This window comes from Vidua chalybeata, chromosome 3 (assembly GCF_026979565.1).
Source record: "Vidua chalybeata isolate OUT-0048 chromosome 3, bVidCha1 merged haplotype, whole genome shotgun sequence".
NCBI classification, from domain to species: Eukaryota; Metazoa; Chordata; class Aves; order Passeriformes; family Viduidae; genus Vidua; species Vidua chalybeata.
The window spans coordinates 96988569-97132747 of record NC_071532.1 but is presented as its reverse complement, the minus strand read 5'-3'; the positions used below and the strand labels follow the sequence as shown (position 1 = coordinate 97132747).

Below are 144179 nucleotides of genomic sequence, written 5' to 3'. Positions count from 1 at the left end.
CATCATAAACAGAGTTTCTAGGTCTCATACCTCTTCAGCTCCTTTCAACTCACTTTACATCACTTCCTCAGCACTACAGACACCAAAAGTTAACAGTATTCCCACGGGTTTTTAGCAAGTTATGCAGTGCTGTGTGGCTGTGCTGCTCCTTAACACTCCCAACCCAGCCACAGCAGTGCTCACCCTGAAGGCAGCTCTTTGCATTAAGGTCTGGGATTAAGCTCTTCTAAGTAAGTGCAGAGACACTGCCTTCGAGAGTGTTGCTTCATCTAAGACTTATGCATTATGGATTCTCCCTCTTCTCTCCATCACATTGTTCTTTTCATAAATGTACTAAATATGTGAAATCCACTGGCAATTAAAGGGCTGTTCTCTGGTCCCTCTGGGTTTCACTTAAGGAAATTTTATGAACAAACAGTAGAAGAGATTGAAACCTGTTTGGTTGCTAGATTTGTGTTTAATATCACATGAATTCTATACATGAAGTATTAAATATCCTTCCTTTTCAAAGGGCAACTTTGCTGTTAAAACTGAAATATTTGACTTCTGTCAATTTTTATCACTCACTAACCTTTTCAGAAAAAATCCAAGTAGTAAAGTTTTAATTTGATAATTTTTGATGTAGAACTTTGACATTTTTTGACCACAAAAATATCCATCATATAATAATGTACTCTAAGCTCTCTTTATAGAATTTTCATTGGAAACCTCATGTTTTTTCAGCAGAATTTTTCATAAAAATACTGACTAAAGCCTGGACACCTCACAGACATCTCATGCTCTGTTATTGGGTTACTTTTCTTTTTTTCTGGATCATTTTATTGACTATGGGAAAAAAGAAAACAAAAATAAAAAGAAAAAAATAGAAATAAAAAGAAAATAAAAAAATGGAAAAAATATGCAGTTTAACACCTCTTGTAGCAGAAGTAAAGTACCTTCTAATTCCTAGTATAGAATTGAAATGTTCCCTCCAGAATAGCATCTCATGAAGAGCTCTTAAGTATGTGAAGAACTCTTAAAGACCTACTGATATTTAAACTATCAGTTTGTTCTAACTTTTGTCTTTGATACCTTGTTTTCTGAAGAATTCACTTTTGTCATCATGAATTATCCCTATGGTAAATATTTCACCATCACCTTTGTGGTGAATGGATAAAACAAAATAGTTTAACTGCTTTACTCTGACCTTTTCTTTTTGTTTTATGTTCTGAGTGATTTAGTGGTTCTACTGACTTTATGAAAAGTGACTTTTTTCTCCTTCATGGTTTTGTTTACTTAATTGTAACAGAAATATTTTCCTCACTATACTGAAGAAAACACACTTCCTCAAACAAACAGGTGCTAACAGGGATGATCAGTCACCTTCTTGAATGACAGTGTATGAAAGTCCAAAGATTTTGACTACTTTTTTTCCTTACCACTTAGTGTAAGCATTTTTTACTCATATTTTCTACTCCTGATGAAGTGTTGCTTACTGACATGTTACAATTTGGCAGCATTGTTCTTCACATTGTGTTATTTTTATTTATACATCTTTTAACTAATTTCAGGTTAAATACATAATCCGTTGGACAGGAGGAAATTTCTTTAAGAAGTCTCAGAATTGCAGAACTAACCAGGAGGGAAGGAACCTCCAGGGGTTTCTAGTTTAATCACATGCTCAAAGCAGATCTAGTAACTCAGGGCCTTCCCCAGTCAGGTTTTGATTATCTCCAAGGACAAAGGTTCTTCAGCTTCTCTAAGTTCCTGTTCCAGTATTTGTTCACCTTCAGAGTTAAAAATCTTCACAGCTTGTATGGAAGGTCGTGCCTGTTGATCCTGAGCCCTCAGCTGCACTTGACACCTTGTATAAAGACAAACCAGCTCAGGTACTTGCAGGATCAAAGAATCAGATTCTGTGTTGAATTTGAGATAAAGCAACCATCTTCTTACAAACATCCTAAGTCTCTTTCAGACTGAATTAACCTATGATCTGGGCTGAATACATTCCAGTGCTACCATTCCTCTATTAATATTGTCTCAGGCCAGTAGTTTAAGGCCATGAGATCACAATCTGCCAGAAAAAAATTCCTTGCTGGAATTGGGCACTTATTTTACCTAAAATATTCCCAATTTAAACAGGCTAATAGGTTGTCAATATCCAATCCATTAACACATGAAAAAATTAATTAATATTAGCTATTTAGATAACTAAACAATTCTTAGTGTTGACTTCCAGATTCTATTTCATTGTATGAACTGCTCTGTTACAAAAAAAGAAACCATTTTCTCGTTGTGTTGGAAATTTTACTTTGCAATTTCTGAGTAGCAGAGAAAAAGAAAAGAAGAGATATCTCATTTCTGGGAGGCAATTGCTAACCACAGGACATTTCTTCTGAAGGAATCATGAAGAATGGTTGATAGGTACTTTGAGATACATCTTACCAAAGGAACCCTTCTAAGAAACACTGGTCTTGGCCTAGACCAGCTTTGGAAAAACAAACAAACAAAAACAAGCAAACAAAAAAACCCAAACAAAACACCAACTCAAAAAAAACAAGCCAAATAAAAATGTGTTGCAGAACAAAACCCAGAAAGAAAAAGACATTAAGGAATAATGGAAGTAAAAATGAATATGTGGGAGCCAGAATATGCACAGTGCCTGTGTGGGTGGACAAGCAAGTGGGATATGCCAACAAGAAAAAGGCTGACATTTCCTATTCTGTAAACTTAAGATATAAACAAACTTTCTGAGATCTGTTGAGGCTTAGCTTTTACCAAGTGGTGGGGCTAAAAGGTTGATATTTATGATTTTGTGTTCCTTTAAAGAGAAAAGAGAAACATGTTCTTCTGCAGCTCAGTTAATACTCAATGGATGTTTCCACTCTTTTTACCATTAAGAGCAGTAGAAAAAAAATGCTAGCAGGATCCTGCTGACTATTGCTAGATCTCATTTTAGGAGTAGTATACTTTGCTCTACTCCATAATCAAGAATCTGATCAACTCCATGAAGATTTCTTCTGCTCTTCTACTTTCTACCTAAGCAATATCCCCTCAATATTCTCTTCCCCAAGCTCTATCCATTGTCCCATCCCTCCTCTCCATGTGCCTCAGTTCCAGCATGCACTCAACCCTCCCTTTTCCAGCTTTTCCTTTGGAGCCTCATTCATCTCCTAAGTACCATTGGATTCATTTCTGCTGACAGAGATTATCTGTCACCTCCTGCCCTCTCACAAGACTTCAGTGAATTCTGGGACCATCGCCAACTGTTTATCTAGGAAATAAAATAATTAAGGGCTGCTTCAAGCCTAGGGGTGGCCTAATTTCTTCAGACCTATTCCTGCTCCCCATCCAGAATAAAGAGCTGAAGTTCCATAGAGCAGCTTCTTAGCCCACCACCAGAAAACCCGAAGTAGACAGAAGAACACACAAGGAACTACCCCTATTTACTGCCTCCATCCCCACCAGCCTCACTGTGCTGCTCTAAACAATGTTGAATCCTTTAAATCATAATTACAAACCAGCCTGTTCCATACTCCACAGTGACAAGACAGGGATGAAATAAGGAATTGTCACTGCAAGGTAGGGAAATAACTGTCAATAATATTGATAAATTATCCAACCAATGTGTTATTCATGGTATTTTTATTGCAGTTGTTATAACTGAGACTAACACTAACAATAATAGCACTTATGATTGAAAAGACATATGAAACTTGTTCAACTAAAGTTTTAGTTACAAACTTTTAAGTCATCTAGTTGGAAAGAGATTTGAACATTTTAAAGTAACACTTGTGTCATTCATATGTTTGTTCAGTAACCTGTGATGTCTCATGGAAACAATCCGACACTCAACATTTTAGTTTAAATTATGGTAAACCCTACTGTTTTCTAGAGAACCTTTCTTTCAGCTCCTGGACAGGAAAATCAACAGGTAGAAAGGTGAACAAGAGCACATAATTCTCAGCTGAAAGCACACATGAAAAGTCTACCAAGGGCTGAGAGCAGAATGGTCCAAGAGTGACCATGGAAATCACACTGTGTGTCAGGTATCCCACTGCCTCCAGCCTCACTCCCACACCTCAAGAGAACCCAGAGGTTCCACAGCTGCACAGGGCTATATGCAGGGTCAGATGTTGTTTGGCTGAAATATCTGTATCAGCTGTCTGAACACCCACTCCTCCTCCACCCTGGGACCAGTGATTGGATCAGATGGAAGAAATTTTTCTGCCAGATGTGACCCATGGGCCATGTTTTGAACTGTGCTGATTTAGTTTTACAGTGTTGAGAACCTAGTTCTCTCCCCAGTAAAGACTAATAAAGATTTGGGTAGTAAGGTCAGACTCTGTGCTCCTAGTGTTTTAAAACACACCTATCATTAGGAGTACTTGCAAAGGAGGAATCTTACCATTATTTTTGTTATAATCCATAGTGGAAATTTCCTAAGTTCCAGACTTACAGACTCCCCACATTCTGTAACTAATTCTAGTAGCTTTAGGGAGTTCCCCAGCTGGGACAAATCCAGGCTCATCTCTGTCTGGAGCATATCCAGGCTCACTTCTACTGGGGGGCCTTGAAGTTTTCCAGCATCCCTAGCCATGACGCAGACCCATTTGGGACTCCTGCCTTCAGGCTGGCCATTCTGTAGCTTACAGAGTTCCCAGGACTTGTGTAGGCCTGCCAGAATCACAGTTTCTGTTGGAATCTTGCCTTGGATTTGGCAAAATTTTATCAAACCCAAGCTGTTTAAAGTGAAATATTTCACACTCAACCAACTGGAATTTTTTAGCAAACTTTGTTTCAGCAGAAAATTTCTCACCAATTCTATCTAATAACAAAACATCAGGTCCTTAGGGAATGCTATATAATGCCATCCGAGATACCGAAGTGTCAACTCCTATGAAGAATCTACTGTAACAATATACGCATTCATTTTGTATCTGGATTTGTTTAAGGATCATTGTATGTGCTGTTACAGTCTCCAGATACAATTAATGTTCAGATTCAGTGGGCTGTTGCTTCCTCAGATTTCGCAAAATGATGTTCTCTTGTTCTGGTGGCTGGCAGCTGCATTTGGAACCACAGAAGCCTCCATTTCAAAGGAATCCACCTATGTGGGTGATACCATAGAGGACTGTGCTGCCATTCAGAAGGGCCTCAAAAGGTTGGAGAGATGGCAGAGAGGAACAGCTTGAAATTTAACAAAGGCAAATGCAGGGCCCTGCACCTGGGGAGGAACAACCCCAGGCACCAGCACAGGCTGGGGCTGGCCTGCCCCATTCATCTCTGCAGAGAAGGATGTGGGGGTGCTGGTGGACAGCAAATTGTCTGTGAGCAGCAGTGCCCTTGTGGCCAAGAAGGTCAGTGGTGTCCTGGGGTGCATTAGGATGAGCATTTCCAGTATGTTGGGGGAGATGATCCTGCTCCACTACTCAGCCCTGGTGAGGAATATCTGGAGTGCTGTGTCCAGTTCTGGGCTCCCCAGGACAAGAGAGATGTGGAGCACCTGTCCTACGGAGTCCTATGGATGGTGACAAAGATGTTAAGGAACTGGAGCATCTCTCTTATGCGGAAAGGCTTAGGGAGTTGACTCTGTTTAGCCTTGAGAACAAACAGCTGAAAGGGGACCTTGTCAATATACAAAAGCATCTGAAGGCAGGGTGTCAAGAGGATGGAGCCAAATGGTGGTGCCAAGCAATAGACAAGAGACATGAGGCAGAAACAGGCAACCAGCAACAGGATGAGGAAATGGCCTCAAACTGTTCCAGGGGAGGTTCAGATTTTACATCAGGAAGAATTTTTTCACTGAAAGGGTGGTTAAGCACTGGAATGGGATATCCAGGTAGGTGGTGGAGCCACCATCCCTGGAAGCATTCAATACATGACTGGATGTGCCACTTAATGCTGTGGTTTAGTTGTTGTGGTGGTATTCAATCAAAAGTTCAATTTGATGATCGTGAAGGCCTTTTCTAACCCTAATTATCTATGACTTTATGATTCAATGGAAGTGATTCACCTGAACATGAGTAATAACTTCTTTACTGTGAGGTTGACTGAGCACTGAAACTGGCTGCCCAGAGAAGTGGAAGAGTCTCTTTCCCTGGAGATATTAAAAACACATCTGGGACAATCCTGAGTAATGTGCACTAGGTGATACTGTTGAAGCAGGGAGGTTGGACTAGATTGCCTCCAGTGGTCCCTTCCAACCTGACCCATTCTGTGATTCTGTGATTCTGAGATGGGATGGTGAAAAACATGCACAGTAAATGGAATGGAGATGATAGATCAAAGATGGATCAGAAGAGTTATAGGCAAGATAATAACTCCCTTGGCTACTCTCTAGATGCTGTGCTCCTAGGGACTTTGAAAGCTCGCCTGCCTGATGAGCTACTCCAGAAGCAGTTTTACACACTTCTCATTCATAATATACTTCACATTCATAAAATGGACTACAACCATGTCCTCAATATCTACAATCTCATGATGACTGAAAACAACTAGCAGTATTCAGGTAACAGAATAATAAGAAGAAAGAAGCTGTAGAGAACACAGTTCTCTAAATGCATATAACTATCCCCAGTTATATGCATTTTTAATCACTATTTTATCAGTATGAGGACTGAGTTTGCACTATAAATAATGGGGAATATATGGCCTTTTACCTAAACCTTACATGTAGAATTCTTGTTAACATGATAGACATTTTAGAAATATGAAAACATAGTAATAATCTACAGCCTGTGTTCTGCATTAGAATCAAGCACTGTTGTATAGTAAAAAAATATTTTAAATAATATTCTTCTTTTATGGATGATGCAATATCTCTTGATATTTACACCATTTATAAAAGGCTAAACAATATACATTAACCATACAATTTGCCTCATCTCTCATCACTCTATTTGTTTTATTCTCCTATAAAACATAATTCTCTGGGCAGTTTAGATGAGTAAAGAGCGTGAAATACTGCTGGCCCCGTATCTCTTCCTTCCATAGCTCCAGACAGATTAGTCTCTGGAGTGATTGGTCTCATTATTCCTAGGCACTACAGGAGGATTAAATTTTTTAGCAGTTTATCAATGTGCTTTTGTAGTAATCCTCAGGAAAAAATCAAAGGAAAACAAAATAGATAAGGAAACTAAGATTATTGGTTTGCAAGATCAGTTATCTGAATTTGAACTGAGATCTAATAAATGCCATTTATGTTGAGGGTTAGGTCAGAAGGCTAGAAAAGTAGTCAAAATAAAATTTACTACCTGAGGGGTGAGAAGGAATGTCACAATCCCACATTCTGTTACAGAAAAGATGAAGTGTATGAAACAATTGGGAAGGAAAATGAGTTCTGATATTCCTGGGTTGGTTGGCAGAGGTGTGAAGTGGGCAGCTGCTGGTGGTGTTGCTATCCTAGCTTCCCCAAGAAAAACAAGCAGCAGGACCCCAGTATTTTGCAGTTTGTTGCCCTACATTTTTTCTCTCTGCCTAAAGTCAGCAAAGATAGGAATCAAACATAGCAATATTTAAATGAATAATGGCAAATAAAACATGCCAGATGACAGCAATCACAAGCACTAACATTTAAAATAGCTGTGGTTATTTCCTCAGTAGAGATAGGATTAGAGTAACATTGCAGTGAACATACCTGGAAATGTGCTGCATGTTTCTTTGTGCCATACATTGTGATTTCCAGAGAGAATTCTTGTCATTTTAGCTTTTTAGGCTGGTGAGATTTCAGCAGAGAGAAGGAATGATGGAATAGATTGTAACAACCTTTTTCTTTTCTAAACCAAATTATTCTTTACAAGGCCCTGTAAAATGAATGATTCCAGTACTAGGAGTCCATTCCCGACTCAATTTTTTTAGCTGTATAGGCATAACCTGTGAATACAACTGTTTTGGAGATTAATTCAAATAATTTATTTTGGTGGCTAATGCCAAAACTCTTTCTTTCGTGATAAAAATTACCTGGAGAAACGTGACGGCAGAAATTGAATTTCTAAAGGCAAAGCAGTCTGTTCTGGGTGTTTTTGCATCTTTGCATGGCAATCATCAAAAAGCAAAAATTTAATATAAATATTTCAAAAAATGATATGCATATTTTAGTGGCAAGTTTTCTTGCAGATACATGTGTATGTAGCTGATGTCACTGTTTTATGCACATTGATAATATTCCAGCAGAATAAAAGGGTTTTGCAGTGGATATACAAAAAAAATATATTACAGATAGCATATTTCAAAAATGCAGTATAATTCAGTGTCTCTCCAAAAGTAAGTTGTTCAGAAAGTTCGAAGCAATAAAACCTTATACAAGTAAAGACTATTGCTACAAATTATCCCAGTGTCTTTTGTTAAGTCTGATGTGATTTCAGGCCGACTGTTCTTGATAATGCCTAACCAGACTTTCTAAGAATTTTACTACATTTTTCTAGGTATGCTTTGTTGCTGATGTTTTTTCTTCAGTGATGAGATAGTGCCACGTAACAGTTCTGGTCATTGAAATGACAGAAGACCTTCAGATTATTTCAAAACTGCATTTTATCCTTATCTAGCATTTTTGTTCAACATTCACAAATATCACTCCTTTGACCAGAAGTATCCTGCGAGTTCATCTTCTAGACAACCATGCCAGATGTAAAAGAAAATCCTAAAGAGCTTTAAATGAGACTCCTACCTTCATGGAGGATACCTAGATCATGAAACTATACATCCTTTATTAAAAGTATTCTTTGTTCCCATTGGGAGGAGCTTATCTTCTCTGGGCATGGGGGAATGGTGGAGAATTGAACATTTGTCGAGCCATGCTGAAAGTCTTGGTTTTTCAAAGAATTGTCAAGATCTTTTCCCAGAATGAAAAAAAAAAAAAACCCAGAAAACTCAAAACAAAAACCCCCAAAAAAACCAAAAAAAAAAACCAAAAAAACCCAAAGCAAACCTAAACCAAAACCAACCAAAAAAAAAAAAAAAAAAACCAAACCAAACCAACAAACCACCCCAAAAACAAACAGAGAAGAAAACAACCAAACCAAAAAAGCCATTAAAAAGAAAAACCACACACACACACAAAAAAAAAAACCAATAAAAACAAAACAAAACAAAACAAAAAAAAAACCAACAAAACAAAGAAAAAAAGAAAATCACTGCACCAAAACCCCCATAACAGCTGCCTGGAACACAGCTTAATGGATCCTCCATGTGGTTAAATGAATGCATTCACAAGGGGCCAATATTCCTAAAGGGCTACACAGCAGTGCTCACAGTTTGATGTGCTCTTAGGCCACTGCAGAAATTACTGTGGATCAGGAATTCAGTCAGACATTTCCCTGGTACATCAGGTCTAGACACTGCACAGTAAATTCTGGCTTACCATAGTTAGTTAGGTGTTGTGACGAAGTGTGACTGTCAGAATTATGGCAATACAAACTGCTAGCATAGACATGATTTTCTAGCAAAGCTTTTCATCTGCCTAAACAGTGTCTTTAATTTAGAAAAGAGGGCACAAACTCAGCCAGCAAAATCATAGTTTTGCCAGTCTAAAATATACAGCTTCACATTCTTTCTGAGGATATATATCAGGTGGGATGGTAGGAAGCTTTCCAAAAGCAGACCTTTGCTTCATTTGTAAACATTTTTATTAGAAAATGAATATGTCTCAAAATTTGGTTTGTGTCGTTTTTCCCAAGTCAGGAAAATTCATTAGATTAACATTTGTTTGAAATTTGACTTTCCACCTCCTTCTACCTTCATATATTATGTGTGAAATGTGGATTAGAGTATTCCCCTGCTTGACAGGAGTGTTGTATATATGTTTATTGAAAAAAAATTGTTTCTCGGGTACCTTAAGCTCACAGAGCTTTTTTTGGAAATAGAAACACACTTTTTTTTTGCTCAAGTTCTGTGGGAAAATACACTTTTTAACAAGTATTTTTCAACTCAGAGGCTTCCAAATTTCCAGCCATTTTAAGACAAGAGAAGGATGGTGGGTTCAGGAATCTGACATGTCAAGATGATAGATAATTTTTTACTTCTTATTATAAACAATGTAGAAAAGAAAAATCTGTTCCAAACTTGGATAAATATTCAAAGAACACAATGTTACCTTAATTTAGCTACCATCTCAGGGAAAATCTGAAACTCCATTACTTTCTGACTAGAGCCTGACTAAATATTAACAGAAGAAAGTACACCTAGAAGAGTTAGAAAAGTTTTCGTAATTTATCAGTAAGACTTATTTCACAATCCGGACAACAGGTATTTGAAAAGCACAGCATGTTAAAAAAGAATGTGTTTGCACCCTAAAATAAGAGCAGAGAAGCAGTAAATCAAGACTTGGTCTTGCCTCTGGCAAACACCAGTTTTTGAAATCTGGACCAGGTCCTGGTCTTTAGGTGGCTTTAGGTGGTCACACAGATAGCACCATCATTATGCTCCTGCCATACAAAAAAGGTTGTACAACTGAGAGGTTAGAGCCACTTAAGTAGTTTTCAGAGTCCTTTTTTATTGGTGTTTTAAACTGAAGACACTGAACAGATTAGGTCTTGATAGAGGGTTATACCAGCACTAACCAATGAATACCTTGCCTGTTGCAGTGCAGGTACCAGTCATTCCTGCTCATCCTCAGCCAGCTGCAGTAGTTATGGCCCATCCTGTGAGCCATGGCATTGCTGCAGTGTATATTTTTACCCTGATCATTTTATAAGGCAAAATATGCTTGCATATTTTTTGTTTACGCTGTATAAACTGGCCTACTCCAACTCAGCTAGATATTGTATGCAGTAAGATTTAGGGTGACTGAGCTAATCAACTTAGTAAGACACTGAATTTGCGCATGGACTTAGGCTTTATTTCCGTTATATTGGTTTCTACATTCACAAATTTTCCACCGGGCATTCTGTAGATTGGTGAGTAGGAACACTTGTGTTTACTGTGGTTTAAGAGTCAGACACCCAAATACAAAGAAAGAGCCTAAGTCTAGCTAAGGCAATTCTGTTCCCTTCAGAAGCTGCTTTTCATGAACATCTAGAAAGGATAAGACACCAAGGTATGATCTGAATTTTTTATAAACACTGACAATATATTCAGCATATAAAATTCTCAAGTCATATTTTCTATTTCAGACATTTTATTTCCTGACCATTATCAGAATGAATTTTTTTCTTTAGGTACTTATTCACACCTTTGGTCTCATAATTTTAAAGTGCACAAAAAGGTATTTCCATTTGCATCAATTTAATTTACAGATATTGCCATATAGTAGCATTGTGTCCCTCTTTTGTGTAATATCAAAATCATGGGGTTTCACACTTAGAGAATCAAACATTCTTTGTGAATTTAACTTCCCAGTCCTTTCATGAAAATGAAATAGTGAAAATGGTGATTGAAGAGAACAAATTCAAGACCACGTTACAAACTGTCATGTTATATTTCCTGAGCTATGTTTCACTGGATGACCTTCAGGACTATTAGCAAAGTGATTTCAAAAGTTTTCAGATTGCTTTAGTGGATATGCCATTCAGCTGATGTTAACATTTTAATATATTGAATTTGTTGTGATGTAAACACCCTAGAGTTTTTCTCTTGAAAAAAACTAAAGAACAGAAAATCAAATTATGTTGGCATGTTGCCACTTTCAGTACCATGACCGTGTTATGTCAAGGCATTTGGATGATGGTAGATCTTTTTATGCAAGGTAGCTTTCTGTTTATAGTTACAGTAAAAAACGTGCATTGAGGGAGGAAGGAACAAAGTTCTGTAGCACTTTAGCAAAAGCAATAGACCACTGGCATTAGTGTGCCTTTGGATATGTAGTGGATTATCCTTGGCTAAGGGCCAAACACTCATCCAGCCTCTCCCTCGCTCCCCTTCCTTAGCAGAACAGGAACAAAAATAGGATGAAAAAGCTTATGGGTTGAGATAAAGTCAACGAGACCCCTTACCCATTATTTTGGTGGACAAAAAAAATTTTTCTATGAGAAATTTATTTTAGTTATTGCTAATTACAGGTGAATCAGGTAGTAAATAACAAAACCCTCAAAATTTAGAAAACCACCTTTCCTCCCCCTTTTTCTAGGCTCCTCTCTATTTCACTAGTACTTAAATCCCTTTATTTTTTTATATTTTTTATATTTTCCTTCTGCTTTATTTTTAAATGACATATTTTTCTTTCTTGTTTCTTACCCTAGAATTATTATATTTTTAAATAAACAGTAGAGCAACCTTACTTTAGCAATCGTTTTAGACAAAATTATTTTATACCATTCTTTTTTTCCCTCAGGCATCAAAAATACCAAAACAGGGAAAACAGAAAAGTGTTTGTTCTGTGAAACTTTTGTTGTTATTTCTAGAGCTGGTCTAAAAATAGAAATAATTTTCAGTGAAAAAATATTTCTAAACAGTATTCTGCTTTTTAAAGATTCAAACCCTTTTCCAAAACACCATAAAAGTGATAAAAATAGCAAATAAATTCAATGCAAAATGTAACAGATTAGTGCTGTTAAAATTCAGTGAAACCTCTCTGACATGCAGAAGTAATCTCTGTGAAACACCGCTGTGAAATACTGCTTCCAAAGCTATTCTGAATGTATTTGATATCTACTGCAGGATTTAATTTGTATCCCCAAAATGTTGGTAAGTTCAGTGAGATTGTTCTTATTCCACAGCAATTTCAGTTTCAGTAAATAACAGATATTTTTTAGCTTGATGAACTTATCTATGTGAGCTTGCATCACTTGATAATTGATGCTGTTTAAAAGGAGCTTTGTAACACTACGGACAATTATAGAAATGGGTTAATTTACTTCAGGAGTACCTTATCAATGGTATATTACAGTGAAAGTTTTATTATCTGTAACTTTGCTTTCAAAGTTATGCCAGCTACTTCATTTTTTCCATTGCTACCCTGTATCTAGAATTATTTTCTTATATTTAATGGCAAATCTTGCTTTGTTAACCAGTTTTAGGGAATATTTTGAGGTTTTCTATCACTGCAGTGACACCTGGTGTTGAAAGCAAAGTTGTTAATAGATGAAAGGTATAGAGAATCCATTTAATAGCATGTATTGTCTTAAACCCACCAGCTTCTCTGACTTTTCAGCACCTTCTAACATGAAAGAGAAGGAAAGGGAGAGGGAGTAGGAGAAAAAAAGCAAAGGGGAAGGAAGGAAGTTGCGGGAGGGAGGGAGGGAGGGAGGGAGGGAGGGAGGGAGGGAAGGGAAGGAAGGAAGGAAGGAAGGAAGGAAGGAAGGAAGGAAGGAAGGAAGGAAGGAAGGAAGGAAGGAAGGAAGGAAGGAAGGAAGGAAGGAAGGAAGGAAGGAAGGAAGGAAGGAAGGAAGGAAGGAAGGAAGGAAGGAAGGAAGGAAGGAAGGAAGGAAGGAAGGAAGGAAGGAAGGAAGGAAGGAAGGAAGGAAGGAAGGAAGGAAGGAAGGAAGGAAGGAAGGAAGGAAGGAAGGAAGGAAGGAAGGAAGGAAGGAAGGAAGGAAGGAAGGAAGGAAGGAAGGAAGGAAGGAAGGAAGGAAGGAAGGAAGGAAGGAAGGAAGGAAGGAAGGAAGGAAGGAAGGAAGGAAGGAAGGAAGGAAGGAAGGAAGGAAGGAAGGAAGGAAGGAAGGAAGGAAGGAAGGAAGGAAGGAAGGAAGGAAGGAAGGAAGGAAGGAAGGAAGGAAGGAAGGAAGGAAGGAAGGAAGGAAGGAAGGAAGGAAGGAAGGAAGGAAGGAAGGAAGGAAGGAAGGAAGGAAGGGAACACTTTCACAAGTATTAAAAGATACTTATCAGTTGCATAGATAAGATTTCTCTGCAACAAATAATAAAAATAATTTGGTTTAACTCTAGTGTCCGTCGGTCATGGTCTAATATAGAAAAAAATTGTCAAATAAGTCTACTACACTGAAGACTGATTCAAACATTAGCACAGTTGCCAGGGTTATTTTTCAAACACAATAGCAACTTCTCAAATTCACTGGATTTAGAAAAGCCCAAGATGTCTGTGACAATAAATCAGAGAAGTGAAATATACCTGTATACTTTGTATACTTTTTTTTCCTGAGGAGAAACACTGACTTTAGAAAAAAAAAAAAAAAAAAAAGATAAATTAAAGCATTCCTTTATATGTCTGTGTATGTTGTATATACATATGTTTCTGTTTCAACTGAAGTAATGTAGTTCTGCGATTGAATATAGAGAAATGCTTCAATAAAGTCTAAGTGGAATATACAATCAATGGATTTAAATCCATATATGCAGTTTTCTCTGTAACAGAATTCCTGTGTGCTAACATACATAAAATATGAGCATCTCTAATAAACAGCAGCTGGAGTATATAGCAAGCTGGATCTTTGTGTGGAATATCTTTAAGGTGTTTTTGGCACAACTTCCAGGACTGTCTTGACCAACACTTTCCCAGATGTGTAGGATTATGGGATATATCTTCTGGAATCTCTCAGGAAAGCACTTTAATTCACAGCCACACCTGGGCTGGATATTGCAATCAGCTCCCATTTTCCACTTACAATTTTCCTTCCTCGTTCATTTTAATTTCTCTGTTTTCTCCCGTATCACTTAATATATTTTCCTCATTATTGGCATCTGGGCTGTGTGTTCTAACACAAACACCGAAAGACCAAATCAAGATTAAAAAAAAAAAGAGCAAAAATATTCCCATTTCAGATGGAAGAGCAGATGGAGCTCTTGGCACTTCAGAGGATTCAAATTGACCCTCTGCACCAAGCTCAGGGAAGACAGACTGTCACTGCTGACTGGAAAACACTAAAGAGACCTGTTTTCCCATTGAATATACAGTAGCATTTTCTAATTCTTTAGCTCTAAGCTGTGCATGGCCATGAAAGAGCAGCTGAGGGTTTTTTGGTTTTTTTGTTAGATTAGACTCTTTCATATCTCATGGATGCTCTTCTCTTACTTTTATGTTGAAATGATTGTCCTGAAGTTTGAGATAAAAATTTGATTCTACATTTTTTTATCAAGTGCTTGAGAGAGGCTGTGATTAAGTGGTGACTACATCCTGCTCTTCCCCATGCCTTCTTGATAGTTTTAGAAGTCACATCACAATCATCCAAGGATTAAAACACTCTGAACAGAAAGGGCTAAAAGCTCAGGTGGTGCAAAAGAATTCAGGTCTGCAAAGAGCAGTTCACAATCTGGCCTGAATTCTCAAAGCTGGCCTATGAACATTCAGGGAATAATTATCTTTCCGAGGTACTACATACTATGGTGGTTGCCTATCGTCAGTATTAACACACTCAGCCTTTAATGAACTTTGTTGAATATTTTATGCTATTCCATTGGTCATAGCAATGTTTCATTAGACTGATGCAAAACATTCAGTATTAAATATAATAATTTACTTCTAAATTTTATAACTGCAATTTGAACATCTTTTTTTTTTTCCCCTGAAGAGGAGAACAGAGTTATACTTTGGTTACATTTTTTTCTGAAGAAATAGGGCAGACACAAACAGTATAAATCTTAATGTAATATATATCCACTTTAAAGGCATCAAAGTTTCAGCTAAATTTAGAAGCTGAAAAGCAGGCACAAATCAGATCCTTGCAAAATACTCAGGTAACTCAGATTCTGACAGAGCCTGAGAGACTTGGAGAAATCTCCTACTTTGGTATCTCCACTTTACTCCTTATTCTGATCAAATTGGGTCCATTATATCAAATGTGCCAGTACCTAAAGGGGACTTACAGAAAAAATGGGACAAGTCTATTTACAAGGATATATAGGGGGAAAGGCTTCAAACTGAAAGAGAATAGGTTTGGATGAGATACTAGGAAAAAATTCTTTACTGTGAGGATGTGAGACACTGGCACAGGTTGCCCAGGAATGTCCTATCCCTCAAGGTGTTTAAGGCCACATTGGCTGGGGCTCTGAGCAACCTGATCTAGTGGAAGGTTTCCCAAACCATGGAAAGGGAGTTGGAACTAGACATCTCCATGATTCCCTTCCAACCCAAGCCAGTGTATGGTTCTACGATTATTGTTTTGCAGTCACATTCAGGAAAAAAATCTGTCCGAGAAGTAAACAGGTGTTTTGAATTATTTTTTATGTGAACAAAATGGTATCTTTGGTGCTTGACCAGCCTACCTTTGTTTCCCTAAACCAGAGGAATGTGCAGGGGAGTAAGCACTTCTACAGGTTCTGAAAAAGTAACATGTTGTCAATATTTTAGAAAGGATATTCCATGATTTGTACTAGATCCTGAACTGGGTGCAAATTGTTGTATTCAAGATGCTATTTTTCTGAGGAATTTTTATGGACAATTCTAAGGAGAAGGTAGACTCTGAAATATATAATAAGGCTCCTCTCCTCCCTCCATGGAAGGGAACTTTACCAAGGAGATGCCAAGAAACTTCTTTACAGACACAGATCACAGAACCTTTCATTTTGTCCACTTTCTTTGTTTTCTGTAATGGAAATCTAAATAATCACTGAGTTAATTTTAAAGAGAACTCTGACACAAAGCCACCAATTCTACCCTCTCTTCCATTTTTCATTATGCCATTGTGGATGTATTGCAAAGGGGACTTATATGTGATGGCAGTACTTCCTCTGGCAGGAGCTGCAGAGCTACATCATACAGAGCCTCCGCCATGAAAGATGCAGATATAACCTAAAATGTGCTGAGATCCCTCATGATTTATTTAAATCCGAAATTAAAAGTCAGAGCTGTACAGAAATATTTCTCATCATATTTTGCTGAAACTAGGATAATAAAGAAAAATCCTTTGCTCTACTGAGTGCATAGCAAACTAAATATGTCTCTTTTACTAATACAGTTTTAGTTGTCCCACTCTACCTCAATTTTTAAATTAATTCATTTTTTTCATGTACCCTTACTTTTCTCTATAAAACTGGCAAAACCAGATTGGCTTCAAAAAACATTTCCCTTTTAAATAGTTATTTTTCATTTTTAAGGAAAAATAGAAGCATCTGAAATTATGAACATCACTTGCCACTCAAATACAGTTTTGTGCCAAGTTTTGGTATAAAGAAAATTTTCAGCTGAGTGACAAACTAATAAATATGTAGGCTTACAGTAGCTCTTCTGAGAAACTGAACTTCAAATAGTAACTTTATAATGCTAACAAAAATGTGCTAATTTTTATGCTTATTTTTCTTACTTAGTTTGTTCCTGATGGTTAGGAAGTTGATTGTTCATTTTTCTGCTGCCATTCACACCAGCTGCTATAAAGCAGCTATAAAAATACTCCCAGTGCAGATCTTGACCGTAGATCACTGTACCTAGACCCAGCTGCAGATGGATGGAGCAGCTGGTCCAGAGAGGTGCTGTTCCTGACTCCCACACACACTTGGTCGTGATGCATGAACAGCACAGTTGCTCCCCAGCCACAATTCCCATTCAGTCACAGATTTATGAAGTAATGAGCCGCCTACCAGAAAAAAACAAAACCAGCAGCTCTCCAGCACACTTTAAACAAACACCCAAGAATATTCCATAATTATAAATAACTGCAACTCAGCCATCAGATGAATTGCTAAAACTTTTTTTACATAACTTGTTAAATGGGAAGCAGAGTAGAGCAAGGAAAGAAGGAAATATGCCTATGTTGGGAGATAGCAACATAAAAATTGGTAATTATTTTCAGGATATTTTCTCTTTTTTTAACAGCAATGTGATGGTTGATGGGGCTGTTTTGCAATGATTTATTAATATTTCATGTAGCCTAGCTATTTAATAATTATAATGTGAACATCCCAGCTTATCCTGACTTCAGCTATAAGAGAAGCACAAAGAATGGTGTGAGATAAGATATGGATTCTGCAGTAAATGCCAATATACTGCAAGAGGAAAATAGGCAGTCTACATTTTGTGAGGATGCAAAGTCCTGGCTCCAAAGCAATTAACATTGTTTTTCACTAGCTTGGGTATAAGGGGCCATCAAGGATTAGTGGCTAAATGAAAATAGTCTCTCTAGAAGGGACGTGGGAATTTCTTGTGAGGTGTTCCTACATAGTCCCTTTTTGTGGCATGTATGCAAAACACACCTGTGCAATCCACAGTTTGAGATGATGGGGGTTTTGGTAAGGAGGGCATGGAGGGGCTTGCTGTTCTAAAATTTTTTTCCTCTTGCTGTTTTGCTTCCAGTTTTAAATGATTAATTCAAGAAAAATAGCAGCTGCTGAAGCGGTGATGTTTTCAAGTTCTTGGGTAGAGTATCTCCCAGCTGTATCCTGATACTGCATCATGCTGGTGGAGGATACACTTCTCTCCTCATATCTAATTCTAGGGTTTCCATGTAAAGACAACCCAGGGACAGAAGAAACCCAGTGCATAGTCTGAGCTCAGCCTTGACCTGGACACTGCAGTCCCCAGAGGTGTGCCTTGGTGCAGATACTGCTTGCTTTCATCAGCCACCATAGCCTTGAGTAGACAAGAACTACACTTGCCCATTCAGTTTGATCTGATGGATGAGTGCAGTGAATCTGTAGAAAAATAACTGTACATTACACATTAGACAAATACCAGAAATAAGCGCCTGAGAGTTAGAGTTATAAAACACTTATTTTGTAAAAATATTTACATAACAATTATGTACCCTGCAGTACATCTTTCAGAAACTTAATATTACTTGACTTTGCTTAGTATTATTTAGTGCTGCTATGAAATATACTCACAGCTCTAAAGAACCCCACCTCCTGTGTACTGTTTGTTCCTGCAGAAGCAATACTGAGCTGTGTTATTTATTTTGTTTTCTGCCAATTTTTCTTGAAAAAACCACCTCTAATCTTAAGGCTTAAAAACAGTACAGTAACAGTACAGGCTAATTTTATTTGATGTTAATTACCTTTGAAAGGGTAGGTTCAATCTTTTATGTCTCTCTTCTTCAATGAGCATAAGTAATTCAATGACTGGTCCTGTATCAGCAGGGAAATGGCTACATTATCTAATAGCCCTCTTCCATCTCTAACTTATAAGATCCTATCAATGTCAATAGTTGAATTGTATAACAAGGCTAATGTATTTACAGAAAACCAATATAATGGAAATAATAAAATCTAGACTGAGCAACTCTCCAATTTTAATAAGATAATATGTTGATTTTTTTTTACCAGACCAAGATTTTCTTTTTTCTTCTCAATAGCTCTCCTCATTGACTTTGTCCTCTTTTTTTTTTTTTTTTTTTTTTTTTCTCAGAGACCTCCTATATGAATGGAATCCCAGAAGAAATTAACCATAGCCATATATAAACTGATTAGTTAAGAAATGCATGACAGCAAGGGCTTGTATGCACAGAGACTGAAGGGAATTTGGGACAGAAGTCCAAACTGTGACCTTCCCAGGTACTAACATTTAGGAAATGAGAGTATGCACTACCCTAGAGAGACCTGGAATGAAGTTCTCTGACCTTTGCCTTCTCCTACAGAATTAATTGTCCTTGCTCATTCCATTAACACTTCATTTCACTGAGGTCTAGCCAATGCAGTAGCAGAGGAAACATAAGGGTTTTAAAGCTGGGGCTTATAGGCAGCTTGGGCTACCTATACCTAGGCAAAGGACAGCTAATTCATTAAGGTTAATGAATTAGCATTAAGGCTAATCCATTCTCCAATTTCTCCTCACAATACAATAGAGTTGTAACACGTTCATTTTAGGGGTAACAATTGGAAAAGTCTGCTTTTTGTAGCACTCATGAAAAGTGTACTCTTTGATATAAGGAAGTCCCATCAATAACTTAACATGGTCATACAGAACTGTAAAACACAAACAAATACAGAGATCCCTTCTTTGCTTGCTGGGAAGTTTAATTTTATTTCCAACAAGAATGGTTGCTGAGCAAAAATTGTATTTCTAAAGTACACTTCCAATATCAAGATGTGAATGAAATCTAAAATATGATAAAAAATTCAGTTTGCTGTCCTGTGGCCTCTCTGTTCTCAAACACAGTGAAACACATCTGTCCACAAACACAACATATTTCATTTGTTTGTTTTCTGAAGTGTTAGCTCAAACTCTGTGACTTTTTCCATAGTTTCATGTGCTGCTCTGAGTGCTAAAATGAACCTCAGCATAATTTTCTGTGAAGATCTTTTGGATTTATTTTAGAGACATGAATTTCAGAGGCATTTATTTTAGAGGCATTTCCTCTGGAGTAATTTGCTCCAGAGGAAAGCTTGTTAGCAATATGGCATTTCTGAACCTGCCTTACCATAGCGCCTGAGCAGTGTGTGTGCTGTGCTTTTTGGGGTGCAGTGTCATTTTCCATTGCCTCTGAAGAATGCCTTTTTGTGCTGTAGTGGCTCACCTGCATAATAATAGGAAATTGCTATATAATCATTAAACTATCAATATCTGGTAAAGTAAACCTGAAATAAGGAAAAACAGATGTTGTTTTCTGTGTTTAATGAAAAAGGTTTATGCATCCCCATGCTGCATTGTCTGATCTTTCTTGGGTTTGGACCTTATGTACCAGACAGAGGTATTTGCCACATAATCCATGTATTTGAATGCTGTTTACAGATTACCCAGAATACACCTGGAAAAGCAAAACAGCAGGCCCTGGAAACTGTGCTGATGAGCATAACCTTTGAGGAAAGGGAAGCAGGACGCCTGAGAGCTGCAGATCCTAGAATGCAACTGCTCAAATGCCCTGTCATCCCCTGGAGGCATATGAAAACTTCTACCCTTAACAAGAAGCCAGAACATTTCACTTTCTTCAAAATTTCACAGCTAGGTGAAGAGGAATAAATATCACCCCATCACCAGTGCGCTTTAATTATTTCATTCTGCTGTGGGAACAAAAATGGATCATTAAAAGTTTTCCAGACAGAAACAGTTTCTGACACATCCAGAGTGAATGGCAGCTCTTCATGGTTGAATACAATAAGTACTTAACCTAAAGGGCTGATAGTAAATGTGAAATGGTGGGATGATTTCTGCATAAACAGGGAGCACAAGCTAAAACTTTTTTCAGAGAGGGCAAATCACCTTAGAAATAGCACTGATATGGCCATAAGTCAAGATGCAAGGATATCTTTAAAGGTATTTGACCCCATTTTACTGGTATAATTCAGGTGATTTCCCTCTTAAGGCAGATTTTATAGCCTCATTGAAATAATTCTCCTATGGCAATCAAGGCTTCAACAGGGCCATTATTCTCTGTGTGTGACCCAGTCACCACTGGAGGGAGGGTATTACCCCAAAGAGGCAGGAATAGCAGCAAGAATAGAAGCTGCCGCAACCTTACTTCAGCACTGAGTGTTACTCTAGTGCAGGAGGGCACTGCTATGATTTCCAGCATTAAGCTGCAAAGTCATATAGATATGCTAAAATTAGTGCCTTTGCTATCAGAACTCTGTTGAAAACCACACCTCCACCCTCTCCCTTATTGTCCTATAGGAAACCAACACCTTTCCTCTCAGGGGAAGTCTATCTACATGACTTTGACCCTCCTTATGTTGAGTCAGATCAAAGGTTCATCCAGTTTAGTAACTTCACTTACGGTGAGCAGCCATGGACACTCAGGAAAGAATAAAAGGAAGTCACGTGTAGAGGGATCCCTGCCCTGCTATACACCTCTAGTTTCTGATAATCTAGCTGTACTGACTTTCATTGAATGAAATACACAACTTCTTTCTGTTGTAATGCAAAGTAATAGTTTTTATTTTCAGCTTTTTGTTTGCTTGCTTGTTTTTAATCTGCTGACAGCCAATTTCACTCTTTTCCTTCATTGTTCATCTTTACCTGTCCACAGGTACAAGGTACAACCATGCCAGTTGCTCTAATTAAAGATACAATTCCTGCAAACTTTGGTCTGCCATTGGCTGCTTTCTAGTTTTTGTGTTCTAAGATTCATCATTAGATGAATCTATCCCATAAGTATAAGTCAAAAAATCCATGGTTTTATACACCTTATCATATTTTCTTCCAACTGCTCTTCTCTGGTTGAAGAGTCCAGGTTGAGCCTCAATTCTAATGTAAATGAGAAGAAGGATTTACTGGTATAGCAGTTGAGACTCTTTGTCAAGTTAGTCAAGAACACTTCAAAAAAGTACTTATTCTTGGAAAATGTCAGTTTGTAGAAATTTAGTATTTTTCCAGGAACATTCCAGTCTTGAAAATTCTTTAGTAAGAGGTTTCTCTAGTCAGGTAGGTTTTCTGGCCAAACTGAAAGCAGAAACAAGGGAATAACTGCACGACCAATAGCTGCTGAGATATAACAACATGGAAATGTAAACATCATTCAACCTATCTTCAGAACCACAGTAGTTATACAAAGTTAAAGAAATGATCACTGGATTAAGTAATTTGCATTTAATCCAGGTCAAAGAAGGAACCAGTAGGATGGTATAATGAACCAACAAATTTTCACACTTCTGGTATTACTCTAAACAGTCTGACACAATGCTCTTTCACCCTACAGCTCTTTTACCAAAGCTAGCAACATAAAGAGCCCTCAAATTGTAAAGTAAAAATAACTTATTATCCATTTTCATGTAGTTCTACACAAACTGTGTGTTGCTGCCCAAGAAACACAAAATTGCTCTGAAATTATAACAGAAAGGAAAATCACTCACCAGAACTGTGGAACTTGCCTTTGTCACTGAATAGTGGCTTAAGCTGCATGTGGACACCAGGCTCCATCTTTGGTGAAATTTGCTCCAGTATTTTGCTTTTAAAGAGAGCAGTGTAAGAACAAATTCATCATTTCCCATTTGGGAAGCTAAAGATGAAGGCATCTAAGGGTCATTTCTGGTGAAAGGCAGTTTTTGGATGGTATACCACAGTTCTCAGATACTCAGCATATTGATGCTTGTTTTGTATGAAGTCAGCTGTGGTGCTAGTGAGCATCAAGAATGTCATAGCCAATGTTTCATTTCTTGGCTCAGTTAACAATTGCAGAGTAGATGCTGCTGACTGTGAAAAGTAGGGAGTGAAGTATTTGTGCATGGAACTCAGTCCTGAGTTTAAGGCTTTAAAAAGTTTCAAGATTTTCTTCTTTTGCCAAGTTTAATACTGATATTATTTCCAAAGTAACAACCAAGTCTGATCCTTCCAAGTGTTCAATTTCCTCAGCAGCAGCTGAATTCCACATTAAACTGGTGTGTGTGCATATAGTGCCAACCAGAGCAATGCAAAGATACCACCTAGAGTTGTACAGCAATATTAACAGTGCTGCATCTCCTAACAGCCAGGCAGACTGATACATCTCTTTCAGCCCTGGATGTGATGTGGATAACTCCAGAGCAATAGGTAATTTCTTTGACCCACCACCCTGAAGGTATAGTGAAAAAGTATGTTTTGAAAAAGCACCTCTTTTATTTTTTGGCTCCATGTAATTTTCTTTCAGATTGGAATAGCTTTCTTTCTCATTCTACTGCTAGAAAGCAAGTGAGCTTTCAGTGAAGCTGAACAAAAGTGGAAAAAAATCAGTGAAGAATCAGTGCTTTTTACTATTTAAGCACCGTGTATGAATACAGCTCGGAACAAATGTACCTCTGCTGACAGGTGGAAGATATAGACTTACTTGTGTTGATATAGCTGTATGAGAAAGGAGCTAAATTATCACTTTTCCTTACCATTCAGTATCCATGCTGGGAAGAGAGCTTATTATCTCTATGACAATTACTCTCCTGTGCATTGCAATATGGAGAGTAGTTCAGCTAAAGCATGTTGTCTCTGCTGAACTAAAAATGACAAATTTCACAAACTCACATTCAATGTCAGCTTCTCCTTTGTTCTTCAATTTTTGTGATCTACAAGATTAATCTCTTGGTTAAATCACTTAACAGCTACAGTACTTACAGCTTTATTGTTTTTACATTATCCAGCACATCAAAACCCAAGCCAAAACACAATCACCCAGGCCAAATTTTTGAATGGGTGTGTCTAGGAACAAGTTTTTCTTTGTGAATAAGGAAGCAGTTATATAAGGTTTTGATTAAGAGTGTATACTGTATAACCAGTGACAAAAATATTAATTTTGTATTGATGCTTTGAGCAAAATGTTTCCTGTCCTGTGCTGTATTGTTGACTAAAGTGGGGAGTATGGTTTGTACTCCTATTTTACCTACACCATGTTTTGGTGTCCATAGTTTTCCGTTTTGCCATGGGTTCACAAAAATCCAGGGTCAGGGGAAGAATGCTCCAGAATGATTAATATTACAAATATACCCTGAAAAACTGTCAAAGGTAAAAAATTAATGGTACATACAATAAAAAAACCCTAAACCCCTCCAGAAAACAAACAAGAGAACAAGCAAACAAAAAAAAAAAAAAAAAAAAAGGAAAGAACTATGTAAAATGATTTTTTATCAGAACTTTGTAAAATGCTTTTATATCACTAAAAATATTTCTTCAACCTGCTGAAAAGACCCAGTTCTTCAAGACCCAGAGATTTAAGGATTTTTTTTTTGAGGATAATACAACTGATTTTCACTATGACATATATAAAACACTCATAATTCCAGTCATAATTCAATTTTCTCAGTCTAATTAAAAATTTTGTATCAGTATTCTGAAATCAGATGCTTCCATAGAATTAGAGGCTTTGCAAAAGGCCAGGTAAATTAGATTTCGCAGATTTTCTTTGTCTCAGAAATCCGATATCTTCCCAAAGCAAGTGAACAAGCTAGTACATAAAAATTACCTTAAACTGACTTTTTTTGTTCTGTTTTTAATTGCATTTTGCTGTGCTTTCTTTTGAAGCTTTTCCGATAATCTCACCTGCATTTAAGAGACTGGCAGTCCCAGCACTGCCTGCAGCTGCCAGATGGAGAAGAGTCCTGGCCCAAGCCCTCTCTCTGCCCCAGACTTCTGCAGAGATATTGCATTATTTTATGTCTGTGACTCCAGTGGTTATCTCTGAAATGGAGCTGCCCTTCCTTTAAACAAAGCTGTGAGGAGATTTACAGCAGTGGTCAGTCGCACCTTCAAGCCCCCCCCCCCTCCCCCCCCGAAATAGCTGCACGCCGAATTTTGGATGCACACCCCCAGCTTCCTCATGGGCTCTGTGCTTCCTCATGGGCTCTAGCAAGCACGAGAGCACCAGGCAACTTGCCTTCTCAGGAAACATGTCTTTGTGTGAGTGCTCATGGGGCCCCTAATCAGGTACCAACCAGTCTGATAAAGGTTCTGGATGGCCCTTTGGGAAGGAAACACGACTGGTTTCTTCCTATTCTGCAGAAGAACACGCTGATGCCTCCTGATTGCACACGCTTCCGGCTATTGCCTTTGCAAAAGAAGGTAAAACGTGAAATTCAAGGCACTTCTGCCTTAGAAGAGACACAAAAGAAGCAGAAGGAATAAATGTAGCAAATGTAGCTGTAGGGGATAAAGCTATCATCCTTCCACTAAACATGTCTGCAGAAAAACTCTTGAGATAAGCTTTATTATCTTTCTATAGACACCTTGCTAACACAGGTGGGAGGCACTTAGGTAACTAGCAGATGAAGGGTTTGCTCAAGGTCAAGCAGAGTCTGTCAAAGTCATTGTCTAACCCAGTGAAAAATATATATTGAAAACCTCCCACAGAAAAAAAACTCCTTTTCTCTTTTCAAAATGCAAATTTCTTCAGAGAATGTATTTTTTCTTTTTTGTTCAGTTTTTCCACACAAGTCATCAACAAATGTTTGATTTTTTAATTGTGATTTTTTAAGACCCCACATTTTTCATGTCTTTCCAGTGTTTTCTGTGGACAATATTGCATCGCACTTAGCTGGAGTCGGTGCCAGTTGTGGAATCTGGAAGTACTGATTTCCAGACCCTTGTACTTATGTATTTCATTTTATGTTTCAGTATTTCAGAAATACTATGGTTTAAAAAAAAAAAAAAAGAAAAAAAATAAAGAAAGCAAAGAAAAAAAGAGAAAAGAAAAGAAAGAAAACTCCCAAACTACAGCTTCAAGTGATCTGCATAAAGCAAACAGAAATGTAGATGCTGGATTTTGTCCAGGACTCCTGGTTTCCTGCGACACTTACAAGACAAAAGTTAGGGCAGCATGCTGCAAAAAGATACCACGCTTTTCCAGCACTGATAGGCTTTCCACATCTGCAATGCCACAGCTATAGAATTAGTTTTCAGACCCAAATTATCTCTCTTGCAGGCTGTACTGTTCGAGTTTGCAGTGCCATAAATCAAGGCTATAGTCTGGCAATTGGGAAAGAGCTTTTAAATAAATATTTTTTAAAATCTATTCCTTTTTAAAAAAGTAATTCCAAATAACTTTTTAATATTTTTGATCCTTCATTTGGTAGTTTGGGGTTTTTTTCTCCTTCCCCTATTACTTTTTTGTAGCAAGCAGGGGGTTCATTCTATGGGAGCTGCTGGAACAGGGCCTATAGGGAAAATACAAGCATGCCTTCAGAGGTGACATTTTTAATTAATAGCTGAGGATAGTCTAGGAGCAAAGATAGGCTAGAATGAAAATCTGGATTTAAATGTTGTAGAACTGGGACCAGCTCATGCAAAAACTTCAGGTACAGAACCTTCAGAAGCAGGTCAACCAAAACAGAAGAAATGAATTCAAATCTGATTTGAGACAGGTCTAAAACAAGTACATTGATCTTACATCTCATTCCTTGACCCTTGTCTTTCTTATCCCCATATTAATGGCCAGACAGTATTTGTGTTCTTTTTCCTTGATTTTAATTTTTTCTTGTGTAAACAAAACCAAAACAAAACAAAACAAAACAAAACAAACAAACAAACAAAAAAAGGTTTCTTGGGAGAAGAAAAATACATGTGTATTTTAGGGAGGGGCCTCCTGCTTTTGTGAGGAATCACAGAAAATTTTTATCAGAGTTGGAAACCTGAACATGAGTGCCATGGGGAGTGCAGTTGAAGTGCTACAGCACCATCTCCTGGAAGTCAGACATTTCTGAATTTCCAGACCTGATTTAATGCACAGTCACACAGAGAGATGAAATTTACCTTGGCATTAATTTAATAAATTTCCCTTCAAAAAAATGTTTTAACAAAACGTGGAGCTAGTAAAAAAGATTCCCATGACCTATAATATTTTCAGAAAAACTTTTCTGTATAGGCGTTTACTGCCATCAGACAGTACTTAGTCCTTAAATTCAAGGTTTTGGGGCTAAATCATGAGAAAAGGAAGTAATAAAATTTTACAGTAAATTTGGTTGGTGATTGTCCTTCAACTAATAATTATTAGGCTAGTTTTTAGTAATTTATTGTGAGATAATAATAAAAATATCGAAGTAATTCTGTAAAAAATAATAAAAGTATCTAATTCTGGAAAAAAAAGCACTAAGAGTAGCATTTAAGATTTTGAGAGTTTACATCAATGATTTCTGCTGTCCTAGAATCAGCTTTATAACACAGCAGCATAAATTAGTCTTCCAAAAAAAGTGAAAGTCAGCGTGTAGATATGTATTTTTAAAAAATGCAAGTGTTATATCCTTTTGCCAAGAGGATTCTTGATGATTTCCTCCCAAATATCTACTGAAATTTTTTAGCTGATCACAGTACGTCCAGGCAAGTTTTTTCCCAAACCCAGAGGTTTTGTTCCATGTTAGGAGAGCAATTTCCTGCTCTGGCTGAAGATATGACTCCCTGAGTAAATGTCCTGCTTATCACCTTCTCTGGCCTGGAGCCTGTCCCCAGTGTGGATGGCCCATAGCTTCTCCCAGCTTCTGGCCAACATCTCCCTGAGTTCCTGCTGGCTCTCAGGGCACGTGGATGGTGCAGAGCAGAAGCTGCAGTCTGAGCCCTGACTGAGGCAATTCACAAACAGGGTTTGGCAGGTCAGCTCTGTTTTCCAGTTCAGGTGTTTTGTGTTGGAACTAAATCTTCTCTTACCCTGTTCTTGTTCCATATGTATTTTATCTGCAGAGGGGTAGACCTCACTTTTAAAAAAGTGATGTCCAACAATAATAACTCAAAGAGCCCTGGAAAGTGGTTTCCTTTGCTACAACTCAGTTCAGCAATACTGATAGAATCACAGAATAAGCATAACAGGCACTCAGCAGATCTCAATGGGCTTAAAGACAATTTGCACTACTCATGCACCACTGCTGAGACATATTTTGGCTTTTTTTATACTGAATTCTTCCCTCTTTTCTGCCTGCTCTCTGCAAGAAGCCGTCTTGTTGAGACACATCCAGAAACAGCTTATGTTTTTGCCGTATTCACATTTCTGTTTTAAATTTACAGTGTGAAATGTCTCAGCCGAGTTTGGCAGCCGGGGCAGCTCGCTCCATCCCGCGGCACTCCGCTCCTGGCAGCAGCGCCTCCAGGCTCCCCCGGGCGGCCCCAGCCCCCAGCGCCGGGCACCGCACATGGCAGAAAACCCGCACCGTCTGCCAGAGCTGGGGACAACGCCGCCTGCTCCTTGGTGCCATTGGCAGCTCGTCTGCAATGCCGCACGTTCCCGCTGCAGAGCGAGGGAACGCGGCACCTTCCCTCTTGGAGCTCACTTCCTTGTGCCGAGTGCAATATAGTCTGGATGCACCCCCTTGGGACCGGGGAACAGTGCCCTGAGTGACGTGAGAGAGACCTCTCCGAGTGTCTCAGGAGGAAGGGCTTCAAATTCTACTCCTCTGAGCATCGCTGATCCCATCTACTTTCACCAAGACAGGAACTCAAACGGGGCACACAAAAGGTTAATGCAACAGTGCTTTCAACATGGAAAGTAAACTCCTGCACAGACGAATCATGAAAAAGTCACATTTAAAGATAGCATTTAGCATAGGGCTTTTCCAAAATTATTCCAGTCATGAGTGAATCATGGCTAAACACTGAACTGTTTCATATTAAAAAAAAACAGAACCATAAAAATAGGATTTGAAGGAATTTCAAAACCCTACTACTCTGAGATCAGTTATACTTTCTAATTATACCCTAACTATGCTTTGAAAGTATAAATATGTAATATACATGCTAAATCTCCTAATCATCAATCAACCTCATCCACTGGTTCACTAACTTCTACTTTTTTTTTTTTTCCTAATTTCAGTAAGCTTCCACAGTGTCTGAACTGAATGTCTTCTGTATTTCTTCAATTCCCTTGTTGTTCAGCATATCCCTACTGGATGTGAAAAACAGATTATCCTTTTGGTCTCTGTATTAGCTCTTTACATTCTTGAAGCCTTTGTTGTTCTGTCTTCTTTCAGGTTTCTCTTCTTCAGGTTGCCCTGCCCTCCCTTCCCCTTTAGCTATATACGACAGCATTTCCTCATTACTCATGCTCTTCAGACCTCTAATCCAGCTTCCAGATGCTTCAGAAGGTCCACTCAATTCTTGCAGTACAGTACTCAGAGCTGTGCTACTCAACAATAGCTGTAATGGTCCAGCTAAGCCCTTAGCAGCAAGCAGAACACTATGGCTAGCAGCACTTACTTCTGCCTTGTTTTTTTTGTTTTGGTTGGGTTATCTTTTTAGATATAAAGATATCTCCTTTCTTATATGTTCTTGTGGTATTTTGTCATCAAGTGTACATTGTATTCTATTATATTGTTCAAAATTCCAAATTGAATAAAAGCAGACCCTCCCCTTGGAAATCCAGTCTTTTTTGCATGTGAGCACTTCAAAGTCAAAGCACTGTCGTCCTTGAAACACAGACTGGGGTCATGTCAAATGTATTCAAGATTGACTTTGTGATGAATGTTACGGTCCAGCAAGAAGACAGAAACCAAATGGGCTGAGAATTTGGTTCCATTTGGAACAATGGCAAAACACAGTTGGCCTGAGCTTCTATCCATCACACCTGGCTCAGAGGACTTCTAAGCTAAAGAGTCATGCCGGCATCAGCTGTAGATTACATTCTTTTTTATTATTTTTGTGAAATTCCAGGAGAAAGAATGTTGAAACACTGCATATGTTACACATCAAAACCACCTGGACATATGTTGCTTCAACTATTGATATTACATCATGACAACTGAAATAGCATTGCATAAATCTCTCTAATACCCTTCATGAAGGCCATCAATAATTTTTAAGTGTTCACAACCCTGAAGTGTACAACAGAAAAGATAGTGTTGCTTCTTTAGATGTAGGCATGCATTGCACTTAACCACAGCATTTTAATAATAATAATAAATAAACCACAGCATTTTAATAATAATAAATAAAAATAATAATAAATTTAATAATAAACTCTCCATAATGAGAAAATACATAGTGACATGATGATGGTCATGATTTATACCTCAGTTACTTCTGACAATTTTAATATCTTTAAGCAACTTTACTTGTACTGCTTCTCATTCTCTACTTTTTCACAGTTGTAAAATGGACTTACTTCAAGATACAGTTTGAAAATTGCTTCCGGATCAGAAATATATGAGAAAAATTGAAACATATCGCTTTTATTTTCACATCTGTATAGTCAAGATTGCAAAGATTAAAGTATTCCTTTAAACAAGTAGTTTTATGAACTTTACAGCCCACTATTTGCCTGTTTCAGGAATAGCAGAAAAGGTATTACACTGTAAATGTCGTAAAAATCTTGCAATTTGAAACAGACTGGTAATGGGTTTTGGGCTATCTAATAGAAGATACTAGGAAGAATCTTATCGATTAGACACATAGTAAGGAACAATATTAAAATAAAAATTACATATCATTATATTTGTAACTTATTTCCCCTTTCTTCTTTGCCTTGAAATTTAGTCTGGGAACTTGTTCCCACACCAGAGAGGCTTGCTGGCCGTGGACAGATCCAAGAGCACCGACAGATCTGAAACTCCAGGTGCCACATGGAGGCCACCACTGTGTCATCTGACTCCAGGTGGGAGAGGCTGGCCCTGCTTTGTTCTGTGTGCAGCTGTAGGTTGCCAAGCAGCAGGGACAGGCATTTCTCCTCAACAGCCTAGTCTCTCTTATGAATTTAAGGGATCAGGAGATGGGAGAAAAGTAAAAACGATGCTGGAAAAAGAACGCTGCAGCTAATGAGGAAAGGTGAGGAAAGCCATTGTGAGAACTGAAAGGAGACATTATATATGTTATATATATATATATATATATATATATATATATATATATGTATGTATGTATGTATGTATATAAAACAAACACTAGGAGGTAGTGCTAGAGTTTGGAAAGAGCCTAAATATCTGAGCTTCCATAAAGCTCCAAAGGGAACAGAGATATTGGGAAACCTTGAATAACACACCCTCCAGGAACAGGTGTTCCATGCTGGCTCATTCCACCTCTCTCCTCTCCCAACCAGGTAACCCACACTTCCACGCCTCTGTGAGAGGGAAGTGTATGAGATCTGTCCCTAGAGAAATGAAGCAGCAGAATTAGATTGAGGAGGAGGAGGAGGACAAAGAGCCTGTTAGTCACCTTGTGCTGAAGGTGACAGTGAGGAACAAGAATTTTTATTTATATAGGTGCTAAATCCAGGTTGAATTCACAGGAAGGTCAGCTCTGAGTTAGTGGTCCTGCAAATGTACGGGGTGGGGGACAGAGGGGAGGGGCACAGACTTGACCACTCAGGGAGAAAAAGTAAAACAAGGAAAGGTAAAGGTGAAAACTGTACATAACCAGATGACAGGAAAATACCAACTTGCCTAAGTAAATTACAAATTAATGGTCAAAGTAAATGAAGAAAAACCAGAAGAGGATAAAAATGTAAAATTGAAGAAAAAAAGGACAGTGCATCCCTGCTAAAAACAGTGTTTCATTAAGACTGGTGAGAGTTTCAGAGAACCTGAAGAGTGTCAATGACACAAAGATGACACATTATGTCAAATTAAAGACACATTAAAAATTGCATTAAGCATAGAAGAAAAACAGAAATTTGAAAAAATATAGCCACTGAAACAAGACAGAGAGCAGGTTCAGGAGGAGTTGCTTATAAAAGCTGAGATAATGCTGCCTTTTTTTCAGATTCAGAGAAATCCACGGAAGTTCCTATTCCCTATCTCCTCCTGAGCAGAAAGCCAGAAATCTGATAGGACAGGCATGAGAAAAGTGAGGTTATATCAGAAATTGTACTTAGAATGCAAACATACATGAGAGAGGAGGAACCAGACTGAGGGTGCAGTAACACTCTAAAGTTAAAGAAAACCAAAAGAGCAACCATTTCTGGAGTTAAAATTCCACTTTTCCCCCTGCTCCCTATGAATAATATTTAGCAACAGCTATTCTGGTCCTTTAACCAACTTCATTCTGAGACCACTCTGTGATATCCAAAGATTTTAAAACCCCTGTCAGACTTAAACAGAAGAAAATATACTAATTCTCATCACAAACAAAAACATGTCAACAGGACAAAAAGCAGGAGAGTGAACTGCATCTTGTTCTGGAAAATCTATCATACCATGGGCATAACTCTGCATTGCTATAAAAAAATAGACACCCAGCAAGCTGGAAAGTAAGGTTTGTCACTTTCCTGCCTTTTTTTTTTTTTTTTCAATCTCTCCATATCTTTCTCTATCATCACATCTCCAGCATTTAGATGATGGATGAAAGACTCATGAGGACTGTGTAGAAACTGAAATTTTAAGAACCTCTTAAAGTACTCTGGTGAGTTTGCTGACTGAAATAATAACAGACCTAATTTTATGCCCCCTTTTTTAGCAATAGTTCTCAGAAGATTTTCTTGAATAGATCTGTTCAATTTTTTTATCAACAATTAATTAACACCTAATTCACAAGTGGCTCTTTTTAAAGGACTTTCCTTTTAAAGTATTATATATATTGACATAATATGAAATACAATAACAGGTGACTAACTATCCGTTTGCTCTGAATGTAATTGAAATTAGTATAAAATATCCCATTAACCACAATGGCTTATGTCAACTCAGTTGCAGCTTTTCTTTAGATCCCTTTTCATGTCCCCTGCCAAAAGCTATTGACCTTGATTTGTTTAGTTTGTGTCATAAAAGGTGTCAACATAGGGAAGTTCTGGTGTTCTCCTGGAGATACTGGAAGGTGGAATGCTGCTGAGCTCAGTGGAGAAGTCAGTACCAGAAATAAATGGGGCCCTGGTCAACCCATTGTACTTAAACACAGAGGTTTAATCCAGACTGTTGGTCTGGTCTTAACTTGTGGCTCAGAGGCAGCAGCTGTGAGGGTTAGCTACCATGGAGAAATGCTGATTAGTAAAATGTGACTAAAAACCTCTTCAGAACATCAGCTGACATTTCAAATCAAATTTTAGTTTAATCTTTGAAGTATTAAATCAGGGACTTAATTAGAAGCCCCCTTTCCCATAGAAAGGTTGGGATCACTTAAACTGCAACAGATGGCAGCAAGAGAGAACGTCATAAGGAAATTGGAATAAACCAAGAGTTTACATGCTATGGAAAAGAAGGCCGTGTGACTTCTCCCTGCTAGAGCTGTCTCAGCAGTCAGCTCTTCCTCCACCTGCCATCAGGGGAGCTGTGACCAGACTAGGATCCCAACTGTAGATGTTTCTGTCCTGGTCACAGTCCAGATTTTCAGGGAATGTGGTTTATAGCAGAATCTGGAAAGCCAGGAAGTGCAATTTCTTAGAAATCAAATGGAAGAACTACAGGAAGGAGGGGTGGGCTGAGAAGTATGAGGGAAAGCAAAAACTTCCTACGGGTACTAGGCATGGAGACTCCAAGAACAGAGAAGCTGAGGTCTGCAGAAGCCCCAGCAAAAGAAAAGGAGCACATTTCTCCATAGGGAGAAAGTTGGCTGTGACCTACTGTTGCTGGCAGATGGAGCTTCAGCCTCAGCTGGCAATCTATTAGGCTTTAAAAAAAGTAGTAAACTGTCTTGGCAATGAGAGGGAAACCAACTGCATTGCTGAAGGAAGAAAAACCACATGCACTGACAGCTTAGTAGTTCATGACCCCTGCTCACAAAAGAAACTGAATGGTGGCAGTTGTTGGTGACTCACTTCTCTGCGCAGCAGAGACATCAGTTTGTTGGTATGACCTAATGCTTATGGAGAGGCTTTGCCCAAACCAGAGCTATTGCATAAGTTTGCCAAGGCTTGTTCAGCCCTCTGACACCTCTTACACATGGCTCAGTCACTTCTGAGCTAATGCCACTGCTCTAGGAACAAGCAAGGGAAAACCATAAAAACCAGCAGGGATCCTGAAGCGATGGTGAGAGAATTGGAGCCTCAGCTGGTGTTCTTATCAATCCCATCAGAGAGGGTAAAAGCCCAAGCAAGGACAGACACATCCTGAAGATAAATATATGGCTGTGCAGATGGTGAGGCTTGGAGTACTTGGGTTTCCTGAAGGGCGAGGCTGTATGCATAATAGGGTCATAAGAGGGATGAGAAGGAAATGACTGAATCGGTTGTAGATATGTGTAAAGTATTTTGCCTTATATGATGCAGGATGCACATGTTCACTCTGAGATCTGGAGTCTGGAGGGAGACAGACCTGTTAAAATTCCCCAGGGTAATAACAGAAGGAGGAAAGGGCATCTTTGGAAAAGAAATAAAACAGAATACAGAGAATGCAAACCAGGGTATGTTTAAATTTATTTCAGTCTTTTCATAGTTAGGTATTGAATTTAAAATAGTCATGTAGGCTAGTATTGCAATCAGACCCTTTCACCTGTCCTAGACTGTTATTTTATGATGGGAAGAACTGCCTCTGAAGGAGTTTGTTTCTCTGCAAGGACTCTGAAAGAAACCTAGATAACAGAGTGCCTAAGATAGCAAAAAAAATCAGAATAAAATATTATCTCTTTCACAGATCTGAGTGGAATCCAAATCTCTTCTTGATTCGAATCTGATCAAAAAAGAAAACATGACTGAAAATAGGGGGGGCAGGTCAATTAAGGGAGAATGAGCAGTGAAGTGGTAGAATTGATACATCTCAGAAATGGAGGAGGAGAGAACACTGGAAAAACAGGACAGTGAACTTCAAGAAAAGAGACTTTCATAACTTAGTGAACTGAACCCATTAGGAAACACAAGTATAGGAAAGAGTCCAAGGGAGTTGCAGCTGGCAGTTTCTTAAATAAGACACAAAAAAAAGATGAACAGCAAAGTAAGTATAAGGAAGAGTGGCCATTGCAAGGCTTGATTTAACCTTTTTTTCAGCAGCAATGGAAACAGAAGTGAAATCTTTCACTACCTCACAAGTTCCTTTCTCCCTTTTCTCTTAATTTCCCCTGAGCTGTAATGAAAAATATTCCTTATACATTCCACCTCAGATTCTCCTTGAAAGAATATGAATAAACATAATAGTGAGATGCTTTAGATACCTCTTCAGTATTTCACTCTCAAGAAAGAAATTAATATAAAGTACAAACTGGCCAAATTCTTAATGACAAGCATGACAAATGACATAAATGTGAAGAGCCAATGGCAGAAAGAACAAAAAAAAAATTTCAGTACGTTTTTCATAAAAAAAAAAAAAAAAAAAAAAAAGAAAAAGAGCAGCATTAAAGCATTCCACAGTTTTTAAAGTAGTAAGATCTACTCCTCTGCTTAATGGAAAGGGAAGGCTAATGACATGTTGCCAATGGATCTGAAGAGATTTGTGGGGTTTTTGCTTTAGTCTTCACCAACTGTGATTAGATAGCTAACACAATTCACAATTAGCATCAGTGTCAAAGGAGTATGAAGTCTGTTGACATAAAAAAAGAGCATCTTGAAGGCTATCTAAACAAGTTAACTGCTTTTAAATGATTTTATACTCTCTTTAAATTCTCCACAGAGAAATTAGGGCAATGTCTAGGGCAATGCCAGAAAATGTAGTCATGGAGGATAGCTGGGCTCCAGAAGACAGAAGAGATAAAACACACTGTAATGCGTATAAAAAGGAGAAAAGGAGTCCTCAGTCATTTACAGACTAGTGGAGTTTCATTTCCACTGTACAATGACCCTGGAATAAATAAATGCAAAGAAAAAGGCTATAAGTATTTGACACATAGATTAGTAAAGAAGATACACTGTTGAATCCATTGAAAGACCTTTGATGGCAGAATAAAGAGGTATGTGGATAGGAAAGAAGAAATAACCAAGTATGACATAGTTGTGTTTCTTGAAGGTTTGACTGTCTTCTACCCCAATTCTATCAGCAGGTTAGGAATATATGGTTAAAAAAAAATAAATGCAACATCAAGATGGGAAGATGCATAAAGATGGGATCTACAAGGTTCTGTGGATGGTCTGGTAGTCTTTAGATGAACATTTAAATTATTTAAACTTTAAATAATTTGGACAGGTTAACAGAAATACGTTTTTGAAATCTGAGGCTGTACACTCCTGTAATGGTAAATGTAGTAGACAGCAAGATTAGAACTCTAACTTTGATAAATTCAATATATTCTTGATGTCAAGAATGACATTGAGATTGAGTGAATGACATACAATAAATGGGACACAATTCAACAAGGCTGTGTGCAAAACATGGCACTGTGAGAGATAAACAAAAGTGAAGTTACAAATAAATCAACTGGCTACAGGTAAAGTACTTGAGGCTACAGTGAATAACACAGCACATAAACTGATGGTTCAAATAAAGTGTGACTTCAGACAGATCTCCATTCTAAATGCATTTCTGAAAAATAGTACACTTTTGGAGAGGGTCCAGAGGTCACTGACAACTCTGATCAAAAATCTGAAACCTAGAAGACCTAGCAAGGAGGCTTGAACTCATTGTGTTGGGATTTTTGTTGGGTTTTTTTTTAAGTGCAAAGAGAAGTGAGGGAGAGACTTAAAAGCGGTTTTCAACAACATCAAAGTTTATTGAAAAGGGGGAAGAAAGTTTTGGCATTAGTTGTTTTGAATTTTATTTTCATGCACACTGGAGGCAGAGCAATACTACTAAATTACAACAATAGAAACTTTCACAAAGTTTTCTCACTGTAAGGAGAAGGAAATTCCAGATTGTTTTGTCAAAGATGATTACCAAGTCTGTTGACCAAGTTAAGCAAACAGGTAGTATACACAGTTACAAGGGAGGGAGAGAAAGAGGAATTTTGCATCAGGTTTAGACATTTTGGATTACTTCTTTTAGGCTTTTTCCTACATACTTTCTTTGAATCTAAAATCTTAGAAAATAAAAATTATTCAGAGCAATATTAAACTCTTTTTGATGCTTCAATCCTGCTGCCAGTTGCTGGAAATTTGTATCCATTTTGAGAAAGATAAATGTGGAGAAGAAAATATAATAGTCATGACACTGAGATTACAAACTTCTCTGGAAGGGTGATAGATCTGTGATGGACATCACTTCTACTCCTTTGGGAAACTTCATCTCACTTGCAGATGAGACTCACTGTAAAGCATAAAGTTATCCCAAAGGAACTCAGCCATCCATAGCCCTAGATTTAGGGAGTTATTTTTAGATACCCTGGGTTTAGACTACAAAGAATCTCAAATGTTTGGAAGACAAGTTGTCTGACAGACTCATGGTATTTGGAGTATGGCACAAAATTAGTCCATTTGAGGGGTGAAAAAGACAAAACCATTCCTTATCACTCAGGTAGAGCATTATTGTTTAGCTTCAGGTTGTGTGCTAGAGACAAAAAGAATTTGTGTTGCTTTCTTGATTTAATAAAGGTTGATATCTATGTGAGGAATAAATAAACACAGGTGTTCTCCTTTATGATAAAAAACCCATAACAACAACTCGAATTTCCATTCTAATTATCATGGAACTGTCATATATCTCTCTGGTCTTTAATGCATATCTTAATCCTACAGTTTCAACCTTACTTTCAAGCCAATTTTAATTTTTCTTATGCATGTATGGGAAGAATTAGTATTTTGTGGATATGTACTCCAGGAAAAAAAAAAAAAAGTAACAGGAAAAAAAACACCAAGGAGACATATTATTTTTATAGAAAATCTATCATTTTATAAAATTCTTTCTAACACCTAGCTGACCTCATCCATTTGTATTTGTTTATTAGCTGAGGAGGAAAACCCAAATAAAAATAAGCCTTCAGCACCTCTGTTAGGTAGTGGATAATTTTTTTTCTGATTTCACATAAAACATGGGAGTTATAAGGCTTATAGGCCTACTTGGTGAATGCTTATTATCAATTCTACCTAAAATAAATTTAACATTCAGGAGCTAATGAAAAAGAAAATCTGATCAATTGAACTCAGAGGATTTTTTTAACATATATTTCATTACATATTGGAAGTTTAAAGAAACTGATTTTAGAAAACTTTTCAGGGGACAAAGATTCTCATGTATTTGTCCTATGAAAACACATAAGGCTTAGTCTAGAGTAAGTTGGGAAATGATTGTGTTCATCCAGCTTTTACAATGTCATAAGAAAAAAGCTCCACACCATTGTTGTTCATTGCAGCTGAGATTGTCTTTCTTTTTGAGAATGGTATGTGAGGAACACTGGTTCATTTAAACGTTGTTTCCTCCTCTGGAGAGCTGAAAAAACAGACATCAGCTACTCTTCTCCCTGGTAAAGATTTTGAGTGTGAATAACCAATGCCAGTAAAACCAAGGTAACAGAACTAGCTAAGCTGAAAATTGATTTTGAAGTTTTCTTACTCACAGGATCAGCATAATGGTAAAAAGCACAGATTACTGTGACTGAGTAAACTTTGTGCAGTTTGCTATACAAAGGGACTGGAACTGAAAGGAAAACATGCAGATGATAGAGTCTTTATAATATAGCTATTGGATATATATATATACACACTGATAGGTATACATGAGGTGTACTAGAAAAATTCATGGGGTATGAGAAGCTTTTTGGTAGATGGCTGTCATTTAGAGAATATTTTGGAATGTGTCAGTCCCATCCATAAGTCACAGACAATGGAGAATTATGATGGTGGACAGTGAGCCACCCCAAATCTGATCACCAGAATGTGCCAAGCACAGCACAGGGGTGGCACATACCAACACTCTCTGGATCTGTCAGTTCTGCAGAAGGGTGGAGATTGTTGTACTTCTGTAATATCAGGGTTCATTGAAGCACACACATACTGCCTGTTATCCTGCTGAACAAAATATGCCTACCTCAGCAGCAAATCGTGGAGAAGATGGCATTAAAATGCCTCTTTGCCTCCACCCAGTGCAAAACTCCTTTTAAAAATTCTCTATGCTGCAAGAAATGTGCTGTTATATTCAAAATTCAGAAGTTAGTTGCATTTTGATGAGCATTTTAAACAACTTAATTAAGTGGTGCCTAAAGGAGAGCTGACATTCTTGAATGTCCTTTAATAGGATATTCCAACCAATGCCAAATCTAGCAAATAAGCTGTATTTAATGTCATTAACAAAAGGCTTTGGATGTCATAGCCACAGCATGAAGTAAAACCTGGATTTAGAGAGAAGCAAGATGTTTAGATTGAAATAGATTTGGATATGAGATTTAGGCAGAGTGGACAAAAAAAGATGTAGATGGGTAGACACAGTGCAGAGATGGAGAGATGAAGAGATAGATACAGCAGATAGATTCTCATGAAATAGTCTTTCCGTGTTTGGTGTGCAGCTGCATAGCACCTGCCTGACATTTACAGCAGATAGCTTTTATTCATTTCATGGGATATTCATCAAAATGTGGTTGAGAGATGGAGAAAATTCCAAGTATGTGTCATCACTTTACTGGTTTGTGCAGCTGTTTCCTAAAGCACACAATGATGTTGTGTTGTTAAGGAAATACACTGTCACCCTGCTGAACAAATAAAGCATTTAGTTTATTGAGTAACATTACAATAATGATGGGAGATAATAGACTAAAAATACTGTTTATTCAGTAAGAATGGACAAAAACTTTACTGTCCATGAAAGAATCACTTCATGTACAGAAAATAAAAATTGTATTATTTATTTAAGCTACCTTTTAAACAGTACTGGTGCAAAATACTTCCTGACATAAGCTTTGATCAAGGATAAGAACCAGCAAACATCCTTAGTGGCAGAACTCATCAGACTAGAGCTCAGACTGGAACCAGACAGGGGACTGTATCTATCACACGTAACAGCAAATAATTATGCTGGCTAATACATAAAGCTAAGATAGATGAGGGGTGGGGAGTGGGGTGCGTTGTGTGTTTTTTGTTGGCATATTGAATTTATAAATTTCTGATCATAACAAAGGCTCATGTTACCCTTTCCTGTGAATAAGCCTGTCTTGATTTTACAACTGTTTTTATAGGATGCTAAATATTTCTCAAAACCTGATGCTATCAGAAATATTTATTTAAGATATTTCTGATGAGGATGGTATGTCAGCCAAATCACCTGAGACAGTTACACAGGACTAGGCTGTTAATTGTATGAGATTCTTTTACACAGGCAAATCTAGCCCAAAGTCATAGCATTTTCTTCAGTCCTATTTTGTTTCTTTTGATTTTGCAACTGTTGCAGGAGAAAAAGGAAGAAAAAAGAAAAAAGAAAAAAGAAAGAAAGAAAGAAAGAAAGAAAGAAGAAAGAAAGAAAGAAAGAAAGAAAGAAGAAAGAAAGAAAGAAAGAAAGAAAGAAAGAAAGAAAGAAAGAAAGAAAGAAAGAAAGAAAGAAGAAAGAAAGAAGAAAGAAAGAAAGAAAGAAAGAAAGAAGAAAGAAAGAAAGAAAAAAAGAAAGAAAGAAAGAAAGAAAGAAAGAAAAAGGAAAGAAAAAGAGGAAGAAAGAGGGAAAGAAAACGAAAAAGAAGAAAGAAGAAAAAGAAAAAAAAGAAAAAAGAAAAAGAAAAAGAAAAAGAAGAAAAAGAAGAAGGTCCGTCATAATATTTCCTTTAGAGAGACAAGTGGGGCCAATTCTCTTGTCACTGTTTCATTTATAATGGATTTTTTTTATGTTTCTTATGTTTGACCTTATGTTTTGGGGCTCTTAATTGATTTAAGCAAACATTCACAAAAAAGTTCAGGGACAAGATGCAAGTGTTTTGTGTTTTGCATTGAAGACTGTGTGTTGGTCTAGACTGGATCAAAATCAGACTTAATTTCAAGCAAGGCCCCTTTCACATGCTTTGCCTGCTTCATCCTGAAGCTGTCACCACCTTCCCACACATTTTCCTCTCTGGGATATTCCCCAGAGAACACCTTATCCCCCCTCAGTGCCCCACTGCAGCTCAGCAGTGCTACTGCAGGGCACAATTGGAAAGCGCTCCTGTGGGAGCAATCCTGGGCTACACACAACCCACCCGTGGCTATGGGACAAATGCAAAGGCAGCATTTTATGGGCCCAGGATTACCCAGCAAACCAGTAGGAGCTCCCCTCACATGGCCAAAGGAGATGTGCAAAGGACACAATGCTGTGCTCTGCTGGACCTGTCTGCTGGAGCAAGGGACTGGAACGGTGCTGGGAGCCAGGAGAGATAAAAGAGGAAAGCTTCTACAAATGTGAAAGAGTGAGGGAAATAGTGTTCAATAGATTTATGGGGGTTTTACAAATTTATTGCAAAGCTAAAAAGAAAAATTCCTCTGTGAACAAGTCACTGCAGAAGATTGGATGCTGAACTACTGATGTAAGCCCTCAGGACAATCCCTGCAATCAGCTATGGTGACACACAGTTACTGAGCTGGTCCAGGCCATCTGTGGTGGCAGATGAAGCAGGGAGTTGGGATGCACAACTGTAATTTATGGAGAAAGCTTCAGAGATCCCTGAGACCCCTCCCTGTTCTAGTGGCAACCCCAACCACTGCAACCACAAGCTTTTCTGACTTGAGCACTCAGTAGCATCCTCTCAACTAAAAGGAAAGTCAATTCAATTCATAATGCAAACTGTCTACTGAAGCCTCCTGGAGTTAAGTAAGGAACTCACAAGTGTTGGAACATTTTAGGCTTTGTCCTTTAGAAAAAAAGTTGTTAAAATATAACCTCATGGTGCCTTTATCTTGGCCTAGATCCAAAGGCAATTGAAGTCAACTCCTATTGACTCCAGTGGGTTTTGGAACAAGCCCTCTTCCACTTCAGCAAAAGGCTATTTTAAATTAATCAAGACAGCCTCATTGGAATCCATTTTGGCCTTTAAAAATGGAGTGTACTGTTGCCCTGGAACTGAAGGTCTCGTCATGATGCTTGGCTGTGATATCAGGATGGAAGCAGAGATAAAAGCCCTTTTCTTGCATCAAGCTGCTCCTGCTGGAACTGCTCTTTTCTTGTTTCTTGTTGCTAAAATAGCAGTGCTATTGTTTTCTCTATTGGTCTCATCCTTGGGGATTTGGAAACGCCTTCTAGGGCAGGCAACCTGCACACACACACACATGCCCTCAGACCCCCCTACCCACACAGGCACACACCAGCCTTGTGTGCTCATTGCTGCCAATATTTCTGCAGAGGTATTTTAACTTCATTGTCTACAATTGACTGGTTATCTATTCAAAATAATTTATTTTTACTTATGTGTAATCCAGGACAGATTTCCCAGAAGAATCTGCTATCATATTGCTATACACAAGCACTTTTTCCATTTCTTAAACATGTAGCAAAACAACTGTGTACTATTTTTTGTGCTCAAGGGAATTTTTTTTACTTTATTTCCATTAGTTTTCATAGTGTGTTGTCCTCCCTAAAATAATCAAACAATTATCTAGTAACATAAACAAGAGATATTGATTAAAAAAAGGAAAAAAGAGAGAAAAATTGAGAGATTTCATTTTTTGCTATGCTACTAGAAAGCAGTCTCCTCCACAATCTAAAAAAAGAAAATAAAATCAAATGGTTTTTCAGCCATATTACTATCACATGATGTGTTACAGGCAGTATAATTTGTACAGTATTTCAGACTGTAATTAATGATAGATGTTGACTGTCATATGTATAAAAGAAGAAAATGTAATTTCATAAGTAAAACATAAAATTGAAGAATAATCTCTGACTTGATATTTCAAAACATGAATAACTTCTTAGGTTATTATATTTTATAATATAAAATATAATGTCATAAGAAATCAAAGAATTATAGAATATGCTGAGTTGGAAGGGACCCACAAGGATCATCAAGTCCAGCTCCTGGCCCTGCACAGCACCATCCCCAAGAGTCACATCATGTGCCTGAGAGCACTGTCCAAATGCTTCTTGAGCTCTGTCAGGCTTGGTGCTGTGACCACTTGTCTGGGGATCATGTTTCAGTGCCCAACCACCCCCTTGGGAAAGAACCTTTCCCTGACATGCCACCTAAACCTCCCCTTCATGCAGCTTCACAACATTGTATTTCTCTAAATCAGAATGAGAACAATTTTCAACATGTTACAATTTCTTATCAAAATTAATTACAATTTTGAGCTGCCTCTGAACTGTGAGGAGGTCAGAAGACCTGTGTTTCAAGCCAAAAGGTTTTTATCTTGCTTGATATTAATAGAACTCATAAAAGGAAATATTACGAGCTTTCACTGAGCTTTGTGAATGTAAGTCACCACAGAAATGGAAAGTATTGTTATTAAAAAGAAAAACAGTGATTTCAGGTCCTGAGCCAAAACGAGCCAGGATATGGAAAGAGCCACATCCAATACCCTCTGGAATTAATCAAAGTCTTTCCATTGCTTGCTGTGGAACTTTATTCAAATTGTGAATTTCTCATGGTGACTTCTGTGTGTCCTTCAGTGATGGATGTGGTGAAACAGTGCTGGAGACGATCACAGATAGATGCCATTGCTGCAAAATGACAATTTCCTGGCTTTGTGTAACATTTCTTCAGTTTTTCATGCCATTCTTTGGATGTCATCATTCATCTGTTTCCCATGACTCTTTTCTGTTTCCTACTTCAATTTAATTCTCTCCCATTTTTATTCCTTTCACAAGGTAAAGTAATAACTTATATAATCAGATGTAAAACATCATTCTGGAATATGACAAGCCACACTCTATACTTTCTGTTTTACTCTATAGCATTTGTTTTCTCCTTTTTTATCTTCCATAAATACAATACAATACAATACAATACAGGTAAGGGTGGAAATGAAGTACAGTATTTGAGACTACCTGAGGAATAACATCATCACTCCTTTCCCATGTGAGATGAAATTACAACATGTTTTCATGCCACTTCTCCATGTGTAAGTTCTGATGTCATCTTACATTAGAAATATGGAGGAAAAAATGAAAGTGTAGTCATTACCTTGCTTTCCATTTCATAGAAAAACACATTGATATGATTTTTTTTCATTGCTTTGAGACTAGGAGAGAGTTTAGGTACAGTTTAGGTCTCCTAAACATGTGCAAAGTTATATGAGTTCAAGTTGTGTAAGCCTTGCATGAGTATACTACTGAGCTGGACTATTGCTCCTCAGTGCATGCATTGTCCTGCAATACAGGCAGTGTATTGTCCAGCTGGACAATTGTCCAGCTCATAGCTGGGCCAAAGGGACTAAGAAAGTATACAATACACACCTAGAAAACAGTACATTGTCAATATGTGGGGGTGTTAGCTCCACTTTGATCTACACAAACTGGGACCAGGAGTGACTTGGGTTTGTGCATTGAGGATGTGTAGGTCTAGAAAGGGTCTCTAGATTCCAGAAACACTATGATATGGCAGGCTTTTGAAGATGATTCCACTTCAGTAAACAATAAGAAAACAAAGAGAGTAGAGGCTTAGGCTATTGACTTCCCAAATAAGTCTGACATAGTGGACATCACTGCCTGCTATTTCTTTCCCCTCATAAAAAGCTTTTTTTAAGCACCACACCTGATACCTGCAAAACCAGCAAGTCTTGTCTCCAACCAAAGTAATATTTCATTCTATTTGAAATCTAGTCAATCTGGCAGGGCTGGTGTACCAAACTGTCCTACTGTGTGGTTATCAAAAAGAAAATAAGGTTATTGAACGTGTCTGCATCACATCTCACCTTCTGAACAAGCAAACTTGGTTTGCATAGACTTTTGAAACAAGGCTGTCCTTTAACATTGTTCTTTCCTAAATACCCTTTTCTCTGTCTTTTATTTCTTGAGCTCTCTTCACTCCCAAATTTATGTTGAAACTATTTCAAAGTCAGGTATTATTCCATCTTACTGTATTTTCTCAAAGCCTCTATAAAACTGACCTCATTGTGCAAGGTGGTCTGTCCTTTCATTTTAGGCTGTTGGAAGGGCAAGCAAAAGCCTCTTGCATTTGTTAAGCAAGACTTCTTCTCCTTTGTTGACAAACAGCCATTAAATGGTGACATGGATACTTACATCCTGTAAGTAATCATATCAAGCAGCAGCTAGGAAAAACTCAGGCTGCTTTTCTCCATGTGCTATCTTGAGTATTTGCCTACAGGGAGTGAGATTTTAGTAGCATTCCTATGTTATAAAATACTTTAGTGACCTTAGTGACTTCCCCAAGTGTCTGAGCATAGGTCTGAACTTTCCTGAAAATTTGGAATAGGTACTCCCTGAATCGTTACAGATAACACAAGGTCTCATAGTGGATTTAAAATCATTGAACAGGAAAGTTCAGGTGTTTTGTGAGGAACACCTTCTTCCCATGAAATATTTGTCCAGTCTCTTATTAAAACTTCTCTCACAGAGAAATCTGAAAATCCTTCACCTATTCTTGGGCTTCACTGGCTCTGCAGTTGGTGAACTTTTGTTTCACTTCATCGTCCTTTTTTTTCAGGCTAAAGCCATGGTTTACCCATCCACTACAGACAGAACATGCCTCAACCATTCAACATCTTGCTCTGAGAAAAGCAAAGCAGATTTTCTTCAGGTATTGCAGGATAGCCTGAGACAGTGGGAAAAGGTGATAGGAAATGATGACAAACCCCTGCCAGAAGAATTTTGAGATTATCTTTGATTTAGCCATGTAAAGTACTTATTTTCAAATTATTCCATAACTATTGGTTCATAACTTGGAAAAGTTATAGTTGACGTCCTGTACATGAAGAGGGCCTATGAGAGAGCTGGAGAGGCACTTTTTACAAGGGCATGTAGTGCCAGGACAAGGGGTAGTGGCTTCAAACCTAGAGCAGGTTTAGATTAGGTGTTAGGAAGAAATTCTTTATTGTAAGAGTGGTGATACACTGGAACAGGTTGACCAGACAAGCTGTGGATGTCTGATCCCTGAGAGTGTTCCAGGCCAGGGTGGATGGGGTTCTGAGCAACTTGGTCTAGTGGACTATGTGCCTGCCCATGGCAGGCGGGTTAGAACTGGATGATCTTTAACATCCTTTCCAATCCAAACCACTCTATGACTTTGTGATTCTGTAAGATTACTGTTTAGGTTTTCAGGGGCTGCATAGCTGCAGATGAAAATAACTGGCTGAGGTCTGACCAGTCTTCAGGTGGAAACTCAATATCTATCTGAATTTTAAATGAAATGCCCAAACAGAAAAGGGCTGATGAAATCCCTTCCACTTTTCAAACAGGCACATATCTTTCCTGTGCAGCCAGGAGCTGGGGTGTATTCTTCAGACATCTCATTTGCTCAAGTCAGATTCTGGCAGGGGACATAGCAGAACCTTTCTCAAATGCCACATATACTTCAGTAGTAGTGGCAGTAGTGTCCTTGTAGGCCACTAATTGTAGAATCCCCAGACCAAGTGACTAAAATAGAATTTTCATTCTGATCCCCAGAACATTGTCACCTTGAGTTAGGAAGGGACTTAGAGCACAAAATATAAGATTAAAAAAAAAAATAGATGTTTCATCCTAAGTCTTACTACTCCAGAAATAATATCATCGGTCATGGCCTTCAGATTTAGGAGATTATGCTTTCAAACAAAAGTGAATATAAGACACAAGCAAGACTCAATTTCAGCCAAAATACATTAAGAGGTAAGACTTGCCAAAAATACAATAATGGCAACAGTAAGGGAATTTAGTTTGACCTGCATTTCTTGAACTTCATTTTCATTAAAAAATACTATTTTGGAATATCAAATTGCCCAAACTGCTTAACTTGTGTTAAGCAAGTCTTATAGAGTCACACCACACAAAGAATTATTATTTAGCATTTTTCAATACGAAAACATCAAAGCATTTTTCAGTAAGAAACCATCCTTCATTGGGATTTTTGAAAGTATCACACCCATCTATTTTTAAACTGATGAATTGCTCTAAAAACAAAGATCAGTCAGAAACAATAAACCAGAGGAGACTATAGACTACATAGAAGTATTCAAAGTGAAGACATATGGCTTCTGGCACCAGTGTTCTGCAGTTATGCTGGAAGAAAGAAGAGAATGGAAAGAAGGAGTATTACCCAAAATGGTATTGATTTAAAATGTGAATGTCCTGATATGGATCTTCTAATATGTGGGCTACACCTGGATTTATGTAGTGAACTGCTATGTGGAAAAGGTACAACTGCAAACCTGGTGGATATGAACAACTATAAACAGAAGAGTCACCAAGATGGCCCCATATGTTTTAGTTGAGTTTAGGCAAGTGTCCCCCACAGATAATTCAGCTGTTTCTAATCACAGTTCAGAACAGGCACAAAAGCTAAACTATTTGCATTTTTACTCTTAATCAAATTCACTTTGAGTTTCTCATATATGTTTGTATCAAGTTCACTGTTTTAATTTCTCCACTATCAGGTACTTCCCTCAGGAATTCAATTGCTGAAATACAGAGCATGTCCAACACGCTGTTTGCATTTCCCCAAGAGATTTCTAGACTTTTTTTTTCCCCACAGAAATAACACTTGAAAACAGCAAGTCTAGCCTGTCAGCTCAGAAACTAAAATGAGAGGCAGGCATTCAGGAACACAACCCTCTAACCAGTTCCACAAAAACAAACATAGAGGACTTCTCAGAAACAAATTTATCTCAGGAAGTTTAAGCAGGTAAAACTTACTCATCTCAGACTGCAATTTTAAAGTGACTACAGTGATACTTCCAAGGGGCTGTTAAATGTACATGTGGAAAAGTATCCCACAAGCTCCAGTGTTGGTTCTTGGGAAGAGAAAAACCTTCTGTCAAGCTTGCCTGGGCTGTGGGAAACCAACCCTGTGCTTCTTCAACATCAGTGGACTGAGAGAGGGAGCATTTAAACTCATCTCACTTTTCTTAGATACCAACCTAAACACAGTCTAAAACTTGCATAACTTGTGAGATAAGCCTCCTCTGGAGGGAACTGTTTATTTCTGTTGGATGTAATGGGAGGCTTTGCTGTGTAGCTCTAATTTATAGACATCCAGTTTGGGTGAGATAAAAAATGTGAGAATCAGTGTGAGAAATTCAGTTTTGGGCACCTCATTACAGCTCTGTGCAAGGAATGAATGAATAATTTTTCAGAATTTAGTAATTAAGCCCATCAAATGTAAATCCTAGAAACTTGCATGCATGTATGTAAAAGGAAGAGAGCAAAAGATTTTGAAGAAATAAGGCTGTCTTGTAAATATCTATTTCTTTTGGACAAATTTTCACTGTTGCTATTTATATCCTAGTCTCCAGACTAAAGTGGGATGGAAACTTGCTGTGTTACTGCAAGGTTTTGGTGCATGTTTGCCACCACTACTAGAGCCATCACTGCTGTTTGATGTAGATTCCTTTACTGTTCTTAAAAATCAGAAGTTTCTCCAAGATACTTAATGATTTGGTTGTTTCATAGAAAAAAAGGAAGAGAAGATGCTGAATAATATAAAACAAATTATTTCTGTGTTTACATTTTGGGTCGATTTCTCGACTGGTCACAGTATTTGCGTGCAACGCTGAATACAACAAAATGTTCTTAGAAAGAAAGGATGGGAAAATCAGGGTCAGAAACTTTGCAAAGGTGGAATACAGGTGTATTTCTTTGGAAAGATGTCAGGTTCTATCAGCAAGGCCAGCGAAGACTGCCACCTAAACATCTAGTCTACAAAAGGCAGCAGTTTCCAGCCCTGTCCCCTGAGGAGTTTGACCCTTTCATCAGTAGCACATTGTTTGGTTGAGAATGGTGTCTCTGGCTCCCATCAACTTCCTACTAGAATTGCTTAACCTCTAACTTGGGCAGGAAAAATACTGACTGGAAAAATACCCTTAAAAGGGTGCCAGTCTCTGATTTCAGTCCACCTTCTGCCAAGGTCAAATTCCCCTCCATTTCTAAACTCTTTTCATTTAGTATTATTCATTGTGGTTGAGAAGAATTTCCCATGGATGCCTTTGGAACTGTTTCATCATTCTTTATACTGATCTAATTCTCATTAAATGTTAAGCTATAAGAAGCTAAAATTACAGTATTACAGTGTTTGGCCCTTGAATTTGCCCAGTACAATGATGAAAAATGCCTCTCTTCAGTGACCCTGGTTGGAGTGCTGAATGAAGGCAAGTCAGTCTGTGCTCAGCCAGGTGAGAATGCTGCTGCCATCAAGGAAAGCATCCTGCTTTCAGCAGATTTGCATAGCAGAAGTAAACTGAACCTGATATGCACTTTTCTACACAGATAGTTTATTAAACACAGTAGAAATAGGTTTTCTACACAGGTACTTTATGAAATAAAGTATGTATGTCTTTTCACATAAATGTTTTACACTTAGTTGATTTGGTGGTCTTTTTTTTCCTTCCTTCACTTGTATTTGCATGATGGGCTTGTGAAGTGGTTTTGTTTTGGTTTTAATTATACTGCTGTGTGTTTCCTTTTTTTTTTTTATTAAGTACAGCACCCTCTTGTACTCTGCTGGACAATTCTCTCCTTATACTTTACGCTTTTGTCCTTGCCCCCACATCAATCTGCTTTGCCAAGTTTTCAGCTGACATAACATTGTTCATATCCAGGATGTTACTGAGCTCCTACTGCTTTCCCACTTCTGTTTAACTACGGATTAAACAGACAGCCTCTCTTCAGCTGCCTGCAAGGTCTCACTGTTTTACTAGCTGGGACCACATTTTTCAGAAGTGAAAGTTTTGGGAGAAAGGGTTTACTGGTACACATCAGGACGCTTGACTGCTGCCTGCTTGCCAGTCTATATGGAACAAAACCTGTGTCTCATTATTGCCATGCATAAAAGAAAACAGAGTAATTTAAAACAATATCCAAAATAAATGGAAATAGTAATTTGTGGAACTATCTGAAAACATGCTGGAGCAATTCAGATGCTAGAAATCCTCCAGTATAATCTATAACCAGTGCTGGATGCAGGCATTACGGATGCAAAACACTGAAAGAGAGCCACAGTAAGAGAGCCACAAGGAAAGCACTATTCCTCAGAGTAACTGTGGACTAGTAAGTCTGGTTATTTCCTTGTCTCTTACCCACTCTCCCTTAGCCTCACAAATTTCTTCAGAAAGCTGATACTAAAGTGGCATCACATACCAGAATATTTTCATCCTGCATCTTGGTGAAGTGTCTACACTCCCCAAATATTTCTGTTGAACTGAGTAATTTTCTGTTTTCAAAAAATATGAGTTCACATCTTTGATGCTCCATATGTGGACCCAAAGAATCAGGAAACATGCCTGACTTGTCTCTCCCATCTGGTAAGTGGATCAATTCCTCAACACTGCATGGAGGACATATCAAGATGTTGTTCAGTGCTTTTTTGCTGGTTTTCCCACATGTTCTTTCTCACTTGTTGAAATGAGTTACCTGTTGTTCTGACAGAAATTAGTCACATTATTAAGAGGTTATTTATGCAATACCACTGATCCCTGATGCCAGTCTGGGAGGGCATTAGCTTCTAGAATTTCCAGTCATCAGTACATATTGTGCAATAGCTCTAGAAATCGTGTTGAGACCCCAGAGGTAAGTAAGTGTGGAGAAACTTAGGATCAAAGTACCCGCCAAGTACCTCTCACTGCATGCAAAGGCTTGAACAACAGTGATGTTCACAAGCTGCAGGACTGCTGAGTGCCTATCTTCTGTGGGTTATCAGCTCAGTTAAAGATCTCCTTTACTCTTCACTAAGTCAAGAACTGAATGCACTGTGACATCTGAATATAGGTTGTTGGGGCTTTTTGCCCACCTAGATAGATATAGTTCTTCATGCTAATAAAAAAAACATTCCTCTTTCTCATTATAAAAAAAAAAGAGAGACTATTCTGTTTAGTCAATGGTAGGTTGTTTCTGGTTACCTTATACTGAAAACATGTGAGTCAGACTGATTTGGCATAAAGGAACTAAGGCACATGCAAAATATTTTGTACAAACAAAGAATAAAATTGAACACCTTGTTGTGTCTATTATTTATTCCAAAACCCTACTTTTGTAGATTGTGCTGTATCTCAGATTTGATTTGTTTCAGGATTTTTTAAAAACATATTGATTCTGGTGATCATAATGAATAAAAACTTGCAGACATGGATGTTTATCACTCAAAAGCCAAAAAAGATGGACATAGATAATTCAGAACTTCCTTTTTCTTTATGATTAATGTCTTTACACCTCCTATGATTTTCCAGAAGCTGCCTCATAAATGGGTCACTCACACATCACATGGGAACTATTTCTGCATTATGCAGAACTGAGGCTGAAGGAATCTGCTGCAGGGCCTCTTAGTCTGCATTTGGTCCTTCACAGGATGCACAGTATAGCTGCAGGTGGAAGTGCAAAATAGACTTGCTGGTACAGATTTGCAGGTTTGCCAGAGCTGGCAAACAGCTCTGAGACAGCTTTCCAGGTGTAAGAATTCTATCTAATGGTTAAAAATTGAATTTGGTCTTCTCTATATAAAAAACTATACAATACATGACGCTTTAGCAATGCAGAGCAGAAGAGAAAAATTAATTTAGTACTTTGACTTTGAATGAGGAAGTAAACCATCTGTTAGGCTGCAAAGTCTAACTGAATTTTTATTGAGTTCCCTTTGTGTACCATCAAGGTATCTTTCAGGTTAAGGCACCACCTTATCAAAGCAGGTAGTGAGCATTTCTCAGATTAAATACATTCTCATATCTGATTAATAAGTCATAAATCAAATCTTTTTAGGGAAATTGTTAACAGTAATAGTTGTGAAGCTGTTCTTGTTAAAAAGACCATGCTTTGTTTTACTCTCAGAATTTTCTAAAGTTTAACAAGATCTATTTCACTTAATCACTTACTACCTCTTCCTGCTTTTCCTTTTGAATATTCTTTTGTCTCATATCTCTGTAATAATTCAATTTTCACTGGCAGCTTACTACATATTCAAACTATTGACCACAAGATCTTTACCAGACAAAGAAAAATCCGTAGTAGCAAAGAGCACCTCTGATATTGCTTTGTCAAAAATAAATCAGGAGGCCAGGCTAAATCAAACACAATATAAGTAGAGCCCATCTTGCCTGGATTATAATTAATTTTGAATTCCTCCTGTTGCCATGACACCATGCATGAAAAGAAATAAGCCAGGCATTGTGCAGTACTCAAGAGCTTGTTGAAATTTTGGGGTTTGCTTCTTATGTTTAAAATAGGAAGAAAATAGTGAAACAAAAGCCAGCAGTAACACAAGAGATGTTTTCCTCTCTGTGAGGTGGGAGAGGGGTACATGCCAGATATCTTTTGAAATTTTGCTTGTTGAAGGAAATAATAATGAATTGGAGGTATTTGTTTAAATTTCCTGCTTCTACTCCTGACAAATCAAGTGATTATCACATTTTCTAATCTTTGTGGACTACCTTCATTTAACATTCCTCTGTGACCACCCCCTTCCAGCTGCTTCAGGGGCAGCAATTAGCCTGAGCACTGCGCACAACCCACACACTCTTCAGACAAACCTTATGTTGAGCCTTCAGTAGCTTTTCAGAGAAGCCCAGAGAGAATGAGTTCTTCAGGTGGAAAAATCTCTTGTACACAAAGGACATACAGGATACTCTAGAGAGGAATGAAATTTTTTCTGAACCTCATGTTGTCACTGCTTTTACGGCTTTTAAAGAGATTATGATACTTTCTTGTTAACAGAAAAAGGTTTTCTTCTCCCTACTGACATGTTGAGTGCTCTTGTATCCAGGAGCTTTGTTTGTAGTGCTTCACATGTGGTTGTTGAACACTCAGATACATAAAGCTCTATAAAACCTTTCCACTGGTGCGTTGTTAGTTGCTTTATTGGCAAATCCCACCTGACACAGTCTCCTGAGCAAGACCAGAGCTGTGCTGACAGGCTGCACATCTGAGGTTGCCATCAAAGACTTTAAGTACTGAGTGTCCTGAAGGATCATTAAGGTATCCTGTGATTCAAAAAAAATGTTCCTGCAACCTCAAGCATTTCTCAGCTTCCTTTCCCTCACAGCCACAGCTTTTCCCTGCAGCTTCTGGCCAGACACTGTGGCACAGAAGGCGTTTTCTCAGCCTTAATGTTAAAAGCTATGAAAGAGAGATGGTTGCACCCAACAGAACTCTTTAGGTTTAAGGAGCCCTGGGATCCCTCTTTAAGGACAAAGGATGTTGCTTGCAGGTGCTGTAGCTTTTCACATTCAGTTTATTTCCACAGTACAATGGCAGAGAAAATATCTGGGTTAATTCTCTCAGTCGTAGGGCATAGGAAAAGCTGAGTCAGAGGGTCAGCTCTCATATAAAGCACTCGCATTTTAACTCAGTCACAACCTTCCTCTGCTCCCTTACCAAGTCTTAGTTAGGAAATGCTAGAACTTGACTGCAGAACATGCAATGCAGTACATCCTGAGATCACAAGTCAAAGGATAAAAATTGCTGGTAAGGATGATTGCACTGAGCACCAATGTACATTTTAGTCACAGCATAGGTAGAGGAAACAGAGAAAGGTGCAATTTCTCAGAGCCTCTCCCTTCTGCTGCTCTGGATGTCTCTGCTTTCTGATTCCAGCTGTGGGAAACAGCAAGTAGCACACACCCCCTCCCCTTCGATTTGCATCTTTCAAGGGCTATTCTTCAATACTCTCACCTAGAAACACTATCCTGCTCCTAGGAAGCCAGGAAAAGCTGCAAGGAACACTGAAAGGCTGGAGGCATCCTGCACTCTTGAAGATTCTCAGTCTGTAGCCCCCTGGTTGATGTTGAAGGCTGGGAAAATTTGCTAAACAAAATGCATGGATATGGTGGGAGGAAAGCGTTAGTGGTCTGGTAAGAGACACTGTGTTACCCCAATCCTCTAATTGCTCTGCTTCACCTGAGAAAATTTCAAGGTTCTGAAAAGGAAAAACAGATTCAGCTCAAAAACATGCTCCAAACACACCCCTAACAGGCTGTAATTGGCATAAATTACAGGAGTCCCTGGAATTTTGTCAGGGAGATGGTGGCAGCCAGGACTGCACATTACATCTTTTTTTAAAAAAAGTTAAAGTTTCTGTTAGTATTGGCAGGTCCTGAAACAAACCTCTAGTCCACAAAAAATATGAGAAACCAACTTTTCACTTTGGTCTACTCAGATATACTTGGTGGCTGGGCAGGGGTAGGAAGACACACAAATTTTGGAATGTATATAAATAGAGAGGTAAAGACAGAAGGACTCACAACTTCCCCGTTGCATCTTGCCTCCCCTGCCAAACATGTTGACTGCTGAATAGATGGCTGGAGTTATTGTTTGGACAGTTGCATTGTTTCTGCTGAACATCTGTATTAGAGAACACAGATACAACAGCAGGCGTGGGTAGGAAGAGAGAAAAGAATAATTTGGCTGAGCTACAATATCCGTCCATTATAAAATATAGAGAAGATGCAGTGTTATTAGCCAAATCTTACTCTGTTTGTAACCAACTGATTTTAGTGTTCCCCCTTCTTCTCCCAGTAAAATCAGTGTTTTTTGAACTCTGTATTTTGAAAGACATCCCTGGTTTGCAACTCTCATTTTACATTTGTATAGTGGAACATCTCTATATCTGCTTTTGAAAGTTTAACACTTGGTCTTTTTCCCTGTCAGAAAAGGTTTACACACCCTCAGAGAACAGGAGCAATAATGTATGTTAATATCAGAGACTAGAACAGCCCCAGCAGTGTGAACAGGCTCATCATAACATCGTTATTTTTAGCCCTATCTTTACCATTAGCTCTGCGGAGGCTTTGAAGCACAGACTTTACAAGCTCAAGGTAGAAATCTGGCTCCCAGGGATTTCTCCTGCAAGGCAGCCCACGCTGAGCTGCGGTGATCAGCGGCTGCTCCCTGCTGGCTGGCGGCAGCACCGCTCACAGCCCGGAACAGCCTTCCCAGAGACTTTGCTAAGGCAGCTGGAAGAGTTTATTCCAACTCAGGAATCCCTCAGTCGACCTGTACACCTCGCAGCAGTTACATGGGACTTCAACAAAATGAATTCACTAAGGCATAAAAACAAAGAAACCCTGCACTCTGCCGAGGCAATTTTAAATGCTGTTTTGCACAAGCTCATGCATTTGTCCTGTGGCTAACCCCTAAAGCGATAGTAGCATTCTCAAAACACAGTAAGACCTCAGGATTTTGCAGCAGCCCAAGTATTTCTGCCACCCACCAAAACATCATTTTGAGGGAGCAAAGAGGAAAAATAAAATGTGTGCTTGTTGGTAATTGTTCTCAAGAACAACATACAGCAGTGAGATCTCAGGAATGGCTGAGCCAACATCTTTAATTTAGACCGGTATGAGGATATCAGGCCTACAGAACCTGCTAAATTATTGCATTTCCTACCAAATTATGCAACAGAATTTCTTATTTCTTCTTCCTGCAGTCATATATGAGTGCACAGACTAGAAGACACATTTGACATTTAAGGAGATACTGTGTATAAAAATAGAGTACACATCAGCTACACACACACATATAGATCCAGATTTCAGAATACTGCACTGAGTTAGGACACCTACAATTTACTCCCAAGGGCTCTCTTTATTTGGCTTACAGTGTTAATTGCATTTTTGGCTTTAAAACCGAAAAAAAATATGGGAATAAATTCACAGATAGCACACAGAACTTGACATTGTTCTCTCTGTCACACACCACAAAAGAACAGGACTCCAGTCTTTTATATGCGTTTCCATTGCTTGCATGTGTGAGTTGGTTTGTACGATTTACAGCATCTAAACATTTTGTATGTGGCACATGTGTTAACATTTTGTATATGGCACATCACACACAGACATCTGGAAATACACAGTAACCTGGTTCTGATTTGCAGCACCCAGTTCTGCCCTGGTGTCTGGAAGCAGTCCTTGTGATAAGGCACTCTGTGACTGTTGTCCTCAGTTTTAGCCATGTAAAAGTTATATGCCTGGACAAGGACAGTCTAGACTTCTGTCATCAAAGGATATGAGAAAAAGAAAACCCACACCTGAGAAGCAGCTTGAGAGGCTAAAAAAGCTAATTTGTTTAGACAACAACCTTACCAAGAGCAGCATAGGATGGGAAGGGAGATGTCCCAAAAACTCGGAGATGTGTCTTTGCCTTAACTACCACCAGAGGCCAGACACGCATACGTCAAGACACCTCATACTTAAGTGATGTTAGATACTATTAGGCTGAATCTTGGTTCCCAGAGCACAGAATCTGGGTAGCAAAGGCTTCCTTGTACAAAATAGCCTTACTTGTCATTCCAAAAATCAATGAAAGTTTCATTGGTTTCAATATATCCTATATAAAATAACTCTTGATATAGATGCAGTGTTGACAGGTCAAGCACCCAGGGCACAAAATCTCTTATGAGGAACTTCCTAGCTGATCTTCAATTAAAGAAAAAGAAGAAAGGTGCTTTGTGGATGCTGTGGATGCACTGTGCTCACAAGTTGGTAGTGGCAATTTCTAGCACTATCCCCCATGCATGTGTGCGTACACAATACCAATTCCATTAGCATCACAGTGACAAGCAGAATGCTAGAACTAGCACAAGGGTTTTGTGCTGTGCAATTCTCTTGTCTCAATCTTTCAATTCTTACAAGACAGTTAATGACATGATTTTGAGCAAAACTCTTCTGTTCACTGCCCAGATACACTTCAGGAGTTATTCTGGGGCTGTGGTCTCTCCTAACAGAACTTACTACTATGGATGTGGTTCAGCTCTGGCAACTGAATGATCCTGGACACTGTTTACTAGAACATACATGTGCTGTAAGTTTGCACTTGAGAATTCAACTCCAATTTTCTAATTTTAGACAGATGACTGTTACTCCACCTGACTTCTGCACTGCTTGATTCTCTGATGACAGACTTCTTGTACAGAAACCCAGTAACACAGCTGAAAGGCACAGGTTAGAAAATCCTTCTATAGCGAGGGAAGTTGAACCTGGTAGAGAAGTAGAGGCACTGCCCAGAAGCCAAAGGTCACTAAACTACACAGATATTGCACAAGACTGAGAAATAGCCCTACTCTCCAAGAGAAAACTGCAACACCAAACACTCATTAATTGGAAGCAACAATATTGGAGAAGCAGAAGCAAGCAGAAAGATCATTATTAACAATACCTGCTCCTAGAAGAGGTCAAAACCCCTTATGGCTTTTAGACACTATTTTCTGCCCAATTAATTGAACAAAATATCTAACTTGCTCTTACCTTTATGGAGAAAAATCATTATGCTCCATGAAAATGAAAGAAGAAATTAGTAGCAACTATTATATGGCCTTTTCTAAAGCTGTCAGGTAAAAAGCACATATATACATATTCTTTTTATGCACATCATTTTCTTGAAGAAATTGTGCCTGTGCTTTTACAGGTATAGACAAATTGTATCCTAGCAAGTGAGAAATAAACTGTGGGAACCAAAGAAAAATCTACACTCTCAATTAAAGTTTAGGCAAAATGCAAATTGCTTGCTGATGAAGTCAAGAACATGAGAACTCATTACCACTGTCAGAGAGTTAAATATGCTCGGTTATTTAGGAGATTGTGCTTTACTTTTAAGTTTCTACACTAACCTGAGGAGAGTACAAGCTGCTTGCAGCCACCTGCACCAGACTTAAACCCATGGTGCAAGAACATACACACACCTCAGAATGATCCTTAGGGCAGCACGTTCACCTGCCGAGAGCATCCATCCATGGACTACAACTGGAGCTGGATCAAGGATGCAGCTGTGCATCAAATTAGTTCCGAGAGATATCCAGATTCTCTTTCAGCTAATCTGGAAGATGGTGAGTCAGAAACCACAATTACTTCCAGAATTGTGGCAGGAGGTCTCCAGGCCACAGGCTGTGCTTTCTCCAAAGGCCTGAGAGGCAGAGAAGCACAGGGAAAAGTCACAGAAGAATCACAGGAAACACATTCATTTAAAATATCTATTGAAATTACAAATTAAACTCTCCAATATGATTCAAAGTACAAAACACCACATTAAAAGGCATTCAACAGCTCCTTTATACATCACAGTGTTAGTGGCACAAAATGCACTTACATTTCAAATACATCAACAGAACTATTTTTACACTGGTCAAATACATTATCTATACATATGCATGACTCCTTCATACTTATCCCTATACAAGTTTAAAATACATCATAATAAAATGAACAAGAAAGGTTCAGTTATGTACCATGTACCTGTACCTAATGTTCCTGGAATTCTTGTAGGATATACACAAATCAAAGTAATAATGAAGACCACAGGGCTCTAAACACAAACAGCATGCCTTATTTAGTACAAGTGCATTAGCAATTAAGGGCTGATGCAGGCTTTTTTGATGTCCTTAGTATCACTGTCATCAACAACTGTAATTTGTTTACTTCAGGCTTTTAGATTATGTACATGAAATGTACAAACTTTGGTTTTAAAAAAGCAAACCTGCACAAAGGTTTATGCATGCTGCACCTCACTGGAATGATAATGTCCTGCATGAAAAATATTTATTCCTATACAGTAAAAGGCCTGCAGATGAAATGCACAGAACTTCATTCTAATCTTCCTGCCCATAACAATCTAAAAAAAAAAACAGTTTGTATTTTTCTCACATATGGATATTTTATCCTGTCAGCTCCATAAATGAGAGCTATTCACTAATTTTGATTGTTTTCTGCATGTCAGGAGCTCAGCTGTAAACTGAGAGTTGATTCAGTCTGCTATTATTTGGGATTTTGCCTAATTTATGCACCAGAGTATCTGAGGAAAGATCATGCTTCTTAGTATGTGGGGGAAAGTATCCTAAAATCTTGACATGCTAAAGTCAGTAGTAGGAGGCTTCAGGATGAATAGCAACATGAATAAAACTGAAATATTAACATAAAACTACAGTTATCTTTTATATATAATTCTTCATCACAAACTTTTGAGGAGTCTCAAAACCAATGAATTTGCCCTCACAGCCTTCCTGAGGTAAACACTGGTCCATTCACTTAAAAGATGGTTAAATTGAGATAAAAGGCGGTAAGTGACTTGTCCAGTGCCACAGGGGAAAACCCAACACTACCACCATTGAAGATGAAGTGGGCTGTGCTCCTGATCTCTCTCAGGACTGGCTTCAGCCCAACTAATGGCAAGGCTAGGGAGATGCACAGCCTCTGGAGCTGTGACTCCACATAGACATGACATCCCAGAAGAACATGCAGATGATGTATTTGTACAAACTCCATTAAACAACATTTACGAACAGGCATTCACTCAGGGCTGGACTTGATCCTTGTGGGTCCTTTCAAATCAGAATATTCTATGATTCTGTGTGAATATAAACCCCCTAAATAACAGCATAACCATAAAAATGCAGCAGAAATCATGCTGTGATACTTATTTTTCTGGTGCAAATCCAAAAAGCCATAGCTGTTGTAACAGATTTTCATTTGAAAAGACAAAGAAACAAACATTCCCCTTCCTGTGGCAGGGGATTTAAATGTCAGAGTTTAAAATTATGTATTTACAATTGAGTTTTGGGGTATTAAATGTCACAGTATCAACATAAGCTGTAACATAAAAGCACCCTGAACTTAATAAATCACCACCAAAAGTTGCTACTTTGGAACCAAATCAGCATTAAAAATAATAATAGTAAAAATAATAACAACAATAAAAACAAAAAAAAAATCCCCGAGAATACAGATGGAATGACATTTAGCAAACCTGAAAAGACTGCTAGGTACTTGGTAAATATATGTAGGCATATAGTCTATTCCAACAGCTGGGCCATGAAACAAAAGTTGTGTCATAAAAATGACCAGTAGCAATTCAAGTATGTTGAGATCAGAGGTACACTGACACAGTTTTCTGATTGTATATGTTACCTGTGAGTATCAATTATAAATTATCATTTTAAAATTTCTGTATTTGCAAATAACTTATTTCTCTTTCTTTTTTCTTTTAAATCTGGAAATGCATTAATTCAGACATTGATTATTAACTGGTTGCACAGCACTTTGGAAAAGTCAAGTTTTGCTGTATTTTGACATAAATTCTCCAAGAAAGGCACAGAGAAAATAAACCTCCTCATACCAGGACACTCAATACTGTTTACAGGCCAGTGAATGTCTCCTGTTTACTATGATCCCAGCAGGAGAGCTGGTCATCAGTCACAGCCACAATACAGCAAAACCCCTCAGTGCCCCAGCTAGAAAATTAAGAACCCATGAAGTCTTTACATCCTCTTGTCCAGGGTTTTTTAGTCCAGTTAAACAGGAGTACAGGGCCAGGAAGGAAAGGCCATAGTTCAAGCTAACCTTCAGGAAGCTGTCCTTTGCAGAAGGGTTTCCACTAATTCTGGACAGTGAAGCTATGACTCAGGACAACTCAGAAGCGTGGCTTGGGATCCCTCTGGGAAATGGACTGAGCTGATGCCAGAGGGAGAGAAGCACCTCCCTGCCTACTGAACTCATAAGTGTTTCACAGACCCCTGGGAACTGGCAAACAGGGATCAAATGCACTACCAGATTTCCCTACAATATTTTTGAAGAAATTTTTAATAACAAAGATAGCCAAAATACTCAAGATATTCAGATAACAAAAGATCTGAAGTGTGCATTGCCATAAACAATCTGAAGATATGAGAGCAGATTTGCTGGAAACAAGCTATCCTTTTTATTCACATTACATAGGCTGAACTCATTAAAATCAAACCAACTAAGTGAATTGCAGACAATCTCCAGCTCCTAGAGTTAAAATCTATGGTTAGATACAGTTGAATTTGGATAGCACTCAACTTGGAAGATAAGGGAGGAGAATAGTTTTATAAAAAGAAATTGGCCTTTTCAAAACTGTGCCCTACAATATTTTTATTTAACAGATAGACAGTGTAAACCAAAAGCCAATAAAGAGTAATTTTTTAATGGTTGAGATATGAAAACATATTCCCAGCCTGTGACAGCAGTCAGAAGCAGATGCATTTAAGGATCTTAAGACATTTTCAGTGTAAAGTAATCCTGGCTTCAAGATATTCCTCCATGTCAGTACATTGCTAATGGCAGAAATTAATGTTGAACAAAAAATGCAGTAAAACTTCGGTCCACAAGCCATTCAAAATAATGTTTTCTTTCATATTACAGTCATACACATTGTTTCAGGTGCTTCACATTTCATAGCAAGAAGTTATTAGTCAAATTCTTGTTGGCTTTAAAATAGAGCAAAATGGTTTTCAAAAAAATATTTCTAAAGAGAAACCTCAATGATGTAGTATGTTGAATAGCACACTTTACTACCCTGAAAACAGAGCACTGAATTCTGCAAAACTATCAAGTGATTAATTTTCAAATAAAAACTTATTTTGTCACAGTATTGTTATTAGCACAATACACCACATAGCATACAATACTATCTCTGAAAATGGGCTATGGAGTTTAAATGCAAACTATTCCACAAATATCCCAGGCATTTTCATATTAACTAAAGGGATAACCATGATATATTTTTTGTATTTAAAAGGAAAGGCTCATTGATAACCCAAACGTCTGCTAAACAATAAAGTTAGTCCTGTATTTTTTATTAATTGTCCTAAAGACAGAAGCAAGCTATTCTGAAATTCCAAAATAATTCAATAGCACAGCTATTTACACATTTGGTTTAAATAGGATTATATATATATATATCTATCTATGTATCTATAAAAAGATTAAGATACCTGGATTAGAAGTTACATAGCCCTATAAGTGTAGCAGAACCCTAAACAATAGCAAAAAAATAACAATTCAGAAAAACACTAGTGGTCCAGGGGTAAGCAATACCATCAATGTATTTTTAAAAGAAACTTGATTAAATAGCAGGTTTGTGTCACCACTCAACCTTACAGCTTCATCAATTAATTTCAAAATGTAGCTTTTAATCAAACAAATTTCTTATAAGTCTTTATAAAATTCGTGGAAGGCAACAGGACCAACTTTGTCCCTCTGATCCTCCCCAGATTTCAAGAAAGGCATAGGATGGCCTATATGCACCTTACTAATTTTGTTATACTTGGAAAAAGTAGGTACTAAAAAGGACATTGTGATGGCTTTAACAAAATCAGATGTGTAATAAAGTCACATGAAGTGGACTATCAGATTTAAATGATAGTCAACTCAAACATGCAGGAATAAGACACCATATTTGGAAGCAAACAGATATGCAAAAGTTTGTAGGCTTTTTCAGCTTGGTTTGCTGATGTCATTCAGTACAGTCCCCAGTCCACCAGCAGGGCAGCACCAACGCACGGCGGCACTTTTGCATTATTTTTACCAGTATCACCTCTTAATTTCAGATAGCTACCCAGGTCTGTGATCTCCCTTTAGCACCAAACTTGCCTTCTATTGCCCTCCTTGTCTGTTATCAAGTGATCTGTACAACAGTAGTAACAACAACTCCTGGAATCAAGACTGTGTCAATGAAAAGCAGAATGGGGCAAGTAAGGCTACAGCAATGTAAGTGCAAGAGGGAACCATAACAGCAATAGTAAAATCAAAACATGTTGTGATGAGTTCAATCTTCTCTCAGTCTAGGTTGGTAGAGGGTCATCATCTCCTTTATTACATTTGCACTTGCAGCACAGAACAAACGGTGTAGCAAGTAGAAGGAAAGGGGAAGCCACCAAAAGTAGAAGACCAAATCCTGCAAAAATGCCTACCACCTGTAAGAGAAAGGGATAGCATTGTGTCAGGGATAGCATTGCCTAGATTCTGTGTCTGCTACACCATTGCATCATCTGTGTTCATCAAAAAGACCTCAGCAAATGCCACTGACCTTATCAGAGCCAGAACTGCCCATGTGTATACTACAGTTAGCTCCTGAGACCAGAAAATGTGAGTGAAAGTCATGTGAATGTTCGTGTCTTATGGCTCCTGTCAGAACTGTACCACAGAATTCTGTTTTATCATGCAAGGTGATGTAGATGGCTATTTGCCTTTTTGAGTCTTCTTATATCTCAAGCAACTAATGAAGCAAATCACTACTTCTTTTCTTGATCAAACCTAAATACTAAATATTGAAATCAAGGCTACAAAAAAAGACTTCCACTTTCAGGTGTTCCCTTTTTTTCTGGAGATAGCTTCCAGAAGAATTAGTCAAGGTGTTGGTGGTATTCAGAGAATCTGGGAAGAACCCCACAAAGTCCCACCAGCATGCACTCAAGCTTGGGAATTTCAATCACAAATTACTAACACCATGGACTATAGCAGGACTTTGCATATGCATTGGCTTTTCGCAGTCAGACCTGAGCTCATGCTGCTGCTTCAGGGCACATGATCTAACTCTTAAGTGCATCTTTTTCATTGACATTTACTGATCACCTCCTTCCCAGCATGAGCAGAGGACCATAGACTTACCTAACTGGTCATTGCAACAAAGCAGTAATTTCTACAGAGTTTAGATTTGGAAAATTATTTTAAAAAACATTCAAGGTGAGCTTCATCGCCTGAGAAAGTTTCCCATTTGCCATAGGCAACTGTAAGAGTGATGCTGCAACGATATGCCCACAAATTATTTAAGAGAATAATTTAGATTTATTCACATGAGAGTGTCTGTGAATAATTTTGAATAATGATGGCAAGAGTGGAATGCTAATGCAATAAAAAACCTCACAGCAGAAAGCAAAATGAAATTAGAGTGCAGCACTCATTAAGGATTCTTCTAGTCAGGGCTAGATACACCACTTCAATTAGCTGGCAAATATTAAATTAGCCATGGTATAGATGGGACAATGCAGTAGCACTTTTGCTGGCCACGGATCATTGGGTGTCGCTGATCTTGCACATGGCTGTGGGGCTGTGCTGCCGCGGAGCTGCGGCGGGTGGGAGCGCCGGCAGCCGCGGGAGATGGCGCTGTGCGACAGCGCTGCGGGCGCACACCCACGCACAGCGGGACCGGCATCCCGGCTCCTGCCGCCCAGCCACGGCGAGACCCTGCTGCCTCGCCCTGACCGTTTTATTTCTTCCCAGCTTCAGAGGTGGGCACGTTTCATAACCCCTTCTCTTTTTTTTTTGGTGGTGCTGACAATCTGATGGAACTTCTACTAATCTTTGCATTTATTTCCCAGAAAGTAAAGTTAAATTCTCATCTTTAAAAACATGAGCTGCAACTACTTCCATGCTACTCTTTACAACCCAGGCTGACTGCACTGGTCAGACAGAGCCAAGCTAGAAGCCTGGATATTCAATGGACTAGACTGACTACTGGTAATTAACATAAAACATCTATTTACACTTTCCTTTCAACCTCAATATGCCATCAAAGAAATCAACGAGTTTCAGTTTTTTTGTTTTGCTGTTTTTGGTTTTTGGTGTGGATTTGTGTGTGTGTATAGTGGGGGGGTGTTGTTTATTTTTAAGTAAAACTGCCCGCTGAGTATTTATTACTTTTTCCTTGGTTCTTTTTCTTCTGAAGAAATTGCTGCCCTACTAGGCATCAAGCCATTTTCTCTGGCCAAAACAAATATTTTTTTAAACCCACAAACAGCAAACCAAACACTTACCTCAATTTGCTTTGGATAAATCTAAGAACCTTAACAACTTACTCAAAGTTAACATAAGGAAACAATTGCAGTGTTGATTTGACTTCAGTGGGTTTAGCTGAATTACATCCTGACTAGTAGTGAATTATCACCTTCTTTCTCAACAATGACCAGATCATCAAGTATTCCATATATCAAACATATTTGCACAAACTGCAGTGGCTTAAAACAGATTCCAAATATCAGATTAATCACCTCATACTACAGGTTTATCAAGTAGACTTAATGTACCCACACACCTCCTGAGATACCATTGGCTAATTCAAGCAAAAGCCAGTCCACAGCTCAGGCACCCAGTGGTGTGGGTGAAAGGAGAGGGGTGAGATCCTTCTCCTTTTATTTCAGTTTAGCTGTTTATCCAGACTTGATAATTATTCTATAGACCTGGGGTTTAGGCTCACATGGAAAGAAATCTGTACTTCAAGGAAAGTACCTCTCTCAAGCTAAGGTAGCTTTTTCCAGGCACACAGTTAATTTAGGAAGAGATGACTCAGATACACAGATGTCCCCCTATCTCTGAAGTGACTGTAAAGGCAGTAGATTGGACCAAGTCACACATTAGCATTTACACTGCATGCATCAAAGTGCTGCAGAGAGCTCTTCTATTGCCAGCACTCTTGCTCAGTCTAGCAATACTGAATTTAGACTACAAGAGGTATTCCCACACTGCCTGCAATTGCCAGTTTGAATCTGTGTTTGAAACTGCTAATAAACCTTCAGGGTTACTTTCTATCCAACCAACAGGAAGGAGTCAGGGACCACAGCAAGATAATGTCTGTATTCAGGTTAATTCCTTTCCAGTTCTGGATCCAGAGCTAAAAATGCCTTGCAAAAAGAGCTTCCTTGTAAATTATACTGACAGTGGCAACCTAGTTCATCCTCCAAGTTCAGTGAGAACAACCTGGACTGGCACTGAACTGGCTCTGCTAACATACCTTTTCTGGTTATCAGTGGCATTTTGCCAAGGAGGGTCTTCTCTAGGAGAACTAATTGTTCCACTCCAAGCTACTGCCCTCTTTTTATCTGCTACAAACATCAGTTACCATTTGGCATAGCATTTGTCCTAAGGAGTTTAAATAAGGCACTATGACAGTGGTAGACCTGTAGAGAGCTTTCAAAGATCTGAGCTTTACCTGTGTCCTGTGCCAGATAACAGATGCCCTGGAGTGCCCCAGCTTGTTTCGACAAGGTCCTTTGTCATAATGTATAAGGAGAAAATCATCCTACAAATTAAATGAGAAGGTAGGCAATAAACAGAAGTTCTTCAAGTTACAAAACACTATATTCTGACAACTTAAACCCAGGAATCACACAGGAAGTAAAAGCAAGTGGATATGGCCATGTCCAACCTTTCCAAAGTGCTTTGTTTCCAGTTAGGTGTCCTCACAAACAGGTTTGTTTGGTGTGTGTTTTAGATATATAACAAATTCTTCTCCCAAAGGGTCTCAAGCTGCGTATTTAAACACTAGCATGAAGTTTAGCAAGAGAATCCAAGAAGATAAGCTGACCACTGCATGTATTTTACACACATATAGCAAGAGCAAAGGAAAATTAGTACTTGTGCTGCAGACTTCCCAAAGTTTGTTCATTTATCTAGCTGAAGAACAGAATGACAAAACAGATTTTTGAGATAATCAATTCTGTCAGCCTCTCACAAACCAGACAAGATAGCAGTTCCAAGGAAACTGCTTTTTTATCTGTGAGAGCATGTGAGAAGCCTGTAACTTCAGAATTGTTAGTAAAGTATTCAAATGGGACAACCACAAGATTTGAATAGTTGGAGTAGCTCTCAGGAACCTAATTTCCTTTCCTATTGTTAACAAAGTTATGAAGCAAAACTGATGACATGGAAACAGATGTTGTGTATTGTATATACTCCGATCTGTGGGCATGATAACAGGCTGATTTAAAAAATATATAAACATATGACAGCAGCAGCTTATAGACCAATAAACTCCTGTTGTTGGGAGAACACTGTATTCTTTCTCCTATGTCAGATCTTTTTCTTGTTCCACAGAATACAATGAATGGTAAACTTATTAGACTACTAGTGACATACCACATCTAGTTTGTTAAACATCCTCAGACTAAGAGCATTGCTAGTTTCATACTGTAATGCCTTCAAGAAAGGCAACATCGAAAAGTCAGCACTGGAAAAAAAATAGCAACACCCTTCCCCATGTTAGGCACCATGTAAAGATTGTAAACAGATTACTGTCATAAGATTTTACTTTTTAATAATTATTTACTGACTCAGACCAAATGCTAAATTCACACAGGTCAGATAAGTAAAACAGAGGACACAAATCCTATCAAATTCCTAGCCTGGTGAGTTGTGACCAGAAGCTAGTGAGCTATTTAATTGATTAAAGAGACAGCTGGACGGCAAAGCAATGAACTTCTAAGTTTCTGAGAGCCAAGAGTGTATGGCATGTACTCACATCAAGAGATTCCAGACAGTACCAGCAAAAGGCATGTTTGCAATTCTTACACATCATTTGGGCACAGCCTTCATCTCGTTCAATGTAAACTTTACACTTTGGACAGCGTTTGATGGGAGCATCATCATCTTCCATTTTGAAAACTGAACTGTGGGAGAGAGTGAGAAATAAGTAAAATGCATGATCGTGTCAGTTTAGAGAAGAATGTCTAAGAACTGTGCTTTGAAGGTAAGCCTGCTTTTTTGCTTAAAAAAAAGAGAAATTACTAGAGATTCAGGAATTCAAGTGATTTTATTATTCAGATATTATGCCTGTACACTGCTTTTCAAACATACCTCTAGGAAAAGATGTTTAATGACTACAGTGTCTACATAAAAGTTAGGATATTTTATTTACCATGTAAAAAACATTTGTTTTTGTTATCTAGTAATACTAATAGATATTAAACAGTTTTCTCCTGTAATGTACCAGATGAGCAGCAGGTAGCTCACACCTAAATATTTCGTACATCTAGATTATTTTCCTTTTCTCTCCTTTCTTTCTCAGATGAAGAAACAATCCCTTGATTGCACAAAAACCACAGACCACACTCCTTTGGACTAGGGCATCAGGGATCGATTACTTGTCTGCACTCTCCTTGAGGATCCTGCCTAGGAGTTTCCCTCCAAATCAAGAACAAGAAGGTTTTGGTGCATATTGCTCTTTCAGTTAAACTTTGTCTCTGTTGATAGACTCCTAACAAGTCACTGTTCATGAGTTAGGGTCACCACTGACTGTTCTTGCACAAGGCTGTGCAAAACCGCAGGTGTTCCCTCATATAATGGGCACAACACAGAGGAATGCTGAAAAGTGGAATAACTTTTTATTTCCCTTCTGTAGCTTTCCATGCAGGTTTTATGCTCACTAACAACTAAAATGTACCATAAATGACAATTCCTGCAGCTACTGCCAGTGTTACATACAAGAATGACTGATGGAGAATCAACAATTTGCTGAAAAACAGGACTGATGATTGATCAACTGATTGACTGATTTGCCCAATAGCAGGATAAAAGGGCAAACACTAATTATTAACACTAGGGGTGACTGTACTAGAAAAAATGTACACATAATGTATACATAAAATGTATATGAAACTCCTAATGCTGCTAACAGGCACATTATGCTCCACAATAATGAAAAAACAATTTTTAGTTTTACTCGGTGGAGTAAAAAAATTAAGCATGGAATAAAACCTAAAAGCAACCAAAACACTAAGCAAAAATAGATAAAGTTTGTTACCTTGCCATGAAATTTAGCAATGTTCAGTTCTTGTCTAACACACACAAAAGCATGTGCCAAAGTTAGTGTATTTGATCAGGAACTCATCATGACAGCATCCTAGCTAGTCATCTGTTACAGCAAAGCTTGAAAGAAGACAAGGTATGAGCAACTAAGACCAAGGCTGGGCAGGGCTTTAATGATGCCTAGGAGTGCAACACCATCTTTGAAAAAGCCCAGACATGAAGTGGAACACATACACAATGGCCTTTCTTATTTAGTGGCTGCAATTTGCCACCAGACAACTTGAAACAGAACTTAAGATCATAGGGCAAATGTGCAGCAGAGGGGATGATTGACAGGGTATCCTAAAAATTACTGTCTGGCATGATGTTAGCGACTCTCACATTGTCCAGGAGAGCAGCAGTAACAAGATCATCTCTCAAGGGAAGCTGATGAGCTGCCTGGATGTCACATTTTTCCCACTGGGGCAAAAGGCCAAAGGTTCAAGGAGCGCCTTTGTGCTTTGCTGGGAATGCTGGCAAAGAGTGAGGCTGCCAAGAGCTGTTCAGTTTTAGAATACAGCATTAAAAGAATAGAAACAACTAAGTGAAGGAAACAGCTTTAGAACAAAACATCAGGAAAATGCCCCTTTGAGTTTCTAGCTTCTAAATACTTTATCTTTTGTAATATCTTACCTTGTTTCTCCTGGAAGAAAAGAGATTGGCATGCTCTCTTGACAGCCTTGACCTGGATGCCAATTAGATTTGCAAGCAGAGCAGAACTCAATGTCACACACTTTGCACTGGACCAGCTGAGGGTCCTGTGGGCTTGATTCCTGGAGCTGGCAAACTGCCTGGCATGTAGAGGATGGACACCAAGTCCGGCATGGATCCAAAAGCACTTCTGCGAAGGGATATAAAAGAACCAAATTCAAAGGCAGATACAAGATCAGCCTTCCATAACAATGCATTTCAGCTGAGGTTGACTGGCAGGGCATTTGAAGACACAAATTTTCAAAAGGAGCTTTTTAATTTATGTAACCCACATTGACATAAATCTGGCCTGCTTGGCAAACAGGCACCAAACCAAAGTGAGTTTCCTAAGTCTCAATTATTTGCCCTCTTTCATTCACTGAACTAGACTTGTTCTGAGAATGAGATGTATTTTTTTCAGTTGTACTTGAGGTTAAATATAGCATATACTATGCAGGTAAACCCACCAGAAAGTGTTTTTACAATGCCTTGCCCAGTAGGAACCTATTTCAAGTTGACCTCTATCCTAATGTAACCACATGATTAACAACAGCATAAGATACAGTTTCATCTCTTTCTTGGGTGCTCCTTACAGATAACTCATTTCATGTTTCAAAGCCCAGTGAAGGCAATAAAAACCTACTAAATGCAGTGGTCTCTAAGCTGGGTCCTGCCCTCAGCAAAACTTTACTATAAGTTCTCTATGGCCACACCATTCCACATCTCCATAGGAACACAGTGAGCTTATGTTCTTAATGTGTTTGTCTCTTTACACACAGAATCGCTCATTAATTCTGTACCAAATGCTAACCCAGGAGATAATCTTGGCTCTGTGAAAGAGGTCAGTATTCCTCTCCAGCCCCTATAATACTAGTAGTCAACTTAAACAGCAAAGCTCAAAATAGAAGTCACTCCCTCCCTTAGTTATTTAGGAATATAATACATAGCAATTTTCTTTCCTTAGTTTATTCCCAGAGTGCTGCAGTTCTGGGAATCACGCAGGCTAGAACAGAAGCAATTACTTTTTAGGCTTTGGGGTTTTTCTTTCTGATGACCAAGCAATTAAGGCACAATGCTACTGCAAGAACATAGGCAGGGATTCTGATTTATAGGATTGCTCTGGAACAAACCCGTTCTCACAGCCTTCAATGGGTAGTGTTACATATGTTACCTCTTTCAAACTGTAGCTTCTTATACCTTTGCATGATTTCTGATGCAACCATGCACTCGATCTGTTGAAAAAAGGAAAAGAAGAAAAAATTCCAATTAGGAACAGTAATAATCTAGTAATTTTAAACAAACAGAGTGTTTGACCTCTGAAGAATTAATAAAAATATATGTTGTGAACAATTAAGCTGTAACACAAAAAGCAAGCCAGATTTAAACATCCTGTAAGGAAAAGAAAACACCCTCTTTGCAGGAAGAGTGTACCTCATTTTCTTGCAGATGACCTCGCTTTGGGCAGGCAGCATCAGGGCAGCTGATTGCCGTTTCTAGACCTTCTTTGATCAGAAGTTCCACATACTGTTTTAGGCACTGTAAGAGAGCCAAACACTGAGTTAACTCTTCTGCCAAGGTTAAATCACTCAGTATTTTAACAGCTTTAGTCTGAAAATCCAAAGAACTCAAACTTTGAAAAAACAGGTACTACTGTGTCCCTTTTACAGCCATGAGCAACATTTGTAGCTTTTGCTACAGTTATACCTTTAAGCAGAAAACACAAAGTTCATTTCCCATTCAAATCATGGAATCATAAAGATTGAAAGAAAAAACTTCTAAGATCACTTAAACCAAAATTCACCAAATACTTTTTCATCAATTTAAAATATGCAGCAAATTAAAAAAATAACAATGGGGGAAAGAACAAATCAAAGAGGATGCAGAGGCAGAAAAAATAATAAAACACCTCCATGATACAATTAGATTAACCACACTCTAAAGATCTTTGTGTGACTAGAAGCCACAACATATCTTAGTAAGCAGTAATTCCCCATAGACAGACATCTGTTAAGCATACTAGAACACAAAGTGAGTTGCGTATCTTGACATCTATTCTTGGAAAATAACTATCTGAACTTCATGGTTAAAGAAGTAAGTTTTCCATAGAAAGGAAAAATGTGAGAATTAGGACTCCCTGAAGAACTAGAGTTTCCATGGGGACCAAATAATAAATATTGGTAATACTAATACTTTTCTCCCCTAGCAACCACAGCATTTTACCCAACTCATAACTGCAAATGTAGCCTCTAGCACAGCAGTGCACAACACGGCTATCAACAAAGGAGAGAAGAAGTATGTATATTTTTGACCAAGGGCAAATTAAGATTAAACCTTATTCTTGATGAGCAACAACTCCCCTCCACCTCTATCCTTCCTACATCAAGCTGAGAGCTAATGCATAGGTGTCTCTTGGGAAGACAAGGGAGTGATAAAGACTCTGCTCTCTGATGCTGCCATGCAGCTTCCAGCAGCCCAGCATTACACAGAAAGAGCAGATGAAGTTCTGCTTCCCAGTGGATGGGGCACCCTGTGATGTTCTCACCCTGCCTGTGTGCTCAGCTGGCATAAACAAACTGGAGACAATTACAGAACGAGATCCCTAACTCTCTGTTTGCAGATGTGTGAATAAAGAGTGAGGCTAGACCAACAGCAGAGTAAAATGAAGATACGACACCAGCTGAGCATACAGCTGTGTGGGAGACAAGAAGCATTACACACTCTGCAGCAAACTGGCAAAACAAGGATTTCAGTTACCATTTCCAGACATTTACTAAAGATATGCAGCTGCAGACTAACCACCATCCTGGGAAAGTGAAGGACTGCATTGACTGTGCCAAGGCTGGTGTGCCTAACTTCAGGTCAGAGCACAAAACTGCTTCTCCCAAACTGCTTCTTCCTTCATCCTGTGCAATCAAATAACCCATCAACAAGCACCTTCCAGCCTAACCCTCAGGCATGTGGCTTGTAGCTGTTAAAGTTCAGACTTCAAACCTCTTTCTCTTCTGCCTCTCCATTTGTCTATTCAGCTCCTTTCAGACACCTCTATTAACAAACTATTCTATTAACAAACTATTCTATATTTTACCTCTCGCAGCTTGATTGCAGCAAAGACTGTACCTCCTACCCACACAATCTCTGCTGCTTTGGTCCACAGCATTTCTGTTGGCAAGTTGCCACCACCTTGATAGCATGACAGATCATTTCTGTTAGAGCTCCCTTTCTCTGTGTCTCCCACGCATTAGAGAAAGCAGGTCAATTTTTTGGAAAAGAAAAACAGAGATCAGATAATTGGTATTTCTAATTTTTTTAATTCTGCAAAGAAATCCATGTGTAACAGACAACACATAGTCTTTGTCTTCCTCAGCAGGGGTTTAATGAGGACAACTGTTCATTTAGTAGATGTTGACTTGCAGAAGGTTTCCAAGCCTTCACTTGGAGCTCTGCAGGACAGGTGGTGGAACACTTTAGGAGAACCTGTATCACTAACCACAACAGGCTGAGCTCTGCAAGACCCAGACCCTAGGCTGTGTGCCTTGGCAAGCTGTGATTTCAGCTGTAGTGAGGTATTAGTGCTGCTATAATGACACTGCTGGCTCTTCCCTTTCCTCTCCATTTGCAGATGCCAAGTGTAGATTAAAATGAAAATGCATACATTTTTAACGCCAGCACTTAGCAGTTACAGAAAGTACTTTTCAAGCTGAATGAGCTTTGCTATCATTAATCATTAATGTGGCTAATTCTTCTCCTCAACCTGTTTAGGACTATTGCCAAAGCCTACTCTATTTGCTTCCCTTTCCTCTCATTTTCCAAGAAACTACACAGTTCATTCCTGTCATGAGCAGTGTCCATGGCCTTTTCCCTTCCCCTTGATGGGCCACTGGCTGCTGTCTTCTCAAAATCAGCACAGCCAAGTGCACTTCTCATGCTTCACCTTCTGAGAAATGCCTCAAAGCTACAAAATATTGCTGAAAAATAGGCAGAGGCTAAAACATGCTATCCACTCAAGACTCCCTGAGACTTCTTGGGTGGAGAAAGAGGAACCCAAAGCAGTTGCAAGAGAATTTGTTGCACAGGGTACCTGCAGCTTCTCTTGAAAGCAGACACAAGACATGCAACTTGTATAAGACTGGCTATAGTGCCAGAAATGCAGCAGCATGCAAGCAACACAACAAAGCAGGATTAGGTATTCAATCGTATACTATGAAAAATTCATTCTAAAACAACTACAGAAAGATGACAATTTTTTTGCAAATTTTCTATGCAACTTGATTCAATGCTGGAAGAAAGTATTTTCATAGTCCTTCCATTAAGGCAATAAAGTACTCTAAAGCATTAACAAAAAATATGGGAGTGTAGGTCACCCCAAACAACATTCAAAATTAAGTCTATTGCATAACTTTTCTCAGAGAAAACAAGAGCTAAAATTAGATACCTATGGCATGGGATTGGAGTAAGGTTACAAGAGTACACTGATGTGTATAAAACTAATATGCTGAGGAACATCTTTATTATTCCTCTAATGGATGTGTGTCAGAAGAGACCAGTTAGCTCCCCTGAGCACTACTCCTGTATTGTTCCCTGTGCATGCATACTCCTTGTGCATCCCTGTTCTGTCCTCTTTTCATCCCTGTTGTCCTTTCTGACGTGTGCATAACTTTTTTCATCACCTGGTAACACATTAATCCTACAGGCATTTGCTGTCCTCATGACAAAGGGCAGAAGCACATCCATTTTTAGGAGTTTTGGCCCAGATCCATTCCCTCACTAAGATCAACTGAGACCCCAATTCAACAGCAATTTTACTATAAGCTGCCTATATAAATTGGGAACACTTTTTTTTCCTGTTGCCTCAGAGACAGACGACTAATAAAGGAATGACTTTCTGAAGCTGTCAAGCACAGTGTAGTATTTAAAGCTCAGCAAGATGTGTTGTACTTCTAACCTCTATACATCAAGGATTGTGCCACACAGGAAGGTATGTGCAGTGACCACTGATGTGCCATGACTTTAGAGCTTCATATATTTTGTTTAATGTTATAAAGATCAACATACCCTATATAGGAATCAAAATGCTTAGTTTTTGCATAATTTCAAAACCACAACACAATCTTGCTCTGTTGCATTTAGCTCTAACAAAACTGCACAGGACACAGCAAATTTTTTTTTATTTTCCTTTTCTTTTAGAAGAATTCCAGGAATAATCATGCTTACTTCTGATGTCGGTGCTTTGATTTATTTCTCCTGATATCAAACCCCAAATAAATCCCATCATAATTCCAAAAAAGGAATCTTGACTTTCACAACTTACATGGGGGCAACACTTATCTACCATCTACTTTGACAGAAAAAATGTGTTCACTTGGTGCCTGAGGTCATTTTACAATACAAAATGCATGTAATTAAAAACACTTGGAGATGGTTTGGGTGAGTTATAAATAATTAATTTTTTAAGAACATGTTATTGCTACTATTGCAGCAAACAAGGAATAGTTTTTCAAGATGTCACCTTTTATTTGAGTTAGGCAGACAAAAAGATTATCCTGCACTATTTTCTTAACAGCTGATAGGTGGAATTTGTTAAAATGTTGACTTCTGACTACACTAATGCTGCAATGCAAGTGCTAAATCATATGGGAAATTTTTAAATCAGTCCATGGATTTGGAAAGGCCAAAAACACATGACAAGACAAGAACTAAGTATATTATCACTACATCATTTGATTTATTTCTTAAACCTTCAAATATATTTTAGTGCTGGCACTAGGCCATAGCCATCACCATATGAAGTGTGCACTATATGCAAAATCATCACATGCTGGTATTGGAAAGCAATTTTTAAAAAAACAAAACACATGCACTGATAAAATTGAAAGGGGGAAAAATAAAAAGATGATACCTAGCATTTACCAAGTTCTAAAAAAGAAAGAGAACTAGTTTTTGACAATGTATTTAGTAGCAATAAATATTAGAGGTAGGCAAAGGCAGTTGCTATGTGCACAAATATTAACCTTGGAGATAACCCTGCACTTTGGGCAGACAATCACTAGGAGTTTACACTGTACTTCAGAAACACAAGGAAGGGCTGACATACTTTTTCAACAAGGGAGATTTTTTAAAGCTCAGGCTGAAAATCTTTTCAAATAGGATAATTATTAGCATGTAGACTAAATTGCCAGTCTCAAATTCTATATCATCTGCAAACTAGGATTAGATGAACATCTAAAAATATACATACATAAATACACACACACACGTGTAATTACATAAACTTGCATTCAACCACATGAAGACTCAGGAAAAGCTGTTTGGTATTTTGTGATCCATGTTACAAGTGACATCAGGGTAGGCACATGCAAAGATCCCTTTGGGCGTTACATTCTAGGGTAAGAAGATTCTTCTGTATGAAGAATATGAAATGATATTGAGTAAGAAGCACTTATTTGGTGTCTTGTAGCTAAAAATTTACAGTTTGGTCTATGGGTCACTTTTATGCTAACAGGATACTAAGCCAAAGCTCAAAATTCATGTGATGGGGCTACACAGATGACCAAAACGACTACAGCATCAACTACGTTTGGTAGTATTTTGTAGTACTTTTATGCTCTGCATACTGGGAATTTTTGTTTACATTGCTTTAAAATGAATTCTAAGAAGGTGATATATTTTCCTTCCATGAGACAGTGCAATACCAAAGTTATTCTACTGATCTGTGCAAATTCCCCTAAGCTAATTCTGCAGTCAGTCTGATGAATAGATAGAATTTATACTTGTAGACAAACTGCCTGTAAATCTTTTGGATAACATGATGTAATGTCCTATTTTAGGTTCAGATTAGAACAGTGCAGTGATGTAGTATGCAATACTCACTGGGGCAGGGGGAGACAGCATGTGTGAGAGTGAGTGAATTTCTTTCACTACAAAAAAATCTGAGTGTCTGTGTCTCAGGTGAAGACTAATACTCTTGGAAAAATAGCTCCCTTCCTTTTGTCCAAATAGCAAATTCGCTCTGAATGTCATTGTCCAGAAATATTTTCCATTTAGGCAAACTTAAAAAATTTCAAGAAGAAAAACTCCCCTAAAACAAGCAGCCTGCATCTGGGGTGTTCTCTGAAGAAGGAGGAAGAATGATACAACAGGGCTAGAGCCTTCCCTATTCCTGAGAGATTCTTGGAGCCTCATATAACTATCATATGCTACTATTTTAAATGTTTTGGTGCATACTTCTAAAAGCAACAAGAATACTCATCTGGTAATAGGACAAATCACAGAATCATAGCTTGGCTTAGGTTGGGATATACCTTAAAGATCATATAGTTCCAACTCTTTTGCCATAAGCAGGGCCACTTTCTACTAGACCAGGTTGCTCAGAGCTCTATCCAAACCGGCCTTGAACACTTCCAGGGATGGGGCATTCACAACTTCTCTGGGTAACCTGTCCAGTGCCTCACCACCACCATAGTAAAGAATTCCATCCTAGTATCTAAACCAACTCTTTTTCAGTTTGAAGCCGTTCCCACTTGTCCAATCACTACATGCCTTTATAAATAAAGCCTCGCCAATTTTCTTGTACAGCTTCTTAGTTGGACTCCCTGTAGCAAACCCATCATAAAGTTACCTGTTCCTGCCCTCCCTTTAACCCTGACCCATAAGCTTTTGGTCGTCTCCTTATCGACCCCCAAGTGTAGTTCCACACCCTCCAGCTGGCTACTGACATACAGAGTGACACCTCCACTTTATTTCTTCTGCCTGTCCTTCCTAAAGAGCCTGTATCCTTCCATTTCAACACTCCAGTCATAAGAGCAATATTATTTAATCTTAGTATTTTATAGAAAAAGAAAACTACTTTCCAAGAAATTTCCATGTTATACTTACCGCACACAAGAAAACATATGCAAGGAAGAAAAAGAACAGTAGGTTCCTCAGAAAGCTTTTAAGCTTCTTTCAAATTTATTACGTGGCCTTTTCTTTTGTGTAAAGTAGTTATAATCCTGCCTCAAATCTATTGTTGTTCAATAACAGGCTCAACTTGAAACCACTCTTGCACTGCTGCTCCAGTATGCCCAATTCTACAGTAGACCTACAATCTAGCTTTTTAGTATCACCCTAATCCTACTTAGTTGATGAGCGACTTACTGGAAAATATCCATGCAAACTTAATCAGAGATCTGTTTGAGGCATATGCCTGACTGTGGGAGTGATTTTGCTTCTTTACTAGATAAATTGTCAGCTATACTGACCAAATCTGCAAGCACAAACTACATTCAACTTCACCAAGCACCTTGATCTGAGACAGATGTACATTAGAAGTGTTTAATGTTTGTGGTACTACTTTGAACTTAAATAATTTCTACTTCTACAGACATCTTTTCAGAAAATTATCTACTTGCAAGGAAATATTCACTATTAGAACTCAAATTTTTATTAACCGTAATTTATCATCTTAAGAATAAATTACAGGAAGAACAAATTTACTTATCTTGACATGCAGTACTTCAAAGCAGAAACAGAGAACAGTCTTACATGTTTATCCTTTATATCCTTTGTTTTGTTACAGAATCAAAAATTCTGCTACATAAGCATACCAACCCTTGACTCCAAGACAAGCACCTGCAAGGCACTCCAGAGGTCCGCAACAGGGAAATACCTAGAGCCTTATGCTACGAACAAGAATGTACAGAGAGACTTTGGCCAGGACCAGAGGGAGATAACAGCACAGCTGATACATGTTTTTCCCAAAGTGGCAAGCAATTTGGAAGACCCATTTAACAGGTTTCCTGCCTCTATCTTCCTGATACTTGGCCTATTTTAAAGATACTTTTTGTTTGAAATTGCACAGGGTAAATGCCTCTTTTTCCCACCATGCCATCAATGTTTAAAGACTCCCTCAGCTGTTCTGTAGCCCTGTTATAGGCTATATTGTCAGTCTAAACACAATCACATCATCTTCCCTGTGGATAATGGCCAAACAGCATGAGGGCTGGGAAAGATAAACACAGCCCATGTGCTTCCATGTTTGAAGACAAACCATCTGAGCATTCTTTCCTGAGCTGTAAAAATTATTATTGTCCAAGAGTCCTTGTGCTCCCAACAGCTGGTGTAATCTTAGTATGGGGACTGGCTGCATCCTGGCAGGAGCAGGCATTCACCCATTGCAAACTCTGCTGTAGTTAGTGCAGTCATGGCTGTTGATTCCTCCTGTGGTCAGCAGAGTAGACTTTGCTGCATTGGTTCTACCTCTGTCCAAATGCCTTCTGACAGTACACTCAAATGTCACAGCAGTCCCTGGTACATGCTTCTTAATGAATGCAAACAATAACTCACAGACAAGATGTTTGTATCAGGGATGAGATGCATCATCCCTCTGAGTCCAGCCTCCAAATCCTCCACGTGAGACTGCGCAAGTTTGAGTACAGGGAACAGGCATCATCAGGCCATCAGTCAATAAATGATGAAGTAAGGCAAGAAGAAATGTATTATCAAGAAAGCAGAAAGAGAAGCCCTGATAACTACTTCAGCTTGAGAAATGTCAGGACATGGCAAATAGCCCTTGAGACACAGCAATCAATGGCTGCAGAAATTACAAGCGAGACCAAGCAACCAGAACTAAAAGCACTGGAAAAACAAGTGCCTTTCTCCAGCTGAGTATCTTGAAAGAGAAAGCAACACAGACTTACAGCTATCCAGCCTTTGAAGTGGATAAGGCTTGTTTTTTTATATATACATTTATGGCTGTGTACTGTAAAATTTATAGAAGTTGAACAATTTTTCTTCAGAGGAATCAAACACAGCAATAGACAGCAAAAAAATGGCCAAATGACACAAGGATAATATCTTGTGATACCTCTTCATATTTTAATAGGTATTTCAAATGGATGTACATGCAAACTTTTCATTATGAATTTTTATCCCTCCATTACCTTGCACAAACTTTTTCTTCTCACCTATTTAGGGCTGCAATTGGTAAAAACACACAGTAAACTTTACAAAAATTAATTTATATTCAAATGCCAACATATGTGGGATGAAAATCAAATATTCAGGAGGAAAAAAACACCACAAAAAATCAGTCTTATATGCTTGAGAAAAGCTTATTCTATTTCAGAACAGAAATAGCAATTCTGAGTGGGAGGAAAATACACCTGCAGCAAACAAAGGCTCATCCCTTTTCACATGCAAAACCCTATGCAAACCAAAATTAGCTAGTTTTCCCAACAGCCTGATGAAGACAGATAACATTAATCTCATTTAGTAACATCACACAGGAGACCTGAAGGCTCTGGATCAAGTTTAGTTTTCACCCAGGGTTCTGTGGTACTTGCTTATTAAAGCAGCAAGTTCTGCCATCCCACCACCTACAAGACAAGTGAGAATGCAGCTGGCCACGTGAACTGCTACACAAACACACAGTGACCTCTAAACATGAAGCCTCTACTGACACATCATGTGTCAAGATTAGTATCAGTTCTCTGCTAAGGTTAGGGTATATGAGCACAAGCAGCAAGCTCTAAGCTTTGGTGGTGGGAAACAGAAACATTACAGCTGCTAAGAAGGACCTTGAACTCTATAAAACCTCACAAGCCATTAGGTTTCCCCCTCCCTCCTGTCTCCAAGCAAGTGAGGCACTTCCTTCTGTAGAGGTGAGGAACAGCCTGGTGTCAGCTCAGTGCTGCCCTGCTAAGGTAGACTTCTTTCGGCAAGCAGAGACAAACTACATAGGAACAGGAAAGCAGCCAAGCCCGCCTGTTTCCATCCACGCTGCTCTTGAAGTCTGCCTTGCCCTGGGGGAAGGAGAGGCTGATGCTGCTGCCTCTGTCTCACCTGGAGTGAGGGCTAGCACTAAGTAAATCACTATTTTTTCTATTCTTCTACTCAGAGAAGCTTCAAGTACTTTTGGTCAAGCATGACAACAAGAAAAAAAAAAAAGGGTGTGCCTGATACCAGTTATAGGCAGGATAATTGCTTTGCTGATCACAGCCTATAAGGCAGCTCAAATAGCAGAATGATCAGAATTAAGCAGATCTGTATAATCAGTTATGAACAGGCAAATTCAGTAATCCTGTTTAAAAAGGAGTAGTGATAACAGAAGTCTCACTATCCTACTGTCAAGCTATTAGGGATAGAATACAACAAACTTAGAGGGACACCTAAAGGTCCAGGTAAGATTAACCAGCTGGCTCAAATGCTTAAGGTAGTGCTTAGGGAAAGAATCAGAGTATGAGTATCTACGAAGCAGTGTTAGTTTCAAACACCAAAGTTGATCCACATGTGCTATCTGATGAAAAAGAAAGCACAAACATGAAGCAGAAGGCAGGTCTTAACCTTAGTTTTGTTATTTTCTAACTGTTAGTGGTCCTCTCTTTCATTTACCTGACTACAGTTTCTCCTTTTATCTGTAACAAGGTAGACTACAGAGGAGTAATCAAATATTTTCATTGAAGTTTTCTGTCATGCTTCATATTTCTTCTAGACATTTGCTTGCTTAGACTGCCTACTTGACAGATTTTTGTTTTAAATTTGAGTAAAGGAAGCAATGAATCCACCGGTGCCAGAATAATCAGTAGTGCATAACATCTTGAAGAGAACTGAATAAAATAATGTGAGGTCAAAAGGAGCTTAGCCTGCCTTGAGTAATAGTGGCATCACTGCACTTGGAACACATTGAAACATCTATGTGTGTGTTTTATATATATATAAATTATACAGTATTTATGTATACAGATGTACATGTAAATCCTGAACCAGAAAACATTCAAGTAACTAACTGCTTGACTTCCGTGAAAGAATATAAACTGCAAAAATCCTGTTGCGACTTCAGCACATACACAATTGTTAACACATCAAAGAAACATCCTGCCCATTAAGATGCATGTGAATTTCATAGATTACAAAATAATCTGAATTTCAGACAAGAATTGGATAAAATTGCTCCTGCTTATCTCCCATCATCCCTTTAAAAAAGCAAAGGCTAAGTAGTAAGTGAAAAAATTTAATGCAGCAAATAATACAAAAAAAATTAAAGAAAAAGTGATGTTCTCTGCTTTACTCTTTTCCCTTCTCTAAGTGTAAAGCTTTCTGAAGAAAATATGCAAAATCAGTTATTTCTTCTGAGACAAGCAACTACTAAGTGACTATCTTAGTATGCAAGATTATTAGCAATGTACTGTGTGCTATTTAAGTGGGGAAAGAATTTAATAAAAGGCTATTTAGGTGTTTGGTCCAAAATTACACAACCACACTTAAGATTGATCCTATTGTTAACATGACTCTAAGAGAGATACTGGTTTGCCCCTTGATAATACTCATAAAATCGAACAAAAAGCTAACAGCAGTTAGCTTGTTTTTCTCTCTGTTCTTTAGACTTATGTTTCTCTGGTACCTCAAGCAAATCCATTGTTGGATTGCTTGAGGTACCAGAAAAAATACATTCTCATAACATTCCTAATGGATGAGATATTAAACTTGAGAGCTCACAGCATTGTCTGGGCATTAGTGATCACAATGATAAAAACAATAATGGAGTATTGTACTAACTGGCAAAATAATACTATGGGAAATTGTAGTGCCTGTGCCTTATCAGCACAGGAGTGGCAGTCTGCTCTATTTAATCCATGCACAGCTCTGACAGAAAGCAAATGGAAACAGTGTCCCCATTCTATCTTTCTGAATAGAAATGCTGTGCTACTGTACAAGTGTCAGGAAGAGACAATCCTTCATGGTATCTTTACTACAGCACTTCTATGATTATAAACAGTCAAGACTTGCAGACACAGGACTAAAAGACCCGTATATTGATCCAAATGTTGCCAACATACTAGTACTACCACACTTGAAAGATCTCTTTGTAATACATACTCGTGTTGTTTCAGCTTGCTGTGATTTAGACAGAAGGCCTAGAGCTAGTGGTAAAAGCTGTAGTAAAAAAAAGTAATCCTCACACTTCTAAGGACATCCCTTTTTCTTTTTTGCTCATATATCTGGAAAGACCATCAGTTCTCTGTTCATGTACAAAAAAGAAGCCTGAACAAAACTACATATTGGTCAACTAAGAACAAGCAGAGATGAACTGGATCTACTGTACCTAGACCCCATGCTAAATCTTGAGTCAAAAGGCTACTCTTTTTGATTGTTTGGCCATTTACAAAGTGCAGTTCATACGCAGGTCCCTGGTGTTTCTGGAAATCATTGCTGAAGGAACACCAGTGGAAGATTCTAAGTGGAAGATTCTAAGATTCTTCCTTAACAACTGTGAATAGGCCAAACAATCTTGCCAGACTCATGGGAGTATTTTCTTTAGCAATTTATCAACCTTCAGGCTGGCCCAAAGGTACAGATGAGGGCCTTGGGTTTCAGATGAAGGCCTGGGCTGTAAGAGGTCTATAGCTATTGCTTCTTGCATTTATTGGGATTGATTCTTAATACTTCCCTCACCATCATCAAGGAAAGTAAGAGTAATACTATCTGTTAATTCATGGGAAAGCTTTAGGATAAATAATTTTTTCAGGGCACTCAAATGTCACTGTATAAAGCTTATTAGTGGCAAACAAGAGGCAGGCAAGCTACAAAAAATTCTTTAAACAGGACAAAGTTGAATGAACTATTCAAGACAATAAAATACAAGTTGTAAAAACTGGCTTATGATTCCATCTGAACAGAGTTCAAAACACAAATTCCATGTCATCAGTCAGATGACAATATCAGCTGGTAAGAAGAGGTTATCAGTAAAGGCTACATATCTGATGTCTGTAACTGGTTATATCTTTCAAAACAGCTGTAAGAGTCAGCAACCACATGTTAACCAAAAAATCAGAAGACTGGGGATGGCAGTAAACATTGAAAGGAACAAGGTGAAGTTGAACAAAATGTATTTGGTAACCCAATTCTTCTGCTGCCATGGAGGTGTTACTGAAAACTGACATTTAAATATAATCTGCATTCAAACACAACACTCAGCGGTAAGCACTAGAAGAGTTTTCATGGAGCCTACTATTTTATATGCTTTTGCATGCTTGAGCAACATTTCTTTCACAGTAGATCTGCCGGTTCCATTGGCTGTCTCCTATATCTTCAATAACCACCAAGAAAAATGAAATCTACTATTTAAAAAATGGTAGTATTTCCATGAAGAAAAGTAAAATAAACTAAAATGCTTGAATTAAATATTAAAAATACACACCAAAAAACTTTTCTCGGAAGGACTTTTTAAATTAAAAAAAAAGTCACCCAATTCCATGTCTGAGTCTATAATACCATAGCATAAACTCTTGGGAAATTAAAGTTTGAGCATCATGTATCCCATAAGTTATATTCTTACTGATAATACTCCAATTTTTCCTCTGCTGAACCATATTACAAGGTTTTTGGTGTAATTGCACCCATTGCAATATTTAATGAACTAAAATTTTAATTTAAGTTCAGTATTAGGGATAGAAACTGACTAGTAGTTTCCTCTGTTCCTACACTAGCAATATCCATTAACTGTGATGATGATATTTGTCAAATACTACACATGTTCCCCAGGGTTTTGTATTTAACTGACAAGATTCTTGTTATTCCAGGTAGGCATTTGTACAATATGGTAATGGAAGCCTGTTTTGTGACTGTAATTATGATACAGTGAAATTAGAATCTGTAATACATTAAATACTTCTCTAGTTACAAGTGTGTGCATGGCTATGCTGGGTTCTATTGAAAGGCATTTAAATCATCAGGCACCATCAACATAGGATCAAAACCAGAGACTGTTTAACTAATTTGATAACCTGCTATGACAACGTCACCCGCCTGGAATTAAGGAGGAGGCAGTGGATGTAGTTTCACTGGTTTTAGTGAGGCTTTTGAGACTGTCCCTCTCAACACCCTTCTGCACAAGCTGTCCAACTGTGAGATGAGCTCTGAATGTAAAGTTGGGCTCCAAGGGTTGTAGTGAATGGGACTACATTTGTCTGGCAACCAGACACCAGCACTGCTCCTCAGAGCTCAGCTCTAGCGTCAGTTGTGTTCAATGTGTTTATCAACTGTTTGGACCCAAGAATCAAATGTACCATTAGCACGTTTGAGGATGATACAAAACTAGAAATTCCTACTGATTCTGTTGAGGGGCAAGATACCTTGCAGAAGGGTCAAGGTAAATTGGAGTAGGGAAATGATTAATGGCATAAAATTTAACAAATTGAATTGCCAGTTTCTGCACCTGGTATGGAGTAACACCAGGCACAGTATGAATTAGGAGAGGAGTGGCGGGAGAGCAGCCCTGCAGAAAGGCATCTGGGGTGCTGGGTGACAGCAGGTTCCATGTGAGTCAGCAGTGGCCAGCAGCCAGGAGGGCAAAGCCCATTCTGGGATCACCAAACCCAGCATCACCAGCTGCTCAAAAGAGGTGATTGTCCCACTGTGTTCAGAGTTGGTGCAGCCTCACCTTCAAGCATGGGTGGAGATCTGGGCCACACCACTTAAGGATGTGAATGTCCTTGGATGCATCTCCAGAGGAAAACAAAGATGGTGAAAGGGCTGGAAGGAGTGTCCTGTGAGGAGCAGCTGAGAACCTTAGGTTTGTCTAGTTTGGAGAGACTGAGGAGTGACCTCATTGCTCTCTGAAGTTTCTTGAGGAAGGAAAGTAGAAAGGGAGGTGCTGAGCTCTTCTCCCAAGTATCCATTGACAAGACACATGGGAATGGTTCAAAGCTGCATCAGGCAAGGTTCAGATTGGACATAAGGAAGCATTTCTTTACAGAGAGTGTGACCAAACATTGGAACAGGATTCCTAGAGCAGTGTTTACGAGGTATTTGGACAATGCCTTTTAACACCATGCTTTAGCTTTTGACAAGCCATGAACTGGCCAGGCAGTTGGACCATAGATCATGACTGAAGTGATCTCTTTCAACTGAAACTCTATTCTCTTCTAAAGTTAAAAAAAAATTAAAAACCTAATGGAAAAAAAAAAAAAACAAAACACCAAATCACAAACACCTCAGCACCCAATAAAAACCCAAATAAAACCACCCCAGTAGTCTTTGATATTCAATTAATTGTGGGCATGACTCCACCAAGGTCTCTAACATTTCTGAAAAAAAGTGAAGATTTTGTCAGCCCTCCCATTCAGTCCAACTCAATAGAAGTTGTCTTTTAAAAGGTACATAAGGAGCACCAAAACCACCCCCAGATCCAAGCCACTGATAGATAAAAGGGAAAGTGTAAACAACCTTGGTAAGTATACTGAAGTGCAGAATATTTTTTTTCTTTTAATTGCAGGTAAACAAAGGTTTACTTCCTAGCTTTTGGGTCAAGTACACAGCAATGGTTATTTATTTCCAACGCAAGATCAATACTTCAGGGTGAGTCCTACCAGCAGAAATACACTATTTCTGCAGTTAAACATATGTCTTGTTTTTTTTATGTCTAATAAAGAACACAAACTCACCAGGGTACAGAAGATGCATTGGCATTGTGCTATTGTTGTCATCTGCTCCACGGGGTATTCACCAAGGCAGAGCTTACAGGACACTAATGGGTCAAGTACCAAGTCCCAGGTAGGCCTGTATCTTGCTGTAGTCATTGCAGAGCAGTCTGAAGAACAGCATAAAAAGTAAAGATACTCCATTATTTTCTTATATTGATACTCAGTACATTTCTGCCATTGAAAATCACATTGTCAGCTATTGCTTGTTGGGTTTGTTTTTTCCAACGACCTAACTAACCAGCAATAGCTATGCAGCACTTGCCAGCAAGTGCCAGCACTTGCATTCCCTTTTATATCCCTGCCTGATAGAACTTGCATATAGAAAGCAGAAGGAAAAATAACCCCACACATAATACACTAAACATATGAAGGCAAGCAGGAATACCCTTAGGTCACATGCAAAAATCTTGTTTCCAATTCCTGTGATTTTCATCACTAGTTGCAAGCTTTCTCTCACAAACATTAAAATTTACTCATGACATGCCTTAACCTCAGCTATGCAGGCAAGACTCAAAAGGTCTTTCATAAGCCAGGCATTTATTATGCCCTTTTCCAGCATGATGATATTTCAGCTCACAGAGCCAGATATTTTTGTTCCCAGGAGCATGACAGATCAATCAGTTTGCTGTTAATTTTAGCAAGAACAATAAATATTTTGAGTACACTGCAAGTTTTAGCCTGCAATTTTCTCCAACTCTTTCAATATGCCGAGAGCACAACTTGGTTGTAGCAACAATCATCTGGGGCAAAAAAAGTGAGCTATAAGAATAGGCTATAATAACCTATATATCACCCTCAAAACAGTGATAGGATAGGATCATGCAGAGCATCTTTATCTTCAGGGCCCAGATGGTGCGTTGTCAACTGACTAAGCAGAAAGAAAATCTCACATGTAAGAAATGTATTCGCAAAGAGAAAAGCTAATTTATGAATTTTACATGAAGAAAAACAAAACAAAAACCCACACACTCCCCCAAAACATCTAGGGTAACTTATGGAGTACATCAAATTTTAACAACATATTTACTAGTAATGTTTTATCACTGTGACATTGACCTTCCAAGCATAGAAAATTCACATCCCAAGCTGCTGAAAGGTTCACATTGTCATGCCTTCCTCCTTCCCAAAATTAGGTGGTTCCTTACCATCGTTACACCAGCAGTTACGTTACTCAAATCACGTTACAGTTTTTTCATGGTTTGTTTTCTTTTTTCCCCCTCTGCCTCCACTACTCCTTGCACAAACTGCTAATTTTTAAGTCATATCTGGGAACTTTGCAAACCTCCAGAACTGCAACAAACTAATGCTTACTATACTAGATTTAGGCAAATGTTCAAGAAAAGCATGCTTTTTGTCCCCCAAGAAATCACACACAGACTTCACAAACATTTCTTTGAAATCCAAGTCTTTGATATTCAGTTAATTGTGGGCATGACTCTACCAAGACCCCTAACATTTCTGAAACAAAGTGAAGATTTTGTCAGCCTTCCCATTCAGTCCAATTCATTAGATGTTTTTTATGATGCACGTTAAGTACCACCAAAGGATTTTTTCCTAGTGCAGTCAACAGGGAGAAGAAGGGGGGGAGAGAATAAAGGCTAAGCAACCCCATTTCCAGGGCTGCTCTAGAGCACTTCCTCTGAAACCCCACACAAAAACTCCACACTGTTTCAATGGAAAGAGATGGAACAGCCCCACAGAACAGCACATAAATAATGGTTCCACCTCACAATTTGTGCTGTGCAGTCTTTCCCGAGACCTCAACATGAAAGTCCAACACAGTGAGATGAATGAAACCCCATGACTTCTAAGGCTACTAGACTGCTTCTGTACTTCACCAGTACTTTTTCATTTCACACACAAATTACTAGCAAAACCAATTTTCTCCTTCCAAACTTTGGTTTATCTGACATTTACAGACAGATTCATGAGGTATTTGAGAAGTAGTGACCAAATATATCTGAACTGCCTGCCATTAGTTATTTGCTTGTCCTGCCTAGTTTATTGGATATCTGATGCTTATGGTTGCAAGTAGATGAAATCAGGAAATGAACAATGAAGGACAGATAATGTTAAGATGCACTTACATACATAAGGCAGACCAAAATCACAGCAAATTTTATGGCTAAGATGTAAATCTGACACAATTCAGACTAAAGCTGACCACATGTATAGCATGGCTCAATTCAGGAAAAAAAAAATGATATATATTCAGTGTGGGTCAATAAGTGACAACAAAGGGAAAATATCAAGCTTTCAGCCCCAAGGCTTAGCCTTGTTTTCTAGGATATTCAATAGAGGCTTACTGGTATCACTTTTGCTCCCCTCTTTGTCTTTTGCAAAGCAAGAATGAATCAATTAAAATGCCTTTCAAGTTGGCTTTCAAACAGAAAACAGCTGAAGCAGAAAACAGCTACCCCATACAGGTGGCATGCAATCCATGCTGAATTCAGCCATGGTGATAACTGATCAAAATCTGAATTCAGCCTCAAATGGTAGCAGAGCCATTCCTGCTCTCCCCTCCTTGCCAAACACCTTCTTTTAATAAAGAAATTTTACATTCATTAAGGGGCATGGAGAGGACACAATGTCACTGCCATTAAAGCAAGGACCAAGAAATTTGCCACCTAGCCTAAAAAGGCTTGTACAAAAAGCCTCCACACCCAACTCAATCATCTCTCCTGGGTAACCCTGTAAAGGAACAGAAAATGAAGCTTTTCAGTGCATGGACTAGGTCTTGTTTCATGATCATCCAGCACACTGCTGCAACTAAATAATAAGCTTCTCTGTTTACATCACAACACTTTAAAAAGCTTAAAAAATAGCATAAAACCAAACAACAAACTTGTAAGAGAAAAGTAGAAAAACAAGCACCTTCTTTCAAAACCAGATTAAAACTCCTACTGTGTTCCACAACTGTGGCCTCTTACGGCTTTAGATTGTATTCTCATGCTTTCTAGTGATGTGCAATACTTCAGGGAGAATGCTAAGTAATTGTAAGAAAGACAAGGGAACTAAGAGGATTTGCAGTCAAGGTCCATCTCATTTATGTATTTTTGCTGACTGTGGTCCACATCTGGTAATACTGAATTTGTAAGATATATGGTAAGATAGCACATAATTTTCTGGGACAGCATCCCAAAGCAAACTGGAAGTCAGAAGCATAGGAAATAGCTTTAGTAAGAGTTTATTCAGAGCAATATTGTCATAAATAATTAACAACCTGACTAATGAGTGTTTAATCATTTGCATGTCCACACTGAAAGGGAATCTGTGCATAAAGAGAGCGAAGTGACTAAAGTCTTCTTACTGTAATAACACAATATATATGAATGCAACTCTTAGGCACTCCCAGAGATGTGCATGGAATGAAAATGAAACTTGCATTATTTCTGAAGAACAATTAATGAATTAAGTGAACATGAATTGTATTTCTGAACAGTAATCCCTCAGCTTTTGGTCCACCTACACAGACTACATTTTCTAGTGAGAACAAGTGGCTGATAACATCTGGTAAGTCAAGAACAGAACAATTCTTTTTAGGCCTCAAGGAATTGCAGAAAACAGTGAAGCAGAAATACTGTGAAAATTTCTATGAAAGCAGGAAATAATGCAACTTTCTTACATAAAAGTCATTCAAGAAATCCTAAAACAATATGATTTTTCTTATTGCATGCTAGTCAATTATTTCACAGCATTGTACATTTAAACTGCAATTGCATCTTCAACACAGGATACACATAGGACTGCCTATATCAGAAGAGTGACTAGAAAATAGGGCTGAATAGCAGTCATATGCAGCACACTAGCTGGTGGGTCTTTTCCAACAAGCAAGACTCAAAATAGAGATTTCAGCAGAATCTCAATTTCAGCTTTAGGTCAGGGATGAGTTTAATTTCTAAATTAAGGGCTTCAGTCCCTGCTCCTACCAGACAGATATTTAATCAGGTACACTTAAGTCATGTGCCTTAAGGAGTTAACTTAATCTCAATTTATTGACATGATGAAAAGCAGCTCTTTTAGAAATCAAAGGAAGGGACTTAAATGGGATTTAAAATTTGGTCTCAATCTTCTTGTCCTTCTTTATCAAAATAACTCCAATTAAAGGAATACAGGCTACTAGAGGAAGTCAGACATCTGCTATAGTACAGTTTTAGTATTGTGTATTAATATTTATAGATTAAAAAAGTATATAATACAGACTACATTTCCTCCTATATAAAGAGTCAAACACATTTGTTAGTACAATTGTATGTATTTTTTTAATATATGAAGTATGTTTATACATTCATACCACTAATATTTACAAAAATATAAATCTGTACAAAATCCTACATATTTTTGCTTATGTGGAAGAAGCCCACAGATGTCTGAAGTGCAGTCATTTGTAGAAAGGTTACTACACTGCACTTTGGAACTGGGACTGCCTGTCATTTCTTTTAAGTCAATATTTTTGACTTTGAGCCTTCCTCTGCACCCACAGCTGTGGCTCATTGCACACAATCCCACAGCTATGGGCCGTACCCTCAGGGCAGCAGGGACTACCACCCATGATCCAGTCTGGTGGTTAAGGGCATTCAGCAACAGTCCTAGAGCTTCCATTATTTGCTGCCCCTCTGTCAGAGCTAGAACTTGATGCCATTTTTCATTTTTCCTAGGCTTTTCCAAAGATCTTCAGAAGGATCATACGAAAGAAGCCTACATGACATAATTGACCACTTTGCAACTGTTTTGTGTTGGTGGCACCAGTTTTTATTATGCAACTATATCACAGAAAAGGTCATTTTAAAGTCACTTTATAAAACAAATGAATTATTACATCCACACAAATACCATAACACAAACTGGCAGGCAGACTTGACATCTCACTTATCAATCACAGTTAGTTACTGGCATCTATCACTGCAGTAGCTGTGTCTCCAAGTCTTCATCTTCACAGAACTGCCTGGTAAAGCAGAATTGCTCTCTGATTGGTGTCAGTCACACTAACACAAGACTGATTTACATGGATGTTTAGGGATGACTAACTTCAGAGTTTTGATGCTTGCCTTCCTTTGGTTCTTAAATCCTGTCAACCTGTCAAATTCCTACCTAAGTCTCCAGACTCATTCATAAATCTGATCCACAATCAACTGCAGAAGTCCAGCAGACAGGTATCATCCTCTGAATTCCAGACAATCCCACTAAAGCCACATCCTTTATTCCAGTAGTATAACAGGCTGCTGTTTATAGGCATAACTTTTCAACATGTACAAAATTTCAACTTACAGTGCAGAAAGTCATGTCAGCACATTGTTTATTGTGAATTCTTTAGACCTAGCCTTTAAGTCCCTACACAGACTAACCACCAACTTCAACCTCTCCAGGTTCTTATCTTCAAGCTATTCCAAGGCTCAAGCCCAGAAGAAATAAAAGATCATGTATAAAAGCTTTAGAACACTGTCAGCAACTTAAGTCTCCTACACAATAAAGCACGTGGGAAAAAAGCTCATACTTTGAGTTGAAACAATTATTCCAGGGACTTCAGTCCACTCATGAGTAGCTACTATGTTTCTTTGCTTTACCTCCCTGACTGATAAAATCCTGTATTTAAATATTTATATATGTATCATACATACACAAGCATACATGTATATGTATATATCTGTATAAATATAGGTGTATAAATATATACATGTACAAAGATTACATTGAAACATTACAATGCTAAAAAAAAAGGAAAAAAAAGAAAGAGTAACATTGATTGCAAAATAAAATATATCTAGTGGAATGCTTCAGGGACAAATCACTGTTAGGGCATGTTGAAAGAGGAAGAAAAAAAAACCCACACCAATTTATTTGCTAAATACCTGGGTAAATTTTTTTTGTTTTGTTTTCTAGAGAAATTAGAATATTATATACGGCAACCACTCCTGCCAAAACTTTAGACAATGTGGTTTGATTACAGCACAGACCATGACAGATTTTAAAGATTGGAAAAGCAATGGACAGTTTCTAGATCTATGGATATGAGAATACTGCCTATCAAATACATGGGTAGGTAGTGAGATAAAGATATTATGGTGACAAACACAGAAAACAAGAGATTGTTAAAACTCCTCCTTCAAAAGAATACTACATATAGACATGCCATAAGCTGTCCATGCAGAAGTGCCCCAGAGAGCTAGATCCTTGCACATATTCCAACAAATACAGCCACTGAATGTGACAGAGCCAAAGACTTTCCTGACCTTGCATTTTCCTATGTTAGTCACCAGCACTGGTGCCACTGTGGCTTCTTGTAGCACTGCCAAACAGCAGCAACCTGAAATAAACTGGGTGAGGCTGTTATTCAGATCCTGTAGGCAAGGGTGAAAACATTTCAAAGGAAAAAAGAAAATCACTTAATTTCATCTGAAAGAAACTGTAGATGGGAAAGGCAAACGGACAGAAGGGAAAGAGCTGGAAGAATCAAAGGTAAGAAAAAAGAAATGTAATAAAAAGAAAAATGGTGTAATAAGTAAGACAATTGAAAACATAGGAAATACAAGAGAAATCTCGAGAAAATAGGTGAAATAGATCAACTTCCCAGCTCGTCTCAGAAGCAGTGTACTTCTATACAGAGTAAAATAATAATTGAAATGGAATCCCACTGCAGTATGATCCAAACATTCAATATTCCTAAAAGATTACATGAACAAAAGGACAGGTGTATAATTACTAAAGATTAACTACATCACTCAGAATTCATTTGTCTAATCAATGTTTGCTATCCAAGAGATTATCAAAGCACTGGAGCAGCAGATGACCTCAGGCAAAAGCTGGGAAGCCCTTGCACCATGCCATTTCCCAGTACTGGAGTCCTAGATCCTCTGCACACCTCAGAGCACTCTCAGCAGCCAGAGGCACAAGGCTTAAGATAATTTCAAACAGCAAGGTCAAGATGATATGCATTTTAAAAGCATCCTCATCTCTGCTGGATGGGAAAACTCCATCCTGCATAATATGGGAGAAAAGCCTGGACACTGTAGAACTGTTTTTTCAACTGGATCTAAAGCTGGCACAAGTGCAACACATTTTGGTCTGGAGAGAATAAGCCTGCCTATCTCTTTTTCTTGCTTTAAGAGTCATGAACCTATTAGATACTTATTAGACACTTACATAAACTTTACTGCAGTGAACCACTACCTTTGAATAGTAGGGCCAATACCAAGGCGCCATCTGTGAATTTCAGATAGACACAGGTGTATAGATATAGGTGTATAAAATATAATATACAAAATATATACAGAAGTGATGGAGGTCACAAGTTAAATCACTAACAGACAAGATGTTAGAGTTAAGCTCTGAGTATTTTAGAGAAGGGGATATCGGCTACACACAGAAGAGGTGTTAAGGTGAGGCAAGATGAAGCCAACCTAAAGCAGACTGATCTTAAAGTCAGTTGCAACCTAAGCACAACTGCAAAAACCCCTCAACGCAATCTAGTGGTCAGAAGTGACTTGAGACCGAATAGTGTCCTGGCTTGTAAAGGCCACAGTAATAAGAAGGGCACAAACAATTCCACTGCCTTCTAGGGAAGCACCTTATTTTCCAGAAATTCCTAGACCACTCACTCAAAAACAACTGCTTTGCTATGTCTTCCCTCCTATCCCTTATATTTCCCCATGTTTTTATTTTCTTTTCCCCAACTCTTTTCCCCTCCACCCCCTTTCTTGTTTCCTCCTATTCTTCCTCTCTCTGCTTACAAGAATTGATGAATTAATGCACTCTGGGTTGTCTTCACACTAGTAATAAATCAGTAAGGAGCGATTTGAAGCTCCACAAGCTTTTTCCTTCTCCAGAGCTGACTCTCTCAGAAAAGTAAGAGCTATGTTTACACAAAGTCCAAATAACACCAAGTTTGAGCTCTGCAAGAGCTTTCTTCCTGGGGGTAAAGAGAAAAGCCTTAGAAGCTTCAAGCTAGAAACCACCTTTAAAGCTATGCAAAGTTATTGTGAAACTGAAAATATGAGCAAGGGGAATGGAGCCCTAGTACTGACTGAGACACTTGGACCACCTCTCAAAAGGAAATCAAAACTGTTATTTTACTTGCAACTATGACAAAATTCATGCTTAAGGCATGCTGTATTTCCATTGTGCTTCACAAGTCTCAGATGAGGAACAGAGTACATGGGATGAAAAACCCACCACAAACCCTCTCAAAGTGTCACTTGCATACTAACAGTGGAGCTCAGGATTGAACAGCAGCTCCTGCATTAGTTGTAAGACAGCACATACCTAAGCACCATCCCTTCCCATGCTAGGTCTGAAATGCAAAGCATATAAGTGCAGGCTGAAAGCAGCATTCAGAGTGGGGTGAAGTCTGGTTAACTTCCCTGTAGCTCTTTGCTCTTTTGACTCAGTAACAATCACAAAATTCCAGCTAGGTGTTGGTAAGAGACAGCATCTTTCACATCTCTGTGTGGAAAAGTTCCTGGTCTCATGTCCCAGATCTACCCCTCAGATATTAGAGTGAAGGTTTCCCTTGCTCTGAAAGGTTATCTTCCACAAACAGTATTAAGAGGAAGAAGAACCAAGAGTACACTTAATCAATAGGAGTAGGAAGAATGTATTGCCACGCAAAGGATAAGAGATTCTTCATAGAGTTAACACTTCTTTATAGATGTGTTTTCTGCACTCATTACAATCACATGAAAAGTTACTTTTACTTTTTCCAAAACTATTCCTAAAACCAGCAACTCTAGTGAGAAGTCAGACAGCTTCTCTCCCAAACCACCAGCTTGTGTCATACCATTTCACCCTGTGAATTAGATGACATGGTATACACACTCATTCACCATGCCGGTGTGATACACAAGACTAAGCATAAGGAAAAACTTGGGATGGGATTTAGACTGCCCAAGATAGTTATGCTACTGCTGGTGCCTAAAGAAGCAGATTTTCAGGTAACTGCCTACACTGCTTATTCAGAGAGAGGAAAGAAAGTGATTCTGAAGACCTTCAGAAGAAGACAATGTTTCTAACACCAGGCACCTCAGCCAAAGGGAAAAACCCCACTCAAACAGGGAAAAAAACCCCAAACCACCACACGTTTCTGTAAGAATTCTGTACCCTCACAATAAACCAAATGGCTTGAGCTATACAGTGGGATGAATTATATCAGTACATTTTCCCCTCTTCCACCAAACACTGATAAAACTGATACAGCCTGCAGACAGGATCCAGTCTGATCAACACTAGCTGCTACTCACTGTTTTTCTTACTAGTAGTCCTAAATTTAAAAATAGATAGGAGAACAAAATATTTGTATTGTTATACATATCATCTGATGCCTTACATGATAAAAATTACAACTATCTCAGCTAGGACATTTTATAACAAATCTTTGGCCAGAAAAACTTGATGACTCTGGATTAAAATCTCTCTTTTTGTACAGTTCAAATCCAATTGATTATTCCCCAGCTTCCCCCTACAAGTTTTGTCTTTTTATCTCCTGTTCTAATTTCCTCCTGCTTGAAGGAGCCTGCCCTCTTCCCATCATATCATCTGTAGCAAAATCCAGTTCTTCACTCTCACTGTCCTACTAGGTAACTGGCTGCTCCTTTCCTCTCTGGCAAAGGGGCATTTTGCCTCTAAGTACAGTCCTACAAAATTTAATTATATTTTGGTCTAAGTTAATATCTCAGCCATGCTAGCTTGATGAATAAAGTGGTGTTTGTTTCCAAGTTTCATCTCACACATCCAGAATTCCATGTTCCAACTATGTGTCTCCATATCTTTGTATGACAGCCAGCACATGCCTGTGCACAGATACATCACTCACAGGGGCCAGGAAACTTAAAGACAGATGTTTAAAACACAACAGCACCGGGATTACGGACAGATGTTTAGTTTTTCTCTCTCTTCTAAGTGATGGTCTGGTCAAGTCATTTAGCACAGGCCTTGCAAGACCTTCAAACAACACAATCAAGGGAAAGTTCTTATGTCAGTGTCAATCACCAAATTTGCATGCACCAAAAAAAAAAAAAAAAAAGAATCTGATGATTAGAACATCACCTAAGTCATAAGGAAGAACTGATAACCTCTTCTGTCCCAAACTTACTGCATAACTGAACAGCTCATGCAGCTTAGTCACACAAACACTTCAGATAGTACCTACCACACCACACGGGCTGAGCAGAGGATGTGGGGATGAGTAGTGCATTAGCTGCATGAGTACATGTTTTCCTGCACTTCTCCCTCTGCAGAGAATCAGCATGTAACAGTATTCTCAGGGGTATATTATATTAGCCTCAACATCAGCTCCAGCTCTAATCCTTCACAGTAATATTACTGTTGCACAGTAATGCTTCCAGCTTTGTTGCTGTTTTTTCCTCCCTCCCAATCTTAAAACAACATTTGCAGTACAACACACATATAAAACCCTTGTTTACTGCAGAAAGCAGCAGCACATGGCAGAGACCATGCCTAACGCCTCTGCAACCACACAGGCAGAGATACCAAAACCAAAGGCTGAAGTACTGAGGGCATGTAGAGATAACTGAAAGCATAAGAGGGAAGAAAAAAAAGAGTACAGATTCACCATAGTGATGGTAATGCTCTCTTCAGGGCTCCCCTTGTCTAGGTAACAAATACAGTAATTTACAGACCTCTTGATTTTGGGTACACATGCAGAGAAATTCTATTGGGATTTCCTCTGTACCACTTTCTACACGTGAGGACAGCTCAAAAGTCAATAGGTGTTGGTCTCTGGTTTATTACTTCTAGTTTACATTTAGTTTTCTCCTTTTACTCATGAATAATTGTAGCAAATTAAGATTAAAAATTAAATTCTGGCATTTGAACTATAGTTTCCTTCCACATTTACAACAAAATGTTAAGGACAAGCTTCTGGAAGTCCTACAGTGGCAAATCACTTTCCCTACCAATTAATTAATTTAATAAAGACAATGGACAGTAGGCAGAAACTGATACACTGAAGGTTCCACCTGAATATGGGGAAGAACTTCTTTACAGTGGAGGTAACTGCACAGGAACAGGTTTCCCGGAGAGGTTGTGGAGTCTCCCTTACTGGAGAAATTCTGAACACAAACCCGCGCCGTGTGCTGCAGGATGACCCTACCTGAGCAGGGAGGTTGGACTGGATGATCTGCTGCAGTCCCTTCCAACCTGACCCATGCTGTGACTCTGACTTTTGGGATTTTTAACCTTTATTATTATGGAAGAGACTTGGCTCTTAAGTTACACAAAGAGAAGAGATGTCAAAAGTTATTCAAGGAATATGCCAATAAAATATACTCAAAAATAATTTAAGTAAAGCTTTTCTAACATGAAGTTAGTAAAATCAATTTGAATTGCAATAAAAATATAAATAAAAAAGGATGCTATTTTACTGTAGCATAGCACTACATAGCACTGTATTGTTGTGAAGAGAAAGCTGAAGGTACTTAAGTCAATCCCTTATGTCTTCTACATACTCCCATAATTCATCCTGTTAAAGAGGAAACACCTCAGGTACCAACGGTGCAGGCATTAATGCCTAGTGCACCAGAGTACTTAGCTCTGCTGTAGATTCAGTATGCAGTGAATGTGACAGCCTACTCAAGAGAGGAATTGCCTGCTACCATTTTCTATCATCTCCTAGCACTTCTAGACCATATCAACCCCTTCCCCAAATTAACACAGATGTTGCAACTGGTAGTCAGTCCTGCTGTTCAAGATACACCCCATGCTGAACATCCACTGGAGCACTTTTGGGTTTTGTATCTGTACAAACCACCTGCATCCTGCTCAATCTGTAACTTTTACATGCTCATGCACACGGTCAGGAAGGATGCTGAAACACAACCCCCACTGCACATCTTGTGGGTCACAGTGCTGACCTGCTTACTAGCAGAAAGCATGCTGGGCACAGGGATGGAAAACACCTACTTATTCTTCAGTTTCCCAGCAGAGAGATCTGGTTTGCTGCATAAAGCAACTGAAATTTGCATAAACTTACTCTGTCAAAGAGAACAGTGTTTTTAGGGAAGCTTAAGCTTGTGGCTATTATTCTAGGGGTTCATAAAGAAAAGCTTTAAAAACAAAAAGTCAAACAAAGAGCTTTTTCAGTGAGTCCTGATGGTTTTTACAAGTGAAAATTATCAGAATTAAGTGATTTTATTTCCTAAAGAAGGAAATCAAATAAAGCAGTGATACTTATATGTAAAGCATTTACATATACATTATTTCCCCTTAGCCACTTCATAAAATGAGCTCCTTCCACAGGTAAAAATGATTAGTCTATTATCCATTACCAAAAAGATAACCAAAAAAAAAAGGTAACTAAAGCTTGTCCCACAAAACAATATCAAGGAAAAGGCCAAGAGTTCTTTGAAAACATGTAAACTATGTCAAGCCTTTTACATTGGACATCGATTATGTCTGAAAATACCTTTTCAGGACCTTGACATATATTCATATGGGTACTCAGAACGGTCACAAACAGTTTATTAACAGAAATCAACTGCAAATTCCTCTGTGGGGAAAAGATTCTCTTATGTTTGCATGGTGCACACTGCAGTAGGCCAGAGGTTACAGAAGTTTACATCAATACAAGCAAGCTGTAAGACAATTCAACTAATATCAATAGCCTTGGTACTAAATTCTCTGCCTCAGGGAACATGAGTAGCTGGATTTAGTGAGCAGCCATTTTCTACAGAGCTGTTTGGGTGTCAGGAAGTATTCTGATACAGTATTTGCCTGAGCAGTTCTGATTCCTGTAGCTTCCATCCCTTTGTCTGCAGCCCAAAAAAAGTAGACCAATCAAGTCAAGTTAACATTGAAATAAGCAATAAAGAAAAAAAAAAGTTTTTTTCTTTAAAAAGTTATGACTAAAAAATTAATTTAAAAATGGTAGGCAAAGATACTCTACACTTCCCAGAGGTCAAGTGTATATTTCAGATAGTAGGAAACTTTCCAAGTTCAACTCATGCTTTCCCAAACCAAACAAGACACAAACCACAGAAGCCTGCCCTCTTTTCCAGCTGCTGGGAAGATCACAGATGAGGTTGTTCATTATGGTTCCAACCAAGTAACATGGCACACACACCACCACCCACCTCTTCAAACATACCTCTTTATTTAAAGGGAATCCACTGTACTTAAAAAAATACGTATTTTTTTAAAGTTCTTTAGTTGTTACTTTTTCCTATTTACTTTAATGGTCAAAGTGTTTTATGGTCAGGACATTGTGAAAAAACATCCAGAAGTCTGACATACTGGTTTAAAACAGACATTTAGAAAGGAATTGCTGAAGGGGTTCTAAACCAAACAGCAAGGATTACAACCCACTGTTTAAAATTAGGTTTTGTGGTTGGTTTTTAGATATTCCTAGTAACAAACTCAATCTGATTGCTCTTTCTTTCTCTGAAATTATTGCACCTAGCAATCTAGGAGGCCAATAATAGAAGTTTCATTTTAAATATGACTATTAATGTTCCTAAATATAGTCTACCACATGACTGACCTGTGTAACAGGTCTTAAGTCATTCTCTAGGTTTTGTTGGGTTTTTTTTTTTCTTTGACCAAGACAGTAAATTCTTGACTAGGACTTAAAAGTTTGACATGTTATTGGGATTAAATATTTTGTCAATATTAAAACTACACAGAAAAAAAAAAAAAGCTTTCAGGAAAGAACTAAACCTGGAACATGTTGTGTATTTAATGTCAAGAGCCTATCACCAAAGAACAACTGTTCTTTGAACAGAACAACTGTTTAACCATCAAAGGTATCCCACATTTATTTTCTGAAATCTTTGGGAAAATCCTACATTGTCTGCTAACAGAGTATTTTGTCCTAGTTAATTTCCAAAGGCAGCCCTTGAGTTTCTTTCCAGCAAGAAACTAATTAAATAGATTCAAGAGCAAAGCAGTGCTACTTTAAAAAATAAACAAGAGGGAGGAGCACAGGAGCTGGCTGCTGCTTTTCCAAAGGAGTTGGAACAAGCCATTCCTTTAAAAGCCGGAGACACAAAGCAGTGCATCTCCTTTAGACTGGTGAGCACAGATGGGAGCAAGAGCATCACAACTTGAACCAAGGTGCTTGGTGGCCTTCAGAACTCACTATGCTGGGAAAGGCTAGAGCAGGGCAGTGTAGGAAGACCCTATAATGCAACAGAATAAATTCAGGGTTTGTTTTCAGCCACACCAAACTGTTCTAGATGGAGAATAGGGAGGATTTAGCATCAGACATAGTAGACCAGCTGTAAGCCAAGGCATACATAAACTGTAAACCTGTGAAGTCTAATAGCTGAAGTCATGCAGTTGAGTTAATGGGGAGTTTGGGAATATGACTCACAGAACAACTAGGTCAGTAACTACCAGCATATTCACAATCTATCTGTACTTGAAAAGAACAAAAAACCCCAAACACCACTAAAGAAGGCTCATGGGAGATGGTGAAAATGAGAAGGATATGTAGACCAGGAATCATCCAAATATTAGATTTAAACACAGATAAAGCAAAAGCTGACCACATGTGGCTTCTAACCATGTGGTTGTTAGAAATTAATAAAAGTAACCAACCATTTGTAAAAATAGCTAATAAAGATTTTAAAAACATAAAAAATTGAAGCACTATAAAAAGAATGAATTAAGGACACAGATAAATGGCACTAGAGTAAGAATTCAGAGTGCTGGGCAGAGACCTCTTCATGCGGGTGTTGAACAGCAATACAGGCTCTCATACTTGGGCACAACACTTTAATACTGAGCAACAAACTGAACTTAACTTCTAACCACAGAACTGAATCACCTGAGCTGGCTTGAAGAGGATGCTACAAATAACCTGAAATAACCAGGAGGTCTGGGTTCTTGCAAAGACAGCAGTGGTCAGAGAATTAGCAGATGGGAAAAGCAGGCAAAGTGGTATGTAGTGCATAAGACAATATAATTATCCTGTGACAGAGACAGTTTGTGCTCTCTCGTGCATTCCCTACTAACACTCAAAATGAAATGTTTTCTTCTGTGGAGACTGGTTTTGCTGTTTGGTTAAAGAAAGCAGTATTGAAAAGTAGCTGTTGGGCTTGGAACAGAAAGCGCTGAGGTCTGAGAGGGCTCCCAAGTGCCTGGAGAAGTTCTTTCCATATGCCCTGAGAAAACCAGCTTGCTTGTGCAGCTCAGCTTATGCCTGACAGACCAGCCACCAATCTGCTTCCTCCCCAGCCCTGAACTCAAGGCTTGACAGAAATGGCAACCAGCACCCCAATTTATAACAGAGACGTTAAAAGGACTGCTGAATAATATGGCAAGCTGTAAATCAGCCTTTTACCATGACAGAAAAGGAAAGGGATGAAGTGGGCAGTTTCCCTCTCTGAGATCCAGATCTCTCTAGCAGTTTCATTCCCATTGGCAGTTCTTATACTGCAGTGTTATTTAAGCCAAGCAGCAGATTTTATAGAAAAGTGAAACTGGATTGAGACATGCAAAATGCAAGCCAGAAGAAAGAAGGAAGAGCTGAATTTGTAACTGCTAGGGATAGGAGGAAGATTTAGTAATACTGACATGACAGGGAACATAGAAAGAGCTGTCGATCCTTACTAGGATCAATATCTTACCAGGAGAATGGAAAACTGATCAGAGAAAATTAGAGGCTCCACTGTAATGTCTGAATCTAGGGACAAGAAAATTTCTCAAGTACTGCTGTAAAAGAATTGTGTACATTGCATTAAAAAAAATAGAAAAAGTGGAAGAAAGCTTGTGAAAGCTTAGGAACTGACTGTTATGCAGCAACGAGATTCTTTTGCAGAAGACAAAAAATTGCTGCAAGGCGTGCAGTGGTTACTTAACTTTATAAAGGTCAAAATACACAACAGCAGACAAGTGTCTTGACTTGCACCTCTTTCCTTGCTTCATACATTGCCAATACATTTCAGTACATTTAATACTTTGTACATTTGCAGTAGTCAGTGTCCTCTATTTCCTTTCTTTCATGCTGAGCTGGAGAAAATTAACCATTCCCAACACCACTAACTCTTGCAATCCCCTCTTAACAGGAAAGTGATCAGTTTTACAGAACCTGGAACAAACTACAGAAAGCCAATGTCACATATACGTAGCATCCGTATAAAAAGTAAACATTCACAGCCAGACTTTGTCGTACAAACTTCAGAAGAGGTGAGAAGTAACTCCTGATCAGGTTTTGGTACATGGTACGACGCCAAAACGTTCCTGTGTTAGAAGCTAATACTGCTTTAAAAAAAAAACTGCTGCAACAACATAATGACAAAAATATAGGAAAAAACCCTCCAACATTTGAAACAAAGCCTCAGAAATGCAATCTACAGCTATTTATTTCATAGGATGCTAAGTTCTTCTGCACCAGCAGAGGGGCATTTATAACTAAGAATTAAAAGCAATGAAGGCTGAGAAGGCCATGCCTGGTCAGAACCACTTCCATGCTGATCTGAGCTAGCCACAGACCCAAACACATAAACAGCCAGGTTAAACAAAGAAATGCAGATGGCTTAAGAATGAGCAGAGATAATTTACTTTTAAAAATTTTGCATATTGATAAATATTTCCCACCTTCAAACCCTTCTTTATTAGTGGGGAAGATTTTTTGTGACTAAGGCAAATAAATACATCTAGTGTGTTTCATTAACTATAATTAAAAATAAATTTTACTTTGTGGCTGACATCACAGAATGAGTTTGTCACCTCCACAATGTAATCCTTTCTTTATGTCACAGGCTGAAAAAACACTTTGACATTTGTAGACAGATATTTACATCTTTATCAAAATTTATTTTAGCTAACAGTTTCCTATGTTGGACTGAGCCAAGTTGTCTCTGGCTACTCCTATAAGACATAAAATAATAATGATGATTATAATAAGAATTCAAATTATTGCTGTATCACTAGATCTTAATCACACACTTGTCACTAAATTATGGTACAATTATTCAGTTTATATAGGTCTCAACTGCCATTAAGGTTACAGACAGCTACTTAGAAAACATCTTTATCTGAAGCAAAGCCAAAGTATTTTGATTGTTTCCTTCCACAGTGAAATGAAACATTAGAACTATTTTAAGGTTACAAACAATGGACAGAAATTATCAACTCTAATAGAAAATCTGACAATTTCAAGCCAACACTAGATCATTAGAGAAGAATTTTGCATTTTACTGGCAAACTCTGACTTTCCCCATCTACTCCCTTCTCTCCCTACTAATGAGCAGGAGCAAGCTATGAAAGCATGTCTAAATATGACAAGAGCACAAGCCTCTTTAGATGCTTAGGAATAATCAATGAGCTGTCCCCCTGTGTTCATTATCACACAGACAGGAGTGGCAGGATCTTGTCTGCCAGATGAGGAAAATCAGAGGGCAATGCTCCTCTGCTTTGTATTAATAATCTGAGCTATGTATGGCATGTTCTTGTTCTTTACACAAATACCTCATGATCATCTGTATGCCACAAATATTTTCCAGTAGAGATCTCTGCCAGGACATATTCCATTTCAGTAATCCCTTAGAGCCATTTCAGTGAAATAGGGTTGGAAGGCAGCAGAAAGATTCAGGAACTCAAGGCACATTTTAACTGTGTATGTTCACAAGATGTCAGAGCTGCCCTCACACTGACTGAAGGCCAGGAAAGATCATAGAAGTTCACAATTGTATGACTTTTGCCAGAACATATCACACTCAAATTAGGTTTCCTCTTGTTTGAGAAAATGAAAAAAAGACTGACCAGTTATGCATGCTTTTCCAAGACAATGGACACAGCTCCTGAGAGATTTTTCCCTCGTGTTTCAGAAAATGGGATATGGTGCCTGGAGAAGTCTGAGCATCTTTAGAGGTACTTCACAAGAAAACTAAACAAACAGCAAGGTGAGAACAGAACAAGCTGCACTGCTGAAAGAACACAGTGGTGAATGGGTGCAGAGGAAGACCATTATGCCTGAAGGCACAGGACTCTTCAGGAGAGGGATGGAAAGCTCAAGGAAGGGGGAGAGAGAGGCTGAGGGACCTTGGGCTCATTTAGCTTCCCACAAGGAGATCAAGAAGAGCTATGGTCACTCCTTGAATACCCATGATGCAGGGTAAAGGACATCACTAAGTGGGAGAGGAACTCTTTCAAGAAATCATTGACCCCAAGGACAGACATGTATAAACTTGCCATTTCCTACTTCTTATAAAGATTTTCTTCAAGTTTCTAAGTACCAGGAATGAATGATGTTTCTAGCATAGTTTTCTAAAAGTAGGAAAAATGCTGGTTACTTGTTAGCTGAAAGTTTATGAAAGGAATTAACTATAGCACTGTGAAGGACAAAAAAAAAGTATTTCTGCTTCTCTGTATTTAAATTTTAAAACAACTAGTTAAAGACAAAAACAATATAACTGTAGATTTATTTTTTTAACCTCAACTTTTTTTTAAGCAAGGGATATGAAAAACAGTATCAGACATTTTGGTTTCAAAATATATGTTATCTCTCTTCTTCCCCCCTCCCACTGAGATTTTCTGCTTCTAAAAAAGGCATGAAAATACAGACCTTTACACTTAGTATTAAAAATGGAGCAGAAAAAAAAAAAAAGATGAAAAATATTTAAACTAGCTATATAATTAAGAAATATTATATATTTAATAAATATTCAATACTTAAATATAAGCCAGTGAGGGTATGATTATGTTTTCACAAGAGGTCTTTCCTGTAGTCAAAAGGAGTCAAGTAAGAACACTATTACACTTTGATAATTAAGCCAAGAACATGAGTTTCAAAGAAAAGGAGGGGAAAAAATTGTACAATCTTGCTAGTAAGTGTATGACTTTTTAGTAATATTTCCAGAAAATGATTGTGTCCAAAAGCAGCATTGCTTAGAAAAATGGAAATCTACCAACAGAAAGTCACAAGCTCAAGCAAATAAAAAAATCTAAAAATGCCATTATTTCTGCATATAGCTATATATTAGAGCAAGCATACTGCAGAACTTGGAGCTGTAGTGATATTCACAGGATGACCTTTCCCAAACCACAGAGAAACAGACAGGTTTTAATTTTTTACACACAACAAGTTCTGCTGCCTTCTAAAAGATCTGAAACTAAATATGTGCTATGTTTTTTGTTTGACTGGAGATACATTTACCATTTATATCAATAATTTGCTATGGTGTACATATAGAACTGTAGCTATCTCAAAAAGGAAATCACTTTATTATCTCTCTCCTTTATGTGGAATATGAAGTACGTGGGACATATGGAGTACACAGGAAAGGGAACTATTAAATCAAAAACCATATATGAAAGCACAACAGGCTCTGTTATAGAGATAAAGATATATTTTTATACATGTGTATATATATACACACATATGTATGTTGAGATTTAAAAACGAAAGCCTAGTGAGCTCATTTTAGGTGGTACCATTAAACTTTGGGGATTGATTAAGCTTTGAGGATTGATATGAAACAAGTCTCTGTGACTTGGATTTTGCTAGGAAGCTAATTAGAATGCAGATTTGGTTGTTTTCCTACATTTCTTTGGTAAATGAACCAACCCTTTTCATGGTAGAGCTCCATAATTAAAAGCAAACTTTGACAAATTCCCTCCTTTTATACTACCCCAGGCTATGTGGCTTCCACTTTTACGGGGAACCACAAGAGCAATTCCAAAGACTGCAAAACCCATCTCTCAGGTGTGTTTTTCCCCCTCTCACAGCTTCTGTTGGCATAAGAGTCCTATGAAAGCGTGGTTGCATTGAAAATTGCATCTGTCTGTGCCCCGGTCAAGTGTTATCAAGACAGTCAAGGCAAACACCTACCACAACAATCTCTCCTTTGTCAGTCACAGGGATCCCATGAGAAAGCACCAACCAGTCTGTGATTTTGGTAGTGTTAGACAAGCCTGAAAGACAAAAGATAAGGGTCACATTTTATTTCAACTGACCATATAAAACCAGAACTGAGAGTTCCATTTTGCCAAGTAGCTTTTAAAATTGTGTGATAGCGCAGTGTTAGCAGACAAAACTTTGTGGTGGACTTGGCAGTGCTGTGTTAACAGTTGGACCTGATGATCTTAGAGGTCTTTTTCAACTAAACAATTGTATAATTCTATGAATTCAGGAAACAGCAACTGGCAGGAGTCCTACTTTCACTGCAAGCTATTTCCCATTTTTCAGATTTATCCAGTAGTGTTTTTTCTCAGAAATAAACCATCAGCTGAGTTCCTTTCCAACAAATACTCATAAAACTTATTTACTCAAACTAAGTATGTAGATTTTAAACATAAAATCTGCCTTTTGTTATCAAATATTAAAAAAATGCAGCTTGGAATAAGTTTATAGCCAAATACACAAAATTCTCATCTTCCTTATTCATCTTAAGTTTTAAACAACATGCTACTTAAAAATATTTGTAATTACTGGAGTATGCCTTAACATTTAAAACTCCTAAAAGTATTTAATTCCTGCAGCATTCTCATCCTCCACTGATTTCCATTTAGAGGGAGATGTGATATGGGAAAAATATCGGCCATACTTTTAGAAAAATCAAATAGTAATTACTGTTACTCAGGCAACCAGTGCTCAAAAAAAAAGCTCAGATACATGTACTCTAAAATTCTAAACTACTGATCAGTTATTCAGCCAACAGGTGTGTCACCAAAACAAGGTTCCCCTCTCACCTCTTCCACATCTTCCTCCCATCAATTTTCCCCTCCTACTTCTTTAAAACAAATCTTGCTTGAAAATTAAGAAAACTGACAAAAATTGTTATTGCCCTCTTCCTAAATTATCTTGACATTTCAGGAAGAAAATCAAAATTTATTTTCATTATGGTCTATCAACTTGCAAAATAAAAAAACTGTTTCCTATACTTCGGGGTCAGAAGGTCCATAGGATATATCAGATTGTTAACCTGAACACCACAAATTATTACACATTTTCCAAGTACCCCGACAGCAAGATAAGTAGCTTGTACATGGATAACAAATACTGCCTAGGCATACAACCTGCCTTGGGCTGGAAACCTCGAGATTCACCACTTTCTCTAATGGCAGGAAGGGCAATTTACTGGTTTGAAGAGCTACAGATGTTCACATTTCCATTCAGCTCTTCAGACAATGTTTCTACTTATGTTTATCACTCTAAATGGGAGGAGGAAAATTTAGAAAGGAAAGTAAAATAATTGAGTACAACACACTTTCTTGTCAAAGCAGCTAAGATGTTCAGTCTCTTGAATTGTCAGGGTATGGTTAGTGCTTAAGCTGCTTTCAAACTCATTTCCTAAAGCTCTACCACAGATGTTTTTCATTGCTTTTGCCAGCTCTCCTTTTTAACACACAACTTGTCTTGGGCCAGCGCTCTCAGTCATTGCATCAGCTTCATCTGACTTATGCATCTCCTAATCTCCTTCTTCCTCTTAAAACCTTGTCCTTGCCAGCACCTTGCTCAGCACTTCACTAACCTTTCTACCAGCGCTGCCTTCCTGGGGGCCTCTCTCCCACTTCTATCTTGCAAAGGCAGGAGAGATCCTGAGGAAGCAAATAGTTCTTTATCAGCAGTCTTTGTCATTCCTCCTGTTTGCTCCTGGGCAACCTCTTCCAACCACAAAAATTCAGTTTATCCTCTCTACAGAAGGACCTCACAGATTTACCTCCTACTCCAAGTCTCTAACTCTCTCCCCTTATCCAAACTGGAAATTTCAACCCTTCTCTCTGACATTTCCTTGGAGTTATCCAACTATTAAGTTAAGCTCTACACAGATGGACAAACCACCACCTATCTCCCCTCCCATACAGACTTTCCCAAGAGGCTCTTCTTAAATAGCCAGCACCCTGCCAGTGCCCCAGCCTGCAGGCTGATCATTATACTCAACAAGAAGCTGTATGTCTAAATCCTGCAGAAAGAGCATGCATATAATGTACATAAAATGCAGTCTTTTTTCTGATCTCCTAGACAAAAAAAATAGTTATCCTGGTTTATAAAATTGTATCATTTTATCCTGAAAGATCTTCCTCCTTTTCTCAGGCTTCAACCAGATGAATTCAACTTCAAGAATTTCTGAAAGGGCATAAGCAATGGTCACCTCCTGCACATGTTGCTCGGCTATTTTAACTCTTTTATTGCTATTTAATCCATGTAAACTGCCCCCCAAATGCTTTTCTCATAATTTAATAACCTTCTCAGTCTTCTCAGCCTTTTCTCTTGATCATTTTTTACTAATGTTTTATCCTGTATCAGCAACTAAGCAATTTAGCTCACAAAAATGACCCGACTAATCAATCCATTGAACATTTTTTTAGACATTTATCTTTGGATGACATGAAGTCTGTATTAAAATTACCTGGACAAGAATCCAGTAACTACTATTAAAAATGCAGGTGGAAAAAAAAAGCAGTTGCTCACACTCCACCCTTTCCATATTACATCACTTCCAGGAATTTTTTCATCACTAATAATTATTGTGGCTCTTTCTATCCACCTGAAGGTTTTCAAAAGACCTTTTAAAGATGTAAAAACTAGGATCAAATACAGAATTTGAGCATTATTGTCATTAGTAACACCTCTATCATGACAGGGGAAACATGCTTATTTTATAAATCCCATCAACCAAGGATTAAATTAGTCCTATCTTCCCTTCCTATAACAGAGCATTGATACCTTAAGAGTCCTGTATCCAGCTTGATCCCTACACTTCTGCAGAGTTGCTGTTCTCCAGGATGCAGTCCCTCATGCTTCACGTCTGGAAAACTTTTCACCAAGAAACCTGAACAGCTACATCCTGTATATATACCTTTGGTTTTACTCATCAAAAAGAAATAAATCATCCTTTGTGGCTACTTACTTTTTATTACAATCTGGCAAACAGCATAATTGAATGCTTTTTTTTAAGCCTCTGTCTTAGAAATGAAGATGTTAAATGGCATCTTGCCTAGACTCACTCCTGGATTGTGATTCTCAGTTTATTTCCCATACATACCTAACTACTTGTTTATATTTTACAGCTGGCTGCTGCTCCATTCACCTGGCAGGCTTTGCTGATGTAGTGTAATGGTTTCCTAAAAAGAAAACTGTATTGTACAGAGCCACAAGATGACAGGCAGAAGAATTAAAAAACCTTTGTCAGCCTCAGCACAGGACCAGTGGCAGATGTGGAAAGAAAGACTGTGGGATCTACTCTATATTTGTGTGACAGCCCATGGGTGATCTGGTTTTTTTGTGTCAGTCAAGAGTAGCCAGGAGGCACAAATGGCCATGAACTCATCTCTCTCCACTTCATCCTGTCAGAGCTTATGATGCAGCTCACAGCCTGGCAGCCACAGGGTCCAAGGACAAACGCTAAAGGGCACACAGCAAAGAGGATGAGGTTTGACAGGTTATATGCACAAGAAGGAATTTCAGATTTGGATTCTCACTTTACTTACAGTGGTGACAACTTGTGATTATGCAAAACATATCCTCAGCAGCCTCCTTAGCTTTGTCAGGAGACAGCATTTCATACAGTCCTACACTGTCAGCCCTAGTCACAGGGGGAAGAAAGTGAAAGATGAGATCCCTCAGCAGCACCAGCTCCCACAGCAGCCAGGGTTACAACACACTTTTAAAAGGGAAATTCTGCTGTGCAAGAATAGGCCACAAACAAATTGAAAGCCTGTGCCAAGGAGACACAGAGCTACATCCTGGAAAGTTCAGCAAAATTTAAGCATACAGCTTAGAGTAGAGAAGCCCTTATGAACTCTGGGTAAAGCTCCTTGCTGCACAGTGCCAGCTTAAGTATGCTGTTGGCTCAAGCCAGGAGATGAAATTCCCATGGATTCCCTGAAGCAGAGTAGGAAGCTACCCACCTGCCACATCCCCTTCTTCCCTCTGGTTTACACATCCCACACCATTTTCTCTTGGCAAGCGATATTCAGGTTACCACGGCTCAACAGCTATTTCACTGGCTGGTTCCCAACAGTGAGGTGCTTTTCATCAGATCACATGTGGGAAGGTCTTTAAAGGTTTTTTACAGAAAGCAGTTACATGATTTCATACAGACAGAAAAGCTCAAAGCACAGTGATAAAAGGCATTTTAATAGATCCATTCATACTAATACAGGAGATACTGTGTGCTGAAAACAGGGAAATTTAAGACATTTCTAGCATGATAGACCAGAAGATTTAATTGCTAGCTTTGCTTTGAACTTGACAGCTATTACTACTCTACTAACTCTTGGATGCACTTCTAAAGAAGCTTTGTCATTTTAAATTTTTAAGGAGAGATGTCTGGATTTAACTATCAGGTTTATTATAATATATATAATAGAAAAACACACAGAACTGAGCCTCTGTGAGAAGACAATTCCCCACACACCTGCTTATTAAAAAGCTGAAATGGAAAATGTCTTCCCTGTATTTATTCTTCCCTCCAAAGAAGAACAAACAATCAAAACCTATGGTTAAAATAATGAAATCACAATTACATATTCATTTTACCAGATAAGCTTTTCTAAGCCTTCCAGAAGATCCCCAAATGTAGTCACGTTGACTAAATATTGTATATTTTCCTATAAAAAGGTAGAGGTAGGCATATCACACCATTTCAAAAAATAATAATTTTTTGGGGAAAGAAAATGCTTTTTCCACATGGCCAGTCTAATTTCCTAGGGAAAAATATTAAAATAATTTGACCATAATTGGGATCCGAGTGACATGTAAAAACAGTTTAAATTTTGCAACTTTCTCATAATTGTATGAGAACATAAACCCATTTTCAATTCCCTCATGAGCATATATTTTTAAAGTTATTGTTCATTTACAAGTGCTAGAGAGAAATTAAACTAAAGAAGGGTCTAAGGTTCAGTCTGACCTAGAAATCAACACAGACTTAACCTGACCTTATTTTGTCAGTCAATCACAAATGGACCAATGAATTTGCCCGTAATCTCAGATACATTGAGACACACAAGGTATTTGACTGAAAGAAAAAAAAGGAAATACTCTCTTTCGTTTTGAAGACCATAGATTCACATTCCTTCCTTCTTGAAACTTGACCACACAGGAGGTGGACTGGGTGAAGAGAAACACACTGGGCAACTCCTTTCAGGCTACAAAATGGCCCCACAACACAGGAAGAGGCGCAGATGTGAACTGAGGTACAACTGCATTTTGCATAGGCTAAGCCAGATGGACTAACTTGGCAATGGCTCCACCACTGCGACTGGCAGTGAGCTGCACAGCCAAAATAAAGACAAAACAGGAGGCAAGAAGAAATGAAGAAATTGATAAAATGGCATTATCTCAAAGCATATACTCCCTGTAACCCTGGAACTTCTGGGGATTGTCTCCCTATGCCTATTGGAGGACAGCTGTCTCAAGGTGACTGTCAGTACTCTTCTATATCTTGTGCCATATCAGACATTTCCCAAAAGCACTCTACCAGTTAAGAGAGGACTATGGCTCTTGGATGGAAAAGGGAATTACATATGCAAATTATCTTCAGTTTTCTGCCTCAAAACTAAGTCTGGAGTCTTAAAATCAAGTCAACTAACCAACAGCACCCTCCTAACACACACAGGAGAACACACACAGGGACTGTGCGAAAAGAGGGAAAAGATCCAAATAGGAATTATCATGAAGGAAAATACAGCTCCACATACAGAGCACACAGCCCCTTCCCTGTGTGCTCATTTATGACAAGGCATGCAATACTGTAATTCCCACCACAGCAGCCAAAGGCCACTCAACCTGGCTGCCTTCATGCCTAAAACCAGACAACCTTTTGAGAGGATTCTGGAATAACTCACATCTTTCCCATCATACAGCACTGCTCACTCATCGGTCTTCAAGCCTTCACTCATCAAGCTTTCACACATTAAGAGTTCATACAGTTTAAACTGTACCATCAGATATCCAAGATTTGGTCATTTTGGGACATACTGCCCCAAAGCCACTCTTTGCATCTGCATACTTTGCATTTGTGGTACTTTTCCGGAATAGATGATATCTACAAAAGTATACTGCATTGAAAAGAAAACCACTGTATTTACATTATTGTTTTCTGAGGAATTCATATCTTTTTTTTTTTCTTTGACTGTTTCATTATACTCCTTAACTGTTAACATCCAAAGAAAATGTCAACATTCAAATCCAGCAAATATTTTTGGAAATAATTTATGCAAAGTATCCCTATTTCGAAATATCCTCATTTCCTTATTTCTATGTACTGAATGGCTGCTGAGTAGGAAGAATATGGAGGAGAAGAAACTGGAGAAGGCCTTTGGTATTATTATTATGAAAAGTAACTTGTTTTAAAGAAATATGAAAACAGTATATTCAGGAAAAAAAGCTCTCTGAGGGAATCTTTTCTCATCCCTGCAGACTTTCCATTACTGTAGGTATGTAATAGTTTTAAATATCAGGAGCCACCTCAATTAAAGAGAAAGTCAATTTGGCACTTGGACTCCCTAAGAACATAATTATGCAAATCACAGAAGGTTCTATTAAAAAGCCCTTTTGAGCATTCAATAAATGCATTAAAACGACGTACTTTATTGGATGCACATATTCAAAAATTAAGTGTCGATATAAAATAGGAACACAAGTCTTGAAAATTATTCTTTATTCTCTTGTTACAGCATTTACTGCTTTCCGGTAGTGGAGTTCTACGTATTCTCACTAAATGAAAAAATCAAAGCCTGACAAATGCCTGGGAACAATCTCATTGAGTAACCTCTGATTTCTCCCACCCAAGCACTGAAACAGTTGGACAGCAAACACAAAAGACTTTAGCTAATATGAAGCACCTAAACTCAGGTCTACAACTGCCGCAAAGCATTTCCTACACATTTCTAGGAGGACCTATTTCTGATGGACAGATACTAACCTTCTGCAGCCTTTCAGCAATTTCCAAGAGCTTAGACCCATACTGTCTGTCATTTAAGCCTGCTTGTTTTAAGTTTCTTTGACTGTAAAGATTTTAAGAGAATTATTTCCTCTCTTTCCCATAAAGCTCCAGATACTGTGAATTCTTCATAACCAGTAGGGCTGAATAAGTCCCAAGTTAAGGCAATCACATGGAAATTCCCTTGGTATTGAGAAAACAAATGCATTTTCACATTAGTTGAGGCGATTTTGATAAGACATGCTTATGTGCACATATTGTTTTACCCTGGAACTCTCCAGGTTATAGTTTCAGTAACATCCTGTCCAGCACAGCACGAAAACTGTTTTGTTTTGCAGGGTTTGTTGTGTTTTTTGTTTTTTTTTCCTCCAAAAATAGTACCATCTTTGCCCTTCCTTGATCTAGTTCAAGATCAGAATTGGTTGATAGCACAGTGAAAATACACTGTCATTTTAATGAAGAGGATGGGCTCAGTCTCACGGGGTGAGAAATGAAGCTGCACGAGAAAAGATACTAAGGCGAAAGGGAGAAAGCACAGATCCTCACTGCCCTTGCAGCAATCCGTTCTGAAGCTGCCACTAACAGCAGTCTTGCCAGCCAGCAAAATGATACATCACTATTATTAGCACAATGAAGGGGCATGATGGTTTGACTCTTCCTTATATTGGCAGCTGTGGTAAATCATCCCATCCAAAAGCAACTATTCCTATTAATAAAAGTTACAAGGACATGCCTGTGTTGGTCCAGTACAGTACAGTATTGACCAAAACAGTAGAATTATGCAGGACAGGAAACAAAATCAAACCAAAGAAACCCCCCAAAAACCCCATGCAGACCTTTCAGAGAAGACAGAGCAAAACAGTAAACTTTACAAAAAAAAAAGCAGCCCCTGAAAACACATTCATCTGTAACTGCAAGAAAGCTTCACAACAGTAGTCTAAATTGAAAAGCAGGGAACACAGTCAAACATTATATTTTATTCAAATCTGTGAAGTTCACCTTTCTAAGAAGCTAGTGGAAATGTGAAGTGACTGATGCAAATATTTAGCACTGACAGTTTGCTAAAAAGGTATTACGTTCTTTGGATTTATGAGCTGTCTATGAATTTGTCATACCTTGATTTTTGACTAAATATGTAACATCAACTGAAATTAGAACTACCCTATTGCTCCCTCTGAAGTGAGATTTTATTTTTAAGACAATGACAAGCTAGAACAAAAGAGAACAGAAGACAGAGAAATGGCTTATCACACGCCTAGTGACTCCACAGATGTAAAGGGGTTACGACATTAAAACCACTAAGAGCTATTATGTTTTACCTTCAATGAAAGCCAGTGGTAAAACATTTAAGAATGGATTTTCAGACATAAATCCATTCAAAGTAAATGGCCAATGCTGCTACTCCAGTGGGACATTACATCATGCAAGAAAGGAGACAGATGACATGACGTTACATATTCTGAACACCACCACAGCTGATGCCCCGTGACAGCAGCAGTTTGATGGAGCCAAGCTATTTGCTTCAACAAGCAACAGAGGTGAAATACTACAGGGGAGAGAAGGATGAACTCACACTGCAGAGAATGGCTCCCTCAAGGATCCAAAATACATGGCACAAGCAAACACACAGAGCAGAGCCACCAACAGCATGGAGCAGTGCCAGGGTCAGCAGCACTGCTTTGAGCAAGCTTCACACAGCACCAATTCTTCCAGCACAACCTTCCCCAAGGCCAGGGATTGTCAAATCACATAGTAAAGAGAAACAAACAAGCTTGTAGCCCTGAGATAAACTTACATCCTGCAGGTGAGTATGAATGGATGAGCATCCATATGCTCTGAAGGTTTTTAAGTGCTTACCATCAGAACTACACATAATACATACTACACCCTTAGGAAGCAGCTGGCTTCAGCTCCTGTAGCAACTACAAGGTCCACCATCACGTTGTGCTTAACCTGTATCAATTTCACCTTTCAGTGATTAACAGGAAGAGAGGACTGCTCTGTTTTACCTGAGGCACAAAGCTTATGTCAGCTCAGTGTTTGGAGCAAGCCAAAGCCCAGCAGGCTCCAAGTGTGGTCCTGAGGATCAATGAGACCAAACAACAAGATGGAATAATCATAAACAGCCCATTTGAGCTGGCACATGCATCCTACAGCTGCGACTGAGTTTATCCTACCTCTCACAGCTTTCCAGCAACAGTGAGACCTAATGAATACTGTCACATCTTTGCTAGAAAGCTAGACACACACACACAACTAAAAAAGTAATTGACACCAGCAAAGCCTGGTGATTTAAAGTAGAGAGAAATCACCAGAAAACCTTTCAAAATACAGAAGTAAAAAAAAAACAAAAAACAAAAAAAAAAAAAAAAAAACACACAAAAAAAAAAAAAAAAAAAAAAAAAACCAAAAAAACAACCTGGAAGCTCTAATAAAAGCTGGGGCTTGGTTTGGTTGTTTTTATTTAAATATGGGCTGCCTTTCCATAAATCTAACATACCTTATACACCCTCAACATTTATCTTTTGGTCAGCACTTTTTCCACAAAAGTAAGAATAGAGTACACATCAAAGGTAAAAGTAATGCATAATTAATCTAAGAAAGTAGGTGTAGGTGTCTTCTCCTCTAGGCTCAACTGCATGATAGGAAATGCATTATTCATGAAGGAAGATGATGGTACAACATTAATAAAGTCAGCATGACAAGACAAACAAAGACCACAAGATGTATTCAACAGATAGCAGTGTGCAAAAGTGATCAGCTAACTGAAAGGTTCACACAGAGTCTGTTTACAGAAAACAAACACTGAGGAGAAATACAGAAATAAGACTGAACTGTTTCAGTTTGTATCCTATTAAATCTTGTTCCATTTGGGGAACAATTTTTATACGATACAACTGCAAAAAATGTTTCTGGTGTCTAAAGAGTTGTTATTACAAAACGAAATTAATAAAAGAGCTAAAACAATTATTTTAACAAACAGGAATTCACATAAGCAGGGCATGTATGAAGAACAATAATAAAATATTTTTAAAAAACTGAATCTTTCCTTTCTCATGCACTTTTTGCCATATTATAAAGCTACTCGGGGCTAAAGACTAACACTTGCTCTTCTTCATATTCAAAACTGTCGCAAAAATATTCAGAAATGAAAGAACAGTATAACTTTAAACAGTGTCAAAAATAGAAACACAATATAAGTTGATTTGTAAGCAACTGGGCCAGTAAAACCCAGTTTCCTAGGAAAGTGTGTCAAAGTTGCAGGAAGAGTTCAGACTTCAATCTGTCCTTCAGCAGGCATCTTTCCATCTGTCGAGGCTACCTACCGCCAGAAAAGGCGTAGGTTTATTGGACATAAGCTACCACCCTCTCACAAATGCAACTGGAATTGCTCAAAAGGTTTAGAAATTGAGAGCAACAATGAAAGTCAGACATTCACAGAGAGTTGCATGCAATCTCTATTTTCTCAAAAAAACAGGCTAAATATATATATATATATATATATACACTGACTGCACATAGCTTGGTCTTGAACTTGAAGTTTCTGTTATGAGCCTGACCACACAAGTCGCAGAGCACTGCTCTCATTCTGTCTGGATGGATGCATCTCTTAATACAGGAATAAAGAGATGAAGGGAAAACTGTAGGAATAGAAGGAAACCCAGACTTAAAAACCATTCATTTTCCTCCTAAGAGGACAAACACTGTCTGAAGCATCAGGCCCAGAAAAATATAGTTGCTTTACAGAATGCAGCAAGACCCCTCCTGTCACCCAGGGAGGGTGCATTTGGGCAAGGAACTCTGCTCACCCATATCACCACAGCCATCCGGTGTGGTCACTGCAGGGAGGCAGTCCTGACTGAAAACATTGGGTAGGAGGACAGAAGGCAACCACTTCTGATGCTTCTGTCAGACCTGTCCCCATCACAGAAATGAAAAGAGATTTTTATACACATACATTGCATAAAATGTTCTATGCAGCATATGTTTTTTTACACATACACATAAAAAAGTATATATAGAAGGAAGTTAATATCTATGAGATTATAAAATCCACACACAGATCTTCATCAATGATCAAACATGAAGAAAATCAACTGCTGAACAACAAAAGAAATAATATGTATAGGAAAAAGCTGGTCATGTATGTACCTGATTATCAAGGGCTAATGATGGATTTTTGCCTTAATATATTTTCCTAATTCATTTTCATATTCCTTGTATTTCATATTTCTGGCTAATTATAAGAGCTGCCTGCAAGGACTGGATGTGTAGAACAGAATACAATTCTTATGCCATGTATGATCTATTTAGTAGAGAGTAGAGTTGAGACAAAGGCTGGTCAGCTGAAACTGTCTCCAAGAACCATAGTGATAGCTTTCATAGCCTGTAGTTCAAACTGGACTTTTATGGTTACACAAAATAACCCAAATACTCCAGAAACAGAACAGTCAGTGAAATTTCCAAGTGAAATTCAAGAATAATGACTCCAAAACTATGGAATCTGGCTGTTCACAAGCAAAGCAGTGATCAGTGCAAATAAAGCTGAACATTTGTGTGTAATGAAAAAAATTACACCTGAACCTGGTAAGTTAGAACTTAATTTTCCAGACAACCTGCAAGACCTGTCCACATTCTGAAGTATTTCATATGATTCATTGGACATCATGAAGAAGAAAAAGTTTGTATTTATGAGCTTTAGTGCATTTTTTCAATTACAAGTCATTTGCATTCAATATAAACAGGATGAAGTTGTACTGAACTGTCATAGTGATACGCAGAGGATAACAGCAAGGTGTTTCAATGCAACAAGCTACCACTCACTTGATAGTCTATGAATGAAAAGGTGAAAATGTTGCTGTATTAAGGAAATAACAGTCATGCCAAGACTAGAACAGTCTGACAGGATATTCTGTCTTCACAATAAATAAAAAGTTACCAGACATACTGATTCACTTTCTCTGTTCCTCTTTTTCTTCAGCCTTTTAGAAAATACACTTAATGGTATAACCACTATAAGTGGCACCATCAGCAAACAACAACAACAAGCTATTTGAAAATCCATTTTATATTATATTTATTATCTCCAGAATTTGCTGACTGCATATGGAGAAAAACTGTAAGCATTTCTGATCCCAGTTGATTAGAAAATACAAAAAACATATCACTTTGCAGCAAGCAGCCAGAAGACCAAGTCTATTTTCAACAGCTCCTTCCTCCCAGCCATCAGAAGTGAAAAACAGACATTATCATTATGATCTTTTTGTCTGATCGCCTTCAAAATTAATTTTATGAGCTTGTTTCTGCAAAGCAATACAGAAAAGGATCTTGCTTTATAAAAAGAACAGCTGACCACAGCCTAAGTTAGACACAGCAGAATCACTATGCCACTCAAAACGAGTGGTGGGTTAGTTTGTAATTGTTTTCCGTTTCCTTTCTGTAACGCAAGATGCAAAAAGGAACACAATGAAAAGCAAGTCTTCTAATCAATCCACAGATTACTAACTCAATTGCCTAACTATTGATACTAATCCACAGGAAATATGGTAAGTATAACAGGTTCCAGTTCCCCTGCTGCATCAGGTCTCTAAGAGAAAAAGGTCTGTGCTCGCTGACCAGGCTGCAGGATGATCAGAGCCATTATTTTTCCCCGAATCAGCACTGGGAGGGCAAATACGAGTTTTCTGCCAGCCTATGAAAGCATTCTTGTAAATACAGCAGATACACTGAAGCCATTCATACCCACTGTATGACACTGCAGCCAAAACTCATGTTTAAGACAGCAGCTTTGTCCTTTGGCTTAACTGAAAGAAAAGTTGTCAGAAGTTATAAAAAAACTCCACAGGAAATCTGACAAATACTTGGAATATATTATTGGGAAAAAAATAAACAACCCACACTTGGAACCAAAGAACTTAAGTGACTATATAGTCTTTTTTCCACATACAAATTATTGCCTTAAAATACTGAATCAGGCAAAAAAAACCCCAGTCTGTAAGTGTTACTTCTAATAGTGTAAATGTGTAACTTTTAAAACTGTGCTTCAAGGGCAAAAATCTACAATAACTGCAGGCAACAAACACATTATTTGATCTAGCAACACCTAGGATGTGAATCATGGTGATTTAGATATGAGGGGAAATCAACCCTCTGTTTTACACAAAGGATGGCTTATTGAAAGTAGTTATATCAAATTGAAACACTTATGATTGTAGTATTATTTCAATCACAAATGGTTTTCCCCCTCATAATACACAGATTGCACAAGAAGATGAAGATAATGAGACATGATGGCCAAGGAAAGGGCGGGAATAAAAAAAATAAAACTTCATCCCAGGGGCAAGGATGGCTGTGGGGAAAAATCCTGTCTTTTTCAAGAAACTCCTAAACAAAAGGAACTATTTTTCCCTCCTACCACTACCCTTCTCACTTGATCTTGCTTCTCTTGGGTATTTAACAGACTTCCTGTCAGGACACCTAGATACCTCACTGCCAGGAAAAAAATAATCTAAGTTTTCCCACACTGTAAAGTCCCATTAAAGTATAAACCAAGCATTTTCATTAAAAGGTACAAATCTCCCCCCCACTGTACTACAACCTCACACACTCTTTTACCCACCCCAACCATACCTTCACTAGCTTCTGATGCCTGTGAGAGAAGCACACACAAGAAGACAGGCCAGACACCAGAAGTTTAAACTACTGATGTAATCTCTCCAGTAGCACTGTGCCCAAGAACATGTAACTTCAGCTTAGCCACTCCTGGGCCAGTACTGATAAGCTAATGTGAAATGAAGCAATCCATTTCCCAGTGTAAACAGTTGTATGGCTACACAGGGAACAATATAAACAAATGGATCTATTTATAAGTCATCATTTACGCTTGTTGTAGAACGGGAATATTATGTTCCAGGGCAGAAGTGACAGTATTTCCAAGAATACAGCAAAAATTCAAAGAGCTGGTATCTTCTTCCATCAGCCTGCCCTGCTGACACTCCCTGTTTCAGTTCTATAGAAGCAATAAACACATGATGCAGGGCCTGATCTGTTTAGGAACAAGACACCCTCGATCCAGCGGGTGGGGAGACAACCTCATTGTCGTACCTATGGGTTCTTCCAAAAGCTCAAAAAAAAAGTCAACGGTAACATCACTTCAGCTCAGGGAAGGAAAATCCGAGCCTTACTCCTACTTCTTCCACCCCTGCAACCCGAACGATCCGGTTTCTCCCCAGGCTGCACACTCCGGTTGTACCGAGAGCACTGGCTGGGGGTGGCACTCCACAGACCCCTACACTCATTATTTCCCCCTGCCCGAAGAATGACTACTGCACTCCAGGGCACTGGGCTCCTTCGAGACGTTTTCGCTCGTTTATGGAAACGCCAGGACAGAGCACACGCGGGGCTGAGCTGCCGCTGTCATTACGCCCCCGACGCGGCGCTCCGCCGGCAGCCTGCGCCCCGCAGCCAGGCACCGCTGCCGACACAGCGCCCCGCCGCCCGGGGGCTCCCGGCGGGCAGCAGCGGCGGGGACACGGCAGCCGCCAGGAACGCCCGCCACAGCCCCTCACGTAAAGGGGTCGAGGGTGCTCCGCGCGCTCCGGCGCCGCCTCCCGCTGCCCCAACGCCCCGGGAGGCGCCCCCGCTCCCGCCGCGCCGGGTCCCCCGCTGCCCGCCGCCTTACCGTGCCGCTGCAGCCCCTGCCGGCGCGGGGCGGCCCGCGGGCGGTGCGCGGCGCTGTCCCGCGCTATCCCGCTGAGCCGCGGCAGGACGCCGCCGCCCCAACCATGGTCTCCACCCCCCGCGGAGCCGGAGTGTGCGCGGCGGGAGCCGCTCCCGGTCTTTTCTCCGACGGGGGAGGAGGAGGGTGGGGTGAGGGCGCGCGGGGGCGGGCGCGCCCGCGGCGGGCGGGCGCCATTAACGGCCGCGCTCGCGCCGCCGCCCACTTTGAAGCGGCCGCGCCGCGCCAGGCACAGCGGCGCCCCCTGGCGGCGGCGGGAGGCGCCTCCCGGCCGCGGGCGCGGGGATCCCGGGATTTCCCGCTTGGCAGCGCCGCCGGCCTGGGCGTGCCGAGCCGAGCCGAGCCGAGCCGCCGGTTGTACCGTGAGGCTTTTCATCTGCTTGAAGCAATAGCACCTCTGGTTGCCTGAGCGTGATAGGCCGGGCCCAGCAGGTCCGTCAGCGGCAGAGAGAACAACGGGGCTGGTTGTGCCGAGGAGGCGGGGGGTTTGTCCTGCCTGCCAGGGAAGGAAGAGGGGGAAGGCACGGCGGTTCTGCGGGAGGTGTCCGAGCTTCCCTGGTGTCGGTGTCAGTGCGGAGCAAGGGCCGGTGCTCCTGCGGCAGGCACGGAGGAGGCACGGCAGGAGCCGCACGGAGCGGGGAGGCGAACGGGAGCTGTCTAGCAGATTCATCGGGCACAGCCCAGCCCCGCTGCGGGGCTGACACAGCCCAGCAGCCACCCCGGCGTGACACACAGAGCACAGCAGCCACCCCGGCGTGACACACAGAGCACAGCAGCCACGGGCACGGGGCACACAGCCTGTCACTGCGGCACTGCTGCTGGGCGCCCTCACACCATCGCTGTGTGCGGGGGGATGGCAGAGGGAAGGTAAAAAGCTAAGTATCCTCTCACACACAGCCAAATACTGTGAAAAGCTCAATTTGAGGTTGTCTAGTACAAGAGTTTACCGAGCCTGAAGATGGAAGATGAGCTTGAGAAGCTGCTTGTCTTCAGTCTTCTAAATAGACTGGCTTTTCTCTCTTATTTACCATAACAGAAGATAATCTTATTTTTGTCCTCGGATATTTATGGATAGCTGTGCCTTTCCTGTCGGCTGTCATCTGAACAGCACAAGGTATTTGAACTGTCTTCTCCCAGCACAGACCAGTCCACTCAGGCTTGTAACAAGTGCCTTTCATCACGAGGAGAATCACCACCATTGTTCTCCATTTCGGCCTCGATGCTGCCCTTGGCACCGTGCAAGCAGCCCCCATGCTAAATACAGACTAAATGCATCCAGAATTACTGATCTCTTCTGAATGCAGCCACACGTTCTGCTAGTATGGCTTGTATTACAGAAAAAAAAAATACAGACAAACTTAGGAAAATAGAAACATTTATTGAAAGGTGCAACACACTCATGAAAAACTTAGTATTCATTATTTAACACTATTAGTCCAAAATAGATCATTTGTAACATTCAAATATATCAAGATCCTTCACACTCAAAAAGAGGGCATCCTAAAGTGCATCTTAAGTGACAATTTTACTTGTAACCCAAGGTATAGTCACAATTTTATCAGAAGTTATCCTCTTAAACACTCATTCTCTACGTGTTTTTACAAATAGAAACAATTGTATAATGTTAGTAGAATGCAGTGTCAGTTCCTTCCCAATTCAGCATCTTTAGCAAGTGCTTAGCTGCAATACTATGATATGATACACAAAGATACAATTAAGCATATCTGTACTTATAAGATTTACACTTAATCCTGACTTTTCAGCATCATAACATAGCTGTAATCACTAAGCCTGGGAGTAACCCTGTTGCATTCCATTTTATTTTTCTAGTCCCATACTGAATGGTAGCCCCTACTATATAACGAAAGCCTGAAGTCCACTTTTGGTCCAATATGAACTGTGGTTATAATTTTTTTTAAATAAACTATACTCACCAACCATAGCCAAATTTTTGCTGGTTTACACAACAATAAATTTGGCATATAAAAATGGCAATAGCTGTTCATTAACTGAAATTACTCTCAAACTGTAATGTGAAATTCTTCATTTCCAATATACAGAACTCATATTTCCTTTGAAAAGGAGTATCACACAGAGTAGAAACCTTTTACTAATTATGTATGGTAACAAGAGGTGATGTGAAATCCATAACATTTTAAGAAGGTAAGAACACAGAACCTTTTAACAAAAGCCCTCTTAAATGTCTGTGCATTATTTACTGGATTTTGATATTTTCAGCTCCTTGTTTCTCCTGCAGTTTCCTCTGTAGGCACAGAGGAAGCAAAAGAATAGCTATTTACAGGGTAAAATGCAAAGCAAAGAATGACAGGATTTCTAATCTGAACAGGAGTTTGTGTACTTCATATCTGTGTACTATGCTACAGCTGGCATTTTCTGCAGAAACTGCAGGGTTGTAGATTTTTTGGTACATTGATGCACTAAATCATTCCCCATGCTGGGACTGAGACAGCAGCAAAGGAAAATGCTTATTTTCTATCATTGTGGTGTAGGTACTGAGGAAGAGACTAGATTTAATATTTGAGTGGGGGAAGTCAAACCCCAGTTACATAAATTTGCACTGCCCATAGAGCCAGGGAGAACTCCAGCCAAGGTCAGTGAAATAACTGACAAAAGACTGTGGGGTTACGGTGTGTGGGCCACATTTTAAATGTCACTTACTGTTAATACAAGAAAAAAAAATACTGAAATGTCAGTATCTAGGAAGTGTTGTGATTGCAAAATGCAAAATACAAGGGGACAAAAGAGCACCACTGAGTATATTTGCAGTTAGGATAGTAAAAATAGAAACTGAAGGAATTATAAATGGAAAAATTTTCACAGATTATGCAGAGGAGCACTTTTCTTTACACAGAAGTAACAGCTCCTACTTAAGCATTTCCCCCCTTCACCTTTGAAGATGCATTAGGGGAATGCAAAACATCTCTTTCAAAAATTTCTTTAAAAAATCAACTAGCATTTCCAAAAAAATGGAAGAAGGTGTAATTTTCTCTACGTGGTACATTTAATGCATGCTCGCTCCCAACTGCTGTAAATATTTAAATGTGTGAGACAGTCCAGACATTGAGTTCAGTGGACAGGATGAATGAGTAGTGCCACCTCACTTCTGCTCTGTGCAGTGCCTATCCCTGTGCCCTTCAGACAGAGGGCAGATGAGACTAGTTAAATTTGAAAACCTGCAATTATAAAGCCGTAACAATTGCCAGAAAAGCAAGAATGAGGGCAGTATATTAGATTATTTTTCAGGTTTTGGGGATTTTTTTATTTTTTTGTATTTTATATTGATGCTACCTGCTCTTAAAATCAAAGGTAGCTCTCGCAAAACCAAATTAATTTCATTTAAAGTCTGCAGGTTTATAACCAGCAAGGTAATTAGTTACTGAGACAAGCAACCTTTAAAACAAGGTTGCTTGATATATGAACTTTGTTGTTTGTAGCTCCATGACTTAGCAAAATAAAAAGCTAGTATGCAACAGAAGATATATGTTGGGTTGTTCTACATGGTATTAATTAGTTTGAGAAGGAATCTTCATCAGAACTGTATGCCTACAGTATGAAAATAGTTTAAAATAATAAATCAATATTTGCAGATGAAAGGAAAATAGAGATACTAATAAAATGAAAACAATGTTTCACTGTAAATATTTGTTATAACTAAGGATATTGCCAATGTGAAATATGATGTTTATCATTAGGTAAAATGTACCTCTAAGTTTTAAGATGGATGAATACAATATTTTTTCATTACTAAATATATGTTTTCACAGAAAATTACATCCCCCAACATTTTTGCAAATATCATGTATGTATGCAGAGGAGAGGGAGAAGATGCTGTTACAATTAAGTCTTAAAAAATAAAAACTACCAAATTTTTCACCTTGATTGTCTTTTAAATATATGATTACTTAATGATTCCTAGATTCTAACCCTCTATTATCCCTGAAAAAAGCAGAAGGTGCTTCCAGAGACCTGCCAGCTGGCCCTCCAGTGATCTACCCGGGAACTGCAATCCATCTTGCCCTGAGAAACAGGAAGAATGTGTTCCTTGATAAGAATTTTGACTTATCTGTCATTACAACTGTTTAGAACGATTTAGAGTTTTGGGTATTTTTTGGTTTGTTATCTGGCATGCTCACTCATGTAGCATTTTATAAAAACAGTTTGCCTTTAAGTCCTTGGTGCAATGGACTAGAAAGTTTACTTCAGAGATCTCTTCATGTGAAAGTTCTGAAAGTATTTGGTCATACTCAAGAAAATAGACAATGTAGTCTGCATTTAAAAAGCATGTAACATATTCACATGTAGAGTTATACTGAACATCAGTCTGTGCAAAATACCAAGTGTAGTTAAAAGCATTAGATACAAGTATACACTCACCTATAAAGATACACCTATTTTTACAGAATGCACTGCCCTAACTCAGTATATTGAGTCACCAGTCCAGTTTCATATCAGCTTTACTCCACACATACTTCCCTCCTCTTTTTAGGAACATCTTCTCATCAAATCCACTGAATTTTATAGCTGCTTCTACACCAACATCCAGGATAGATTTGGAAGGTTCTTTCCGTCCATTTCTACAGTTTAGAAAACGCATCTGGAAAATAAGATAGATAAGATTATAAGATGTTAGAATTTCAATTTGCAAGATCTTAATTTTTCTACAGACTTAAGCAAGTTGCACTACAAAGTTCCACCAAAACCTATGTAAGTGTATGAAGAGGTTCACTCTAGTCCTTAGAAGGCTCAGAAACTCATGGTTAGACATGTGACATATCTTAACAAGAACAAAGCAATATCATAATTCCTGAAGATTAAACGTTGTCACTTCAGTTACATGTAAACTAAGTGGGCACTCTGAAACTTAACTTTCAGAGCAAGTTCTGTATTTTTATATTAAAGAAAAAAAGCAAAGATGTCCTGCAAATCTAGACATCTACACCTTAAGATTTGTGTTGTAAGGATTATGCATGCAGGCTGATGGCAACGCCTCCTTAGGTCATACTGTCTTGCAGTTCACAAAATGTCTGATGGGCATAAATCACATCTGTTCCTTGTACTACATGGTAAAATTGTTTTATAGAATGCAGAGCAAATTAACTGATTATCACTGTTGTATACATACATATATTAGCATACAAATACCATGTTTCAAAAAAAGACTTACATATTCATCCAGAATGAGGTATGAATCTCTCATCTGTAATAGATCAAAAGAAAAAACTAAATTAATGTACAAATCAAAATTTCATTCTATTGAAAAAGGAGGGACAAAACAAACACTATTCATTCAAGGTCTGATACAAATCTTTGAAACAATTGCTGTATCACCACTATTTCAGTGAGCTTGGATGAAATTTATAGAAAAAAATGACAGAATTACAAGAAAAGCTTTATGTATGAATAATATGACCTCTCCAGTGTCTAAGTGAAACATGGGTACCCAACTGGACAAAGATGTTTTAAATAATATCCAAGTTTTCTATTAATTTATATACCAGAAGAAATTAGAGTTTTGCATGCTGGAATGATTATGCCATTTTCCAAACAACTGACATGACCATTTTAACTGGGATGTTTAATTATAAGCCCATCAAACAAAGGTGTTCTGCTGGATCAAAGGTAAAAAAGCTCTCAGGTCTCAACAAAGAAATATGCCAACCACTGAAATAAGACAGGTTTGCTTAGTTAAATGGGTATCTCCTAAATCCTCCTTAAAATTCTCTGGATAGCTGGAGCTTGCTGCTGTGTAGAACAGGAAATCTGATCAATTTGGTGTTCATCTTTCACACAGTTTTACCAGAAATCAGAAACAGTCTTCTGGAACCAAACCTACCATGGGAAGCCTTTTTTGAAGGACTTCTATTATGAAGGAAAAAAAAAAAAAAGGTAGAAACAGTAGAAACAGTTCTGGGTTCTCATCTTAACCCTTTCTCTGATGAGTGCTCCCTCTCACCAAATGCCTTAAATGCTAACTGCACAGCCCCACTTTTAGGTCTTACATAGCAAAGGCAACCCAGTCTGCTCACTTAACCTCTACATACATTAAGAAGTAAACTGTAAATACAGTCCTTATCTGTGGAGAGGAAAAGGAACACAAGATGGGAGATTTAAGGCATTCTTGAACTTGGTTCAACTTGCTATTTATTCACTTAGTTCATAAGCTTTCCTAAAAGTGAGTCTTACAACTCTTCTCATCCCATGTTTAGGCTCTGTAGGCATTTACAAAATGGCCTGAGCTCCACCCTTAGGCACCAAAGTCCTTTAGTGTGGTTAATGTAAGCTGGATGGCAGCTGATCAAGTTAACTGGTAGGCTCTGCAAGAGCACAAGGAGTCTCCTCCTGAATAAAGAGCCTAAGTGTGCAATCCAAAGGAGTTCAGACAGAAAATGTTCAAAATGCCACTTTATTGTGAGAGGGATTACCCAAAAGTACTATTAGTTGGGTACTGTTCCTCAGTTCCCAATATAATGCTGGTTGGGATGCTATCTTATTCATGTAGGTTGATGACACTGGCATAATGTGACATCATAGTCAATCTCTATTAGGAAACTATACTTAGACTATAAAGTGTGTTTACATTAACTCTGAAATTTTCAGGATCTTGTGCCCAACTCAGGAAGAGTACTCCCACTGATGTCCACAGGACTGGGAACAATGGGTTTTTCCTCTTCCACTAATAACTTTGTTGTCAACGAAAAGCCTTAAAAAAATCAAAAATCTTGGCTTCTACCATAACAAAACCAGTTGCTGATAAAGTTGTACTGAAGTTGTACTGCACTTCTTCTAAGCCACTTTTAATAGGGAAAGTATTAATTGCTATGAAAGTTTCTTGTTCCTTTCAAATATTCTAGCATTATTTTAAAAGTTACAAAGAGACAGTTTAATTTTTACCTTCTGATTAGATTCAGGTACCAAGCAGGAGACATCTTTGTGGCGATCCAGGAATCGATCAAAGTCTTCATCACTGATAACAAATTTTTCTGCTTCTCTTAGAGCATCCTCACCACTGTTCTCCCCTTCGATAAGCAGGCACTGAAATACCTAAACAAAGAAAGCACCTAGTTAAGACCTTATGTTTTCACTTACCTAGAGGATAAGATACTTCAGTCTCAGTAAAAATGTCTTTAATTTTTCTGTCAGTGGAGCCAAAATGACACAACTTGTGGTAACTGAATACTCCACAAAGGGCATGGTGCAGATTTAATTAACTTTTTGTAAATTAACATTACAGAGTTCTAAATGTTATAAATTATGATTTTCCTTACTATCTGAGATTTCACTTACAGTGTTTTTTGGGGTTTGTATTTTTTTCTGAGTAACTCTGTGTCTATAACAATATCCATGAGGCAAATAATGAGAAATTATTCCACAAGTTCTCCTATATTTATGTCACATTATCTCTACCCATTTTCAAACTTATTTCTAGTAAAAAAATAATAATATGTGTGCAGTAACCTCTAATACTCTGTAAGAGAAAATTAATATACACTTATATCTTGCTAACAATATATTGACTTTAATGTATCATTGTTCAGTAATTTTCCCTAATTTTCTCTACACCATAACATAGTTTCACATGTTAAAGGCTTTCTGTGTTATTTTTAATATACTAAAACAACCTGGATCTACACACACTGAAATAGTAATTTTCTGTACGTAATACAGCCAAAAAAAGATTATGGAACTACTGGGCTCTATTTAAGTGCAGAATGAGATAGAACCTATCTCAGCACCAGGCAACATTGACAAGAAGGCTCCTAACACCAGCCCAAGGTGGAGCTGGAGGTAAGACTCAGGTCAACAGAGGTTCAGACAACTCCAGGACTTCATTATTACTTTTCTTTGAACAGGAAACATGTGGTATATACTACTTTCTTACCTTCCAGCGCACAGGGTTGAGTGCCTTGATCTGCTCATTCATATCCTCCTCAACATTAAATCTGTTGATGACTGAATTTATTTTAAAAGCAACAGCATACTCTCGGCACCATTGCCTCAATTTATGCAGATTTTCCACATGGTTCTTCTTTCCTTGATGACGGCCAATTAAAACGTTGACATCCTCATCAAAACTATCACATGAAATTGCCAGAATATCTAAATATTCACCTGAAAACAAGTTTTAAAAATTGATTAATATCTAGTCCATCAGCTAAAAGCTGTCAGGATTCTGCTTACTTTCACTTCCTTGTCATGTGTCACAAAATACCATGTAAATGCAGTTCTGTGGAGTCATCCCATCAACCACAAAAGCCACATCAGTATCAAAACACATAGTTTGTGTGTGTGTGTGTCCCCAGCATTATGGAAAAAGGTGGAACTATTGTTTTATTACACCATTATACCAAAAAGTTTTTATGGTATAATGCCTATCTTTACAGCAGATAATGAACACTGTTTCACTGGTATTTACATTTGATTTGCATTTACTAAAAATTAAGCACTAAGAAACCATCTCCCACTTGCCCTCTATCTCATCCATGGGTGAGGCTGACCATGGAGGCTCCCCAGCCCTGCCAGTGCAGCTGTGCCCAGTGCTCCCTCCTTACCATACTTCTCGAACCACTGCTTTCTGATCAGGCTGCCATTGCTAACAATGCTGACACTTGGGAGCTCCAACTCCTGCTTGCAAAACTGGACCAGTTTGCCCACAAATTCGCCTCTGTCGTGAAGAAACGGTTCTCCTCCCGAGAAATTGATTTTCTCCATTCCTAGAGACGGACCAAAGAAAGATGCTATGAACCTCTGCTGCCCATTGCCTGCTCCTGTTCAATGTTATCAATGCCCCACGGCAGAGGGTCAAGGGGCATCCCCGGGATAACTCTTTCCACGGCATTTGGTCCTGCGGGGTCCCCATTCCCCGGTTCCCTCCAGCCCCACCTCTCCTGGACTCACCTCCTTCCTTGAGCATCGCCAGCCCCCGCTTGGCCTCCTCCAGGGGCAGCACGAAGGAGGTCTTGGCCGTGTGGAAGCAGAAGCCGCACTTGTAGTTGCACTGCCGCGTGAAGTGGTAATTGACGCTGGTGGGCGTCGGGGGCGCGTCGTCCCATTCCTGCTCCCGCTGTTGCCGGGGGGACGAGTCTCGCCAGCCGGGCAGGGACAGGGACAGAGACAGGGGAGCCAGGCTCCAGCACAGCGCGCTCAGGCGCCCTCGCAGCGCCGCCAGCACCGCCCGCCCGACGGACAGCAGCCGGGCCAGCAGGGCCAGTTGCATGGCTCGGCTCGGCTCGGCTCGGCTCGGCTCGGCTCGGCTCGGCTCGGCTCGGCTCCGCTCGGCTCCGCTCCGCTCCGCTCCGCTCCGCTCGGCTCGGACCCAGCGCGATGTGCTGCGGTTTGGACTCGCCTGGGCACAGTTGACTGGACTTGATTCCACTGGAGTCAGTTCGGCCGGTTTTGGTTCAGTTCAATCCGACCCGGCTCGGCTCGGCTCGCAGGCTGCAGAGAGGTGTCCGGCGCTCCGCACTTAAATGTGCGGTGACTGCCTCCCCTCCCCGCCCGTCCCGCCCCGCCGTGTAGGACCGCGGGGAACAGCTCGGTTTCGTTTTCCCTTCTCCCAGAAGCGAAACTTGGCACCGAGACGCGGTGTTTTCCGTCTCCTGCTCTGCCCCACCCGTGGCCCCAGAGTCCCCACGCTCCAGAGCCGCCTCTTGGCCACGGCCACCGCAGAGCCCGCCGACTGCCTGGGGCTGGGAGCAGGTTTGAGCACCTCTGGGTTTGAGCGGGTCTAGAACCTAGGACCCCTTTTGGTGTGTGAGGTCTCAGTGACTTTGGCTCTTGTCGTTAAACTCGTGAAGCAGGGGGGAAACTGAGCTTGTACAACGGCACCACACCTTTGTCAGGCATTCAAGAGTTCCTAAGTTTAAACAGTTTTGCATGGAAAGCAACCCAAGGGAGGGAGCCTGACGGCTTCAGATACATGAAAAGAAAGTAATTGCAGGTTTTTTTAATTCTTGATCTCCAGTAATGCTCCTCAAGCAAAGCTACTGCACTGAGTTGAGCACATGGTTAGCCTTAAGAGCAGGAACAGTTGGCAGCCTGAGGTGAGACATTGGTTGCTGCCCACTCATAGTAACACCAGGAGAGACCAGGACAAAGCTGCCAGTTTCCATATTCCTCAATTCCTTGATGGTACAACAGGTACTGCTGGAGAAGGAGCCCCTCCATGATAATACCAGTTGCCATCTTCAGTCTTCCATTGTATCTAGACACACCAACAGGATTGTCACAAATTTTCAGCCTCACTTTGTCTTCAGTCAGCCTGTCCTCACTCTTGCGTGGGCTGTTTGACATTGCCACTACTGCCAAGGTACAGAGTCATACTCAAATCTTAACACCTTCCAAATGCATGTTATCAATGGCCTAAAATGGAGCTTCCCTCACTTACATTGACCAGTCAGAACTGCTGATGTAGCCAAGCAGTCTTGCCCTCATGTTCTCTTCTTTTTATTTCCCTTTTTTTCCCTTCGAATAAAGGTGTAGAACTATCTTCATCCTGTGCAATTTTCATTGGAAACAAAACCTGCTTGTGAATAAGAAGTGATAATTAGGCCTGTCATTGGCTATCATCAAATTCCCGTCATCTTTCCTTCACTTTCCTGGAGGTGATTTACTAGCTGAATAATGTCTGGATCAGCAAAAACCATTTTGAACTATTTTTATTGTTTGAATGGTTTTTATTGTTGTCTCTTATCAGCTGTTTCTTGCTGCAGCAGGTTCATACTAGTATAGGGCAGAATGAGAAACTTCTTGCTGTGTCTGGCTCTAGTAATGCCCCCTCACAAAGGTACTGCTGCAACATGATGGGAAACATCTCACTTCTGAGGCTTTCCAAAATGGTCTCAGAGGCTGTCAACAGAGATTATTCCAGCAGGAGTTAACCATGTGCCCTTCCAGTTCCTTGAGGTTTATGTAAGACACAAAATTAAGGATAAAAGCAGGATATTCTAATAAATAGTTTGTTGATCACAAACTTAAAAATATGATTGGAAAGGGAGGTGGACAAGACAATGCAAATTTAAACTGAAATCTGGCATTGGAATTGCTAATTGGTAGCTTCAATGTTTCAATTAATTTGGAGAATTCTGATATGCCCTGTTTCCTCCTCCCTCCATACATCCCTTCTGTTGCATGGTAGGAACCCTATTTCATTTCTTACCTTCTCTGGGCCCAATTCAAATTCCTTTCTGTCCTCATTCATATCCTTTGTTCGTGTCAAGTTAAGCCAATACAGATTTAGGAACTACAGCCTTTCTTCTTTGAGGTGGAAGGCTCATGACTAGCCAGCCCTGAGTTTGTTGCCTAGCACCTCAGCTGGCCAGAAAAATTAGATTCAGAATACTTAATTTCCAAAGTCAGTAAAGGATCCTTGATATTTATCAATTTCTCTTGACACAAGACTTACATCTGATACCCAAACACTCCAAAAACATGTCAGAAAAATATTGCTCAATAAATCAGAAAACTAAAACATTAGCATTTTTTGACTGTTTTTCTTTGAAAACACAAATCTCTGTTTCAAGGAACAAAACATGCAGAGAGCTTTGCACCCACATACTCAAGGCTTCCTGTTCTTTGTAATCCTATCGGTGCTTTCTTAGAAAATGGCAATTATAGTTCTTTTTACTTTTTTTCTCAACTAAGTATGTTTTCAGATGACAATCTCTGCTTTATTGTAAAGCCTGTCAAAGTAAACCCAGACCAGGATGTGCCCCCTATATATATACAAGTCCCAGCAGCATCAAGAAGGACATTCATCTTTTACATCCCAAAATGTCTTAGCTCACAAGCTCTATGGTGAGGCCTTCAAGAAAACACAAATGTGCATTTTTATGCACAAGCTTTGAATCCACAGGAAATATTGCAAGCAAGAACTGGAATGACATTTTCTGTTGTGATGCCTTCCGGAAGAATCTTAGAAAAGCAAGCATAAATGTTCCTTGAAAATTGTAGGAAGTATGATTCTTTCCTCTGGCTTCCTACAGAAGCCATCTTACACTGGCATGATGGAGTCCCAGTAATAAAAATGTTTCTGTTTTCCAAATCCGTATCTAAAAACCCTTTAAAGATTAATAATATTTTTCAAAAATTATTGAATAATGTTATTAATAGTGCACTAGGCAATAAAAAAGTACAGAACTAACATGGAAGAATCCAAATGGATAAACATACATAATGCTCTTGTGCCTAGTTGCTAGGAAAGCAAAACCTTTAAAACAACTATATAATATTTATCGAATTAATGTAATTTTATATTTGAAATAAATGTACTGATTTCTCCAGAGTGGCCATTTGGCAGTTCCAGTCAAACAGTATTTTGCTAGGCAAACCAAACTACTGATACAAACCAGTAACATAAAAAAGGTTAAAGGAGGAGTCGTATCACATCACCTGGGAGGACCAGAAATGGTCCAAGGACAACCAGGCAACTCATGCAAATCATGCAATGGCAGATACAGTTTTAGCATTTGATAAATGTATTCTTGCTCTAGTCTCAGCTGGAAATGATCTATTTCTTGTTGCATCTGCAGCACTATAAATGCAAAACTGTCAAGGACCTTGTACTTAAGAGTGACTCAGCTCTCCTTGAGATGAAAAAATCCGAGGGGAAATTACCAAACAGAAAGCTCAAACCCACATGCAATTAAGTTATGAAAGACATATGAAACACACAATACATAGATATAACTATAGATACAGATTAGGCACATTTGAAAGAAGTCCACCATGGGCCCTTAATAGTGTATATGTGATTTCCAATTCAGGAGGTATTAAAAAGATGGTTTCTGTGATCTAGGAAAAAATCATAGAATTGTGGAATGATAGAATACCAGGCTGGGAGGGATCTCAAGGCTCATCAGATCCTTTGTTGACAAAAGTATTGAGAGAAGAATCCTTCTGTGTCCTTCTGTGTCCTTTCCATAGCCTTCCTCAAACATCTGGCAGTGGCCACTGTCATGGGCGGAAGAGGAATCTCTTTTGGCCTGACACTATACTGACTTTTGTGTTCTTATGGTCTTATCCCCACATCTTTTTCTTTACTGGAGTGCCCTTTACTGATATTCTTTAAAGTTTATTCTGAATTAAAAGAGCAGTTTTATTTGCATGCATTCTATGTACCTACACATTTTATGGGCCTTGGAGTTTTTCCTGCCTGTGTATCAGACAGCTGTTTACAGGACTGTACACTTAGATATATTTTAAAGTTACAGGCTAATCAATTTCCATGGTTTGGTTTTGGTTTTTTCCCCTCTTTTTCCACTTTTTGTGGATCAAAATTTTTTGAATATTCATAAGGCCTCTTGTTGTCTCTGTATCTCATCCCTATAGCTCTATGTAAGCACAGTGGACACTCAAAGATGTAAAAATGCTCCTGAAAAGTGTTTTGTACATAATTAACACATTTGTTCTTCAACATTGCTTCATATTATACAGAGGAAAAAATTATAAATGTCCTTGTAAAGAGACTGAAAAAATCATACTGTCTCCACTGATTTTAAATAAAACAAAACATCTTGGGCATAAAAAGACAACTCTCTTTTCCTATATTTTTACTTGACTCCTGCAAGAGGGTACTTTAAAGTAATTAGGCAGGAGAACAGGCATCACATGCCTATTATGAATTATCTCATAAGCATATTATGAGATAATATGCTCACCATTCCTCACCACCACCAACTTGGTTCAGGAATGGTTCTAACAAAGTTATATCAAGGCAGTGAGATGGGAAAAGGGAGAAGAGAAAATGAAAGTAAGTGCTTTCCATTTGCTCAGCAGAAAAGGAAAAGGCAACAGTAGCATTGGAGGAAAAAAAAAAAAAAAAAAAAAACCCAGAAAAAAAAAATAGATGAGAAAGAAGCTGAGAGGTCAGTGAGGGAAATGGCCAGCTTTACACACTCTTTTGAAATGAAACTTGGCTGCAAGTCACTTGAACCTCAAGCAAACAAATGAACAGAAAATTGGCAGGTAAGTTTCGGTATAAAGGTGAGGCAGTGCAGATCCAAAAGAGTCATTGAAACCTTGTGTACCTGATGCTGAGCTCAGCAGTGGCACTTGTGCTCAGGAAGGACGTCTTAGTCACTGTTGCTTCTCCTCTGAAATCAATGCCTCTGTTGGGAAGCAGCAGAGAAAAAAGTCAACTTAAAGCTTAGAATCACCCAGAAACAAGGTAGATTGCATTACTCTGCTGGTCTGTGAAACTTTGGTAAATGTAACCAAACCCTGACTAGTGATACAGTTCAGGTCTCCACATCTTGGCAGGACCTTACAGTTAAAGAAGTCATCCTTGTTTCTAACTGATGAAGCAGCTGCTTTACCAAGGGATAGAGGCTGTCATTTCTGACATGAAAATGCTGAAGGGGAAATCTGAATAATCTTTTAAAAATCCTGTATGTAATAAATAAATTTGAACTGTTACTAAAATCAGTAATATTAGAAGGAACACTTGATGAAATAAGGATGTTAGTTTAAAACTTATAATTTTTTTATGCAACAGAAGAATTGCTAGAATTGGGGAAACTCCACAGGGGTTTGTGGAGGTAGATTGTATCACAGAGTGAACAAGAGATTTAGCCAACTCCATGAGCAAAGGTCCACAACAGGTGCTGAAAGGGAAAGATAAGGATGTACTGCTTAACATTCCTAATTCGGTGACTATGGAGGCTGGAGGAGCACAAGGACTAGGAGAAGTGACCATGGATAAGACAGACATGTACAGTGTGTCATTCTGCCAGACAAAATATTGGCTGAGAAGAGCCCCTACTCTTAATCAGTGCATATTATTATAATTTTAAAATGACATATTGGCTTCCTGTATAATGAAACATATTTTACCCTGTGTCTTCTGGTATCCATACCCAGATGCCATAGCCATGTGTTTGAGTGATGTGGAATGGTGCTGGAGTTCTCAGATATGAAACAGCCTTAAAAAGAACCAAATGAATTTTGGTACATGATGCTGAGACTGTATTGAAGAGCTTCGAAGGCTGTGTTCCCAGTTGTGGCTCTGGCCCAGACCTCCATCAGCTTCTTCGGGATGGGCAGTTTCCAGCTAGTACAGATGATTTGCTGGTCCTGCCTACCAGATGCTCCCCTCTCCCTGCAGTTACACAAAGTAAAAGGTATTTGTGCAAGCGTTTGAGATGACCAGAGGAAGACAAGTTTCCAAGGAATTTCTTGTAGAGTATATTAGTTCAGAAAACATGTCAGAAGTTTAACTTTAGATATCTCTAAGCAGCAGTTCTCCAACTATTGAAAAAGAAAAGTTTTCTACAGAGATACAGGTTCTCAAACATTTTAAGTTACATATTTTGAAAACTCAAAAACTACCTTTTAGGCAATGTTACTCATAGCAGCTGTCACGAGACTAAGTCTGTGCTATTGCTATTTGCAGTGTTCCTGGTTCCTACATCTGAGCTGATGAAAGCTAGAATTGGCCATTGCAAAATTGCTTGAAAAATGAAAACAGCCTTCTAAAAGTCCAGTTTACTCCCAAAATTATTTGTGTCTGTCTTGTTATCAAGGCACTGAATAACCAAATAATGGGGTCAAGTTACTGATATGCCTGAGAGCCCAGTGCTGCTTGGGCACTGCAACTCAACAAAGTAGTTGGGTTAGGACTTGTTTGTCATTTTGGGCCAGTCCTAAGCAGTGGAGCATATTTGCACTAATATTTTATTTGCTTGTTTGTTTGGGTTTTTTTTTTGGTTTTTTTTTTTTTTTTTTTTTTTTTTTTTTTTTTTTTTTTTTGTTTGTTTTTTTTTTTTTGTTTTTTGTTTTTTTTTGTTTTGTTTTGTTTTGTTTTGTTTTTAAGAAGATCACCAGGATTCAGCCACGAGAACCCGTGGGAATGTGACCCTTTGTTGCTGGCGGACGGGCAGGCCGGATCCCGAGGCTGGGACTTTACATCCCGTGATTGCTGGCGCCCATCCGCGCACAGACCCATTCTCCGCGGGACCAAACCCGTTCGACCCGGCGCCAGCGACACGGGGCGGGGAAGGCAGAAGGGCGTTCCGAGAAGCTTCCCCTTGTTCCGAGGAGCTGCCCTCTGCTGCTCCCCGGTCCCCGCAGACCGGCGCCTTCCCGGCCGGCCGGGCCAGTTTCGTTTCCCGCTGGCTCCTCCTCCGCCTCCGCCCGCCCCCTCCGCTCTGCCGCTGGCCCGGCTCGCTGCTCCCGGCGCTCGGCTCCCGGCTCCCGGCGATGCTGGGGCGCTGCGCCCCGGGCTCACCGGGCCCCCGGCCCATGGTCCGTGCCCTGCCGCCCTCCGCCAGCGCCCTCCGCCAGCGCCTGCGCCAGGTCAGCACCGCGGGCGCGGAGCCCACGTTTGGCTCTCCAGCGCCGTGGGGCGGGCGGGTGCCAAGGGAGCGAGGGGTAATCGTTTTAAACGAAGGGAGGGCAGGTTCTGACCAGATGTAAGGTAGAAGTTTTTTACGATGAGGGTAGTGAAACACTGGCATAGGTTGCCCAGAGGGGTGATCGATGTCCCATCTCTTGAAACATTCCAGGTCGGGTTGGACAGGGCTCTAAGAGACCTGATCTAGTTTAGGGTGACCCAGTGCTCTGCATGGGGGTTGGACTAGATGGTCTTTAAAGGTCCCTTCCGACCCAACACATTCTGCGATCTCTCCTTGCAGTGTGCAGAACGGATCCCTGAGGCTGGAGCAGTACTCGACCTGCTGGAGAAATGCCCAGAGCACCAAAAAAAGGGAGGTTTTCCTGTCATAGTTTTTGAGGGGTTGGATGCCACGGGTAAGAGCAACATGTGGTTGAAGAACCTCAGATGAGAAATCGTTGAAAGGAACAACTGCTATGTTTTCATTAGGCATAAGGCTTTAAAATAAAATTTTAAAAAATCTCGGAAATCTGTGACAGATAATTTCAAATGCCAATCTGTCTTCTCTTACTTATAAAAGATTACTGTATGCTAATATACATTCAGTGGTTTAATTCCTTACCTATACAAATGTAAGAATACAGAGTGGAGTACTGAAAATTAAATTTCTTGTTCAGATGATGAAACATACTTTTACTGGAGAGTTTTAAAATAAATGTACTAAACTAGTGGTAGTCTGGGGAACTGCCAGCAGTTTGTCTAAGACAGAAATATTACTTGCTTTTGGCTAACTTTGTTTTCTGACTTGTCAGTTAAAGAGAACTGAAAATCCTCATAAAAAGAAGGAATTGAATGACCAGCATGGCAATATTCACATAAATTGCAACTGAGAAAAATATTATAAATTAATATATATGGAAATTGCCATGAATATATAGAGAAATTGACATGCACCTAATGTTTTTAAGGGAGTGAAAACTGAAAACTGGATAAAGGAAGGGCTGGAAGGCCCAGAGAACAGGAAAGGGAGTAATAATTCCTGCAACCAGACTCAGAATCAGTTTCCACTGGAAACCATATGACAAGATGCTCGGGTTAGATATTCAGATGTCAGAGCCTGTACGCATATACACATATACAGACAGGAGCGTTTTTCAGTTTTTAAAACTCAGGTGCATCTGGTAAATAATATAATGAATGTTACCTTCTTAAATGAAATGCAGGCAAAACCACAGTGACCCAGGCTGTTAAGGACAAGCTGAATGGCATTCTGCTGCGGTCCCCACCAGCGTGCATCAGCCAGTGGAGGACTATATTTGATGATGAGCCAACACCCATTAAAAGAGCATTTTATGCTGCGGGCAACTACATTCTGGCTTCAGAGATTGCGAAAGCATCCACTCAGGCACCTGTGATCATAGACAGGTTTGTGTATTTAAGAAGCCCTCTTATATCAGTGCCATCATACAGTTGTTCAGTGTTACAAGCAGTCAGTGATCGTCTCTGTGTTTCTTCAGGGGTTTTGTTTTGGGTTTTTTTTATAGTTTGTTTAGGGTTTTTTTGGAAGCACTCTGCAGAGAGTCAGATAAATATTAAATCTTCTAAAGAGTAACACTTAGGATAACAGTAAAATAGGGGTCTTCAATCAGTGTAATACTCATAACTAGCTTTAGGACACATGAAAATTGTTACATCTTCAGTTAAGAATAGTGAAGGAACAGACTGTGCATCCTGAGCTAAACCAGGGTTTTGTGACAAACCAGAAGAGACTGTGGGCTGCTGCTCATGGCTGGTCATGGTCATCTCTAAGATGTGTCTGAGATATGGGTGGATTGGAATGACTGAGTTTTAGGTAGACTTACTCTTTCTGAATTTAAACACAGAGATATGCTCCCCACTTTTTTGGGTTTGTTTGTATTATTTCTGGTTTTCACTAACTGTGTAGGCAGCTTACAATATTACTGTGCATAAAAAAGTCTAGATGTACTTTGAACCCTCTGGCTTATTTCAGTATGTGTACTGTAACCTTGGGCTAGAACACACACAGATACACATACACACATACGTTGTTTGCATGTGAGTGCTATTTTCAACCACCCCCAAATCCACTGAAATCTATCAAACACAGTGCCTTGTAGTGGGGAGAATGTTAAATGCAAGTGAAATTACTAACACTGGTAATGCCTGTGTTCATTCGCATGTTTGTGAAGACTGCATGTTCTCTACCAAATCTATTGCAGTAAGTAGGATGGGAACCACAAAAAAGGAGTCTCAGAGTAAAGGATTTTGAGATATATTGTAACTCTTCTTTGACCTGTCTCAATATATGTGGAGACTTTCTTTTGATAGGAGTATCTGAAACAGTCTCTACATAATGTTTTAATTAATAGTTCACATTAACTCTGAATAGTACACTGAGTATTATCATTGTTAAGAAATAATGGATAGCACAGAACTGTTATTTGGATTTCCCTTCAAAGCCATGCTGTCATCTATCTCATCATTATTGACTTGTTGTTATAATGCCAACTGACTCCTATATTACTGAAGAATTAATGTTCTCTTTAAAATTTCTCTCCCTCCATTTTGTACTTTCCTGACAGATACTGGCACAGCACAGCTGCCTACACAATTGCCACTGAAACAAGTGGGAAAGTCCAGGATCTTCCACCAGCTCAAGATGAGGTGTATCAGTGGCCTGAGGATCTTCTTAAACCTGACCTTGTTCTTCTCCTGACTGTTGACCCTGAAGAACGAGTCCGGAGACTTCAGCATCGGGGGTTGGAGAAAACAAAGGAGGAAGCTGAGTTGGAAGCTAACAGCTTGTTTCGCCAAAGGTACCCTTTAATGGGGAATAAGAGGCTGGAGGCAATCTTGGCTCCTGTGGGATCAATAACAAATGTGCCTCTCACATTAGTGGGACAAGAATTTCCACAAGAATTTCTTTTGTATAAGGTTTTGTTCTGTTTTTGGTTTTATTTTGGGGAAGAATGCATGCCTGTTAGGGAGGGTAAATTTTGTCACTTCTAATTGAAAGTGTTTGAAAGATGCAGATGTATAATTTAATTGTCCTGTAAAGGAGCTTTGAGTTAAAATACTTCTGTTTTTCTTCGATGCTTTTATTTTAGCATCTTTCTCAGTGAGGTCATGAAGGAGATGGACTTGAGAGTTCCAGGACTGATAGGCAAGAAGTTGAAACACATAGCTTCCCCAGGAAATTCTGGAACTGAGCTCCAGATTAAGAGAATAAAATTAAAACATCCTCTTGTAGATGTCTTTAGTTGTACAAAGTGTTTCAGGTACCAGTATAGTCAATACCTTCAATGGAGCCTTCAAAGTGATTCATGTCACCACCCATTTGGAGCTCAGTGATCTAAACTTAAGTATCTAAAGCCTTTTGATATGAGATGTGATGCAGAACCTGTGGACACTTCCTGGGTTAGGAACTGGAAGCTAAATGAGAAAGTTCTGAGCATCTCAAGCAGTACTAGGTACATTAACTTAAGCAACTGAATGGCATCCCAAGTTTCCTGCTTCAGGGTGTGCTGAACTGCTATCTAGGCTCTGCCAAATGTATGGATTACATCATCTTTGTCTATGGTGGAAACTCAAATGCCAAATGTTTGTGTAGACAGCTCAGCAGAGACACTTGAATATTGGTTTCCTTATCTACAAGCAAGGCCGAATCTACCTTTAGGCTTTTAAATTTCTGGTGATGGAATAACTTAAAGATATTGTAAAGTCAAAAGTGGCTATAATTTGTAAAGCCGAAGTGGCTTTACAAAGGGGAGATTTTCCCTGACAAATTCAACATTGGTGAATGAGGCAGAGCAACTGATGACATCTGCCTGGATTTCTGCAAAGTGTTTGACAATGTCCCACATGACATCCTCATCTTCAAATTTAAAAGACATGGATTTGATCAATGGACCATTCAGTGAACAAAAAATTGGCTGGATGGCAGCACACAAAGAGTTGTGGTCAACGGCTTACTGTCCACACGGCAGCCAAAGACAAGTGGTGTTCCCTGGGTCTCTACTGGGGCTGATACTATTCAGCATCTTTTTGGTGGCATGGGCAGTGGAAGCGAGTGCACCCTCAGCAGATTTGCAGACAAGACCAAGCTGTGTGGTGCAGTGGACATACTGGAGGGAAGGAATGCCATTCAGAGGAACCTGGACAGGCCTGAGAGGTGGGCCTGTGTAAACCTCATGAAATTCAGCAAAGGGAAGTACAGTGTCCTACACCTGGATCGTGGTAATCCCAAGCACAGCTACAGGTTGGATGGAGAAGTGATTGAGAGTGCCCTGCAGAGAAAGGCTTGAGGGTAATGGTTGATGAAAAACTCATCATGAGCTGGCAATGTGCACTCATAGCCCAGAATGCCAACTGTGCCCTGGGCTTCATCTGTGCGCCATGGCCAGCAGGTTGAAAGAGGGGATTCTCCTCCTATACATTGCTCTTGTGAGACCCCACCTGGAGTGCTGAGTCCAGTTTTGGTGTCCCCATCATAAGAAGGGCATGGAACTGTTGGAGCAAGCTCAGAGGAGAGTCACAAACAACTGGAGCACCTCCTCTACGAAGACAAATTGAGAAAGCGGGGCTGTTCAGCCTGGAAAAGAGAAGGTTGAGTGGACACTTCTTAGCAACCTTAGAGTATCTGAAGGGGCCTACAGGAAAGCCAGAGAAGGACTATTAATCAGGAACCGTAGAGGTAGAACAAGGAGTAATGGATACAGATGGAAAGAGGGGAAATTTAGGTTAGCTATTGGGAAGAAACTTTTCACTGTGAGGATGGTGAGGTACTGAAACAGCTTGCCCAGAGACGCTGTGGATGCCCCAACTCTGGCAGTGTTCAAAGTCAGGTGGGATAAGGCCTTAAGCAACCTGGTCTGGCAGGAGGTATCCCTGCCCATGGTAGGGGGATTGGGACTAGATGATCTTTCAGGTCCATTCCAGCCCCTTAACATTCTAGGATTCTGTGATTGCTTAATTTTGACAGAAATTCTGTGTGGACACACAGCTCATATAGTGGGACCTGCAGAGGGGTGAGTTAGCTAGGGAACATGCTGCCATTTAAGCATCTTTTACATTTTAATTCTGTTACTGCATATTTGTGTCAGAAAGCTTTTAGTTATTTCTACCTGTTTATTATGTCAATCTGAATATGAGACTATCCAAAATCCTCCTTGATTTGTCTTGTGACTTCTGTCCTAAATTGCATTATGGGAACATAATATGTTCCCATAATAATATGTTCCCATAATATTAAAATAATATTCACATCCTCATTCACACTCTCAAAGACTAAATGTGGGAGAGTTCTGCTATAAGCCTAATGGTTTATAGCCTAAGTGAAGAAGTTTTCATCCTGTATTTTATCCTGTTATTCATCTGGTTAGTTGATCAGAGGAAGGAGTTGAACAATATGTCAACTCTGTAATCTAACGAGTCAAAGCTGAGATCAGTCAATGAGTACAACTACACAATGCAATGCCATATAGTTCAGAGATACCTTAGCAGAAACTGAAAAAAATTAATTTGGGTGCTAGAAGCAGACTGTCCACTCTACTGCTATACCAGACTGTATCCAGTGATAAGCCGTAAAGAAAGAAATACTTTATTCCATGCCTTGTTAATATGGCTGGAGCTCTGGGAATCAATGTCAAGGAAAGTATGTGGTTTGAGATTTACATTGTAATAGTTACTAATGGTTTATTGCTCTTTGCAGGAGATTTCATTCTTAGCTTCATATTAGATTTTCTATCCTCTGTCTCTGCAGTGCGAGCACTATCTTCTGAGATTGATGACTAATTTCATTTCATATCCCTGAAATTTGAAGTTTAATTTCTCTTGTTTTGTTTTTAGAGTTGAAGAGTCATACAAAAGGATGGTGAATCCTGCATGCCAAGAGGTTGATGCCAGCCCCTCCAAGGAAGAGGTTCTCAAGACTGTTCTACAGCTAATTAAGAAACACTGTGCTTTTTAAAAGCAACTTTTAAAGTGTAGTAGCACTTAAAAGATGCTTTTTATTGCCCCACTGGTTTTGGTACCTCAAAATGTCTCAGATAAATACTGAATACAGTTTTATTCTGATTTATACATATGTATATATATGTACTGATTTATTATGATTTATTCAGATTTATACAGTAATTTGTGCAGGTTATCTGTTTTGTGGTTGCTACTCTACTTTTCTGTATAAGAAAAATGTTACTCACGTCATTCAGCATTCTTAGTAAAAAAACAAACATACTACAGTCATGCATGAAGAGCCTCAGAGTATTTTCTGACACCAGGACATTTTGAGGTGCTATCATGTTGCATCTTCATCACCAAGAGAACCTATTCCCCAATCCATTGTGTACCAAAATTTGCTGCACTGCATCAGGAGCATTAGATGCTGAAGGAGAGCCTGAAATATCATCAGTACTAAAACCATAAAATCATAACATTTAGGAACAGAAAATCCAGTGCCCAGTGTTGAGGTTTTTTTTTTGGGGAATAGAGAATGAGCAGCTGTTGCTGTGATGGGCATCCTGGAAAAAATGTGTCGTAAATGAATGCCAGTAAACACCAAGGACTCTAAGTAATAAAGTCCAAGCCTGTTTATATATTCAAATTAAATATCAATTATTTTCAGAGGGAAACCAGATAATGCCAGCAAATGAGAAACAGAGACCCGAGGAGAACCTGAAATAAAAAACTTATAAATGATCACTAAAATATTTTTTATGAAAATTTTTCTTTATCCTATTACTATTTGTTAATGAGAACTAGTATTCTTTTGAGAGAATCCAAAATGAAAAACCACAGAGATTCTGAGCAATGGGAATGATTGCACCTTTTCAGTTCATCTTTCTTTCTTGTGTGGGTGTTTGAACAGGTTGAATGTGAAAACAGGCTACATCAGGTGTGCAAAAGCTTATTTTTATTTATATTAGTTTAACTAATGGATAAGCCTTTGTGAGGTCAGAAATAAAGCCACAGCTCCAGAAAAAAAAATCTTAAAATGTAAATTTGATTTAAAACACTTTAACTTACTTTCCTGTTTTAAGCAAGTGCAATTATCAATGAATCTGTCTTCTAAATAAAAACATACTCAATACTGTAGTTCCTATGTCCAGTCTGTATATACAAAGTGATAGAAAGAAAAACTTCTAAAAATGCATTTTACTCATGCACTGTTTAATGTTTTTGAGTATGTTATTAATATATTGTATAATTTATACATTCTATACATTTATAAATTCTAGAAATAGATGCTGTTTTGTTTCTTATATTATTTTTATTTCAGCAGCCTTTGAATTTGCCATACATGCAGACTGAAAATGCATATTTGTAGATGCTCCAATTATTTTAGAAATTATAAAGCATTCAGGTACTCAGTCCTGGATAGAGGAAAATCTTATATAGAAGACACTACTGCATATCAGGATGCAAATACGTGCGTGTCGTAAATATTTTGTAGCCTTAGCTTCTCCAGGTAAAAGATCACATGGCCTGAGAAACTCCACTTGCCCTTTCTCCTTACGCAAACTTGTACATGAAGCCAGACTTTCTGGGTTTTGATGCTGGGTTCTTAGAAGTGTAGGTTCATATTTGCAAAGGTGCTGATAATATATATCTGCAAAAACTGACATCAGACATTATCAATTACACACATGCAGAATATATTCATAGTCGAAGTTTTTCTATAATCCAAAGCTACTGATGCAGACTAGGAGAACAGCAAAGCAAGGCAGACAAAACAAACATTCCCTTTTTCAAATTTTTGTTAGAATTAAAGGTCTGCAAGTAGCTCTGTGCCACGTGCCGGATGTTAATGTGCAAACCCACTCCCATACTTCCCATTTCTGTGACATTTCTGCCAGATTTTTGTCCACAGTGTCTAAAAATACTGCATTTCATTTA

The 144179-nt window shown here is 38.9% G+C and overlaps 3 protein-coding genes across 7 annotated transcripts; 1 reads left to right on the top strand and 2 right to left on the bottom strand.

Moving 5' to 3' along the window:
• Positions 1–57157: 57157 nt before the first annotated feature.
• RNF144A (ring finger protein 144A) lies at positions 57158–120056 on the bottom strand. Of its 5 annotated transcripts, XM_053936920.1 has the most exons (10): positions 119861–120053; positions 106762–106828; positions 105120–105202; positions 85298–85443; positions 70311–70415; positions 70051–70111; positions 68823–69030; positions 66865–67012; positions 65557–65646; positions 57795–62545 (listed from the first exon to the last, which is right to left on the bottom strand). In XM_053936920.1, exons 4-10 carry the CDS (start codon positions 85430–85432, stop codon positions 62414–62416), a joined length of 879 nt encoding a protein of 292 aa, XP_053792895.1. In that variant the 5' UTR covers positions 85433–85443; positions 105120–105202; positions 106762–106828; positions 119861–120053; the 3' UTR covers positions 57795–62413. The 5 variants fall into 5 exon arrangements, with proteins under 5 accessions (XP_053792898.1, XP_053792895.1, XP_053792894.1 ...); XM_053936923.1 differs by lacking the exons at positions 57795–62545; positions 106762–106828 and adding an exon at positions 57158–57741 and having other exon boundaries at positions 119861–120056; XM_053936919.1 differs by lacking the exon at positions 106762–106828.
• A 1220-nt stretch (positions 120057–121276) lies between these two features.
• RSAD2 (radical S-adenosyl methionine domain containing 2) lies at positions 121277–129465 on the bottom strand. Its single transcript, XM_053936918.1, has 6 exons — positions 128834–129465; positions 128488–128649; positions 127818–128047; positions 126830–126979; positions 125103–125135; positions 121277–124532 (listed from the first exon to the last, which is right to left on the bottom strand). Exons 1-6 carry the CDS (start codon positions 129150–129152, stop codon positions 124368–124370), a joined length of 1059 nt encoding a protein of 352 aa, XP_053792893.1. The 5' UTR covers positions 129153–129465; the 3' UTR covers positions 121277–124367.
• Positions 129466–134514: 5049 nt separating this feature from the next.
• On the top strand, positions 134515–142531 carry CMPK2 (cytidine/uridine monophosphate kinase 2). The gene is made up of 6 exons (XM_053937534.1): positions 134515–134650; positions 135747–136228; positions 136567–136681; positions 137489–137690; positions 138869–139102; positions 142134–142531. Exons 1-6 carry the CDS (start codon positions 134515–134517, stop codon positions 142252–142254), a joined length of 1290 nt encoding a protein of 429 aa, XP_053793509.1. The 3' UTR covers positions 142255–142531.
• Positions 142532–144179: the final 1648 nt, after the last annotated feature.

Excerpts from the sequence above, each read along its gene's own strand:
- RNF144A (XM_053936920.1), bottom strand. The coding sequence starts at position 85,432 with ATGACTACAGCAAGATACAGGCCTACCTGGGACTTGGTACTTGACCCA. Across the intron at positions 67,013-68,822 it reads TTTCTTCCAGGAGAAACAAG|TTCAGTTTTCAAAATGGAAG; the intron begins GTAAGATATTAC and ends TCTCTCCCACAG. Across the intron at positions 62,546-65,556 it reads TTATCTGGCACAGGACACAG|GTGGTAGGCATTTTTGCAGG; the intron begins GTAAAGCTCAGA and ends TTTCTCTTACAG.
- RSAD2 (XM_053936918.1), bottom strand. The coding sequence starts at position 129,152 with ATGCAACTGGCCCTGCTGGCCCGGCTGCTGTCCGTCGGGCGGGCGGTG. Across the intron at positions 128,048-128,487 it reads GCAGTGGTTCGAGAAGTATG|GTGAATATTTAGATATTCTG; the intron begins GTAAGGAGGGAG and ends ACTTGTTTTCAG. Across the intron at positions 125,136-126,829 it reads TACCTGAATCTAATCAGAAG|ATGAGAGATTCATACCTCAT; the intron begins GTAAAAATTAAA and ends GATCTATTACAG.
- CMPK2 (XM_053937534.1), top strand. The coding sequence starts at position 134,515 with ATGAGCAAAGGTCCACAACAGGTGCTGAAAGGGAAAGATAAGGATGTA. Across the intron at positions 134,651-135,746 it reads GGATAAGACAGACATGTACA|AAGATCACCAGGATTCAGCC; the intron begins GTGTGTCATTCT and ends TTTGTTTTTAAG. Across the intron at positions 139,103-142,133 it reads AACAGCTTGTTTCGCCAAAG|AGTTGAAGAGTCATACAAAA; the intron begins GTACCCTTTAAT and ends TTTTGTTTTTAG.